At 44.5% G+C, this 144,179-nt stretch overlaps 1 protein-coding gene across 1 annotated transcript; it reads left to right on the plus strand.

Moving 5' to 3' along the window:
• Positions 1 to 571: 571 nt before the first annotated feature.
• On the plus strand, positions 572 to 65,484 carry Mreg (melanoregulin). The gene is made up of 5 exons (XM_012947736.2): positions 572 to 579; positions 19,408 to 19,567; positions 60,564 to 60,654; positions 62,687 to 62,850; positions 65,032 to 65,484. Exons 1-5 carry the CDS (start codon positions 572 to 574, stop codon positions 65,164 to 65,166), a joined length of 558 nt encoding a protein of 185 aa, XP_012803190.2. The 3' UTR covers positions 65,167 to 65,484.
• Positions 65,485 to 144,179: the final 78,695 nt, after the last annotated feature.

The raw sequence follows: 144,179 nt of genomic DNA on the forward strand, positions 1-144,179 counted from the left end.
AATGGGCACACCAGGGCCTCCAGCCTCTGCAAACAAACTCCAGATGCGTGCGCCCCCTTGTGTATCTGGCTAATGTGGGTCCTGGGGAATTGAGCCTCTAACCGGGGTCCTTAGGCTTCACAGGCAAGTGCTTAACTGCTAAGCCATCTCTCCAGCCCCTGGCTTAGGTTTTTAATCACTGTTCCTTCTCTCTTAAACCATCTAAGTGGACCGAATAATGAGTTTCCAACCATTTTGTTCCCTGCTTATCTCTCCTGATGCACATACCCATGGGTGATGAGAGGAGAAGAAATTCAGGGTTTCATTTCTCTATAGTACCTGAATGCCCCTAGGCAAAAATAAATACAACCACAATTTGGACTGGGTGGTTGTTTTGTGTCCACAAAGGAGTTATTCTAAGAGGGAACAGAATTTCCCCAAGTGCCCCATATGCCACACAGAAGTGGCGTCGTGTGAGTTTGCCTGCTTTGGGATGCTGATGAGGTGAGCAGTGGCTGTGGCGGAAGCAGCCCTGGCTTTTCCTCCTCCCTGTGTTCACCCTCTGATGCCTCGCAGGCTGTCTGTCGTGTTCATGGCGCGGTAGGCGCTGCTGTCAAGTGCTTTATAGCTGTTGCATCGTCACCCTGACCCTGCAAGGCACGGTTGTGGTTTGTTAGTCACTGTAAGGCATCTTGAACACTGAATGAATAAATACTGAGCCGCTGTCCTAGGGGAAGGCAGAGCACATTAGGTTTCTAGGAGCCCATTCACCAACGGGTCAATACATGATCTTCTTATATGTGTTTTTGCCTAAAGACACCTTACTCATTACTGACTTGGTTATTAAAAACGAACATGCCAGGCGTGGTGGCGCATGCCTTTAATCCCAGCACTTGGAAGGCAGAGGTAGGAGGATCACCGTGAGAAAGAGGCCACCTTGAGACTACATAGTGAATTCCAGGTCAGCCTGGGCTTGAGTTAGACCCTATCTAAAAAAAAAAGAAAAGAAAAGAAAAGGAAAAAAAGAAAAAACCCAAAAGCTCATGGGCTGGGGAGATGGTTCAGTGGTTGCTTGCAAAACCTTTTGGCTCAAGTTCAGCTCCCCAGTACACATGTAAAGTCAGATACATAATGCGCTGGAGTTCGTTTACAGTGGCAGGCCAAGATGGCCTGCCCATTCTCTCCCTCCCTCTCTCCCTCTCTTTCTCTCTCATACACACAAATAAATAATAACATTTTTAAAAAATGAACTCATGGGGCTAGAGAGATGGCTTAGTGGTTAGGACACTTGCCAGTGAAGCCTAAGGCCCATGTTCAACTCCCCAGATTCCACATAAGCCAGACGCCCAAGGTGATGCATACTCAAGGTTGCACATGTACACAAGGGGAAACACACATCTGGAGTTTGATTGCAGTGGCTGGAAGCTCTGGTGTGCCAATTCTTTCTCTCTCTCTTTCTCTCTCTTTCATAAAGGCATGCACCACCATGCCCAGCAAAAAAAAAAAAAATAAATAAAGAAAGAAAAAGAAAAAAAGAAAGCTGCCAGGCGTGGTGGCGCATGCCTTTGATTCCAGGACTTGGGAGGCAGAGGTAGGAGGATTGCTGTGAGTTCGAGACCACCCTGAGACTATGTAGTGAATTCCAGGTCAGCCTGGGCTGGAGTGAGACCCTACCTCAAACAAAGCAACAACAAAAAGCAGAACTCATGGTCAACTGCCTTTACGTCTCATGTCTGATCCAAGCTCACCTAACCCACGTACGGTAGCACTTCAGCACCACATTAGAGGACATTCTAGTCAGTGGAGTCACCAGAACATACAGAAGTACCACTAACAGTTCCATAGGCAGGACCCTGGTTTATAGCATGAGAGCTGAGACAAGAGGGCTGAGAGTCGCCTGTCCAACTTCAGCTGCCAATGTTCGCCCGCATTTTCAGTGCTCTGCGTGCCCACAATTGACCTTGACATCGTCACTAGTATTGATTCTTTGGGTTGCAGGTAAAGTTTAGTCAGTGGGAGAATATGAGATTGCTGGGTAATGTGGCCAGACTGTCATTCCGTCTAAGGTCTTCACTTGATGGTTGAAGAAACTGAGGCTCAGAGAGCTTCGGTAACTTGCTCAGAGGCACACATGGCTGAGCTGGGATTCCCATTCTGTCACATTTCCATGTCATGGTAAGAGCAGAGCCCTTGCAGTGTGCGGGGAGGTGTGTGTGTATCTGCTTGTACGGCGTGTGCTAGAAGTTGTATTTGGAGAACGAGGCTTTCCCTGAGCTGTGGGAAACAACATAAGCACTGGCCCGTCTTCCTGTACGGAGCCTGGCAGCACAGAGGAAGGTCAGGGGCGAGGGAAGGCACTGAAAGGACGTCATCACCAACTCTGCAAGTGCCAGTTATCTTTCACATGTGTGGAGCTTTTCATTTTCCAGGGTGGACGCACATGACCTTTGGGTTGATCCAATCACCTGCTCCTGGAAGTGCTGACAGAAGATGGTGAATATGTTAGTAGTGTCTGTGAGAACTTTCAGACTGGGGCCCAGATGGCCCAATTTTTTCCCCCCTCCCCACAATATGAAGTTGGATTTGCAGAGCCAGGCTTCTTAGCAGGTTGGGAAGAGTTGACATATTCATCCCTGGCTTCCTACAGAAGTCTGCAGGTTAGGGCTGCCGCCTGGGCTAGAGAGAGTGACTCACCAGGGAAGCCAGCAGAGGCATGCAAGATGCCATTGCCCGATGGCTCCAAGAAGTCCAATCCAGGACCAGCACTTTAAAAAAAAAAATTAGCCACTACAAATGAGCTCCAGATGCATGCACCACCTTGTGCATCTGGCTTATGCGGGTTCTGGGGAATTGAACCTGGGTCCTTAGGCTTCACAGGCAAGGGCCGTAACCACTAAGCCATCTCTCCACAGGGCTAGTACTGTTTTCCTTCTTTAGGTGCACAGGAGAGATGGGGAGCATCATGGGCCATTCTTGTAGCTGGGATAAAATCACCAACACAAGCAATGCAAGCAAGGAAGGGTTTGTTTTAGCTCACAGTTTGGGGCTGCAATCCATCATGGCATGGAAGTGATGCCCGCAGGAGCTTGAGGTAGCTGTCCACATCACATCCTCAGTCAGGAAGCAGAGGAGTGAACACTGGCGCTCAACTTGCCTTCTCCTGTTTATTCGGTCTTGGGCTCTAGCCTATGGAATAGAGTCACCACAGTGATGGGGGTCTTCTCACCTCAGTGAACCTAATCTAGAAAGGCCCTCACAGACATGCCCAGAGATTTATCTCCTGAGTGATCCTAGACCCAATCCAGTTGACAAGTGAAATTAGTCATCAAAGAGGGTGACATTTTATGAGAAGTTAGCTATTCACAACTCACAAAGGTATCTATATTGTGTGTGTTATATCTGTATGCTGGTGCACATGAAGTGTGTGTGTGTATGTGTGTGTGTGTGTGTGTGTGTGTGTGTGTGTTTACGAATGCTTGGAGACAATCAGGTGTCAGTCATCCTTAGGTGCCCTCCACCTTTTTTGAGACAGGATTTCTTGTTGGTCTGGAGCTCACCAAGTAGGCCAGGCTGGCAGGCCAGTGTGCCCCAGGATCCTTCTGTCTCCACCTTCCCAGGGATGGGATCACAGGCATGCATCACCATGCCCAGCTGTTTTGTTTTTGTTTTTTTTTAAACATTTTTTATTGATTTATTTATTTGACAAAGAGAAAAAGGGAGAGAGAGAGAGAGAGAGAGAGAGAGAGAGAGAGAGAGAGAGAGAGAATGGGCATGCCAGGGCCTCCAGCCACTACAAACGAACTCCAGATGCGTGAGCCCCCTTGTGCATCTGGCTAACATGGGACCTGGGGAATTGAACGTGGGTCCTTTGGCTTTGCAAGCACCTTAACTGCTAAGGCATCCCTCCAGCCCTAGCTCTTTTGTTTTTTGTTTTTTGAGGTAGGGTCTCACTCTAGCCCAGGCTAACCTGGAATTCATATGTAATTCCAGGATGGCCTTGAACTCATGGCAGTCCTCCTACCTCTGCCTCCTGTGTGCTGGGATTAAAGGCATGTACCACCACGCCTGGCATGCCCAGCTTTAAAAAAGTATATATTTATTTTCAGTCGGGGGGGGGAGGGAGGGAGGGAGGGAGAAGGAGAGAGAGGGGGAGACACAGAGACAGAGAGAGAAAGAGACACACACACAAAGAACAAGAACGAGAGAGAATGGGTGCACCAGGGCCTCTAGCTGCTGCAAATGAACTCCAGATGCATGTACCACTTTATGCATCTGGCTTTACATAGGTACTAGGGAATTGAACCCAGTCATTAGGCTTTGCAGGCAAGCACCTTACCCATTGAGTTATCTCTCCAGCCCCAGCTTTTTTTTTTTTTTTTTAGGTAGGGTCTTGCTGTAGTCCAGGATGACATGGAATTTGCTATGTAGTCTCAGGTTGGTCTTGAACTAACAGCGATCCTCCTACCTTTGCCTCCCAAATTCTGGGATTATCATGTCTGGCTCCTAGCTTTTTAAAAAATATTTAATGGACTGGAGAGAAGGCTTAGCGGTTAAGGCGCTTGCCTAGCCAAACCCAGGTTCAATTCCCCAATACCCACATAAGCCAGATGCACAAGGGGGTGCATGCATCTGGAGTTTGTTTGCAGTGGCTAGAGTCCCTGGTGCACCTATTCTCTCTCTGTCTGTCTCCTTTCTCTCTGCTTGCAAATAAATAAATTATATATATGTATATGTGTGTGTGTGTGTGTGTGTAATATATATATATAATTTTTTTGAGAGAGAGAAAAAGGGGGAGAGAGAGAGAGAGAGAGAGAGAGTGAAAGAGTGAGCACACCAGGGTCTCCATCCACTGCAAATGAACTCCAGACACATGTGCCCCCTCTTGTACATCTGGCTTATGTGGGTCTTGGGGAATTGAACCTGTGTCCTTTGGATTTGCAGGCAAGTGCCTTAACCACTAAGCCATCTCTCCAGCCCCACTCCATCTTTGGCACTCACATCCTTTCTGCTGCCTCTTCTTCCATGTTCCCTGCACCTTGGAGGATGTGATGGAGAATTCTCGTTTAGTGCTGAGCACTCAATGTCACTACTGTCAGCACTTTGATGAGTCTTGAGCCTCCCTAGTCATCATCTGCAAAAAGAAGCTTCTCTGACCCAAAGTCAAAGCAGCACTAGTTTATGGGCATAAACACAAATGTTAAAGACCAATTTAAATTCTATTTATTTGTGTTTTGGTTTGTCGAGGTAGGGTCTTGCTGTAGTCCAGGCTGACCTGGAGATTTGACCTCGGGTGAAAGAAAATGGCCCGAACCAAGCAGACTGCCCGGAAAAGCGCCCCCTCCTCCTGTGGGGTCAAGAAGCCTCATGGCTACAGGCCCGGGACCGCGGCACTTAGAGATACGCGTTACCAGAAGTCCACCTGAAGCTTCCCTTCCAGAGATTGGGGACAGAGATCGCCCAGGACTTCAAAACTGACTTGGGTTTCAGAGTGTGGCCATGGTGCACTTAAGGAGGCCGGTGAGGCGTACCTGGTGGGTTTGTTTGAAGACACTAATCTGTGTACCATCCACACCAAGAGTTCCCATCATGTCCAAAGACATTCAATTGGCTCGCCGGATATAGGGGTGGGGTGGGGGGAGCTTAAGTGAGGCAATTTATTTTTCTTTTCAATTTTTATTAACAATTTCCATGATTATAAAAAATATCCCATGGTAATACCCTCCCTCCCCCTACTTTCCCCTTTGAAACTCCACTCTCCATCATATCCCCTCCCCATCTCAATCAGTCTCTTTTATTTTGATGTCATGATCTTTTCCTCCTATTATGATGGTCTTGTGAAGGTAGTGTCAGGCACTGTGAGGTCATGGATGTCCAGGTCATTTGGCGTCTGGGGGGAGCACGTTGTAAGGAGTCCTACCCTTCCTTTGGCTCTTACACTCTTTTTGCCACCTCTTCTGCAATAGACCTTGAGCCTTGGAAGGTGTGATAGAGATTTTGCAGTACTGAGCACTCCTCTGTCACTTCTTTCCAGCACCATGATGCATGAAGGCAATTTTTATGGTGTTTTGTAGTAAATTCTGTAAAATACTTTGGTTTGAATTGTGACTTTTTTTGTAAGAAATTATTTATAATATCTTGCATTTGTACGTGGATACTGGGGAATCGAACTGGGGTTCTTAGGCTTTGCAGATAAAAGCCTTAACTGCTAAGCCATTTCTCCAGTCCCTATTTTACTTATTATAGAGTGTGAGAGAGAAGAGGGAGAGAGAGAGAAAGAGAGAGAGAGAGAGAGAGAGAGAGAGAGAGAGAGAGAGAGAGGGAGGGAGAGAATAGGTGTGCCAGGGCTTCTAGTCACTGTAAACGAACTCTACATGCATGCACCATCTTGTATATCTGGCTTTATGTGGGTACTGGGGAATCAAACTCAGGTCCTTAGGCTTTGCAGGCAAGCACCTTAACCGCTGAGCCATCTCCAGCCCCTCCCTTGCCCTTTTGAGATATAGTTTTGGTGATACAATGTCCCTAACAGTGTATGCCCTGCACTGTTTGACAGTGTCCTGAATTGCCTCTTAGTTTTTAAAGACTTAAAAAAAGTCCCTGTATCTGGTATCACAGATCACAAAGGCCATACAACGAGAGGTACAGTATAGGGAGCAACTCGGCCGTGAGTACTCTTGTAACCCCCACTCAGGGTGGGCGATGGCAGTTACCAGCCCCACATCACCCTGACCTTATCTAGACTTGGGCAAGTCATTTCCTGGTTTTCCCTTAAAGCTTCCTCACTTCTGTATGTGCCTTGAGGATGTAGCTTAGTGTTGTTTGCTTTTGAGCTTTATATAAATGGGGTCAAGCCTTGTGTGTTCATGTACATTTCACTTGCACGGCTTTGGGGGGAGTTGGGGGGTCATCCATGCTGCTGTGAGTAGCTGGCGTGGTCATTGTCAGTGCTCTAAGGTGTATTCTGTTTGTTCACTCTCTCTACCAGTGGACTTCAGGGTGGTTTCCAGTTTGCTGCTGTTTAGCGTGATAGAACTTGAGACCCCAGTCTTGCATTTTTAGCACTGAGTCATCTTCCCAGCCCTTCCTTCTGGCTCTTTTGCTATGCCAAGCATACCCCTGTCTCTGGGGCCCTTGCAGTTCTTACCCTGTCTGCCTAGAATATTCTTCCTTGGGTTACCTGCATAGATAACTCCTTTAGTCAGATCTGAGCTCAAGATCATTTGATCAGACAGTTCTTCCCTGACTGTCACGCCCGCCCCTCTGTTTGAAGCTCACTCTCTGTGTATTTCTCCAGTCTTGGTCATCATAGGAGCAGAAATATACATGTTCATCATCTGCTCCCTGCCACAAGATTAGAAGCCTGACCTTCATAGGTTCAAACAGCTGAACAATTGGACAGTTTGTCTGTGAGCCCAAAGACAGATTCCAGCCTCCTCTCTACTGTTCAGAGCCGTGCGAATTTGAGTCAGAGCAGTAACCAAGGTCATTGCAACTGGGGGGGGGGGGGAGCTTTCCAAAACTGTTTGCACACCATCCTTGGCAGTAGAGAGGAATCCCAGGATTTCTTGGCAAGTGGCTTTCATGCTGCCGGACATTGCAACCATACCCCCAAGGCAGAGTGCCACTTAGACCTTGTTGAAAGAAGATTCCCGATCACTTTGGGTCTTATGTCCTGAGGTAAGATTAGGGTGAAATCCCAGGCTTCCTTCTAGCTCCTGAGAAAGAAGGCAGCTTCTACATAGAATGTAACACGAGAACAGCATCCCCCCCATGTCTGAGGTTGATACAATATTTATTATCAGCAGATGGTGCCCAGCGGCTAGGCAGCCGCTCTCACTTTCTTTAGGACCTTTCAGAAGTCATTATGTGAGGGAGGGAGCGGAGGTTCTGGTCCAGAACCCCTTTCCTTTCATCTGCCCTCCTGGGATGAGTTCTCATTACATCCACCCAGCCCTTCCTGGTCTGGGAGTCTCAGCAGAGGTTCCCAGGTGGCTTCCCTCAGGCTGTTGGCTTGTGCTGGTTGTAGAATAAGATGGACTGATGCCTTGCTGGGTGGCAGTGCCGGAGTGAAAGTGTCAGACCTGTGGAGATGAAAAGCTGGGGCAGGGCTCCTCAAAGACTTTGTTTGAACTCACTGGGGTGCTTGTTTGGTTAGAGGTGGAGCTCCGCCTTCCCTGTCCTCTTCAGGAGGCAGTGGGCTGGAGCTGAGGTGGCTCTGCAGAGCCGGAGCTGGCAGCAAACACCCCTGGAGGCCCTGATCAGCCAGGGCAGTAGCAGTTGCTTCTTGTCCTTGTTTAACACTGTCCCCTGGGTATCCGTGACTAGGACAGGGACACCAGGGGAATGCTGCCCTTAATTAGGGCAGGGCTAGGTGTGGAGAAAACTCCAGAGGCGCATACCTGTTGGAGACATAAGCACTCCTACCGAGGTTGCCTTTTGACCTTTCTTTTCTGTTTCCCTCCAGTTTATGGAATAAGGGCCAGCGTCTGGGATTTAGCCTTATGTGTGTGTGTGTGTGTGTGTGTGTGTGTGTGTGTGTGCGCACCTGTGTGCACATATGAGAGAGAGAGGGAGAGAATGAACTAGAAAGAAGAGAGGTATGGTTAAAAAAAGAGAAGTATGGTGGCTCATTCCTGTAATCCCAGTACTCAGGAGGCTGAGGCAGGAGGATTCCCTTGAGCTCAAGGCCAGACAAGGCTACATGGTGAGTTCTAGGTCAGCTCGGTACTGAGATCTTGTCTCAAAGCAAAACAAAAATAACATAAAGAAGAAAGAAAGACAGCCAAGAGACACATTACAGAGAGAGAGAGATCTACAGAGAGGAAAGATGCAGAAGATAGAGGTAGTGAAAGAGAGAGAGAGCGAGTGAGTGAGAGAGCAACAGGGAATTACAGAGAAAGGAAATATATTGACAAAGAGGAGAGGAAGAGATTAAGAAATGAAAGACACACAAGGGTAGGGAAACTAGACAGAGGAGAGGTGGAGACTCAAAGGGTGGGCACGCAGCACACAATTTCCTCAATGTAAAAGAAACTGACTTACTAAAGCAAAAGGTGGATCAAACGTTATTTTAACTGATTGTTTATGTATTACGTACACAAAGTACATAATATCTAATTTCTAGCTCCCCTTTTTAGCATAGCTTTAACTGGTGGTAAACGAGCCGGGGAGCTGGCTCAGTGGGTTAAGTGTTTATTGCACAAGCATGAAGACCTGAGTTCAGTTCCCCAGCGCCCACATAAGCGCTGAGCATGGCAGTGTGTGGCCAGTGCTGGGCAGGTCAGAGAACCCTGGGGCTCACTGGCTGGATAGTCTAGCCAAGTTGAGCACGGGTTCAACGAGAGACCCTGCCTCAAACAGTAAGGTTTAGAGTAAAATAAGACACCTGGTGTTGACCTTCGACCTCTACACACACACATGAACATGCATACATACAACACACGTATACACATGCAAAAAAAGTGGTAACAGCGAATCACACCTAGGATTTTGGGATCAGGACTCGGTTCCGTCAAACAAATACTTTAAAAAAAAAGTACTTTAGGGCTGGAGGGATGGCTTAGCAGTTAAGGCATTTGCCTACAAAACCAAAGGACCCAGGCTCGATTCCCCAGGTCCCACGTTAGCCAGATGCACATGGGGGCGCACGCATCTGGAGTTCGTTTGCAGTGGCTGGAGGCCCTGTCGTGCCCATTTTCTCTCTCTCTCTTTCTCTGTCAAATAAATTTTAAAAAGTCCTTTACAAATTTTAAATATATTACACACACACACACACACACACACCCCTCAGGGCATGTATGAAGGTCAGAGAACATCTTTTGGGTCCATCTCATTGCCAGCAGGGTCTCTTTCTGTTCACCGCTCCCTTTGCCAGAGTCTCCTGTCTCCACCTCCCTTCTCACCTCCTCATTGGGATTACAGGAGCCTGTTGCAGCTTCCTGGCTATCATGCGGGGCCTGGGGATCAAAACTCAGGTTCTCAGAGTTGCATAGCAAGTGCTTTCTTTATCCACTAAGCCATTCCCCCAGCCCTCCAACAAGTACCTTTAATCCTTTGCTTGTGTGTGTATGCAGGTATATATATGTATACATATGTGTGTGTGTGTGTGTGTGTGTGTATATATGTATATATATATACATATTAATATTAATATAAAATGTGCAGCGGGGTGAGTGGGTATGCACGTGTATGTACTCACGAGGTGCTTTGCACACTTGCCTGTAGCGGGGTGTGCTCACCTGTGGTGGCTGGTGGTGGGGAGTGCTGGGGGTTTTTTCTCCCTTCCCTCTTTCTGCTCTTTCTTCCTTGAGTCTCTGACTGACCCCAGAGACATCCATGTTCTCCGTGAGCCCTGGCCGTTCTTTGGTCTCAGCTTGCGACAAGACTGGAGTTACGGCCGTGTGTGACCATACCCAGCTGTGGGTGAGTCCGGGGATTGAACTCAGTGGTCTCTCGGGCCTCCTCAGGAAGTGCTCTTGACCATGGCACCATCTCGGCAGGCCCCGACAGGCACTTGGAAAGCAGTCAGTCTTTGTGGGTTGCTGCTGGGGGTTGTGGTAGAACCCCCGGCCTCGTGAGAAACTTGCCTGCTTGTAGCGTGCAAAGACGAAACAGGACTGGGAAATGACAGACAGGAGAGTGGGGAGCTTCATGGTCCTGCGGTGTGTTGACTCAGGAGCCGGTGCTGGGGGCTGCAGCTCCTGGCGAAGCTGACTACCAGGCCTGTCATCCTTGAGGGGCGATGTGCTCGCTCCTTGGGAGAAGCCCCCAGGGGATTTGCTGGTTTATACTAGGAATGTCCATACTTGGGGTTGGTACCCACATGTGCCTTTGATGGGACAGCATCTGCAAGATGAGCCTTCTAACAAGCTGCTAACAGAATCTTAGGCCAGGGGTCCAACTCCAGGTAGTTACAACAGATAAAGCCACCATGCTGGCACATCAAATGGAAAAATGACAGAAAGGCAGGAAAGGAATTCAATGTAGCCACCAAACATCTTAGCCCTTTTATTTGCGTGTGTGTGTGTGTGGGGGGGGGCACTGACACGAGCCTCCAGATTCCATAGGGAAGGGACTGAAGGAGGAGCTGAGAAGTATGCACAGTCAGTCTTGGTCATAGTGTTGACCATCGCCTCAGTTCTGGTTCTTCCGGGTGGTTCCAGAGGAGTCCTCATCGCTGCCATGGCTTGAGCGTCAGTCCGGTTCCCACGAGATGCTGCTGCCTGCTTGGTGGGGTGCCAGGGTGGGTGGGTATGTTCAGTTCTCATCGCTGGGCTGTTTCCTTCACTCGGGGTGATCATGACCTCACCAGGAGGTGGTCCGTCTGTGAGTGAGGGCCCCCTCTTCCTGGAATGTTGGATGTCTGGAGGTCTAGGGAAGGGCTAGAGGCTTCCAGACTCCAGTGGGTTCTGGAACAAGGCATCATAAAAGCTGACAGCTGGAGGTTCCTGCAAGCTGGAAAATACCTTCGTTCCTCTTATCTTGCCTCTGCAAGTCTTGGAGGGGACGAGAAAGGTTGAGTAAATTCGGGGCTGATCAGCCTTGTAGACACTCTTTAAATGATTAGCAAGCCTGTGTACAGAGTGGAGCAGGACTCTGACCCAGGGACTTAAGACAAAGCAGACAGATGCAGGCAGTGGAAGGCCGAGGAGCCAAGCTCTATCCTGCTGTGAGCTGCTCAGGCCCAGGCAGCCTGTGAGTCTGTGCTTGTGATGTGGTGACTCCCTGTCATGGGCCTCTTGCAGGGTGGACGATCAGGATGTCCCCAGAGGAGTCAAACAGCTCTGGGTTCCTGTTCTCATGTGCCGCGTGGCATAATGCCTCCCACTCTTCCTGTGTCTTGCATCAAGGGGTGGGGTGCCAGTGCTGAGTCTCTGACGCGGGGGCGGCTTAGTGGGTTGCAGTGGCATAGAACAGCATTATCTTTAGTGTGACTCCAAATTACCATCGTTTCTTTATATCTTGCTCCACATTCCGCTGCAGTGGCCTGTGGATGCTTGGAGCCTCCTCCCCGCGGCTCCCGCTTTGCTGTTTCTCCGTGAGGGATAACTTTGCCCTCTCTCCACTTTGGCGGCGTGAAAGGCTGATATTGTCATCTCCATAAAACCCTTCTTGGACTTCCTTCTTCTGTCATACACTTGATCGCTTCTGCCTCTCTAACTCTATGACATCTGTGTGTGCTGTTTCTTAAGTTACGCACACCTCACTGCATGAGAATCATGGTCAGGGCGGAGACTGTGTCTTAAATATGTAGCTGAATGAATGAGTGTCTGGGTTCAGTGTCCTCACTGTAACACTGAGGCGCTATTTACATCTTCTCTCATTGGCTCCCTGTTCCTAAGACCAGCCTTCTAACTAATTGTGTGTGTGTGTGCACGCGCGCGTATGTGTGTATGAGTATATATATATGTACATACCCTTTCTCTTTCTCTCTCTCTCTCTCTCTCTCTTCTTTTTGAGGTAGGGTCTCACTCTAGCCCAGGCTGACCTGGAATTGACTATGTAGTCTCAGGGTGGCTTCGAACTCATGGTGATCCTCCTACGTCTGCCTCCCAAGTGCTGGGATTAAAGGCATGCATCACCATTCCTGTCTTATATTTTTTATTTGAGAGAGAGAGAGGAGATAGAGAGGAAGAGGCAGATAGAGAGAGAAAGAGAGAGAATGGGTATGCCAGGGCCTCCAGCTGCTGCAAATGAACTCTAGATGCATGTGCCACCTTATGCATCTGGTTTATGAAGGTCTTGGGGAATTGAACCTGGGTTCTTCGGTTTTGCAGGCAAACACAGCTACTAAGCCATCTCTCCATCCTTTTTTAAACAATTTTTTAAATGTTTTTGGTTTTTCAAAATAGGGTCTTGCTCTAGCCCACGCTGACCTGGAATTCACTATGGAGTCTCAGGATGGCCTTGAACTCGTGGCTATCCTACCTCTGCCTACTGAGTGCTGGGATTAAAGGCGTGTGCCACCACGCCCAGCTCCATAACTATTTTTATACCATGGTCCAGTGTTCCTTTCAGCCTTGGTCAGAGAAGCTTCTTTTGTGTGTGTGCAGATGCATGTGCCCCAAGTGCATGTGTGTGGAGGCCAGAGATGAACGTCTGATCTCCTCTATCTTCCACCTTATTTTCCGGAGACAGAGTCTCTCACTGAACCTGGAGCTTGCCGTTTTTCCATTAGACTGGCTGACCAGGGGGGCCAGTGGTTTTCCTGTTTCCACCCTCTTCAGCACTGGGGTGACACTGTGTGGCCATACCCAGCTCTTTTTTTAATATTTTGTTTTTATTCATTTATTTGACAGAGAAAGAGGAAGAGAGAGAGAGAGAGAATGGGCACGCCAGGGCCTCCAGCCACTGCAAACGAACTCCAGACGTGTGCTCCCCCTTGTGCATGTGGCTAACGTGGGTCCTGGGGAATCGAACCTGGGTCCTTTGGCTTTGCAGGCAAACACCTTAACCGCTAAGCCATCCCTGCAGCCCCCATACCCAGCTCTTTACATGGGTGCTGGCAAAAGAACACAGGCCCTCGGGCTTGTGCAGCAAGTGTTTTCACGCACTGGGCCAGCCTGTCCTCCCAAGAATCTTTTCTCAGTGGGCAGTGGTTGATGCAGGGACTCTTAACTTGTCAAAGTACTTGTAATTAGTGACTGATGAGTGCTCAACCCTGCATGGGACATCCATCTGTCCAAGGCTCAGGGAATGCTGTGGGAGAGGGGGCCGGAAGGCTTTTAAGAGCTGGAGGATGGGGAAGAGTGCAGTGAAATGCTGTCTCCTGGATGTGCAGGCGTGAACATACAGTAGCTTGGCTTGCATGCACAGGATCTGCAGAACACGCAAGCAAATGTGGAAGATGAGGGGGGGGGGGTCGCTCGTTGGGAAGAGGGAAGAAGAGAGGCCGACCGGAGTAGGAGGGAGGTAAGAGGGTAGTGGGAGGAACATGGTCATAATGCATGCGCTGTGTACAAATATGAAATTGTTCAAACAAGACAAGACAAGAGCCCGGCAGTGGGGCATTCTGGGTTTTAGCTTTTATGGCAAAGGTCAGCCTGAGTAAGAAAGGGGCTCATCTCCAGCACAGTGCACTTGAGCCGCGTCTGACTCCTTGTTATTGCTGCTTTCCCAAGCACTGACGATTCTGTCCAGTCCCAGCCCCTCGACTTTGGATGATGGCCGGGGGATTTCAGGAACGCTGCCCGCAGCTACCGTCTAGGCCCCGTGCTGGTCCAGGTGGCTGGCTTCCAGCTTGCCTTGTCTCCAACATCCTGTCCCCACCTTTTGCTCCGGGGTTCTTTGGAAGGTTCTGGTTGTCTTTCCTTGATTGGTAGCTTAATCTGTACTCTTATCACTACAGCACATGAGCCTGTCCCTTGTTGGTGGGTTCTGCAGCTGAATCCCAGTCTAGTGACTGGTACTTGCTTCCTGTTACTTTAGTGCCGACTTCTGAGACTGTCACATTTCTGGACACTTTGCTGTTTACCTTCAACCTACTGTCAGTTGCTCTCAATTCCTCCTTCTCGGGTGTCATTTGTCTTCTGGACGTCGTCATTTACTGTACCCTCATGTGACGCCCCTGGGTGTGCTTGCTAGCCTGTGGCGGTGGAGACCGTAGCTGTGCCTGAGAGAATGGCATCGTTCTATCGGGTGAAGGGGTCAGAGCTCAGAATATCCTCTGACTCCGCCCACACCCTGGCAGTCCCTCCCACTGAGCTCATGGCGAATCCCCTTAATTCTTCCTTGCACCATCCTGGGTGGCGTACGACTCTTCAGCTCCACACTGTCATCTCTCACCTGAACTACTTCATTGTTGCTTAGTTTGTCTGTTTTTTGTTGTTGATTGTGGTGCTAGGGATTGAACCAGGGCCTTGCACATATTAATTGTATCTTTGTTTTTTTTTGCTTTATGAGACAGGAGTCTCACTCATTAGCTTAGAATGACCTTGAACTTGTTATATAGCCCAGAGTGGCCTTTAACTAGCTTGTCTTTCTGCCTCAGCCTCCCAAATGCTGGCATTACAGGCCTGTGCCACCATGTCCAGTTCCCAGTTGCATCCTTTTTTTCTTTCTTTTTCTTTTTCTTTTTTCAGTTTTCGAAGTAGGGGTTCACTCTAGTCCAGGATGACCTGGAGTTCCCTATGTAGTCTCAGGGTGGCCTTGAACTCATGGTGATCCTTCTACCTCTGCCTCCTGAATGCTGGGATTAAAGGCGTGCGCCACCATGCCTGGTTCCCAGTTGCATCTTAATGCATTTCCTGTCCCAAAACTCTCCGGCATTCCCCACATACTACCTGGGAGGATCTTTATCAATCGATCGATCTATCTCTCTCTCTCTCTTATGGAGAGGGAGAGAATATGGGCATGCCAGGGGCCTTCAGCTGCTGCAAACGAACTCCAAATGCGTGTGCCTACTTGTGGCGCATGTGTGACATTGCACGCTTGTGTTACTGTGTGTCTGTCTGGCTTATGCGGGACCTGGAGATTCAAACATGAGTTCTTAGGCTTTGCAGGCAAGCGCCTTAACTGCTAAGCCATCTCTCCAGTCCTGGAAGGGTCTTTTTTAAAAAATATACTTTTTAATGTTTATTTATTTTACAGCAACAGAGAGAGAAAAAGAGAGAGAGAGAGAGAGAGAGAAAATGGGCACACCAGGGCCTCTAGCCACTGCAAGTGAACTCCAAAGTACGTCCCCTTGTGCATCTGGCTAACATGGGTCCTGAGGACTCAAGCCTCGATGGCCTTGAACTCATAGCAGTCCTCCTACCTCTGCCTCCCGAGTGCTGGGATTAAAGGCGTGTGCCACCACGCTGAGCAGGAAGGATCTTTTTAAGATGTAATACTGTTGATGTCACATCACAGTCCTACTTGCAACCCTTCTAGGTCTTGCCTGGCTTCCAGGAAGCAAGCCCACTGAAGACTGTTAGAAACATAACCTACAGAGCCCTGTGTACCCAGCCCCGAGCTGCCTCCTCAGCTTGCTTCTCTTTTCCTATCTTCTAATGCATCCACCTGTTTCCTCTCACCCGGGTCTTTGAATATGTTGTTTCCTTTGTTGGCTGCTGTGTTCTTTTTTTTTTTTTTTTTTTTTCTTCAAGATAGGGTCTTGTTCTAGCCCAGACTGTCCTGGAATTAGTCTCAGGCTGGCCTGGAACTCATGGCAATCCTCCTACCTCTGCCTCCCGAGTGGTAGTATTAAAGGAATGTGCCACCATGCCTGGCTAATAAATTTCTTTCTTCTTTCTTTTTAATTTTTTTAATTTTTATTTATTTATTTGAGAGTGATAGAGAAAGAGGAAGAGAGAGAGAGAGAGAGAGAGAGAGAGAGAGAGAGAGAGAGAGAGAGAGAGAGAGGGAGAGAATGGGTGCATCAGGGCTTCCAGCCACTGCAAATGAACTCCAGACGTGTGCGCCCTTTTGTGCATCTGGCTAACGTGGGTCCTGGGGAATTGAGCCTTGAACTGGGGTCCTTAGGCTTTACAGGCAAGTTCTTAACCGCTGTGCCATCTCTCCAGCCCTGCTGTGTTCTTGTCTGCCACTTTATAGCTCAAGCATCCTTTCTTTTTTTCTTTTTTCTTTTTTGGGTTTTAAAATATTTTACTTATATTTATTTATTTATTTGACAGAGAGAAAGAGGGAGAGGGAGAGAGAGAGAGAGAGAAAGGGAATGGGCACACCAGGGTCTCTAGCTGCTGTAAACAAACTCCAGACATATGCGCCCCCTTGTGCATTGGGCTTACATGGTTTCTGGGCAATTGAACCTGGGTCCTTTGGCTTTACAGGCAAGAGCCTTAACTGCTTAGCCATCCCTCCAGTTCCATTTTTTGTTTTTGTTTTTTTGAGGTAGAGTCTCACTCTAGCCTAGGCTGACCTGGAATTCACTATGTAAACTCAGGGTGGTCTTGAACTCATGGTGATCCTCCTACCTCTGCCTCCTAGGTGCTGGGATTAGGTGTGCGCCACCACGCCCAGCTTCAAGCATCCCTTTTCACGATGCCTGCCTGATGCCCACTAGGATCCTGTGTTAGCCTTCTGCATGAGCTCCCCCTGCTCTCTGAATGCAGTTTTTAATTATGCAATCATGTGATCTTTCATAAGGCATTTCCCATACTTGAGTGTAGGGAAATCCAGGGACAAGAGTCATGTCCATTTGTTCACAGTTTTATTGAGCCCAGTGATTAAGATGTAGTCAGTATTTCATACCCATTATTAGATGACGTAAGACCCAGTGTGACCCTGCCTGTCCTCTCTCTCAGAAGTTACAAGAGCTTTGTACAGGCATGTCCTATGTGTGATATCCCTTCAGTAATCTCTACGTCCAAACATAGGTATACCTTATAAGGGAAAAGTTGTGAAACAGATTTACAAAAGAGGGTGATTGAAATTCTTTTTTTGTGGTTTTTCGAAGTAGGGTCTCACTCTACTGACCTGGAATTCACTATGGAGTCAGGGTGGCCTCGAACTCATGTCAATCCTCCTACCTCTGCCTCCCGAGTGCTGGGATTAAAGGCATGCGCCACCACACCTGGCTAATTGAAATTCTTTTTTTTTCTAATTGAAATTCTTAATCCACATGCTGCATTGTATTGTTTGTTGAAAGTATTGTGTCTATTAATTGCTTAACTTTCTTGATGTAACATTTTGATAACATCAGTATCATTGTACTCCATGTTCCTTTCTTTTGTTGGGAATTGAACCCAGGGTCTTACATACAGCAGGCAAATGCTCTACCGCTGAACTATAGCCCCAGCCATGTTTCATATTTAGTGTGCATACTTGAATTCAGAGCCAGTAACAAGTTCATCTCTTCATCTTTTCTGTTTTTTTTTCCCCCTGAGGTGGGGTCTTACTCTAGACCAGGCTAACCTGGAAATTACTCTGTAGTCTCAGGGTGGCCTCAAACTCATGGCACTCCTCCTACCTCTATCTCTGGGGTGCTGGCATTAAAGGCGTGCACCACCACGTCTGGCTTTCTTCATGTTTTTTTCCTCCAAAGATTTATTTTTATTTATTTTATTAGAGACAGAGAGAGAGAGAGTGAGTGAGAATGGGTGTGTTAGGGTCTCTAGCCACTGAAAATGAGCTCCAGACTCATGTACCGCCTTGTGCATCTGGCTAACGTGGGATGTGGAGAATCGAACCTGGGTCCTTTGGCTTTTCAGGCAAACACCTTAACCGCTAAGCCATCCCTGCAGCCCTCTTCATGGTTTTGTAATTGCATGAGAATTCTGTCTCACAATGGATTTCCCTTTGGATCTTTGCTGGCATACCCAGTGATGAAGGTCACGTTTAGCTATAGTAGTTACCTACTGTCCACATATATAGTCACATCTGTTTTATGAGACTTTATTTACTCATTTTGCTTGTGTGTTTGTGGTGTGTACACGTGTAACATGTCCTTGTAGCTCCTTACGTACTTGCTTGTGGTGGCTGGAGCAGAACACCGGGCGTCCCGCTCCATCGCTCTTCCTGCACGTTTTCATTTTGCGCCAGAGTCTCTCACTGATAATGGAGCTTGCTGTTTTCGCAGGCCAGGGAGATTCTTTGATCTCTGCTCCCCTTTTTAGCCTGGGGTTACAAGCATATGTGGTCACCCCGGCTGCTTACCTGGGGTTTGGAGAGTCAGACCGCAGGTGGTTTCAGACCTCTCAGCCCCTCATGCTTGCATAGGAAGTTTACTTAACTACTGCACCGTGTCTATAGCCTTTATCAATTACCTATTTTTAAAACTTTTATTTATTGATTTGCAAGGAGAGAGAAAGAGAGAGTGGGAGGGAGAGAGAGAGAGAGCGAGAGCGAGAGCGAGCAAGCTCCCAAGTACATGGGCCTACCAGGGCCTCTTGCTGCTACAAATGAACTCCAGGTGCAGAAGCCACTTTGTGCCTCTGGCTTTCCGTGGGTCCTGGCGACTTGAACCCAGACCAGCAGGCTTTGCAAGCAAGTGCTTTTTAGCAGCTGAGCCATCTCCCCAACCCCTTATTATTAATTTTATTTTATTCTTTGTTGTTGTTGTTGTTGTTTTTCGAGGTCGGGTCTTGCCCTAGCCCAAGCTTACCTGGAATTCACTATGTAGTCTTAGGGTGGCCTCGACCTCACCGTGTTCCTCCTACCTCTGCCTCCCAAGTGCTGGGATTAAAGGTGTGCGCCACCACGCCTGGCTTTATTCTTATTTTTTTGGGGGGGAGCAGGGTCTCATTGTGTAACCTTCGATGATATTAGAGTCATAATCCTCTTGCCTCTGTCTCTCAAGGGCATTTACTACCTTGCCTGGCTGTTTTCTGCTATTTTTATAGAGTTTTTTTTTTTTTGTTATTCTTAATTATTGAAGACAACTTGGACTTTGCTATTATAAATATATATTATATATTTTTGTTTATGTTATATGCTGTGCACACATACATCCAGGACAAAGTGTTTATCCTCTCTATTTTTATACCGCAGTGGTGACAATCTGTATCACTCATTTGGAGCAACTCTGGCGAGGGATGATGAAAAGAATTTGTGGAGTCTGCCTCATGATGTATCCCACACAGAGGCAGATGATGACAGGATCCTGTACAATTTGATAGTCGTCCGAAATCAGCAGGTTAAAGACTCAGAGGTAAGCACTTTTGACATCTTGTTGGGTACAGGTGATGCTGGGCAGTAAGAAATTGCAATGACAAGAAGACAGCTTGAAATAAAGAATAAACAATGAAGGGTGAGCTGTTTGGTTTTTGAGAGAGGGAGAGAGTAAGAGAGAGAAAATGGGGATGCCAGAGCCTCTAGCTCCAGTCGCATGTGGCGCTTTGTGTATCTGGCTTCTGTGTACTGGGGAATTGAACCTGGATCCTTAGGTTTTGCAGGCAAGCACTTTAACCACTCAGCCATCTCTCCAGTCTGTTGTTTTTATCTGATTGTCTTGTTTCTGAGGTGGAGGGTCTTGCTATCAAGCTAGTCTTCTGCTGCCTCATCCGTCTGGTCGTAGGGATTACAAGTATGACCAGCCCGTGGGTGAACTGTTTGAAATGCAGGACAAGTGTTGTAGCAGCTTGTGTTACCTCTGGTTGCTAATTATAGCTCGTCTTAATAGACCTGCTGATACCACAGATAAGATGTAGTTCTAATTATTACCTCAATAGTACAAATTACACGTAAGGTAATTCTGTTGAAGAGCATAAAGATAGAACAATTTGGGTATCTTACATGGCCCATTTCTTAGCTTTCCACGTGTTTAACAAGCCACGCTTAGATGATTCAGGCTGAAATTTGAAGGATGCTTGGTATTAGCACTAATTCTGAGTTGATGGGGCCTGAACTAATGGTGTGTGTGTGTGTGTGTGTGTGTGTGTGTGTGTGTGTGTGTGTTTAAAGCTTTTTAAATTGTCTACGATCAGATGGATATGGATTTTAGGATGATTTTTGTTATAAGACCTGAAACCACTCTTAAAACTTTAAATTCAGGGTTGGAGAGATGGCTCAGCTGTTAATCTATTTGCCTGCAAAGCCTAATGACCCAGGTTTGATTCTTCAGGACCCATATAAAAGCCAGATGCACAAAGTGGTACGTGCACCTGGAGTTTCTTTGCAGTGGCTGGAGGCTGTGGCGTGCCCATTCTCTTCTCTCTGTCTCTCTCCCTGTGCACGTGAATAAATAAGTAAATAAAATAGTGGAAGAAACTCTCTAAATTCAAAGCTCCTGGTATAGGAACACTAAGATATTAAAATGGAGAAGTCTCTGTTAGTTAATATACAAAGAGAACCTTGTTTTCTCCCCTTTTCCATTCTTTGGAGAGTAGTATTGCAATACAGTGGTATATAAAATCATTCTCCAAAGAGCACAACCTAAGTTTTCTGACCTCCCTTTGCTCGCTCTTAGACATCCATATTGTGTACATCTTGCATGTTACTTTGCATTTTAGAGTAATTGAGGAGAATAGGGAGAGTTTAGAACCCTAGGTTCTGGGTTCTGAAGAAAAGCACTGTGTGTGGACTGAGGGGGGACCTGTGGAGTTCCTCTTGTCTTTATTTTATTTTTTAATATTTTTTTGTTCATTATTTATTTATTTATTTGAGAGCGACAGACACCGGGAGAAAGACAGATAGAGGGAGAGAGAGAGAATGGGCGCGCCAGGGCTTCCAGCCTCTGCAAACGAACTCCAGACGCGTGCGCCCCCTTGTGCATCTGGCTAACGTGGGACCTGGGGAACCGAGCCTCGAACCAGGGTCCTTAGGCTTCACAGGCAAGCGCTTAACCCATAAGCCAGCTCTCCAGCCCCCTCTTGTCTTTATTTATGGAGGCTTCCTTATTTTCATTAACTAATTGCTGCTTTATTTTATTTTATTTTATTTCCGGTTTCTGGTTTTTCTCACTCAAGCCCAGGCTGACCTGGAATTCACTATGTACTTTCAGGGTGGCCTGGAACTCACAGCGATCCTCCTACCTCTGCCTCCCAAGTGCTGGGATTAAAGGCGTGCGCCCCCATGCCTGGCTAAGGAACATATTTTAATTGAAATTGATCACTTGAGACATGTCTTGTGCCCTGGTGCTTTTACTTTGGTGTAAACTTGGGTAACCCTTTAGGTGTTAGAGGTGGTAGTGGGGAAGGGCTTGGCAGCTGTGGTGGGCCAGAGGTCCTCAAGTACCTGTTAGAGGGCTGTCTCCCCCTTGTGCATCTGGCTAACATGGGTCCTGGGGAATCGAACTAGGGTCCTTTGGCTTTACAGGCAAGTGCCTTAACCACTAAGCCATCCCTCCAGCCCTGCCTCTGCTTTTGAAAAGACAGGTGAAGAGGCAACAGGAGCTGCAGCTCCAGAAGAGTTCCAGTGTGTGTTTTCCGGTGGCCCCTGGGCTGCTGTGTCAGGTCATCTAGAAGGCTGCTGCTTTTTCTTGCTTGAGAAATAAAATCAAGCTTAACCTTCAGGCACCCTGTGACCAAAACAGACAGTCCAGTAAATAAATAGCACGACAATGGGGTCATGATTAATCAGGAAGTGATTTGAAATATCTGTTTATAATGCTTCCGTTTAAAAAGTATAAAGGGAATATGATTAGTAAAATGTTGCCTATGTTTCCTTTCAAAAGTGTGAATGATGCTGGGTGTGGTGGCGCATGCCTTTAATCCCAGCACTTGGGAGGTAGAGATAGGAGGATTATTGTGAGTTTCAAGGCCACCTTGAGACTACATAGTGAATTCTAGGTCAGCCTGGCCCAGAGGGCTATGCAACCTCAAAAATCCAAAAACAAACAAACAAAAAAATTGAATGAAAGCATATATGAATATATTTGCTCATCTTCCCCACAGATTGGATCATATATTACATGCTTTTCTGCACTTTGATTTTTTTCTGTTTAGCATGTTCTGAGTGCATTTCCATTTCAGTATGTGTAGATTTTCTTCATTGCTTTCGGATACTCTTCGATACTTTTGTTTTAGAGAGTTAAAAATAGATTTTATTTAATTAATTCAGATGAGAAATAGAGAGAGATGGAAAATGGGCACCTCAGGGCCTCTAGCTTGCAAACGAACTCCAGACACATGCGCCACCTTATGCATCTGGCTTTACTGGGGAATTGGACTTGGGTCCTTTGGCTTTGTAGGCAAGTAGCTTAACTGCAAAACCATCTCTCCAGCTCTGTGATATTGTCTTATATGAACTCCATTTAGTCAGCCTATCTGTGATGGCTTAATTCAGGTGTCCCCCATAAACCCAAGTATTTTGAACGCTAGGTTCTCAGCTAATGGAGATTTGGGAATTAACGCCTCCTGGAGGCAGTGTATTGTTGGGAGCGGGCTTATGGGTATCATAGCCAGTTTCCCTTTGCCAGTGTTTGGCTCACTCTCCTGTTCTTCTTGTCCACCTAATGTTGGCCAGGAAGTGCTGTCTACCATCTGCTCATGCCATCATTTTCCACTGCCATGATGGAGTGTCCTCTCGAGTCTGTTAGCCAAAATAACCATTTTTGGGGGGTGATTTCTACCAGCAATGCGAACCTGACTGCAACACCATCCATATTGAGATTAAGTCAGTTTCTTGCTATTAGAAGCAATGCTAGAGTGGACATCCATATGGACTTGGAGGACTGCCCATGGTTGTTTAGAAGTAGTGTTGTTGGGTCACAGTACATGCATTTAAGGTGTTGGGGATTATGAAAGCATTTCCTTCTTGGAGGACAGTAGGAAGAGCAAGTCTGAGTACAGAACAGAAGTTGCGATCTGAGATCCTTCCAGGGTCCACGTAGAAACACCAGTGGATGCCGTGAGCGCCTCCCTATCCCAGCATCTTGAATGGATGTTTCTCCGCTTTCTAGTGTCTTCTGCAATTTCTCGCATGAGTGTTTTAAAGTTCTCATTGTAGAGATTCTTTACTTCCTTGGTTAGGTTTATTCCAAGGTACTTTATTCTTTTGGATGCAGTTGTGAATGGGAATGATTCTCTGATTTCATCCTCTGTGTGTTTGTTGTTAGCATATATGAAGGCTACTGATTTCTGTGTATTTCTTTTGTATCCTGCTACATTGCTGTAGGTTTTGATCAGCTCTAACAGTTTGCTAGTAGAGTTTTTGGGGGTCCTTATGTATAGAATCATGTCATCTGCAAATAATGATAACTTGATCTCTTCCTTCCCAATTTGTATCCCTTTTATGTGTGTCTCTTGCCTTATTGCTATGGCTAAGACTTCCAAAACTATATTAAATAAAAGTGGGGACAGGCGTGGTGGCGCATGCCTTTAATCCCAGTACTCTGGGAGGCAGAGGTAGGAGGATGGCTGTGAGTTTGAGGCTACCCTGAGACTACATAGTGAATTCCAGGCCAGCCTGAGCTAGAGCGAGACCCTCCCTTGAAAAACAAAAACAAACAAACAAAAAGTATCAGTTAAACACAATATGCTAATAGGTATCAACACATAAAATCATGGGGCAGGGAAGATGGCTTAATGTTAAGGGAACTTGCTTGCCAGAGTCTGTGGCTTGGGTTTGGTTCATCAGTACCCGTGTAAAGTCAGATATTCAAGGTGGCACGTGTGTCTGGAGTTCACCCTGGCATACCCAATCTCTCTCAAATAAATTAATATTTAAAAAACGACTTTGAAGACAGAGAGCTGCTGCTACCTGTTGCTATCACGTTGTCCAGAATGACTGGAAAATGGACTTACTGCTGATTTAGAAGATGAAGCTGTATACTGGTGGGGGTGTTTTATGTTTGAACAAATTCCATATTTATTACCATGCTTATTTCCTTTTCATACTAGAGCACTTTGGTACAGATTTCAATAAAACAGGTTTTTGATTTTGAAAGAAAATATAATTCTACCTACTAAGGAACAAGGAATGCTGATGTTTTTCAGTGCTGGACTTCAGAAGCTCAAGCAGGGCTTTAAAGAAGCTGAACAACATGTTTTGCCTTGAGTAACAACAGCATGAAAGAGCTAGAGACATTCATATTTGGAATTCTCCAAATAATGGAAAATGATTTCAAAACAGTGAGAGTGCTGCCTGTAACCCCTTGTTGAATTGGTGGAGAATACTGCAAATAGTTAAGACTAAGAAGGTGGTTCAAATTGAAAAACAGTCACAGAAGAAGATATATAGGAAGGTAAACAGTGAAGAAGAAGCATGAACTTAAACTGACTCTCAGTGTCAACAAATGTAAAAAATAATCTTTGGCTGGAGAGATGGCTTAGCGGTTCAGTGCTTGCCTGTGAAGCCTAAGGACCCATGTTAGCCAGATGCACAAGGGGGGGCATGTGTCTGGAGTTTGTTTGCAGTGGCTGGAGACCCTGGCTCGCCCATTTTCTCCCTCTCTCTCTCCCTCTGCCTCTTTCTCTCTTTGTCACTCTCAAATAAATAAAGAAAAAAATTTAAAAAAAGCACTCTTATATCTCATAGACAGAATCACCTCCATTGAAACACACCGTCTAGAGTAGGTGGAACATAGACTTTGAGCGGGAGAAGTGTGCGGATGGCCTTCCACGTGGAGAAAGGTCTTTGTCCTTGTCTTTGAGTGGGGCCATGAAGCACTTGATGTTTGATGAAGCAAATGGGAGCAGTCTCCAAAGCACATTTGTAGATCGTTATCCTCATGTTCTTGCTCTTTAAACAAGCTGTTTTTTTTTTTTTTTTTTTTTTTTTTTTAGTTTTTTGAGGTAGGGTCTCACTCTGGCTCAGGCTGACTTGGAATTCACTTTGTAGTCTCAGTGTAGCCTCAAACTCTCGGCGATCCTCCTACCTCTGCCTCCCGAGTGCTGGGATTAAAGGCGTGTGCCACCATACCCAAGCTCTGTTTTATATGACCTGTTTTAGGAGCTTAGTAGTTGTTAATGGTCTGTTGATGCACTTAATTTACTTATTTGTACACATAATTGTAGGTATAGTGATTTTGTTCTTCAAGATATTAATAATAATGAAAAGTGTTAAAGCAGTGTTCTCTTTACAGTGCATATCCTGGGATGCTCTTTTAACAACTCAACAAAGTAGTTTTCATTATTACTTCCATTTTAAGCAACTTACCTAAGACCACATAGCTGTTAACTTTAAAGCCAAGAGTTGAATCTGGGCTTTACAAATCCTGATATGTATGTATGTATGTATGTATGTATGTATGTATGTATGTATGTATATGTATATATATATATATATATATATATGTATATATATATATATATATATATATAATTTTTAGTTACTCATTTGCAAGCAGAGAGATAGAATGGGCTTCCCAGGGCCTCCAGCCACTGCAAACAAACCCCAGATGCATGTACCCAAACTCAGGTTGTTAGGCTTTGCAGGCAAACGCCTTAGCCACTGAGCCATTTCTTCAGCCCTGCGATATATAATGAGTATCTTTTTTTTTTTAAATATTTATTTATTTGAGAGAAAGATGCAAATAGAATGGGAGTGCTAGGGTCCCTAGCCACTGCAAACAAACTTCAGATGCATGCGCCACCATGTGCATCTGTCTTACGTGGGTTCTGGGGAATTAAACCTGGGTCCTTAGGCTTCAAAGGCAAGCACCTTAGCCATATAATGAGTATCTTAATGGAAACTATGGGAGAACAGATACACTCTGAGATTAAATGTAGGTTTCAGGAAACATCAGCAAATCTACTTAACAGACAACCAGAGTGACTTGTAGCCAATGAGTATGAAAGGTGTTTTCACAGGAGGGAGAAGAGGCTGCTGACCACAGTTCAGGAGGTGGTACGGCCCATCAAGTTCCCAGGCTTGTCCACCTGTAAATGCAACTGGTTAAGACTTGATTGCTAAGTTTCTTCCTTTTTCTCCCTTTTTTTTTTTTTTGCACGTGTGTGTGTGTCGTGTGATGTTTGTGGATACATGGTGTATGATTGTGTGTGTGCAGATGCATGTTTCCCATGCACAGGTGTGTGGAGGCTGGGACATTGGGTGGCCTCTTTTCTGGCTCTTCCATGATAATTCCTTGAGTCTCTCACTGAACCAGGAGCTGCCAGCTCCATCTTATCTAATTTTATCTTATCTTATCTCATCTATCTTATTTATCTTATTTTGCCAGGCCAATGAACTCTAGCAATTCTCTGGTCCCTGCTCTCCACAGGACTAGGGTTACAAGTATGTGTGGCCACACCCAGCTTTCTCAGTGGGTGCTGGGGATTGAACTCAGACCCTCTCAGGTTCTAATGCTTGAGTGGCAAAGCTTATACCCTCTGAACCATCTTCCCAGTCCCTTACCATGTTACTAATAGCTCTCTCGAGTTTGTATGTTACTTCTATACTGCTGGGACATGCTAGGCAAATGCTGTACTACTGAGTTATAGTCCCAGCCTGGATTTTACACTTTTGGTTAAGAAAATACATAGTAAATATCAGATCATTATCATAAACACTTAAGCATTTTTTCTTTTTTGAGGTAGGGTCTCACTCTGTAACTCTAGACTGGCTTTGAACTCACGGTAAGCCTCTTACCTCAGCCTCTTGAGTGCTGGGCATTTGCCACCATGACTGGTGCAATGCCTTTAAGCATTTTTTGGGGGAGGGATTTCAAACATAGATAAGGGTAATTTGGCATATTAGGTGATAGAAATTCTGTGCCTTTTATTTTTATTTTTTGTTTGTTTGTTGTTGTTTTTTTTGAGGAAGGGCCTGGGCTTACTCTAGCTCAGGCTGACCTGGAATTCCCTCTGTAATCTCAGGGTGGCCTTGACCTCACGGTGATCCTTCTACCTCTGCTTCCCGAGTGCTGGGATTAAAGGCGTGTGCCACCACGCCCGGCTCTGTGCTTATTTTTAAGGCTTATAAGTAATTACAGTGATCAAAACTGTGTGTAATTCTTGACTGGGGATATAGCTCAGTGGATAAAGTGCCTGCTGAGTAAACACAAGGACCTAAATTTGGATTCAAACTTGATGTTAATAAAGAAGCCAGGAAAAATAAAAAGAACCCAGAAGGCCTGGAGAGATGACTTTGTGGACCCAGGTTTGATTCCCTGGTACCCGAGTGTTGCAGTCAGTTTCGCATTGCTACCAGAAATCACCTGACCATGAGCAGCTTTGGGGGAAAAAAGGGCTTATTTTGGCTTACAGACTCGAGGGGACACTCCCCGATGGTATGGAAAATGGCATGAGAAGAAGGTGGACATCACCCCCTGGCCAACATAAGGTGGTCAATAGCAATGTATGCCAAACACTAGCAAGGGGGAACTGGCTATAACACCCATAAGCCCCCCCCCCCCCACAATACACTGCCTCCAGGAGGCGTTAATTCCCAAATCTCCATCAGCTGAGAACCTAGTATTCAGAACACCTAAGTTTATGGGGGACACCTGAATCAAACCACCACACCATGTAAACCAGATGCACAAGGTGGCACATGTGTCTGGAGTTTGTTTGCAGTGGCTGGAGACCCAAGCACACTCATTATCTTTCTGCCTCACAAATAAATAAATAAAATTTAAAAAGAAGCTAGAAGCTGTTTTGAGCTCCTGTAGTCTCAGTGTGCCTATGGTGAGAAGGAAGGCAGAGACAGGAGCATTTCCCGGAAGCATGAGAAGGAACAGTGAACAGTGAGAGTTCTGCCTTGAAGGTGGAAACCAACATACAAGCCACACGGGCTGATACTCTTCAAACACCAAAGATGATCACTCTGTGATTCAGCTGGTGCAAGGTATGTCCCAGGCAATAAACACACAGGCTTTGTTTTTCTTTTTTGGTGGGAGACATTGAGGTAGGGTCTTCCTCTAGCCCAGGCTGACTTGGAATTATCTATGTAGTCTCAGGCTGGTCTCGAGCTCAGAGTGATTCTCCAACCCCTGCCTCCCATGTGCTGGGATTAAAGTCATGGACCACCATGCCCGGCTTCTTACATCCTTTCTGCCCTCTCTTCCACAGTGTCCTCTGGGCCTTGGAGAGGGTGATATAAATGTCTCAGTCAGTGCTGAGTACTCAACAGTCTCTTATTCTTAGCTCTTTGACAAGTTGTGAGTGTCCCCAGTAGTCACCACCAACTGCAATAAAAAATGTCTCTTGGGGGCTGGAGAGATGGCTTAGCGGTTAAACGCTTGCCTGTGAAGCCTAAGGACCCCGGTTCAAGGCTCGGTTCCCCAGGTCCCACGTTAGCCAGATGCACAAGGGGGTGCATGCGTCTGGAGTTCGTTTGCAGAGGCTGGAAGCCCTGGCGCGCCCATTCTCTCTCTCTCCCTCTACCTGTCTTTCTCTCTGTGTCTGTCGCTCTCAAATAAATAAATAAAAAATTTAAAAAAAAATGTCTCTTAGGCTGGAGAAGATGGCTTAGCAGTTAAGTAAGGCATTTGCCTGTAAAGCCAAAGGACCTGGGTTTGATTCTCCAGGACCCACATAAGCCAGATGCACAAGGTGGCACATACATCTGGAGTTCATTTGCAGTGGCTGGAGGCCGTGGAGTGCCCATTCTCTCTTTCTCTCTCAAGGAAATAAGTAAACATATTTTTTTAAAGAAAAGAAAAGGAAATCATCTCTGACTGGGAATCTAGACTTTTCATACCAGATACAAATTCCTTTCCATAAAGCAGGCCTCTGTTCCAATCAGAGAGCAGTTAGTACTTTTGCAATTATTCTTTTTTTTTTAATTTTTATTAGCATTTTCCATGATTATAAAAAAATATCCCATGGTAATTCCTCCCCCATACTTTCCCATTTGAAATTCCATTCTCCATCATATTACCTCCCCATCACAATCATTGTACTTACATATATACAATATCAACCTATTAAGTACCCTCCTCCCTTTCTCTTCCCTTTATGTCTCCTTTTTAACTTACTGGCCTCTGCTACTAAATATTTTCATTCTCATGCAGAAGCCCAATCATCTGTAGCTAGGATCCACATATGAGAGAGAACATGTGGCGCTACTTTTGCAATTATTCTTAAGGCACTTTGACAGATGCAATGTGCAAGGCTGGTTGTTTGTTGATGCCAAGTTCACTGGCTTATGATGTCGCATGTGGTCTAACCTCTGCCCAGGTCTCATGATTGCTTTTCAGCTCTCTGAATTTGGCTTCCTAAGGTAAGAGCTATTTGCACTTAGTAGGTGTATTAGTCTGGGTTCTCTCGTGAAATAGAATCAACAAGATGTTTATCTAGTTATTTAGATAGGTAATAGACAGATAGGATAGAGGTTTACTTTAAGGAATTGGCTTACAGATTGTGAAGATTTGGCAAATTAAAAATCTTATGGGAGAGCCGTGTAGTGGCGCATGCTTTTAGTCCCAGCACTTGGGAGGCAGAGGTAGGTAGGTTGCTGTGAGTTCGAGGCCACTCTGAGACTACATAGTGAATTCCAGATCAGCCTGAGCTAGAGTGAGACCCTACCTAGAAAAACAAAACAAAACAACATCTTATGGGGGACTGGAGAGATGGCTCAACAGTTAAAGGTGCTTGCTTGCAAAGCCTGATGGTCTGGGTTTGATTCCTCAGTACCCATGTAAAGCCAGATGCACATGTATGTCAAGTTCATTTTCAGTGGGTAGAGGCCCTAGCATGCCAATACTCATTCTGTCTGCCTCTTTCTCTCTGAAATAAATAAATAAATAAATAAATAAATAAATAAATAAATAAATAAATAAATAGTAAAAAGCAAACAAACAAAAAACCCTCCAAAAACTTACAGGGAAAGGTGCTAGGCCTTCCACGAATTGAAAAAAGCCCACCCATAATCTGTTTTACTGAAAGTCCTATGATGTAAATGTTAATCTTGCTTAAAAAACTAACTTTTGGGCTGGAGAGATGACTTAGCCGTTCAGGTGTTTACCTGCAAATCCAAAGGACCTCTGTCCAATTCTGTAGGACTCACGTAAGCCAGATGCACAGGGGGTGCATGCACCTGGAGTTTATTTGCAATGGCTGGAAGCCATGATGTGCCCATTCTCTCTCACACTGCTTCTTTTCCCTCTCAAATAAATAAACAAAAATAAAATATTTTACAAAATTAACTTTCTGGGGCTGGGGCGATAGCTTGGTGCTTAAGGGCACTTGCTTGCAAAGCCTGTTGCTTCGGGCTTGATTCCCCAGCACCCATGTAAAGCTGGCCACAAAAACTGGTGCATTTGTTTGCAGTAGCAAGAAGCCTTGGCATGCCCATATATACATTCATATATGCACACACACACAAAAAAAAAAGTTAAAAAAGCTACTTTTGCTGAAACATCCAGAATAGTATTTGAACACATATTGGAACATCGTGTCTTTAGTTACTGTGGCACATAAATTTAATCATCACAGTGGGTTTTACTAACAGTCTCCCAATTTTCAAGAGAGTTCCATATCAACCCAAATGCACAGACGCATGTGGGGAGCTGTCAACTTAGCTCCTCCGTTACAATAGAGTCTGCAAGGGAAGACTGCAGTGACCGGCAGTATATGACAGAGGCCTGCTGGAAAGGAATTCAACAATAAGAACAATGCAGTGGCATTTATAGCGCACTCACTGTGTTCCTGAGTGCTTTATGTATGATGTCCCAACTACCCTTGTCTGACGGTATGGTAACGTTGTCTCTACAACAAGGTTATTCATGCCATCTGGTTATGAATTCCTGCCCCTTCAGAGTGGCAGATGGAGGTGACTGAACATCTCTTGTGATGAATAGTAGCCTTGGGCGCTGGATGCAGATGGGGATTGGGCATGCAGACAGCAGAATGCGGGATCAGAGGACATCTAGAGGACTGTGATATGGGATAGATAGGTGGCTGAGAGCCAAGGAGGTATTTCCAGTAAAGACTCAATTTGAACACCAACAGGTCAGGAATGCAAGAGAAGAGGCATGGGACAGAATAGGAGGCTGAGACGTACAGAAATTGTCGTCCTAGTGAAATGCAGACGGTTACAAACTGAACTTGATCCACTACTCTGGTATTTTTTTCTTAACTATCTCCCCTGTCAAATAACAAAGTCATCTTTGTTGTCCAAGGCTTGGCACATCTTTTTTCCAATTGAAAGGCTATTTGTTTTCCTGTTTATTTAACACAGAAAGCTGAATGGAGCACAGAAACCTGTGAGGTTAGTAAGCCTTGATGAGCCTCTGGCAGAATGTGCTGGGTCAGCCTTCGATAAAGAGCTGCATTCTTGTCTTGGCTTGAGCCTGGGGTCACCGCCACCCCCGCCTGTGATTTCTTGTGATCAAAAAGCTCCATTGTGGGGCCTGGAGAGATTGCTCAGTGGCTAAGGCACTTGTCTGCAAAGCCTAACAACCTGGGTTCCTTTCCCCCCGTACCCATGTTAAGCCAGATGCACAAAATGGTGCATGCATCTGCAGTTCATTTGCAGCAGCTAGAGGCCCTGGCGTGCCCATTCTGTCTCTCTCTCTCTGCTTGCAAATAAATAAAAAATAATAATAAGTTGGGCTTGGTGGCGCACACCTTTAATCCCAGCATTTGGGAGGCAGAGGTAGGAGAGTCACCATGAGTTCAAGGCCACCCTGAGACTACATAGTGAATTCCAGATCAGCCTGGGCTAGAGCAAGACCCTCCCTAGAAAAACAAACAAACAAAATAATAATAATAATCATAAAAAGTTCCATCATGTGCAAATCACTGAAGTCACATCTGCCCACCCGAGGCTCTTTATAAGGTGCACTAGCTTAAACATCGACTCTAAATTAAGTCAACTCTCCCAATGGTTTTGCTGTTACTGGTTTATTCTAGTGTGTTCACACTGTTAAGCACAGATACATGTTCTCTTTTTTTCTTTTCAATTTTTTTTTTTTATTAACAGCTTCCATGATTATAGAAAATATCCCATGGTAATACCCTCCCTCCCCACACTTTCCCCTTTGCAATTCCATTCTCCATCATATCCCCTCCCCATCTCAGTCAGTCTCTTTTATTTTGATGTCATGATCTTTTCTTCCTATTATTAATGGTCTTGTGTAGGTAGTATCAGGCAGTGTGAGGTCATGGATGTCCAGGCCATTTTGTGTCTTGAGAAGCATGTTGTAAGGAGTCCTACCCTTCCTTTGGCTCTTACATTCTTTCCGCCACCTCTTCCGCATTAGACCCTGAGCCTTGGAAGGTGTGATAGAGATATTGCAGTGCTGAGCACTCCTGTCACTTCTTTCCAGCACCATGATGCCTCTGAGTCATCCAAGGTCACTGCCATCTGAAAAGAGAAAGTCCTCTACCAAAAGTGAGAGTAGCATTAATATAAGGGTATGAACATTAAGAGAAATGCTTACTGGGCATTTGATAAGCATAGTATATACATTTAGCCAGACAGCAGCAGATGTTACACCCCTAGGGCTCATGACTACCCCTGTTTTAAGTTTTCAGTATCAGGGAGGTATTCCCTCCCATGGAGCTGGCCTCTAGTCCAATTAGAGGGCAGTTGGTTTCCACCATGACAGACATGCCACTATTGCACCCGTTGGCTCATTTGGCCTGGCTGGCCAGATGCATGTTCTTTACAACATTGTTTTGGAAAGCCAAAATCTCGAAAGAAATCTACCTAAGGAAAGTACTGGGTAATTAGTTCATGAATAGCTTACTGGATGCCGTATAGCTTGACAGACAATCAGACAATGAGATAGGACTTATGGGAACTGGCTGGGAAAGAGGGTTGTGCTAGATTGCTAGGTAGACGTGCATACTATTCTCCCATCTGCATAAGAGCGTATGGATATGCAGTGAAAAGCTTTGTCGAAAGTTACTTGGACTTACTGGGAGTGGTGGAGGGAAGGAGGCTTTTATATCCCTTCAGCCGTATAGGTTTTTGTACAGTTTGGATGCAATTCAGGTGCATTATTTTATAGTCATAGATTTTACTGAGATAAAACTCTCCCCATTATTTCACAACATGTTTGTGATGGCTGTGAGTGTATTGGGAAAACTGGGATGGCGAGAGTTACGTGTGGTAGGAGGAGCCAGAGCCAGCTGACGCCAAAAGGGCGTGAAGCCATCAGTCAGCATTTGTCTTTTCAGCGTCACAACACTCTTCTGAAACATCGGGCTTTTCCTCTGGAACTTTCTCCCATACCATCAGGGCTGTGTTTGTCAGCTTTTTTGCCACCCCATCCCTGTGAACACTCCTGCCCTGGGCCTGCCTTCAGTTGGTCTTGCTCCTCCTAGAAGGAGCACAAATGATCCTTGGTTGCAGAGAGCCCTCGGTGCCGATGACCTGGGACTTCTGATGTGAGCTTGGCTCCGCTGTGGGCTCACGAGTGGGTTCTGAAGAGCGCTCCCCCAGAACAGCTTGGCTGGTGTTCTGGCTTTGATTGAGCAGGTGTGCGAAATGAGAGCGCCTCCCCTTTCTGATAGAGGTCAGGGTCTGCTGCTTCTCACATTCAAGACCCTGGAGTGTTCTGAAATGAGACCGTCTTTTTCCATTAAGGTGCCAGGCCCCTAGATACCTGCTTTCCATAATTGCTAGGCATGGTTGTGTTATTTACAGCCGAAGAGTCAGCTGTGCCACTTTATGGCTGTGCAATCTGAAAGGCGGGTCTCATAGCTAATGAGTACCAACAGGCACTGGCTCAATATAATTGCCAAGTGTAATTACAAATTAGGTGAGGAAAAGTCACACCCAAGCTCTTTTACCAGCTTGCAGTTGCCATTGTTGCCATTAAGCCGCGGAACTGGGGAAGTTTTCTATGGACCTGAGTTCTGTAGGAGGCTGCAAGCATGTGGGAAGTGTGAATTGGGCCCCAGGTGGCCAGTCCTAGTTGTGTAGTCACACTTTTTTTTAAAATGAAGAACCCTAAGATGCAGCCCCCCCTTGATGATGAGCCCAGATACCTGGCCAGCCATCCCAGAGGCGTGTGGCAGTCAAGCCTTTTGTAGCACAGTCACCAACCACATCGTTCAGTTGTACAAGTGACTGGTCTTGAACATGTCCTAGCTCTTTGGTGGTTTTTTTTTTTTTTCGGCTTCAGTTGAATTTACCAGAAAACCTTGGAAGTAGGTGCAGGCAGTGGAGGTGCAGACCCCACTGCATTGTGGTTTATGGATAAGCCTAGACAGAGTCTGGGGCCATGGCCTTTTATCTGTTTGCTCTGCTCTTTTTTTTTTTTTTTTAAAAATTTTTATTTATTTATTTGAGAGTGACAGACACAGAGAGAAGGACAGATAGAGGGAGAGAGAGAGAATGGGCACGCCAGGGCTTCCAGCCTCTGCAAACGAACTCCAGACGCGTGCGCCCCCTTGTGCATCTGGCTAACGTGGGACCTGGGGAACCGAGCCTCGAACCAGGGTCCTTAGGCTTCACAGGCAAGCGCTTAACCGCTAAGCCATCTCTCCAGCCCTGCTCTGCTCTTTCCCAGCGGTCACTTACAATTTTTGGGACTCTAAGAAGAGCTAAGAGAGGGAATGGCAGAAAAGACAGATCGCTAGACCATGGACTGGCTAGGGTGTCCAGGTGTTTGATCCGGGTTTAGTAGTATGCAAAAATAAATTTAAAAACCTCTCTTTGTCACTTTCTGCTACATATGCTACGTGGTGTCAGGTTGGTGAGGCTTCAGTGTTATTTCTAGCAGATAGTTCTTTGCCTCTTCAGGCTGAAGTTTGGAGGGAATGGGTAACATGCACGAGATAGACTCCGTGTGTGTGTGTGTGTGTGCATGTGCGTGTGTGTGTGTGCGCGTGTGTGTGTGTTTAGATATGCATGCCTCATGCAAGTGTGTGGAGACCAGAGGAGAACATCAGCTGTGCCCTGTCCATCACTCATCTGTGTCGACTTGAGGTGGAGTCTCTCACTGATTTCGGAGCTTGCTGTTTCACAAGGCGCAGCACTTTTCCCATCTCTGCTTCCCACAGAACTGAGGTTTCAGGCATGCGTGGCCGTACCCAGGCATTTATGTGGGTCCTAGGGAATTGATCTCAGGCAGTCTTGAGCTCACGGAGGCCACTATTACTCATCCCCCAGCCATTCTTTGAGCTCCAAGTAGACTCTTCAGAATAGGACTGTGCTATGCAAAGTTCTCCTTGTGACCAGAGACTTGAGTGTCCTCTGCAAGCAGAGATGTTCCCTCTGCCTTTCTGGGTCCCCCTGTTAATTTCTAGAGGGTTCCTCTCTGGTCATCTAGTCTCCAAGTTTCTTGCCATGTTACCCTCTGGCTATGCCCTCTTTGGTTGGCTCGTCACGCAGCCTTGGATCTCCACAGAAGTAGCACAAACCTAAGTTTTTTCTCTCCCATCTTTCTGTCCAACTAAATGCCCATGAACTCTGTGTAGGCTCAGCTCAGCTGGGAGTTTGCATAAAGCAGACATTAGGAGAAAAGCAGAGGAATTCAGTGAGGGATGTGAATAGCTAATGAATTTAATCTGCTTTGCAATTTTTGAAGAGGAAACGAAACCCAAATGCGTAATAGTCAGTGAAGTATGAGTGAAAGGGGGAATTTTCTGGGCTTGCTCTGCGCAGTGCTTTCTTGCTGTGCTTCCAAATACACCTGAGTAACATTGTCTTGTTTGGGGAATGTCCTAAATTAGAGTTGCAGTAGCCTCATAGCCTTGGAAACACTGTCAAGGATCCAGGATACCTGGGGTGAAGATTGTGGTTAGGGGGCCAAGGCACTGGATGAGCCTGACTGCTTCTTGCCCTAAACGATCTTGTGGGGCCAAGGGTAGGATGGTTTGGAGGCGTGCATGCTGTTAGGAGTTGGCAGCCAACATCTGCCAGGTCTCTGAGAACGTGGACAACTGAGGGACACCTGGTAATGCCTTTCCCAGCTGGTGGCGAAGTTGTGTAGGACATTTGAGAAATGGTGCCTCTTGTCCCTGGCAGATCCTCAGCTGAGATTGGGACACTGACTGTCCTTCATCCCGCTCCCTATGCCCTAGTTGTTAAAGGTCTTTCCTTATTCTCCTGTTTCTGGTGCTTCTAATCTCTTAGTTTTTTCTTCTACTTGCTGACAGTCGAGGGCCGGACTGTGTAAAGCCCCCAGGAAGGGAAGGAAGTTAGCAGAGACTCTGTTGGGATCATTGGCCCTTTTATTTTCTTTTGTGTCCAGGACATTTTCACCTTTATCTCTCTGTGCTCGTCTTTATGTGAACTTGTTATCTGTTACGAGGTAAATCTGGTCACCAGGAACTGGCTCAGGCCCATAGGTATCTAGGCCCTTGATTGCTGAAGGTCTGAAAACATGGTATGTCATTGGCTCCTTCCTGCTCATTTTAGTTTTTATTTATTTATTTATTTTGCAGTCAGGGCCTTATACGTGCCGTGTGTGTGTGTGTGTGTGTGTGTGTGTGTGTGTGTGTGTATGTATATTATTTTGAGGTAAGGTCTCACTCTAGCCCACTTCTGCCTCCTGAGGGCTGGGATTAAAAGTGTGTGCCACCACTCCTGGTTTGCTATTTATGTTTTAAATATTTTACTTATTTATTTGCAAGCAGAGAAATGTGGAGGGGGGCCGAGTATGGACATACTGTAAATGCAGTTTTTGGTTTTTTTGCTGCTCACTAGGTATTAATGTCATAATACCTCTAGCCACTGCAAACAGACTCCAGATACATGTGCCACTTTGTGCATCTGGTTTATATGGGTACTGGGGAATCAAACCCAGACAGCAAGTGCCTTAACCACTGAGCAATCTCTCTAGCCCTGCTATTCATTTTTTAAGTTCATTATTGAGTTGGGGTGACATTCCTTTTGCCACTGCGAATTAATGTGAATTACATGACTGGTTTGGGAATTGAAACTATGCTGGCAGGCTTTGCAAGCAAATTGATGCTGTTCATTTTACTACTTGAATTTATGGCATACTGTTTTGTTGATTTTTATTTATTTATTTGAGAGCAACAGACACACAGAGAGAAATAGGCAGAGAGAAAGAGAGAGAGAGAGAAAATGGGCACACTACGGCCTCCAGCCATTGCAAACAAACTCCAGATATATGCACCACCTTGTGCATCTGGCTTATGTGGGTCTTGGGGAATCAAGCCTTGAACCAGGGTCCTTAGGCTTCACAGGCAAAGCACTTAACCACTAAGCCATCTCTCCAGCCCAAATTTATGGCATACTGTTTGTCTTACCTATTTGAAGTGATGTGTGGAGCATATAGAAGCTAGAGGGCGTGCATACTGAGACGTTTGAGTCACGCTGTCCTGGTGTACTTCCCCACAAGTGTGGATGGCAGTTGACATCATTGCTCTTTAGCCAGTGTGGCGGTATGATCATTATGAATCGATAATATTTGCTGTCTGGGGCTGAGAAGATGGCTTAGTGGGTAATAGCACTTGCTGCTCAAGCGTGAGGAACTGAGTTTGATCCCTAGCCAGTTTATTGCTCCTTGTAAAAGTTTTATGTCCCCTAAGTTTGGGGCTCTGCTCCTCTAAAGCAACCTACCCTGTGTGTGTGTGTGGAGGCATCTTTTGTCCTTCATGCCAGTGTGTTGAAGCAGAGGCTTGGGTGGTGTAAAAGAATACTCACCTAGGATACTTTTGGTCAAGATGGCATCTGCCTAACCATGCCTCACCTCGTGGGGAGGGCAAGATGGACGCAGACCCCGAGGAGAGAATCAGCCCATCGCACCTCACCAGGCCCCAGATGAACACAGAGAGTATTTGGGGAAATGAGCAAGAGTGCTGCTTTCTTTCTTTTTTTTTGTTTACTTTTATTTATTTATTTGACAGTGACATACAGAGAGAGGAAGAGACAGATAGAGAGAGAGAGAGAGAAAGAGAGAGAGAAAGAATGGGCACCAGGTCTTCCAGCCACTGCAAACGAACTCCAGACACATGTGCCCCCTTGTGCATCTGGCTAACGTGGGTCCTGGAGAATCGAGCCTTGAACCGAGGTCCTTAGGCTTCATAGGCAAGTGCTTAACCCGCTAAGCCATCTCTCCATCCCAAGTGCTGCTTTCTTGGTGAACCTGGTACCAGCACACGGGTGAAGGAGATAGACACAGAGATCACTCAACTGCTACCAAACCAGAGATCCAGAGACACAGACACTCCCAAGACCTTATCACTGAAGTAGACCTAAAACGAACCCAACATGGCTCAGGGAAATTCACGGGAGAGGGGGCGGAAAGATTGTGAGAGCTGCAAATTGGGACATTATTCACAGTGACATTGCTGCTTCTCCATAACGGATGGCTACCCCCACAATGCACGACCCACATTCCCCAACGAGGAGGCTCCCTTTGGAGGGGGAGGACAGGGAGGAGGCGAACAATGTTGCCACCATGGCTGCAAACACACTGAGTATGCACATGACTAATAAAGAAGAAATAGACGTGAACAGCAGCAACAACAACAGTACCCATGCACGTGAAACTGGCAGGAGAACTTGCCAGCTCGTGAGGTGGTGTGGTGCCCTTAAAAGAGGCTCGTTCTGACCCCATGACAGATCACGGCCAAGGGTCGGTGCTTTGCCATATGTCAGGGGTTTCCAGGCTGTTTGTGTTCTTTTTCTCGTGGTAGCAGCCTCAGGTTTCTGACTAGGTTTCAGCACCAGCCATGAATTTCCTCCTCATGGAGCAGGCCTCAAATCTGTGTAGAAACCAGCTGGGCTCCTCCATAGTAGTCATGCCGCTATGGCTCCATTGGCATATCTTATTTTATTATTATTTTTTTCTATTGTCTCTAGAACTCTTCCCCTCTTTTCAACGCAGCCTATCAGGAAAATGATAAATTAAAGCAACTCTGGTTGAAATAGAGTCACAGCTTAGATTCCCCTATGTTAGGCAGCTTCCTAGCCATCTTTAGGGAAACTATCCAGTATGGTTTCAGAATCACTGTATTGAGCTACTTAAAGGGGCCCTTTAAAATTCAAATTTGAGGGCTGGAGAGATGGCTTAGCGGTTAAGCGCTTGCCTGTGAAGCCCAAGGACCCCGGTTCGAGGCTCGGTTCCCCAGGTCCCACGTTAGCCAGATGCACAAGGGGGTGCACACATCTGGAGTTCGTTTGCAGAGGCTGGAAGCCCTGGCGCACCCATTCTCTCTCTCTCCCTCTATCTGTCTTTCTCTCTGTGTCTGTTGCTCTCAATAAAAAAAAAATTAAAATTAAAATTTGATATATAAAAAGAATAACACATTAAACTTTACAAAAATACTAAAAAATGTTTTTTGTTATATTTTTTTAAATTTACTTGAGAGTGACAGACAGAGAGAGTAAGAGGCAGATAGAGAGAGAGAGAGAATGGGCGCACCAGGGCTTCCAGCCACTGCAAATGAATTCCAGATGTGTGCGCCCCCTTGTGCATCTGGCTAACGTGAGTCCTGGGGAATTGAGCCTTGAACTGGGGTCCTTAGGCTACACAGGCAAGCACTTAACCACTAAGCCATCTCTCCAGTCCTAAAAAAAAAAAAATTATTTATTTATTTTCAAGGAAAGAGGAAAAAAAAAGGAAGAAAGAGAGAGAATGAGAGGAGAGAGGAAGGGCACGCTATGGCCTCCTGCCACCTGCGCACGAACTCCAGATACATGCACCACTCCATGTGTCTGGCTTTAAGTGGGTCCTGGGGAACCAAACCCAAGCCTTCAGGCTTTGCAGGCAAGTGCCTTTAACTGCTGAACCTTCTCTCCAGCTCCACATTAAACTTTTTTTTTTTTTTGGTTTTTCAAGGTAGGATCTCACTCTGGTCCAGGGTGACCTGGAATTCACTATGTAGTCTCAGGGTGGCCTCAAATTCACAATCCTCCTACCTCTGCCTCCCGAGTGCTGGGATTAAAGGTGTGCATCACAACATCTGGCTACATTAAACTTTATAAAGGAGAGATTATGTTTTAGCAAAAAAAAAATTGATTTATCAACAATTAATAGGTCATTACAAATTAGTTCATGTCCTGTGAGCATAAAAAGTATATGCCCTGGGCTTGGGCTGAAAGTTGGGGAGTTTTTTTTTTAATTTTTTTTTTGTTTATTTTATTTATTAGAGAGTGACAGACAGAGAGAGAAAGAGGCAGATAGAGAGAAAGAGAGAGAGAGAGAGAATGGTCTTGCCAGGGCCTCCAGCCTCTGCAAACGAACTCCAGACACGTGCGCCCCCTTGTGCATCTGGCTAACGTGGGTCCTGGGGAATCAAGCCTCGAACCAGGGTCCTTAGGCTTCACAGGCAAGTGCTTCACCACTAAGCCATCTGTCCAGAAACCCCTCCCCCCTTTTTTTTTAAAGTAAAATAGGTGGCTTTGAGTCCTCCATGGTGAATTTTCCTTCACATTCAGGACAAACTGAACAAGGCAAAACCAGTTTGCCAGCTGTTTTTGTAAGCAGCATTTTATTGGCACACAGTCATGCTCATTTGTTTACATATTATCTGTGGCTGCTTTTGTGGTTCAGTGACAGAGACCTAAACTATTTACTGCCTGGCTCTTTACACAGGAGGTCAGCGGAGCTCTGCTTGAGGCCACCCTGGCCTTGTCTTTGTTGAGTGCTCAGCATGATGTCTGCATGATTTAATCTTTAACCTCAGAAGCACATCCAAGTAGCTCCTTGGAGAAAGGCTTCTTAGGCACACCGATGTGTCACACTTTAGAGGAGGAGGAAGTCTGCTTTAGAAACCGAGGCTTCTCGTGTTTTCATTTGTGCTGCGAAATAGATTTCATTTACTGATTTTTAACTTTGAAAAAAATAGCTATACAGGGCTGGAGAGATGGCTCAGTGGGTAAGGCATTTGCCTGTGAAGCCAGAGACTCAGGTTCGATTCCCCAGGACCCACGGAAGCCAGACGCACAAAGGGCACACGCATCTGGAGTTCGTTTGCAGTGGCTGGAGGCCCTGGCGAGCCCACTCTCTCTCTCTCTTTCTCTGATTGCAAATAAGTAAATTAAATTAAAAAATAGCTATACGATAATGCAGGGTATAAAATTAGTTCAAAATAAGAAAATAAAATGTAATTTCCAGATATGTTAAAAATGTACTCTGTAAGTGGGGGTGGTGGTATATGCCTTTAATCCCAGTACTCAGGAGGAGAACTGCCATGGGTTTGAGATTAGCCTGCTAACTACAGAGTGAGTTCCAGGCGAGCTGGATTCGAATGGGACTCTAAAATAAACATACTCCAGTTTAGATTACTGTCACAGTACACAGTACTGTTTTCTCCCTCATCATTCTGATACTTTAAACCCACACGAATTGTCTTCAGGGATTTGCTCGAGTTAATTAAAACCTACTGTGCTGATAAGGAGGCAGACAAGTGATTGATGAGGCAAAGGTCTCGCGAACCAGAGGTGGCTGTCAACTCAGGATTAACAAGCAGCTTCCTAATTGGCTTGACAGGGAGCCATCATGTGGCTGTAATAGCCAGGAAACTGTGGGCTATGATCAACAAATGTGTTAGCCAAGGAATTTCCAGGCAGTTCCAGGACTATTGCAGTTTAAGTGGTTCTTTTACCTTGAGGCTTGTGACATCACATCCTACTTTAAGCTTTGTAAACATAAACACTGAATACTTGAGATCATGTGCAAACAGCACACCATTTCCCATAAGGGACTGGAGCACCCTCAGATCTCCATATTTGTGAATACCAAGCATTTGACCTACACATATCCTCCTAAATACATGATTTTTTAAAACAAAAAAAAAAAAATGTATTTTTGAGAGGGAGGAGAGGAAGGGAGAGAATGGGGTGCACCAGGGCCTCTAGCCTACTGTAAATGAACTCTAGATCCATGCCTCCACCATGTGCATCTGGCTTACGTAGGATCTGGGGAATCCTGGGTCTTTAGGCTTTCCAGCCAAGTGCCTTAACTGCTAAGCCATCTCTCCAGCTCTTGATTTTGTTTATTTATTTTAAATACTTAATTTTTTTTTGTATTGGATAAGGAAAGGGAGACAGAGACAGAATGGGCATGCCAGGGACTCCAGTTGCTGTAAATGAACTCCAACACATGTGCCACTTTGTGCATTTGGCTTACATGGATTCTGGATAATCAAACCTGTGTCCTTTGTCTTTGTAGGCAAGTGCCTAAATCATGGGGGGGGGGGCGGGGAGGGAGAATTGGCATGCCAGGGCCTCAGCCATTGTAATTGAACTCCAGACTCATGTGCCACCTTATGCTTGCCTCACCTTTGTGTGTCTGGCTTATGTAGGATCTAGAGAGTCTCTAACATGGGTCCTTAGGCTTTGTAGGCAAGCACCTTAACTGCTAAGCCATCTCTCCAGCCCTTGATTTAATTTTATTCATTTATTTATTTTGGCTTTTTGAGGTAGGGTCTCACTTTAGCTCAAGCTGACCTGGAATTCACTATATAGTCTCAGGGTGGCCTTGAACTCTTGGTGATCCTCCTGCCTCTGCCTCCCGAGTGCTGGGATTGAAGGCATGAGCTACCATGCCTGGCTTTTATTTTATTTTATTTCTTTATTTCTTCTTTCTTTCTTTATTTATTTTTGAGGTAGGGTCTCACTCTTGGCCCAGGCTGACCTGGAATTAACTATGTAGTCTCATGGTGGCCTCGAACTCATGGTGATCCTCCAACCTCTGCCTCCTAAATGCTGAGATTAAAGGCGTGCGCCACCACACCTGGATTTTTATTTTATTTTAAAAATACTTTTTATTTTTACCTATGTATTTCATAGAGAAAGAGGGGAAGAGAGAGAGAATGAATGTGCGAGCTAGGGTGTCCGGCCACTGCAAATGAACTCCAGACACGTGTGCCCCCTTGTGCATCTGGCTAATGTGGGTCCTGGGGAATTGAACCTGGGTCCTTTGACTTTGCAGGCAAATGCCTTAACCACTAAGCCATCCCTCCAGCCCTTGATTTTATTTTTTAAAAATATATTTATATTTCTTTGTGAGGGAGAGAGTGAGAGAGGAGAATGAGGAGGAGAAGGAGGAAGAGAAGAAGGGGCGGAGTATAGGGACACCAGGGCCTCTTGCCTATGCCATGGAACTCCAGACACGTGCACCACTTGTGCACCTGGCTTTACACAGGTTCTGGGGAAGTGAATCGGAGGCAGCAGTCCAGCCCCGTATCCCCTTCTGCATTCTTTAAATCACCTCTGGGTTACTTGTGGTATTGCGTTGTGTAAATAAGTGTTGTGTGTAAATGGTTGTTTTATTGTACAGCTTGTGGAATAATGACAAGAAATGCAGTTTTCTATTTTCTGAGTATTTTTGATGCTTGCTTGAACTCTTGGTTGTGGAACCAGTAGGTAAGAAGAATGGACTGTAAAAAGAAGTGAGTGAAGTTCAATTTGTCCAAATATGTTTTTAGCCCACTACACCCCCAAAAATCCCAATTCTAACATGTAATCAGCATGAAAACTTCTCATGGCAGATTTTTGTATTTCCATTTGCCTTGAAACATCCAGTGTGTATTTTACGTGTACAGCATATCACACTCAGACAGTCCCGTGCTCAATGGCTGTGGTGGCCAGTGGCTACCACCGTACAGGGATGTTGAACAGCACACGTCTAGATGCTGAGGGAAAGCTAGATCTTAACTGTCTTTCAGACTCTCAATTCAGTCAGTTCATCCATATGTCTCGAGTTGGCTCATTTCTTTTAAAAATTTTATTTATTGGTTTTTCGAAGTAGAGTCTCGCTGTAGCCCAGGCTGACCTGGTATTCACTATGTAGTCTTAGACTGGCCTCAAACTCCTAGCGATCCTCCTACCTCTCTCTCCCAAGTGGTGGGATTAAAGGTGTGCGTCACTGCGTCCCACTAAAAAAATTATTATGTGTGTAGGCATGTGTGTGTGTGTGTATGTGCATTTAGAGGCTGGAGTTTGATGGCAGGTGTTTTGTTTTATCGCTAACCACCTTATTTTTTTTGAGACAGGGTGTCATTCAAGCTAGAGTTCATCAACATGACTAGACTAGTTAGCCAGTGAGCCCAAGGATTCCCTGGGTGTGCCTCCCCAGCACTGGGATTATAGACACCCCTGCCATGCCTGGGATTTTATGTGGGAACCAGGGATCTAGACTGAGTTCCTCATGCCTGCGAGGCATGTACTTTCCCCAGCCTTGGCTCTGCTCTTTGATGAAACAGCCTGCCTTGATGGCGCATGTGCCGCTTTGCACATCTGACTTTATATGGTACTGGGGACTTGAACGCAGGTCATTAGGCTTTGCAGACAAGCACCTTAACTGCTAAGCCATCTTTTCAGCCCCTCAAAGGTCATTGTATGAATTCTACATTGCTTCTACAATGTTTCTACATTGCTAAAAATTTAAGTCCTCTTTTCCTTTCCTCACCAGAGCAGGATTTTAGTCATATTATCCTTTGCCTTTGGTGACAGCAAAAGATTGTCCTTTTCTCTGAAGCATAGGGACCCCCAGAACTCTGTGAGGTGCTTCCAAGTAGTTTAGTTTTAAAAGTGTCTCATGGAGAACACTGCTCTTGCTGGTGACATCAGCCAGGTCATATCTGTGGGTTTCTAACCCTAACATCCTGCATATTAGATAAAACGAAGCTCCATCTCATTATTTGGCACCCCTTTGCATAGCTTTGATAGCTCCCCTGAGCAGTAGCAACCTTTGGCCTAATCTGATTAGAGCCAGATAAAGAATTAGGTCAAAGACCTTGGGCTGCAAAGTAGTCTGCTACCACAACTCCTGCAGCATTGTGTTTGACCTGTTCTAGGTCAAAACTCGAATTCTGGGCTGGAGAGACTGCTCAGTGGTTAAGGCATTTGTCTGCAAAGCCTAGTGACCTATGTTCAATTCCCCAGTATCACATAAAGTCAAATGCACAAAATGGCGCATGCATCTGGAGTTCATTTGCAGCGGCTGTAGGCCCTGGTGCGCCCATTCTCTCTGCATGTGTCTAGCTCTTTGCAAATAAATAAATAAATAAAGTTTGTTTTTTTTTAAACCCTGTTCTGGGTGGAGACAGATGAGCATTACAACAGGCAGTGGGACTGTGTTAGCAGCTAGGACAGCTAGGACAGGGATGTGTCACTCCTGGGGAATATTTGAGGTCCCGAGTGGGGTATATATTCAAACCTCCCCAAAGCTTCTTTTTATTATTCCTTTAAGTATCAGCACATCTTGGGTGGGCATCCCAGGCCTCTGGGCTTCATGAACATGCATGACTTTTCCTGGGTAGATGTAAAGAAGTATTTATTCAGCTCAGATAGAGAGGGTTTCTGTTTGAGTTCAGCTTAGTGACCCAGTAAGTTTGTTGGAGTTCCAGGTGACGGGTGACTCTCAGGCAGGTACCCCACCTGGAAGTTCCACCTTAGTCACTTGGGTACTTCTTGCATAGTAGCAGTTGGACTCTCAGGGAGGGGAGGGGCCTCACGAGGACTCCCTCCCTTTCCTGAGGGAATGCCAGGAGGCCCAGGTTATCCTAGATGCTCTGCTTCAGGACTGGTGATCATACCATTCTGGTGGAAACAGCTATTTACACCCAGTTTCTTCTGGCAAAGATACAGTTCTGGAAGATTAGGAAGGAGGACCTGGTGTTATAGAACCATGCCAGCTTGCCTGTCACATACTACGTCAGTCGTTGAAATGATGCAGATTTTATTTTTTCCTTTTTATTTTTGCATGTCTATGTGTGTATTGTGTGTGTGTGTGTCTGAGTATATATGGTGTTTATGCTTGCATGTGTTTGGGCATGTGTGTGTGCGCAGGAAGATGTGCATGTGTGTGTTTGTGCATGCACACATGTGTGGAGGTCAGAGACTGACATTGGTCTCTTTCTCTATTGCATGCCATCTGAGATGGTCTCCCAGCTGAACAGAGTTCACTAGTTTGGCTAGACCAGCTAGTTAGCCAGCCCCGGGGATCTTCCGTCCTTTGCCTCCCCAATGTTAGGCAGGCTACCATGTCTGATATTTTAAGTAGGTGCTGGGTGTCTGAACTAAGGGCCTCATGCTTGTATAGCAAGAGCTTTACCAGCCAAGCCATCCCCCTAGACTTAACTTTTCTATTTTCTCTTGCAACAAGATCTGTTTCTGGCTAGTGTGGAATTCACAGCATAGACCACTGTGAACTCAAAGTGATTCCTCTGCCTCTGCCTCTGCCTCCTGAGTGCTAGGACTATAGGCTTGTGGCACCACACTTTGCTTGAAATGATGACTTTTTAAAAAAATATTTAAAAAAAATTATTTTATTTATTCTAGAGAGAGAAAAAGAGTCACTTATAGAACAGGTGTGCCAGGGTCTTCAGCTGCTGCAAACAAACTCCAATGCACGTGCCAGTTTGTGCATCTGGCTTATGTGGGTGCTGGAGAATCAAACCTGGATCCTTTGGCTTTGCAGGCAAGTGTGTTAACTACTAAGCCATCTCTCTACCCCACTTCATTGTTCTTAGTGGGATTTTTTTTGTTTTGTTTTGTCTTTCAAGGTAAGGTCTCACTCTGGTCCAGGCTGACCTGGAATTAACTCTGTCATCTCAGGGTGGCTTCGAACTTATGCGATCCTCCTACCTCTGCCTCCCGAGTGCTGGGATTAAAGGCGTGCGCCACCACTCCAGGCTTAGTGGGATGTTTTAATAATTTTCAACTGCAAAAAATTCACCCCAAAGTAATGTTCTCCCAGATACTCAGCCCAGGTGATTTGAGATCCTAAACTTGATAGATCATTAATACAAATGATGCATTTAAGATTTTCATGTTAAAAAATAAAATAAAAAGATTTTACAGTATAACTGGGTGTTATACCATGCCTTGAGTCCCAGCACTTGGAGACAGAGTTCATTCGTGAGGTGGTTGACCACTGGAGTCAGGAGAGCAAGCCTCAGATCTGCCTGCCTGAGGATATTTATGGGATGTCCTTATATCCCATATACATTTATGGGATGTATTTATGGGACATACTGCCAAGAAGTACTTATGGGATAAAGAAGCCAGGTGGACGATGGGAGGTGAGGAAAAGTGAATAAATTGGCGGTCTATACATGGGTAATCAAACTTCATAGCTCCTCATGTTCAGAAAACGGTGGCAGCATGCTGTGAGGGTGGCCTTCCGGTACTCTGACGTTGAAAGGCCACCCATTGGAAACTTTCACAAGGCTAAGGGAGCAGTCACTGGGATCAACTGTTTTGAGCTACCTCCAATTACCTACAAAACAACCTGAGGGTCTGGAGAGATGACTTAGTGGTTAAGGTGCTTGCCTGCACAGACTGAGGACCCAGGTTCAATGCTCCAAGTCCCACGTTAGCCAGATGCACAAGGGGGCGCACGCGTCTGGAGTTCGTTTGCAGTGGCTGGAGGCCCTGGCGCGCCCATTCTCTCTCTCTCTCTCTCTCTCTCTCTCTCTCTTTCTCTTCCTCTGTCTGTCTCAAATCAATCAATCAATCTAAATCTAAAAAAAAAACACAAAACAACAACAACAACAACAACAAAACAACCCGAGCAGCTGTTACCATCATGAGGTGTGTGACAGAGGTGCCATCTGGAACAAAGCTCGGGGTGTGCTGTGTTTTGCTGCCCGACTTGTACAGCGTGATGGAAGTGAGCAACTAAATGCAAATGAATTGAGAGGGTTTGTTCCCCAGGTTTTACCAGATGTGATTTTGTCATCTGGAGGTTGATGCTCGTGTCACTGAAAGGGAGTCTGAGGAGAACAGTGACAGCCACATCGGAATTTGACTTACACAGCTGGAGGGGGCTCATTTCCATCAGCTCTCGTTACCAACAACGAAATCTTCCCGCCTTAGCGTGAATACCCCCGGGTAATGAGATGCCTTGTTGACGCAGAGGAGGTATTGGGGAGTCAAGTCCTGGAGCCCCGTAGACCTAAGTGCCAGGTCCTTCGATGTGACCCCTCTTGGGATCCATTTCTTGTCAGCCTCTCCTCTGAGGTTCATCTAGACTGATGCTTATCCTCTAGTGCACTGGGTTCCTCTGCTGTGTCATTTGAGCCTGTCCCATTTAGATTGATTGGGGGCATATGGTTGTGGGTGGACCGGCTGTCGAGGAACAGTGAAATACAATCCTGTTGTTCCCACTCACACACCATGCCTGATGGGTGGGGAGAACGGGCTTGGTGAGAGACAATGCCCTCTCTGCGCAGGTTGCCTTGACCTAGTCCAGGTGTGTGTAAAGGAAACCCAGAGCTTCCTCTGTGTAACCCACAGTCACTCTCCTTCCCTGCCAAGTTCCCTGGCCTGTTGAACCCTGTCTCATACCTGGTTTCACTGGCCTTCCTCCTCCTGCCTTTCTGTCTTCTGGGTCCGAGTGGTCACCCCAGGGTTCTACGTTATGTTCTGTTTGTCTCACTGGGTCCCTGTTAAGGACAACATAGTGGGCTAAACAAGGGCCTAATTGAGCAGCAGCTTACAGTTCTTTGAGGGCTGTGGGTTTAGGGAACAAACCAACTTGGCTTTTTTACCTTTTAGGTTTCCTATAAATCAGCTGAGGCCCTCATCTCTTTCTCATGTAAACAAATAAAAACATTAACAACAAAGTGCGTGGAGCACACCCAATGGAAGAGGAATTGGCAAAGGGAGGCGAGGAATGGCGAAGGACACCAGCTGAGGAGGTGCCTTGGAGGCCAACGTCCCAAACTCCACCTATTACTGATACCAGACCTTTTCTGGAGGGATAATGATAGCCATTTCATAGGACGGTGGAGGATCCAATCTCTTCAGCTCTGTGTGGGCACTTGCTACAGTTATCCCTCTTGCCTGACAGAGTGATGTTCCAGGGTTCCCCATGGGTGCTTGACATCGAAACAATATGGAACCCTAATGTGTACTGTTTTGCTTTCACCAAAGATTTTTGGCAAAAATTGGCTTGCAATTTTTGTTTTTTGGGGAGAGGTGTTTAGTGATAGAACTCTTGCCTCATGTGTGTGAGGCCCTGGATTTGATTCTTAGTACTAATAAATCATCGTCTTTCCCCCTTACTACATGGAGAGCTTTCAGTTTTCACATCAAAAGAAACACTTCGGGGCTTCCTTTTGGTATCCTGAACTGCCAGAATCTTGTGCTTTGGGGCCCCATGAAGTAAAATGAGGGTTATTTGACCACACGCAGTTATGCTTCGACCACCCAGACTGGTGACCCAGGCAGCAGCTGAGCGCTCATAGACAGGTAGTGTTCAACATGGACATGCTGGGCTCAGGACACGGTGACACACCAAGAGATTTTAGCATTTACAGTGACATAAAATTTAAAACATATGAATAGTTTATTTTTAGAAAATGTCATTTAATATTTTCAGATCACCGTTGACCACGTGTTGTAGTCAGCTCCACAGTGCTGGGATGAATATCCAAGCAGATGCAGTTTATGGGAGAAGGGGACTTCTTCCAAGCTTACAGACCCGGGGGAAGTTCCATCAGTGGCGGAAGGAGCTGCTTCCGTACAAACAAGCAGCAAGCAGGACCAGCCAGAGCTCAACTGCTCTCCACACACCTTTGGGCTGGAATCAGATCCACCCTCAGTGACATGAGCCCTCCAACAGGCTGCTGGAGACTTAAGCAGGAAGCTTAACCTTAATTAAAAATACCTGAGGTGCACTGGAGAGATGGCTTAGCGGTTGAGGTAGTTGCCTGTGAAGTCTAAGGACCCAGGTTCGATTTCTTAATACCCATGTAAGCCAGATGCACATGGTGGCACATGTGTCTAGAGTTTTGTTTGCAGCGGCTAGAGGCACATACACACACTCTCTCTTTCTAATTAATAAATATAGGTATATATAAAATGTCTGAGGCCATGGGGGACATACATTTACAGTCAAACCATCACAACCATCGATAATTAAAACCATGGAAAGTAAAGCTGGAGTTAAGGGGAGGGTTCTATCTGAAATGCTTATTCTGCTGGGTGTGGTGGTGCACATCTTAATCCCAGCACTCAGGAGACAGAGATAGGAGGATCACCATGAGTTCGAGGCCGCCCTGAGACTCCATAGTGAATTCCAGGTCAGCTTGGGCTAGAGCGAAACCCCACCTTGAAAAACCAAAAAAATAAAAAGATTAAAAAATAATAAAATGCTTATTCCTTGTTCACTTTCCTATAAAAACCAATATAAAAACCAGATGAACAGAGACAAAGAGGGTCTTTGGGAAGGACGATGAGAGTTTGCTAGATTTGGTCACTAGTACGACAGGGAGGGAGGGCGAGAAACGTGCCTTAGCATTTTCCATGGGAATGGGTCTTGAGGAAGGCAAGAGTGACAGGAGCTGGTTACAGTTACTTTTCTTTTTTTTTTTTTTTTTTTTTTTAATTTTTTTTTGTTTGTTTTTATTTATTTATTTGAGAGAGACAGGCAGAGAGAGAGAGACAGAGAGAGAGAGAATGGGCGCGCCAGGGCCTCCAGCCACTGCAAATGAACTCCAGACGCGTGCGCCCCCTTGTGCATCTGGCTAACGTGGGGCCTGGGGAACCGAGCCTCGAACCGGGGTCCTTAGGCTTCACAGGCAAGCGCTTAACCGCTAAGCCATCTCTCCAGCCCACAGTTACTTTTCTTGTTGTGACAAAATATCTGACAGAAGCAACCCAAGGAAAGAAGGAAGGATTTATTTTGGTTCCCTGTTTCAGGGGATGTCAGTCCATCGTGGCGGGGAGGGCACAGTAGTGGACCCACTTTGAGGGCCCATCAGCCTTTGGTGGTGGTGGGCACACAGTAGTGGATCTGCTTGGTCTGTGGCATGGAGCTTGTAGCTTGTTCCTACCCTGGGCAACCAGGAAGCAGAGACGGGACTGGAATCAGGGCCAGGCTACAACCTAAAAGCACACCCCTACAAGACTGTTTTCTGCCAGCTAGGTGTGCCTCCCAAAGGTTCTGCAGCCTCCCAAGACTGCCAGCTTGGGACCAAGTGTTTCTAATACACGAGCCTGTGGGCGCGGGGTGGGGGGGGCAGTTCAGATTGAAATCATAATAGCGGTGATGTGGGGATGAGGGGCGGGGAGAGTTGCTGTTTGGATCCTGGGGTCCTGCAGGGATGGACAGGAGCTTGATGAGCCAGAGGGTTAAGGGAAGGGTGTTGCGGCTGCTTGCCTAAATGAAACCAGCCAGCGGCTTAAGAAAAGTGTTTAGTATTTTGAGGATCCTTTTTCTTTTGGGTTTGGCTTATGAAGTCAAGCATTTGAGTGAATGTTCAAAGGAGCCAGCTGAGCGGAGGCAGCCAGTCATGTGAGAGTGAGATCGTGGTTTGACACGGGTGCATTTCCTGGGCATTCCTGTAAGTGCCATCTCGCCAGCGTGCTTGTGGGGAGGTGTGGGCTCTCCAGAGAGCTGTCTAAGCAAGAGCTGCTTTCTGAGAGAAGAGGTGGGTGTCTGGGGAAAGAGCAAAGGAGGTGTTCTAGTTAAGTCTTCCGCAGCGATTTCTCAGTCCTGAAGCCTGAGGCAGGCTTTCAGCCCTCCTTAAAGCTCACGTCTTTGTAGTTTCACCGCCTGGCCATGGTCAAGGGAATGGGCAGTTTCTGTCACTCCTCTGCACAGGAAGTGGCAGAAGTGGAGGGGGAGGGAGGAGCTCAACTGAAGTGTCAAAGGAAGTCCTTCAGGGCTGTGTCCCAAGTAGTCCCCTCTTCAAGAAGAGACCTCCCTGGTGTGGCAGCACTCTTGGTGGGAGAGTGGGAGGCTTACCCCTGGAAACCCGGTTTTCTCCCGGGACTGCTCCAGCTGTGTTGGCCTGGTGCCTCCTTGGGCACATCTGCTGTGGCTTGGGTTGTCTCTTCGCAAATCAGCAGCTGTCTGTCTTCCTCCACTTTCCCCTTTCTTCTCTTGCCCGTCACTCCCTATCTATTTTTATTTTTTTTTTTAAAGTTTTTTGAGGTAGGGTCTCTCTAGCCCTGGAATGATGACCTGGAATTCACTATGGAGTCTCAGGGTGGCCTTGAACTCATGGTGCTGGGATTAAAGGCGTGTGCCACCATGCCTGGCCCTCCCTATCTATTTTAAAGTATATTTATTTATTTATTTCAGAGAGAGAGGGAGAGAGAGTGAGAGAATGGGCATACCAGGGCCTCCAGACACCGCAAATGACGCAAATGACCAGACGCATGTGCCCCCCTTCTACAACTGGCTTATGTGGGTCCTGGAGAACTGAACCAGGATCGTTTGGCTTTACAGGCAAACGCCTTAACCGCTCAGCCATCTCTCCAGCCCCTCCCTATCTATTTTAAGAAGCAGTGTCGACAGTGGGGAAGTGTGGTGGCCAGACTGCCTGGTGTGGAAATCTCAGCCCCTGGCCTACTACTGTATGCACTTAGGCGAGTTACCTAACTTCCTCGAGCCAGGTTTCTTTGTCTTCACTTTATTCTGCCTTTGTTTTGGTGCACGCATGTGTGTACTGTGTTGGTGTGGCCTCGAGTTTGTGTGTACATTGTGTGTGCCTCCCCACATGCACGTGTGCACAGACTAGAGGAGAGCTTCAGGTGTCTTCTATTCCTCTTGTGTTGTTTCCAACACTTGTCTTTCACTGACGCTGGAGCTGCCATTTTTTTTGATCAAATTGGCTGACTAGCAAGTCCCAGCGATTCTCCAATCTCTGCCCCCGCCTCCATCCTGACCATTGGGGTTATATAGTGTGCACGGCTTGTCTAACTTTTTTTTTTTTTTTTTGATTTTTCGAGGTACGGTCTCATTCTAGCCCAGGTTGACCTGGAATTCACTATGGAGTCTCAGGGTGGCCTCGAACTCGTGGCAATCCTCCTACCTCTGCCTCCCAAGTGCTGGGATTAAAGGCGTGTGCCACCACGCCCGGCTCTAACTTTTATTTTTGTTGTTGTTGCTGTTGTTTTTGAGGTAGGGTCTCACTCTCTAGACCAGGCTGGCCTGGAATTCACTATGTAGTCTCTCAGGGTGGCCTTGGACTCATAGCAATTTGCCTTCCTCTCCTCCTGAGTGCTGGGATTAGAGGCATATGCCACCATGCCTGGCTATGACTAACTTTTAAAAAATATTTTATTTGTCGGTCATGGTGGTGCACACCATTAATCCCAGCACTTGGGAGGCAGAGTTAGGAGGATCTCTGTGAGTTTGAGGCCATCCTGAGACTACATTGTGAATTCCAGGTCGGCCTGGACTAGAGTGAAGCCTACCTCGGAAAACCAAAATATATATGTAAACACACACACACACACACACACACACACACGGAGAGAGAGAATGAGAATGGGGGTACCAGGGCCTCCAGCCAGTGCAAATAAACTCCAGATGTATGCACCACTTTGTGCATCTGGCTTTATGTGGGCACTGGGGGATCAAACCCAGGTCAGTAGACTGCAGGCAAGTGCCTTAACTGCGGAGCCACCTTTTCAGCCACAGCTTTTTATGTGTATGCTGGGATAGATCTCGTGTGTACACGTGCTGTTACCTACTGACCCATCTCCCCAGCACCCAGTTTCCATTCTTAAGATAGATAATAAAGCCAGGTGTGGTGGCACACACCTTTAATCCCAGCACTTGGGAGGCAGAGGTAGGAGGATTGCCATGAGTTCGAGGCTATCCTGAGGCTACATAGTGGTCAGCCAGGACTAGAGTCAAAAACAACACAACAAAAAAGGGGAGAATAAACTAAAAAAAAATCAACAATAACAACAAAGGATGGATAATAGAGTATTCATTTCATAGGGTAGGCAACATACCACATTATGATCTATCATCTATTCGTTATCTGTCTATATCAGTTACCTATCATCTCTAGTACACACCTTTCACCTGCCTACCATCTACAGGTCTTTTTTTTTTTTTTTTGAGACATGGTCTCATGGAGTACTTAAAAAAATTTTTTTTTGTTGTTTATTTATTTGAGAATGACAGACTGAGGGAGAAAGAGGCAGATAGAGAGAGAGAAAGAATGGGTATGCCAGGGCTTCTAGCCACTGTAAACGAACTCCAGACGTGTGCGCCCCCTTGTGCATCTGGCTAACGTGGGTCCTGGGGAATCCAGCCTTGAACTGTGGTCCTTAGGCTTCACAGGCAAGCACTTAACTGCTAAGTCATCTCCAGCCCATCATGGAGTACTTTTTGAATTAGGAATAATTTGAATGTGTTACCTAAAGTGAACAAATAATCAATGTATAAGATAAAAGGAAATAAGCTTAAGCAAACAACAAACATAATCGCCCCTTCCTTTCCCTCTTTGCCTTTCCCACCTCCTCTCTCCTTTACCTCGCTGCCCTCCTTCCTTTCCCCATTCCTTCCTTCCCTCTGTGACATTTGGGGAAGACATTCCTAGTTTGACAGCTGAGATTTTATGCCAATCACATATGACAAGGACCATTTTTTAAAGTTCAGCTCGTGCCCTCCTTGTAATTGTGTAAAGAAGAAGTGTGGAGCAGATTTCAGCCCAGATAGGAGCATTCTGCTTTGAACATGGTCTTTTTTTTTTTTTTTTTCCCATCCAAAGGATAAAATACAAGGTCATCTTAGTGGTCTCAGATGGTGAATGAATTTTGGCTCAGAATTATTGAATCAAAATCTAACTTTAGGGGTCAAGTGTGGTGAACAACTGTAAACTCAGCCTGTGGGTGGTAGAGGCAGGAAGATCGTACCTTTGAGGCTAGTCTGAGCTATGACTTAAGACCCTGTCTCAAAGAAACAATAACAAAAACAACTTTGAACTGATCATTACATCTAGCCAGAAGAATTCAGTGTCTTCATAAGGTTAAGCCAATAGTAGCTAGACCCCCTACCCCTGAATCTGTAGAAGAAATTAGCCAGTTAGACATCAGCTGTCCTTGTCCCTGCTCTAACAGCAGTTCGCAAGAGTGAGAGGCTCTGCTTTGTTGGACAGGATTCAGGCAAGGACCGAAAGCCAGCTCTGGACATAGGCCAGGGCTGCTATTAATCTGTTATTGCCCAGGGCACTCTTGGGACAGAGAAACTAGGATGCAGGAGGCAGAACCCTTGGCACTGTATCCTCTGTAAGCCACATGCATCCCCTGGTAACAAGTCTTTATGATTTGTTTTTTGGCCAGGGGCTAGAGATGGGGAAATGAGAGACTAAATTTTTTTTTATAGTAGCTATGTTTTTTGTTTTTGTTGTTTGGATATCCAATGAATGGGCCCTGTAACATGAATCTTTTCAGATTCAAGACCAAAAACAAGAATTTCTGTTGTCTATACCTATGTGAAACTGACTTACATTGCAGAGAGATCCAGAAGTATGATTTACTTTAGAGAATTCATCCGCAGGCCAGGATGCCCACCAAGGGTGTTCTGTGATTTCTTTCAATTCTGTCTTCTGATCGTTGGCCCCTTCCTCAACCCGCCCTTTTTAGTGAAAGTGATGGGTCACTTCTGGATTCTGTACTTCACAGCACGTCATCCAGGGTGTGAGAAAACACTATTCCTGCCTGCTGCAGAAGCTGTTCTTGTCATGTGCCCATCTTCTTTGCTTGAGTTATGTACTGGTCCTGAACCAATGGGACGTACCAGCTGGCTCGAGGCATTCGTGCCCAACCTAGTTACCCTATAAGTGACTCTGATTTCATTGGACTAGGAGGAGATCCTGTGTTTTGGAATTTTAAGATGCTCCCTGGATGATTCTGATATACGGCCACAGCTGCCTTTACTGGCTTAAGCTAATCATTGTCCACGCATTTTTGCTTGTTGTTTAAAAATATTTATTTATTTATTTATTGGGGGGGGAGAGAGATCGAGAGAGAGAGGCAGATAGAGAATGGGCATGCCAGGGCTCCAGTGAACGCTAGATGTATGTACCACCTTGTGTATCTGGCTTATGTGGGTCCTGGGGAATTGAACTTGGGTCCTTTGGCAAAAGAACACCCCCTAGATGACTGGACTTCAGTCTCCTGTGCCTGGTAAACAGCCGCACACCATAAGATTAGGATGATGATATGCATTTCATATCCATACTACTGCTATCAGATGTGGAAATACATGGAAGTTTTATTAACTTTTTTTTAAGGGCTGTAGAGATGGCTCAACAGTTAAGGTGTTTGCTCTGTATGGATAGAAATCAGGAGTAGGCAAGAAACTGTCCAATGTAACTTTCCCCTCAGTGCATGTCAGAGTGTGCAGAGGCAGAAACGGGACACGGGCGCCCTCTAATGTCAGTCTCTGGTATGGCTGTTGGCAGAGCCTAGCTGCAGCTCTCATCCTGGCGTCTGAGGTCTTCGGGACTGTAGGCTAGAGTCTTCCTGGTATTCCAGCAGACAGGGCTGCAACAGGTTCTCTTCTCTGGTTTCATGCAGTCTTTCACCAGCTGCTTTCTTTTGTCCTCCTCCTCCTTTGTCTTCTCCTTCTTTTTTTACTTTTTTTTTTTTTTAAATTCTTTTGAGGTAGGGTCTTACTGTAGCCCAGGCTGACATGGAATTCACTATGGAGTCTTAGGGTGGCCTCAAACTCCTACCTCAATCCTCCTACCTCTGCCTCTTGAGGGCTGGGATTAAAGGCATATACCACCACATCCGGCTCCTTTTTTTAAAGAAGGCCGGGAATGATGGCTCATGCCTTTATTTTATTATTTATTTATTTGAGAGAAATAAAGAGGCAGAGAGAAAATGGGTGCACCAGGGCCTTCAGCCTCTGCAAATGAACTCCAGATGCATGCGCCACCTTGTGCATCTGGCTTACATAGGTCCTGGGGAATCGAACGTGGGTCCTTTGGCTTTGCAGGCAAACACCTAGCCACTAAGCCATCTCTCCAGCCCTCATCAGCTTTCTAACTGTTGTTTCTGCTTTCCTTCATCTTCCTGTCCTGGTTCAGTCGCTCCTTCAGGACTCAGCGGCCACTGCCAGAACTTGGGGTACCTATCTTGGGGCAGTATGTGGGAACTGAGGCAACAGATGGGCTATTCAGAAACTGGGGGCTTCCCACAGCCCAGATCACCCTTTCCACTGGGTGAGACCCAGCAGGGGATGCAGGCCTGGGTGACTCTGGGTGAGTCCTCGATTGTTTTTGCATCTTGGCTCCCGGGAACTGGGTGGGATGGGTGCCACACATTGGCATGGAGTAGTCTTGGATGCCACCAGATGTCAGCTGGTGTTGGCATTGGGGGAATGGGGAGACTTGTTCAACTGCCGAGTTGTATCTGTCATTGTTCACACCTAATAGCAGCCTTCTGTTTTGGACCAATAGCAGCCATTAAGGCTTGTGTTTGGGACAAATCGCCATCTTACCACGGGCCATAGTAGTCTCCCTACCTGGGATTCCCCTTCTGGCCAAGGTGGAAATGGTACAGGGAGGCTTATTATTGTAGAGTCTGGTCCAAATGGTTTCAAAATAGCCCTTGGCTGGGGTTGTACTTTCAGGAGCCAGGACAGTCAGCTGCAGACTGCAGAGCTGTCTCAAGGCCCGCATGGAGTGTTCAGGGCAGCTGGTACTGGCGTAGGCGTAGTCTGGCTTCTTGCTCAAGGCAGCTCAGGCAGCAAGAGCAAGTTCAGAGCTGCCAGCTGGGGAGTCATTTCACCCCTATACCCAGTGTCTTTGCTTATTTACAGCAAAATGAATATCAAGAATGCTTACAAAAGGACTTACCATTACAGTAATTTTAATAGTGCTTTATGCTTGTCTGGTCCCTGTATGTGCCACATACAGATCCATTCTTAGCAGAATTTAAAGCCTCATATTGATTGTTGGCTAGATGTTGCTTCTTCATCAGGCATCATCAGAATAGTAGGTTCTTTTAAAAACTGAATGAGGGGCCAGGGCGTGGTGGCACACACCTTTAGTCCCAGCACTTGGGAGGCAGAGGTAGGAGGATCGCCATGAGTTCGAGGCCAGTCTCAGACTATATAGTGAATTCCAGGTAAGCCTGGGCTAGAGCGGGATCCTACCTGGAAAAACAGAAACAGAAACAAACAAACAAAAAAATTAAACCCCCTCAAAACACCAAAACCAACCAACAAACCAACCAATTTGTATAACATTCAGGGTTAATATTTAGAAACAGAAAATTAACTAATAAATTGATATCAGGTTAGGCAAAGTCTGAAGCCTGGAAGCAAGATTGAGTGTGTCTCTGCAAAACAGATTTGTCTACACTTAGAACAAGGTCAAAGGCATCAGCCTGGGAGATGAGTGGAGACTTTCAGTTGAACCTTAATGATGCCACCTAGTGGCTTGTTACATAAATCAAGGTTATGTGAACCTGTGAAGCAAATGGCCTGTGGATTGATGATGTAGGCTCCTAATCAAGTGTGACAGATTTGGATCACTTTGCATTAAATCCAGAAAAAGGTCACCTTTAGTGAAGAAAAGCCACAGTATGGTTTTAATCCTTGTCTACAGTGTCTTTTTAAATCACAAATAATTGTTTTGTTTGTTTGTGTGAAGTGTGTCTGGTGTTTGCACAAGTATGTGCCCATGCACTTACTGTCCTGGGGTGGGGCGCAGTGGCTGGAGTGGAACATGGGGTGTCCCATTTCATCACTCTTCCATCTTCTCATTTGAGCCAGTCTGTTGCTGAGCCTTGAGCTTGCCATTTCTTAGTGAGCTCTAGTGGTTCTGGGGTCTCTGCTCCCCTATGTAACTAGGTTTACAGACGCTCGACCAAGCCCAGCTGTGTATAGGGTTCTGGGGCTCCAACTCAAGTAGTCTCTCAGGTCTTCTTAGGCCCTCATGCTTGCATGGGAAGCGATGGTAACTGCTGGCATGTCTCCAGCCCTATTAAAATAATTTAAGGCAAAGCACAGTGTGATAGCACAAACTTAAACCTGACAATAAAAAGAGACAAACTAATAAAGGCATAAAAAGGAGCCCCCAGGGCTGGAGGGATTGCTCAGCAGTTAAAGCGCCTGCCTGCAAAACCTTAGGATCCAGGTTTGATTCCCTAGGACCCACGTAAGCCAGATGCACATGGTAGTGTATGTGTCTGGAGTTCGTTTGCAGTGGCTAGAGGCCCTGGTACACTCATTCTTTCTCTCTTTCTCCCTCTCTCTAATAAATGAATAAAAGTAAAATTAAAAATATTTTATTTATTTACTTATGAGAGAGAGGGAGGCAGATAGAGATAGATAGATAGATAGAGAGAGTGAGAGAGAGATAATGAGCACACCAGGGCCTCCTGCCACTGCAAACAAACTCCAGATGCATGTGTCCACCTTGTGCTTCTGGCTTACATGGGTGGGTTCTGGGGAATTGAACCTGGGTCCTTTAGCTTTGCAGGCAAGTGCCTTAAACACTAAACCATCCCTCTAGTCCCCTCCCATGACATTTTTTTTTTTTTGTTTGTGTTTTTGAGGTAGGGTCTTTTTCTAGTCCAAGCTGACTTGGAATGTACTATGTAGTCTCAGGGTGGCCTCGAACTCATGGCGATCCTCCTACCTCTGCTTCCCTAGAGCTGGGATTAAAGGTGGCTTCCCATGACTTTTTAAGAGAACATTTACTTAATCTTCATTCATCTAATGCTACTGAAAGGCTCAGCTCCTTTATAAAGAACAGTGTGATGGCATGTTGCCCTAAGGCTTGTGTGGTGGTTTGATTCAGGTGTCCCCCATAAACTTAGATGTTGTGAATGCTAGGTTCCCCAGCTGATGGCAATTGGAAATTAAAGCCTCCTGGAGGCGGTGTATTGTTGAGGCAGGCTTATGGGTGTTATAGTCAGTTTCCCCATGCCAGTGTTTGGCACACTCTCCTGTTGCTATTGTCCACCTTATGTTGGCAAGAGGGTGATGTCCACCCTCTGCTCATGCCATTGTTTTTCTCTGCCATCGTGGAGCTTCCCCTCAAGCCTGTAAGCCAAAATAAACCTCTTTTTCCCACAAGCTGCTCTTGGTCAGGTGATTTCTACCAGCAATGTGAATTGTACTGCAACAGCTTATAAAGAACTTTGGAGAGTGTTAAGTCTTTAGTAGATCCCTGAGTTCTTGAAAGATTCACCCTATCAAGGGATATTTCTTTAAGAGAGAAAGAGAGAGAGAGCGAGTGAGCACGAGAGAATGAATGGGTACATCAGGGCCTCCAGCCGCTGCAAATGAATTCCAGTCACATGTGCCACCTTGTGCATCTGGCTTACATGGGTACTAGAGAATCAAACCTGGGTTCTTGGGCTTCGCAGGTAAGTGCCTTAAGCACTAAGCCATTTCTCCAGCTCAGCATTGAGTTTTTGTATACTCTAAATCTTGGTAGTGATCTTGGATGGAATATTTACTATTGCGAACCTCTTTTGCAGGTTAAGTCACCAAAGCTGAGAGAACAAACAGTGTGAAGAGTTTAAATAGAGTATTTTGGGTCTGTATCACTCAGTGCAGCACAGACTTTCCGACACTGGTAACTGATGGAATTCGTGTCCATTCCATCTCATCCATTCTTTGAAGGTCCATGGAGAGCTCTAGAAACCACATGCTTAAGTCACACGCAGTTCAGGAATAAGAGGTTTAGGCCAGAAAGCACAAATGAAAGTGAATTCTTGTTTTCCTACAGGAGTGGCGAAAACTCAACTATGACATCTACAGTCTGCGGCAGATTCGAAGGGAGGTGAGAAACCGGTGGAAGCGTATTTTAGAAGATTTGGGTGAGTCTGAAAGAGATTGTGAAATGGTAAAAATAGCCAGTCATGCTCATTTAAAAAAATTTTTTTTTTCCCCACAATGGTTTTTGTAAAAGGATTGTCAGTAATTGACTAATTAAACTACCCTATATTGATTTTTTCCCCCAATTTTGCTCTTATACCCTCAAGCATAAACATTTGATATTTCTGTTGTCACCAACCCCTGTATTGAGGCCATGCTGTGCCATATGTCACTCCGTCTGTCCCCAGTATAGGATAACACAGGTCAGTGTTTCGTCATTGTATGCTATCTGAATTAGGTGGGCGTGACTGGCCAAATAGTAATAGCTTTATAGAGGAGACAGGGTGAGAGAAATGTTAGAGTGGTACAAGAGGCAGTGGAAAATTCTATAAGTCAAAGAAAGAAAAGCTCTAAGGTTCGAAAAAAAATACATGTAGCATTAAGGTAGATATTGGGCAATGGCTTTTCTCAATTCTGTTAGAATTAAGATGCAATGAACATGTTCCCCGCTTCATAAAATAAACTTATTTTAGTGTTTAAAAATGAGTCATCCTGGGGGCGGGGCTGGAGGGATGGCTTAAGGGTTAATGAAGCCTAAGGATCCTGGTTCGAGGCTTGATTCCCTAGTACCCACATAAGCCAGATGCACAAGGTGGCACATGCATTTGGAGTTTGTTTGAAGTGGCTGGAGGCCCTGATATGCTCATTCTCTCTCTCCCTCTCCCTCTCCCTCTTTCTCTCTCTGTCTGTTGCTCTCAAATACATAAATAAAAATAACAACACAACAAAAAGAATCATCAGTTTTTAAGTTCTTGATCCCTGGTTTGGAAGAAAATGACACCTTGGCACTGTAACTTTTCTTTTTTTTTTTTTTTTTTTTCGAGGTAGGGTCTCACTCTGGTCCAGGCTGACCTGGAATTAAACTCTGTCATCTCAGGGTGGCCTTGAACTCATGGCAATCCTCCTACCTCTGCCTCCTCCACGCCCTCTGCACCACCACGCCCGGCTAACACTGTAACTTTTCAAAGGTGGGGTGCCAAGTTGCTTTAGTTGGGAGATAGTAAAGTGGACCTCTGTCCTCTTGACTCAGGAAGTATTGCTGTGGGTCAATAGTCCCCCCCCCCTTTTTTTTACGATGTCAGTTATTCCTGGCGGGTTTATGTCTTTCTCTTCTACCTTTTGCCAAGTAATTGTCACCAGCCCACCAGACCTGCTGTGAGGAAGGAAATCAGGATTTGGGGCAGGAGGGGCCTGGAGGTGACCACTTTGCAGGTTGGGGGCCAGGTAGGGATTCTAGGGATGGGGAAGAGATGAAGAGTGGGAAGGACAGGAGGAGGGTTGCCAAGTAAACCAAGGGTGCAGGCTCAGTCTGTGAGGCTTAACTTGGGGAACAAGAAGAAAAGCCAATAAATGGGGAGGAGAGGCATTTTCTTCAGAGGCAAGTGCTGTGATAAATTATCCCCTACCCACACAAAGATATCAAAGTAGAGGAGGGATGAATTGAGAAGCAGGGGTTCAGTGGGGAGGGGGAAATGAGTGGTGATTATAATAATCAAAATACATAGTAAGGGCTGGAGAGATGGCTTGGTGATTAAGGCACTTCCTGCAAAGCAGAAGGATCCAGGTTCGATTCCCCAGTACCCACATAAAGCCAGATGCACAAGGTGGCACATGTGTCTGGAGTTCATTTGCAGTAACTGGAAGCCCTGGCACATCCGTTCTCTCTCTGCCTCTTTCTTTCTCAAATTAACTAAACAAATAAATAAGATGCATGATACACATGTAAAAAAATTGTCAGTAATAAAATAAAATAATAAAAATGGAAAGGCCAAGCAGGAGAAACAGGGAAAGAATTGAAAAAGCTCTCCTACTCATCCAGCACACGGAATAGCTAGCGCCTCAAAATCGGGCTTCCTCTTTTTTGGCTGGTACACAGTCCGCATTTGGTTCCCTTCTTCACCTCACAGGGCACATGTGGAGGATGGTCATTTGCTAGTGACGACTTTACATGAGGGCCAAATTCTTCTGCCTTAGGTTTCCAAAAGGAAGCAGACTCTTTGTTGTCAGTGACCAAACTCAGCACCATGAGCGACTCCAAAAATACAAGGAAAGCTCGAGAGATGCTGTTAAAACTGGCTGAAGAGACCGCTATCTTCCCGACCAGCTGGGAGCTCTCAGAGAGGTATCTCTTCGTTGTGGTAAGTAGGTTCCTTCCCCCCATCTGCCCCAATTTTGCTCGAAACATTTCTATTACTGCCTGTGATCCTCATTCAGACACCACCAGCACCACCAAGTGATGAGGTGGCAGAGGCTGCCATCATTGAATGCACTGGTTCCTGGTGGTCCCCCTTACCAGAGCCAACTAAAAAGTTTTGAAAATGAGGACTTCATATTTGCGCCTGAGCTGTTGAAGCTCAGGTTGTGGCCCGAGGGCCAGTGCTTTTCAGCTGATTCTGTTGTGCCATTGCAGTTCAAAAGGTTCAGGCCAAAGAGTCATGAGAATTAATACCCACAAATACGGTTGAAAGGCTTGGTGGTGGCTCAGTGGATAAAGTGATTGTATGCAAATGTGGAAACCTGAGTTTCATCCTCCCAGTCCACATAGATAAGCCAGCCAGCCAGAGACAGGCAAATTTCCCAGAAGCTTGAAGGCCACCTAGGCTGGAAAATACATTGGTGAACAAGAGACCCTGGCAAGTAAGGTAGAAGGAAAGAACTGACTTCTGAGGTTGTCCTCTGGCCTCCTCCATATGTGTATGTGTGCATGCACACATATGCACACGTGTGCATGCACACACACACATGAAAAGTAAAGATTAGTGGAATGTTTCTTAGATAACGTAAGTAAAGGGTTAAGGTAGGTCTCAGAATCTGTTGACTAAAATTTAATAAATCTTTGTTATTATTTCTAGGGTTGTTTTTATAATTTAATTTTTATTGACAATTTCCATACTTACAGACAATAAACCATGGTAATTTCCTAGTCCCCACATTCTCTTTCACTACTCCATCCCCCATCGTATCCCCTCCCCCTCTCAATCTGTTTCTGTTTTATTTTTATTTCTGTTTATTTATTTGAAAGCGAAAGACAGAGAAAGAGGGAGACAAACAGAGAGAGAGAGAGAGAGAGGGGGGGGGAGGGGGAGGGAGAGAGAGGGAGAGAATGGATGCACCAGGGCTGCCAACTACTACAAAGGAATTCCAGATGCATGTGCCACCTTGTGCATCTGGTTTACGTGGGTACTAGGGAATCGAACCTGGGTCCTTCAGCTTTACAGGCAAATTCCTTGACCACTAAGCCATCTTTCCAGCCCCAGGTTTTTATTTTATTTTTTTTGGTTTTTCGAGGTAGGGTCTCACTCTGGTCCAGGCTGACCTGGAATTAACTCTGTAGTCTCAGGGTGGCCTTGAACTCACGGCGATCCTCCTACCTCTGCTTCCCGAGTGCTGGGATTAAAGGTGTGCGCCACCATGCCTGGCTTTGCCCCAGGTTTTTTTTTTTTTAATTTTATTTATTTATTTATTTATTTATTTGAGAGCGACAGACACAGAGAGAAAGACAGATAGAGGGAGAGAGAGAGAATGGGCGCGCCAGGGCTTCCAGCCTCTGCAAACGAACTCCAGACGCGTGCACCCCCTTGTGCATCTGGCTAACGTGGGACCTGGGGAACCGAGCCTTGAACTGGGGTCCTTAGGCTTCACAGGCAAGCGCTTAACCGCTAAGCCATCTCTCCAGCCCTTTTTTTTTTTATTATCTCCCTCCCCCCACTTTCCCCTTTGAAATTCCACTCTCCATCATATCCCCTCCCCCTCTCAATCAGTCTCTCTTTTATTTTGATGTCATCATCTTTTCCTCCTATTATGATGGTCTTGTGTAGGTAGTGTCAGGCACTGTGAGGTCGTGGATATCCAGGCCATTTTGTGTCTGGAGGAGCACGTTGTAATGGCTCTTACATTCTTTTTGCCACCTCTTCTGCAATGGACTCTGAGCCTTGGAAGGTGTGATAGAGATGTGTCAGTGCTGAGCACTCCTCTGTCACTTCTTCTGAGCACTATGGTGCCTTCTGAGTCATCCCAAGGTCACTGCCATATGAAAAGAGAAGCTTCTCTAACCCAAAGTGAGAGTAGCCAGGCGTGGTAGCGCACACCTTTAATCCCAGGCAGAGGTAGGAGGATCATTGTGAGTTCAAGGCCACTGTGAGACTACATAGTGAATTCCAGGTCGGCCTGGGCCAGAGTGAGACCCTACCTTGAAAAGCAAAAACAAAACAAAAGTGAGAGTAGCGTGGTTTTGGTTATTAAGATAAATCTTTTCGTCTATATGATTTGGTTTCCAAAATAGCAACCTCTCTTTTCTTTTTTTTTTTATTTCATTGCAGGATCGTCTCATTGCTCTAGATGCTGCTGAAGAGTTCTTTAAAATTGCTAGTCAAACTTACCCCAAGAAGCCTGGGGTTCCATGCTTGGCAGATGGCCAGAGAAACCTACACTACCTTCCACTCCCAAGTCCTTAAAGGAGAGGCTCAGAGACAGTTCTTCCTCTGGGACTCACTGGCTTACCAAAGTTGGACAATTGCATGTAGAAGGCTTGCTAAGTGAAACATGTTTCTGAATTCTGCAGAATATAAGATCTTCATGAGGACTTAGTGTAAGAAGTGTTTCGGTCGCGTGAAAACGCCCTGGTGATCGTGCACCCAGAAAGCAGGCTAAACAGTTGTGTGGAATAGGTCTTTGTGGGTGGGCAGGTTCTGAGAGCCCACTGCCCTGCTTTGATTTGGGTAGCTACAGTCATTCATCCTAGGAAGGGATGGATTTTCTCATTAATAAAACAAAGTGACTAATAGAGAGAGGTATCACTGGCCTCAAAACCAATTTGATTTTTTGGATTTTTTTTTTTGGTTTCTATTTCATTAATTTCTGCCCTAATCTTTATGATTTCTTCTTGTCTACTGCTTTTTGGTTTGCCTTTTCTTCTTTTTCCAAGGCCTTAAGGTGACGCATTAAATTGTTTATTTGTGAACTTGATCACCTATTTGAAAATAATCATTATAAAATATGACAGTCCAGATACCTCCAAACTAGGCATTATACCAGGCTCATTGATTTGGAAGCCCTTGCAGGACCTGGGATGCTGCTCGGGACATCCTTTTGAGTACGGGTTAAGACTGTTTAGACATTCAGATGGAGCAGACAGCAGAAGTGGGTCGAAGTTCTGCTCAACAAGAAAGGTCCCCAAGTGGGGTGTGTGTAGCTGTCTCCACTGTGATAGAAGCATCTTCAGTCCCCGACCTTGTTGGGACCTGACTGCCTCACTTTTGCATATTGTCCATTTCTAGTCCATTTTTATCAGGGATAGCATCCATAGACCGAACTGTTCGGCCTCCGAGTCCTCTTGTCTTTAATCCACATTCTTCTTATCAGCTGAGGATTTGCACCTGCCTCAGTGGCTTGCTGAGGTATGGGCCATGGCGTGTGGATGAAGGTCACTGCTGGATCTTCTTCCTCTCTGAAGATCGTTTTCAAAATGGAGCAACCCTACTGGTGCAGTTTACTTACGGTACTTGCCCCTTAAGTAAGGCACTTGCCAAGAAATCACGGTTCATGTTGTTGAAAGCCTTTAAGGACTTGTAGGATTTAACAGCAAATGGCTGAGAGCAATAGCAATATTTTTATTTTTTAAAAATTTTGCACTTATGACTTTCAGGTTAAAAACTCTTTGTATCAGTTTGTCCAGGGCATTGTGACTTGAAAAATTTCAAGTCTTTATGACTAGCTTTTTTTTTTAGGTTGTGTACAGTGTGTTTAACATATTTCATAGGAAATACATGATATTGATTTATAAATGTATCGCAGAGCAATGTAACACATGTGTTTCAGGAACATTCTTCCTAGTTGAATAAGTAAGCTAAATGTTTTATTTTTTTATTATTTAGTGCTTAATCTCTGCCTCATGTTTAAAATTAGCCTGCAGGTATTTCACCTCATTTCTGCAGGCCTTTACAAGGTAAACATACATATGTAAACAATAAAGAAAATCACAGAACATTGTATTGTTTCAATCTCTGTACTCAGAACTCAGAATTTGTGTTTTGTCTTTTGCCTCTGATATCAAAATAGATGATATTGTGTGCATCTATGAAGCATAAATTGTTACCATAGTTTTTATTTTTGGCAATGAACAAGGAAGGATAATATTCTATCTGTTATTATTAAAACATGTGGGATTACCCAGGATTTTTTCCAAGGAATTAAAAAGCTTCTGTATTAACTTTTAAGTTGGATGTGTGTTCTATTTCTGACAAGTAAGAAGGAACAGATATTCTTTCTATCATCTCTTAAAATGAAAGGGAAGAGAAGCTGTATTAGTCACATTTGTTATTCCTGTGCCGAAATACCTGTCAAGAAGCAATTTAAGAGGGGATGGTTTATTCTGGCTCATGGTTCCAGAAGTTTCAGTTCACGTGACAGAGAGATGTGGCAGTGGAAACAGGAAGCAGCTGGTTCCCCTTGTTCCACAGTCAGGATGTGGAGAGTGGTGAATCCTGCTGTCCAGTTGGTTTTCTCCTTTTTCATACATATATATGTTTATGGGTATATACGTATATAATTTATTTCATTATTTATTTATGAGAGAGCGAGAGAAAGAATGGGCACACCAGAGCCTCCAGCCACCATGAATGAACTGCAGATGCATGCACCACCTTGTTCATCTGACTTATGTGGGTACTGGGGAATTGAAGCTGGATCCTTAGGCTTTGCAGGCCAGTGCCTTAACTGCTAAGCCATCTCTCCAGCCCAAGGTTTTCTCCTTTTTATACAATCCATGACAACAGCCCATGAAATGGTGCAGCTAATGTTTAGGGTGGGTGTTTCCACCTCAGTTAACCTAATCTAGAAAAACCCATCAAGATATACCATGGTGTCCATGATTCTAAATCCTGCCAAGTTGACAATCCAGATTGGCTATCACGAGTCCACCCCTTGTTCACTTGACACTCAAACATAGTCACTTTTAAGTCATTACATTCCATCCCTCATGCCTGGAGGTTCATGACTGTTAAATGCAAAAGTCCCCATAGTCTTTAAGAGCTGGAGCTCTTCTGAGAACAGGCAAACACTGTTATATCACAACGAAACAAAACAAGTGACATGCTTCCAACATACAGTGGCATAGACTGAACTTTCCCAATCTAAAAGGGAGCCACTGGGGTCATTGTGTATAAAGATCATGTCAAAGAAAGACTGAAGCTCAACAGGGCAAACTCCAAACCTTGTAGCTCCATGGCTGGCATTTGGTGTTTGTGATGCCACCACCTCAGCTCCAAAGGGCTTAGGTAGCCCTGTCTGTCCACCTTTGATGCCACTAGCCCATATAGCATCTCTCTCTCTCATTTTGGTTTTTTGAGGTAGGGTCTCACTCTGGTCCAGGCTGGCCTGTAATTATGTAGTCTCAGGGTGGCCTCGAACTCACGGTGATCCTCCACCTCTGCCTCCCAAGTGCTGGGATTAAAGGCGTGTGCCACCATGCCTGGCTTCCCTCTCTCTCTCTCTTTGAGATCTAAAAAGATTATTTAGTTTTCAAGGTAGGAGTTCACTGTAGCTCAAGCTGATCTGGGACTCATTCTGTAGTTCCAGGCTGGCTTTGAACTCACAGCAATCCTTCTACCTCTTCCTCCCAAGTGCTGGAATTAAAGGCAATGCTACCTGGCATTAATCTTTGATTTTTCTACCATTTAGTGGGGAAGATCTTTTCACTGATGACTGCTGTGTTGGCTCAGTCAGTCCAAGACTCTCTGTGAGGAACCCAGAGCTTATAATGCACTTTCTTTAGCCTGAGAAGTTTTTTTTTAATTTAAATTTTTGTTTATTTTTATTTATTTATTTGAGAGTGACAGAGAGAGAAAGAGAGAGAGAGAGAGAGAGAGAGAGAAAGAGAGAGAGAGAGGGGGGGGGGGAAAGAATGGGCACGCCAGGGTCTCTAGCCACTGCAAATAAACTCCAGATGCATGTGCCATCTTGTGCATCTGGCTAATGTGGGTCCTGGAGAATTGAACCTCGAACTGGGGTCCTTAGACTTCATAGGCAAGCACTTAACTGCTAAGCCATCTCTCCAGCCCAGCAGTTTTTTTTTTCTTTTTGAGACAGGGTCTCATAGAGCCTAGGCTGGAGCATTGAACTGTGTAGCTGAAAATGCCCTTGAAATTTTTTTTTAATGTATAAGTTTTTACTGACTACTTCTATACTTACAGACAATAAACCGTGATAATTACCTCTCTTCCTCCACTTTCCCTTTCATAACGCCACTCTCCATTGTACCCCTTCCCCCTCTCAATCAGTCTCTTTTATTTTGATGTTATCGTCTTGTGAAGGCATTGCTAGGCATTGTGAGGTCATGGATATTGAGACCAATTTCTGTCTGGACAGTCGCATTGTGAGGAGTCGTACCCTTCCTTTGGCTCTTATATTCTTTCTACCACCTCTTCCACAATGAATCTTGAGCCTTGGAGGGTGTGATAGAGATGTTTCAGTGCTGGACACTCCTCTGTCACTTCTTCTCAACACTATGTTGCTTTTTGGGTCATCCTAAGGTCACCACCATCTGCAAAGAGAAGTTTCTTTAACCAAAAGTGAGAGTAGTGTTAATATATGAATATGAACATTAAGTGTGGTGCTTACAGGGCAGTTTGGTGAGCATAATATATGCTTTTAACCAGACAAGAGCAGGCTTTACATCCCAAAGACTCATGAACTCCCCTGCCATAGGCTTTTGATTAGGTTTTCAGTATCAGGCATGTATTCCCTCCCATAGAGCAGGCCTCCAGTCCAATTAGAGAGCAGTTGGTTTCCCCCAGAACATGCCATTGTTGTACCTGTTTGGTCATTTGACCTGTGTGGCCAAACTTGAAGCTTCCAGTGTCCACTGTTTTCATTGCAGATGAATTCTGTCTCCCATAGGGCCTCACAGAGTGCAGCTTTTTCCAACTTTCAGTTGGCTGGTCTATAGGGAGAAACTTTTCAGCTCAGTACCAGCTCAATTTCTCAATGACTTTGCCACCTAGGCATGTGGAGTCTTTAGCAATAGGGTCTTATCATCTCTTGCTGGTGGAAAACCAAGGGCCTTGGTGTAAGGAAAATATAAGAGGAAAGCAAAAGAGAACATCAGACTTTGATCTCTACAGACAGACTGTTTATTTAGATAAAACAGTGAGGGGCAGCAACCTTCTTACAGGATGAAGGCTGAAGCACTGAGCCAGGCTGGGGTTTAAACTTATAAGGAGGATCCTAAGAAAAACAGACTGAACCAGGTATAGTTGATAAGAAAATTGTGGCTGTTTGTGTCTTTGTTCAGAATAGGCTTCTTCAACCAGGAATGTCTAAGGGAGGAGACTCAGATGGTCTCTGATCCTTCATGGCCATCTAGGCTAAGGGAGTACATCAATCAGGGAAGGTTCCCAACTTAATGAGGTTGAATGTCTCTGATGCTTCTTTATTGCCTGTGAGCTTTAGGGATAGTTATTAACTCTTTAGTTCCCTCTAGTTTTCAGGGAAGTCTATTAGCCCTTCACTTGGCAATATCCTATAATGTTTTGTAGGCAACAGGGACCTCCCTGGCCAACAACTCACTGGAAGGTATCTCATTCCTGGCACTGAAAATTTTCTACTAACAACCTCACAATGCATCTCTCTTGTGGTAACTCCCCCCTATGCCTACAGCTTTATGCCCATGGTCTGGCATCTCCATTGCAACTGGGGGTCACCTTCATAGTTTCATGCAGCAAACTCTTGGGATCTCCTTGCAGAGATAGCATCTCTGTCACATAAATCCTGGTTTTGGTCGGTCTTTGGGGCCATGGAGAAAGACTCCATGACCCTCTTCATCTTGCATCTTTCATGCCTCAAAAACCACCACTATGTGGCTGACTTTTCCACCTCCCAAAGCAGTACCATGTGGATGACTCTGCCAAATTCTGCTGCCAGCTTGGGACGTAGCCTCATCCCCTTGGAACACAGCTGTAGTGCCCTCTTATCTGCCTTCTAGGCTGACCTTGGCAAAATGCTTTTCTAGGCACTTGTGTAGGATCTGAGAGCCAGGGTGCCCCTTTAGCCGAGGCTCTTTTCTTTCAAATGAGTTTATATTTTCATGAGATGCAGTCTCTGATGGGTGGGATCTTACCCTTAGGAAACCTCTCTTATTGTCTTAGTGAGGTGCAGGAAGTTTCTCTTCAAAAATGCTTCAACAATTACAGCTGCTTTCTCAGCACCAGCCTGAGTACGTTCTGTCTTGAGATTGCCTCCACCAAACACATCAGTCCATTGCTATTGAGCCGTATTCAAGTTTCCAGGACATAGATAGCATATACGCAATTTCTTTGCCAGTATATAGCAGAAGCTGCCTCTGGCCCACTTCCTGATAGAGTTTTTGTTCCCTTCTGAAACCTTATGAGCTAGGCCTCCACTGTTTGCATTTCTCTCATCATTCTTTTTTTAAAAAAGTTTTTGTTTTATGTTTATTTATTTATTTGAAAGTGACAGATGGAGAAAGAGGGAGAGAGAGAGAGTGATAGATAGATAGATAGATAGAGAGAGAGAGAGAGAGAATGAATGGGCATGCCAGGTCCTCCAGCCACTGCAAACGAACTCCAGATGTGTGTGGCCCCTTGTGCATCTGGCTAACGTGGGTCCTGGGGAATTGAGCCTCCAACCAGGGTCCTTAGGATAGGCAAGCACTTAACTGCTAAGCCATCTCTCTAGCCCTTTTTTTTTTAAATCCTTTTAATTTTTATTTATTTATTTAACAGAGAAAGAGGGAGAGAGAGAAAGAGAATGGGTGCACTAAGGCCTCTAGCCACCGCAAATGAACTACAGATGCATGTGCCCCCTTGTGCATCTGGCTAACATGGGTCCTGGGGAATCAAACTTGGGTCCTTGGCCTTTGCTGGCAAATGCCTTAACTGCTTAACCATCCCTTGAGCCCTCTCATCATTCTTTCCCTGCTTATGATACTCTAGGGTGTTTCTTGCTGACATTTTCAAACTTCTGCGTTCCTACTGCAAATTGGCAGAAGGGCCTGTGAGCCACAAGGTGAGGCTTATCACAGCAGTGTCCCTACTTCTGGGTACCACTTTTCTATATTAGTTACCTTTTTCAAATTTCTGTGACAAAGTCGGTGACAAAACAACTTAACAGAGTGTTGCTGTGGTGGTTTGATTTAGGTATACCCCATAAACTTATGTGTTCTGAATGCTTGATCCCCATCTGATGGCAGTTTGGAAATTGGAGCCTCTTGGAGGAAGTATGTTGTTGGGGACTGACTCATGGGTGGAATAGCCGGCTTCTCCTTGCCAGTGTTTGACATATTCTCCTGCTGATGTTGTCCACCCCATGTTGGCCAGAAGGTGATGTCCACCCTCTGTTAATTGCATTGTTTTCCCTGCCAAGGAGCTTCCCCTTGAGTCTGTAAGAGAAATTAAACCCTTTCCTCACACAAGCTGCTTTTGGTCGGGTAGCTGGCTGCCAGCAATGAGAAGCTAACTGGAGCAGTTGCAGTTTCCTTTGTGCTGCTGGACAAACACCCAGCCAGAAGCAGCAGATGGGAGGAAAGGGTTCACTTCAGGCCTTTTGGGAACTGACTGTCTTGTTCTCTTAGTTATTGGCAGTAGAAGTTTTTTTTTTTTTTTTTTTTTTTTTTTTTGTTGTTGTTCTGTGACTTAAGACAAAAGAGATTCATGAGGAAAAGGTAGAAAGACCCCAAAGTATTAGGGCGAGCATACTTAGGATTTCACCTGCAGCCAAGGAAGACAAAGAAAGGGTGTGTGGGGGGAATAAAAGGAAGAGCTAGGCTGGGCATGGTGGCACACACCTTTAATCCCAGCACATGGGAGGATCACCGTGAGTTCAAGGCCAGCCTGAGACTACATAGTGAGTTCCAGGTCAGCCTGGGCTAGAGTGAGACCCTACCTCGGAAAACCAAAACCGAACCAAACCAACCAACCAACAAAACAAACAAAAGAACTTGTATTGTAAGTTCAGACTCAAAAGAGCAGGCAGCCCCTGCTGTATGCTAGCTCTTAGTTTCTCTTCCCCTGGGGCCTGCTGGGTCTACTTGCCAACTGATGCAGGGATGGAAATGTCAGTCCCACTCCACAGGTCCCCATGAGGTTGACCAAGGCCCACATTCAAGTAAAGCGCTCCTTTCCCCATCCCACTTTCCTCTCAAGTTTTCATATTTATTCACTCATCAACATCTTTCATGTCAATCTCCATTTCAGAATCATTTCTTCAGGGAAGCTAATTATGACAGTATCTGAATCACCAATGTAGTACCCAAGCCAGCACTTAAAATTTAAGACACTCACAATGATTCTACATTAGCTTTCGTATAAGCAGTCCAGTTTTATTATATTTAATTTGTTGAAGTACATATTTCATAGGGAATCATCTTAAAAAAATATTTTTATTTAGCAGGGCATGGTGGAGCACACCTTTATTCCCAGCACTTGGAAGGCAGAGGCAGGAGGATTGCCATGAGTTTGAGGCCATCCTGAGACTACATAGTGAAGTCCAGGACAGCCTGAGCTAAAGTGAGACCCTACCTGGAAGTGTATATATATATTTGCAAAGAGAGAGAGAGAATGAGAATGGGCATGCCAGGGCCTGCAGTCACTGTAAACAAACTCCAGATGCATGTGCCACTTTGTGCATCTGGCTTTATGTGGGTACTGGGGAACTGAACCACGGTTGTTAGGCTTTGCAGTCACATGCCTTAACCACTGTTGCAGTCAGGTTCTCATTGCTGGTAGAAATCACCCAACCAAGAGTAGCTTGTTGGCTTATAGGCTCGAGGGGGAAGTTCCATGATGGCAGGGGAAACAACTACATGAGCAGAGGGTGGACATCACCCCCTGGCCAACATAAGGTAGACAATAGGAACAGGAAAGTATGCCAAACACTGGCATTGGGAAACTTTCTTAACACCTATAAGCCTGCCTCCAACCGTACACTGCCTCCAGAAGGAGTTAATTCCCAAATCTCCCTCAGCTGGGAACCTAGCATTCATATTATCTAAGTTTATGGGGGACACCTGAATCAAACCACCACAACCACTGAGCCATAGTGAATCATTTTTAAATGTATTTATCTTTTAGAAAATATTTTCTTCATTTATTTATTTGAGAGAGAGAGAGAGAGAGAGAGAGAGAGAGAGAGAGGAGAGAGAGAGAGAGAGAGGAGAGAACGGACACACCAAGACCTCTAGCCACTGCAAACTAACTCCAAACACATATGCCACCTTGTGCATGTGGCTTTCATGGGTACTGGGGAGTAAAACCTGGTTCCTTAGGCTTCGCAGGCAAGTGCTTTAACCACTAAGCAATCTCTATAGCTCTATATTTATCTCTTATATTAGGATATTGTCATAATTTTTTTACTTAAGGTACTATTTTCTACACATTTTTCTAAAAGAGTGGCAAAAATGATCTCTCTCTCTCTTTTTTCTAAGGCAGGGTCTCACTCTAATCCTGGCTGACCTCAAACTCACTCTGTAGTCCCAGGCTGGCCTTGAATTCACAGTGATTCTCTACTCCTGCCTCCTGAGTGCTGGGATTAAAGTCATGTACCACCACACTCAGCCAAACGATCTTTGTAGTTAATGTTTCCTATGTAAAATATTTATTTGCATGTATGTACGTATGGGTGTGTGTATTGCCGTGCAAGGGTCTCTTGCCACTTTAAATGAATGCCAGGCACATTTTATGCCCAGCTTTACATAGGTGCTGGTGAATTGTGCTTGCTTTGCAAGCAAGTGCCTTTAGTCGCTCAGCCATATCCCCAGTTCTTCCCTCTCTTTTTTTTTTAATTTAATTTAATTTTTTTAAGCTAGGATCTCATGGTAGCCCAGGCTGACCTGGAATTCACTATGTAGTCTCAGGGTGACCTCAAACTCATGATAATCTTCCTACCTCTGCCTCCTGAGTGTTGGGACTAAAGGCGTGTGCCACCATTCCTGACTTTTGTTTTTTACATTATTTATTTGAATACATGTGTGTATAGTGGGGGAGCCCCACCAGGGCCTCTTGCCTCTGGAAACACTAGATGCATGTGCCACTTTCTGCATCAGGCTTATGTGGCTGGTTTGGGATTTGAACCGGGGCCAGTAGGCTTTGCAAGCAAGCACTTTTAACCTGTGAGACAACTCCCCAGTCCCAGTAAGCCCCTCCTTTCTCTCTTGGTTTTATGAGGTAGGGTTTTGCTCTAGCCAAGGCTGACCTGGAATTCACTTTGTAGTCTTGGGGTGGCCAAAAAATTACTTTATTTCTCTTAGTTCTTCCTCCCAAGTGCTGGGATTAAAGGCGGGATCCACCATGCTCAGCAAGCCCCTCGTTTCTTTAATTAAGAAATTAAATATAAGTTTCCCTAGGCACTATCTATTTGAAGGCAGGGATTTTTGGAAAAGTACTGCATTTACAGCAGTAGAAACTCATTGACTTGATTACCTTCCAATGATCAGAGAGTGATTGTAGCACAAACTTGGCTTCTTTTCCTTTGGATTAGTGTATTAATTCATTTCCTCAGATCACTCATATTGCTAATATCACAGGAAAGTTTGAATTTGAATCAATTGCATGGGAAGGAATATACTGTTGTTATTTCCAAATGACTTCTTTGTACAGAATGAAAATGACCAAACCCTTTGAACTTTCTGTTTATAATGTTTTAGCAGGTGTTATCAGCTCTCAGGGTACTCCTCCATCTTGTTTTGACATACTACAAATGAACCCTCGGATTCCCATTGTCAAGTCACATAATGTGTGGGTTCAGACATTGGCTTGTGGAGAGCTTGAGTCTCATCCTTTAGTTGCTTAGGAGCTAGATTGGTTTATTTGATGTCACTTCTCATCTATGTAGAAAGAATTTGGAGAGAACAATATAAATGCAGAAATAAAATGATGACTTTTTACAAGGTTTACAGAGACTTTATAAGATTAAGAGAAGAAAGAGGAGACAGTATAGAATGTTCCTGCCCATGAAAAGACAGGTGGGGGTAAAGCCCCTAAAATGATGACATTTAAATTAGCTTGAGAAAGCACAGATATTACTTTTTCAGAAACCCACAATTATAGCTTTTAGGTGGCAATTTACTTTAAAAATCCTGCAGAATTAGTAGTGAGGAATATGGATATGTATAACTGAACTTTATTATGTATCTTGGAGACGGCTCGTTAGCATGTGAAGTATCTAATCAGGAATCAGTTCCAAGAACTGTTGTCATTTCAATGATCACGATCAAGATTTATATGAGAAGGTTCATAAAATTGCATCAAGTACATTATGAATCATTTTCAACTTTTGAAATAAGTAGACATCAATATACGTGATCAGCCAGGAAGACTGTGTGGTGGGTTGAGTGTGAAATGTCCCCCTTAGCCTCATGCATTTTGGTTTTCAGCTGGTGGAGATTGAGAATATTGTGGAGCCTTTGGGAGGTGGAGCCTTGCTGGGGGAGGTGTGTCATTGAGGGTCAGCCTTGAGGTTTATTATATCAGCGAGGTGGGTATAGCCTGATTGTTCTGACTACTCCTTCCTCACAATATGTGATGATATGAGTCAGCTGCCTGCTCATACCGTGCTTTCCCCACTATGACAAAACTTTCTTTTGAATCTGTTAAGCTTAATTAACCCCTTTTTCCCATGAGCTGCTTCTGGTTGAGTATTTTGTCCAGCAATGAGGAAGGCAATTGCTACAACCTATCTCTGTCCTCTTTTTATGGAAGAAACATTTCAGAATGTTTTATCCAGAAGTACTCAAGCCTCAAAAATCCATTTGTTCTTTACTTGTCAAGTTCACAGACCTGTCAATATGTCATCCGATCTCATTACTAGAATAAATTCTGCCTAAGAATGGAACTTTAGGGATGGAGAGATGGCTTAATGTTTAAGGCACTTTCCTGGAAAGTCAAAGGACCCAGTCTTGATTCCCCAGTATCCATATAAAGCCAGATGCACAAGGTGGCACATGCATCTGGAGTTTGTTTGCAGTAACTAGGGGCCCTGGCATGCCTATTCTCTCTCTGCCTATTTCTTTTACATTGTGGCCTACACAGCAAATTCGAAGGCTACACAAGGAGTGCTTATCTCAAAAACAAACTAAAAATCTTGAATTACCTATATATTTAAATTATTTTTCTGATTTATTTTTTAATTTATTTGAGACACACAGAGAGAGAACATGAGCAAGCTCCAGGGCCTCTAGCCACTGCAAATGAACTCCAGATGCATGTGCCACCATGTGCATCTGGTTTACGTGGGACCTAGAGAATTGAACCTGGGTCCTTAGGCTTCGCAGGTAAGCACCTTAACCACTAAGCAATCTCTCCAGCCCTATCTATATATTTTTAAAATGCATGAGAAATTGACTATGCTGGGTGTGGTGCCTAATACTTTTCATCCCAGCACTCAGGAGGTGGAGGCAGGAGGATCAAAAGTTCAAAGCTATCCTGGGCTATATAGTGAGTTTGAAGCCAGTCTAGGATACTTGAGAGCCTGGAAGGGAGAAAGGACAAAGGAGGGAGAAAAAAGACAGAGAGAGAGAGAAAGAGAGGGAGAGAGGAAGAGAGAAACAAACATTTTTTTAAAAAAATTTCATTTATTTTTATTTATTTGAGAGCAACAGAGAGAGAGAGAGAGAGAGAGAGAGAGAGAGGCAGATAGATAGAGAATGGGTGCACCAGGGCCTCCAGCCACTGCAAACGATCTCTAGATGCGTGCATCTGCTTGTGCATCTGGCTAACGTGGGACCTGGGGAATCGAGCCCGGAACCAGGATCCTTAGGCTTTGCAGGCAGGCGCTTAACCACTAAGCCGTCTCTCCAGCCCCAAACAAACATTTTTAATTGTTGCAGTGTGGGGTCAGAGAGCCATTGGCATCTAGTGGGTGGAGGCCAGGCTTGCTGCTATACCACTTGAACTGCACAGGACCAGTCCTCACAACAAAGAAATGTTCAGCTCAGGCTGTCGGCAGTGCTGAGACTGAGAAATCCCAAGATGAAGAATCAAGAAGAGAGTCTATCTGTAGCAACTGCTTGGTGAAAAGTAGACTGAGAATGATAATGCATCTGTTAGTGAAAGACTGAGATGAATTTTACTCCCTGATAAATCATATAAAAGATATTTCAGGGGCTGGTGAGCTGGCTTAGCAGTTAAGGCACTTGCCTGTGAAGCCCAGGGACCCAGGTTCAATTCTCCAGTACTTACATAAGCCAGATGCACAAGGTGGCACATGCATCTGGAGTTCTTATGCAGTGACTAGAGGCCCCGGTGTGCCCATTCTCTCTCTCTACCTGCCTCTTTCTTTCTCTCTCAAAAGTAAGTAAATAACTTGAAAACAAGAGATTTCAGCTGTATGGAGTGACCTCTTGTTCTTTTGTTTAGAAGATTAACTGTTTTCATAATCTAGGGAAACTAGTTTTTAACTGTTAATAATCTTAGGATTTTGGTTCAGGTAGTTTGGAAGATGTTGCAGTTACCTTCTTGTTGCTGCACCAAAACACCTGGCCCAAATCAGCATGTTGAAAGGAAAGCATTTATTTCTGTTTAATGTCTAGAGAGGACGTTTTATCTTGGCAGGGTAAAGGCATGGTAGAGCATAAGTTGGACATCACATCTTGTCCATCACCTGGAAGGTAGCAGCAGGAGTGAGCTGGTTAGCACTGGCAAGGCAGCTACTAAACTTCAAGGTCTACCTCCAGTGACACACCTCCTCCAGCAAGGCTCTACCTCCCAAAGATTCACCAGCTGGGACCCAGTATGAGCTTAATTGCAACACTTGAGACTATGGTGAACATTTTATATCCAAACTACCACAGAAGATGATCAGTTACACTCACTGAATGAAAACACAAATGGCGTGGTGGTGCACACATCTAATCTCAGCATTTGGGAGGCAGAGGTAGTCGGATTGCCGTGAGTTTGAGGCCACCCTGAAACTTCATAGTGAATTCCAGGTCAGCCTGAGCTACAGTGAGACCCTACCTCGAAAAAACAAAACAAAACAACAACAAAAAAACCCAAACCAAAACCAAAACAACCCATGAATAATAGGCAAAATTGCCAACATACAATGTTTTAGGGGTATATTACAGGCAAACCTGAAAGATGCAACTGTTAGGGGAATTTTGCACTTGGAAAGGCTGACCACTGACTCTCCTTGAGAATTTTTTTTTTTTTTTCCGCTCTAGCTCAGGCTGACCTGGAATTCACTATGTAGTCTTAGGGTGGCCTCAAACTCACGGCCATCCTCCTACCTCCACCTCCTGGGTGCTGGGATTAAAGACATGCACCACCAAACCTGGCTTCCTCGAGAATTTTTGTTTGTTTGCTTTTCATGACAAGAAATCATTTAGGGCTGGAGGGATTGCTTAGTGGTTAAGGTGCTTGCCTGTAAATCCAAAGGACCTATGTTTGATTCCCTAGGGCCCATGTAAGCCAGATGCATAAGGTGACACATGATTCTGGGGTTTGTTTTCAGTGGCTGAAGGTCCTGGTGTGCCCATTCTTTCTTTCTCTCTCTCTCTCAAATAAATAAAATTAAAATAAAAAATTAAAAAAAATCATTTAGCTCAGGCTGGCCTTGAACCCATGGCAAGTCTACCTCAGCCTCCAAGTGCTGGGATTAAAGTTTCATTTCACCACCATGCCCAGCTCCAACCTCTCTTTCTTGACAGCACTTGTGATGGCACATGGATTCCTGTGGTGTCACACATTTCAGGAGATAGTCCTGTGATACCAGGAAAAATAGGTTCTCTCTTGTCCTTGAGAATTTTACTGGCATTGCCACTAGGTACTTACACTTATGTGCAGACAGGTGAGTGAGTGCTCCTCAGAAGGGACCACAAAGGGTCTAAAGTCTCCAAGAAGAATGGCAAAGGGAGTTTTGTTTCTTTTTGTTTGTTTGTTTTGATTTTTGTTTTTTTGAGGTAGGGTCTCACTCTAGCCCAGGCTGACCTGGAATTCACTATATAGTCTCAAGGTGGTTTCAAACTCATAGCAATCCTCCCAACTCTGCCTCCCTAGTGCTGGGATTAAAGGTGTGCACCACCACACCAGGCGCTTCTTTTCTGTTTTTTTTTTTTTTTTTTTTAAGGTAAGGTCTTGTGCTGTAGTCTCAAAGTGGCCTTGAACTCATAGAGATCTACCTACCACTGCCTCCTGAGTGCTGTGGTTAAAGGTCTGTGCCACCAAACTCGGCCCAAGGGGAGTTTTTAAAAAAATTAATTAATTAATTAATTAATTAATTAGAGAGAGAGAGAAAGAGGGAGAGAGAGACAGAGCGAGAGAGAGAGAGAGAAAGAGAGAGAGCGAGAATATGAATGAATGGGTGTGCCAGGGCCTCCATCCACTCTGTGTGCGCCCTCTTGTGCATCTGGCTTACGTGGGTTCTGGAGAGTTGAACTGGGCCCTTAACTGCTAAGCCATCTCTCCAGCCCCCTCAAAGAGAGTTTCTTTTTTTTTTTTAATTATTTATTTATTTATTTGAGAGCGACAGACACAGAGAGAAAGACAGATAGAGGGAGAGAGAGAGAATGGGCGCGCCAGGCTTCCAGCCTCTGCAAACGAACTCCAGACGCGTGCGCCCCCTTGTGCATCTGGCTAACGTGGGACCTGGGCAACCGAGCCTGGAACCAGGGTCCTTAGGCTTCACAGGCAAGTGCTTAACCGCTAAGCCATCTCTCCAGCCCGCAAAGAGAGTTTCTTAAAGGATCTGTTAGCATGCATTGTAGTCAGCTTCACACTGCTGGTATGAACTTCCAAGCCAGACACAATTTAGGGGAGGAAGGGATTTATTTGAAGCTTATAGATCCAAGGGAAGTTCCATTGGTGATGGAAGGAGCTGGTCCCCGTTCACAGATCCAAACAGAGATGCAACCATACTCCAGCTCCACAAGCAAGAGCAAAACCAGCAGCAAACCAGCACGGACCCCAGGCAGAGCCCAAGCACTCTGTATACCTTTAGGCCGGAAATCAGATCTGCCTCCAAACACACCTTTGTGCCGGACCTCAGGACCCACCCGCAGTGACACCTCTTCCAGCCATGCGCCTGGAAATCCAGGTAACAAGCTTTCATAAAACTCCCGTATCTATGGGGGGACATACACTGAAACTGCCACGGCATGCTCATCTGGATATATGGCCTCATTAGCAAAGAGGCGAGAGGGAGGTTGGGGTAACTTTGGGAGTATGGAAAACAAGGGAAGCGTACCTTTTCAACTGAAGAATGCTGCTGAACTTTGGTTGTGTGTAGCCTCTGCCTATGTGTAACCCTCTGCAGTGTTTGATTCAGGTATCCCCATAAACGTACATAGTCTGAATGCTAGGTCCTCCCCTGGAGGCAGTGTGTTACTGGAAGTGGGCTTATGTGTATTATAGCCAGCTGCCCCTCTCCAGTAGTTGGCACATGCTCCTGATGCTCTTGTTTGCCTGATGTTGTGCAGGAGGTGATGTCCACCCTCTGCTCATGCTGTTGTTTCCTACTGTCATCAGGGGGCTTCTCTTTGAGTCAGTAAGCCAAAACAAACCCTTTCCTCTCACAAGCTGCTTCTGGTTGGATGTTTGCTGCAGCAAGGAGAAACTGACTTAAACAGTTAAACTGGTACCAAGAGTGGGGCCATTACTGAAAGAAGCCTGATTCTGTGGCTTTGGCCTTTTGGAACTGCTTTGCAGGAGGAATGTGGATGAACTTGAAACCTTGGCCTAAGAGACACCTTGCAGTGTTCTAAGTATAGCTTAATGGACTGTTCTGGTCAGAGTTAAAGACCTGAGTGCAGTAAGAACTATGAACTGTGAGGTTTAGCTTAAGAGGGTGAGAAAGAACTTTGTTGGGACTTGGCTACAAACAGTCTGCATGAGAGGCTTGCTGTGTTCTGCCTGCCTGTGTCCTGAGAACTTGTGCAGGGTTGCATTGCATAGAAACAGCCTGGTGTGAGAAGAGGGATATGATGCAGAAAGAAATGAAATCTTTGGGCTGAAACTGCTGCCCATTCAGTTGCAATTGTTTGAGAGATTACCACTATCGAGACTGGGCTAGCTGATCTGCACTGGAGGACAACAGGAAGAATGTAGTCTTTTTAAGGGGCCTGAATGCTGAAGGAGTGTCCTGGTCTTCAAAGTCTGCTTTATTCCCTCCTGGATTAATAAACTGGTTGCCCACCTGGTATTATAGAGTATAGCAAATGCAGGAAAGAGAGGGTTATTGAATTTGCAACACAGTTTTGTTTAATGGAAATGGCCATGGGCAATGTGAAACAGGACTTACTGGATTACCTGTGTGGAGGACTGATGTAGACATGCAGCAGAGACCCAATGGAGAGGCCAGGACTATGGGATGGCTGCCAGGGAGAGCTGCGGGCACCAGATGAAGTTTTACATGGATGAGTAGCCTAGCTCAAGGGGCAGAATTGGAACTCCAGAGACTCATCACTGGTTAGATTTGTTGGACTTGGAGACTTGTTACTGGCTAGAGTTGTACTTGGAGCTACAGAATTGCTTTTCTTTCTTTTCTTTTCTTTTTTTTTTTTGCCCTGTTTGTTTTAAATCTTGTATTGGTTTAATATTTCTTTGCTGTACTCAATGCCATCTTTTGCAGTGTAAATGTTTTCATTCTGTGCCATTATGCTTTTATTTTATTTTTAATTTTTATTATTTTGGTATTATGCCTCAGTTAAAAGACCTTGGACTATGAGGATGTTTGAACATCACTGGGATTGATGAAAACTATGGGGACTTTTAAAGTTGGACTGAATGCATTGCATTTTACATCATGGACGGTGATCAGTGTATGGGGGATAGGGGCAGAATTTGCTGATATTATTCAGGTGTTCCCCATAAACTTGTATTCTGAATGCTTAGGTCGCCAGGTGGTGGCAATTTAGGAATTGGAGCCTCCTGTAGGCAGTGTATTATTGCTGGGGGCGGGCTTATGGGTGTTAAAGCCAGCTTCCCCTTGCCAGTGTTTGGCACACTCTCCTGCTGCTGTTGTCCACGTGATGTGCAGGAGATGATGTCCACCCTCTGCTCATGCCACTGCTTCCCCTGCCATCATGGTACTTCCCCTCGAGTCCATAAGCCAAAATAAACCCTTCTCTCCCATAAGCTGCTCTTGGTTGGGTGATTTCTGCCAGCAACCCGTGAAGCTGACTGCAACACCCTCTGAATTAGCCAAATCTTTATCTATATGAAATTCCCTTGTAGCCTTTGCTCCAATCCGCCCGTGCCTTTCTCTCAGTTGTGACCTAAGGAAAAAGAAGCAGATTCAAAGTTTAAAATGCTTGTGAGGAGATTTCAGGGTTCTACATAAAAGTGGATAATGGGCTAGAGGTGAGGTTCTGAGGGAGAGGGACAAGAAGAGGGTGTGGGGATTCTGGAAAGCCTAGAAACTGGGGCTGTAAATTTTCTATACTAGATACCCGTTAAAATAGAACCGCTACATATTACCTTTATTTATCTCTTTGATCATTGCCATTCCAAATATTTCATGTTTCCCCTAAAGGAGTCCGGTGGTGAGAAAAAAGTGGTGAAGATCATTGGTATGCATGGATCCCAAATCACCTCATTTGTAGGTTGTGGTAGATCTAAATAGTTTCCTCCACAATTCACTGTTCACTGAAGAACAACCAGTGTTAGAAGAAAAGTTAAAGTAATCCCAGAGCTACTTACAAAATCAGCAGATGGATACGTATAGGTGGAATTCAGAGAGAGCAGTTTAAAAATCTCGGGCAGGGCTGGAGAGATGGCTTAGCAGTTAAGCGCTTGCCTGTGAAGTCTAAGGACCCCGGTTCGAGGCTCGGTTCCCCAGGTCCCACGTTAGCCAGATGCACAAGGGGGCGCACGCGTCTGGAGTTTGTTTGCAGAGGCTGGAAGCCCTGGCGCACCCATTCTCTCTCTCTCTCTCTCTCTCTCTCTCTCTCTCTCTCTGTGTCTGTCGCTCTCAAATAAATAAACAAAAAATAAAAAAAAAAAAATCTCGGGCAGCTTTTCTCCTCCGGAGTCCTGCTAGGAGCTTGTGGAGGAGGGGAGGCTGAGATGGAGATGTGAACAATCTGGGTCCCGCTCTCCCCACCCTGCAAACGTCTGTACAAGCACCAACAGGAAGCGCTCCGGAGCGGCTGCCCAGAGGGTGTAGGCAGGTCACCCGGTAACCTGAAGTACGTTTGACCACGACACCCTCCAAGCTGCTCCGAGGAGCTGTGCAGGATTCGGATCGAACACGAGATGTCGCTGTTGAACCACTCTGTTGTCAGCGCCCGACCCTCCTCCCCACCCGTTCTACAACAGATCCGCTGATTTTCTAAACGCCTGAAATATACAAATGTCTATTTTTCTCACTTGATTGAGTTACAGGGTTTTAATTAATTAATTTTTTTTTTTTGAGGTAGAGTCTCATTCTTGCGCAGGCTGACCTGGGATTCACTATGTAGTTAGTCTCAGGCTGCCTCGAGCTCACAGTGATCCTCCCACCTCTGCTGGGATTCAAGGCGTGTGCCACCACACCTGGTGGGTTTTATTTATTTATTATTTTTCTTCTTTCTTTCTTTTTTTTTTTTTCCCCCTGGTTTTCGAGGTAGGGTCTCACTCTGGTCCAGGCTGACCTGGAATTCACTATGGAGTCTCAGGGTGGCCTTGAACTCACGGTGATCCTCCAACTTCTGCTTCCCTAGTGCTGGGATTAAAGGCGTGCGTCACCACGCCCGGTTATTATTTGTTAATTTTTTTGACAAGTTTCAAGGCTTATCCTTTACTGGAGAACATTTGACAACCGGCAGCAGGTCAAAGGGGGCAAGGATGTTTCCCCAAGGAGAAATGTCACTGAACTAGAGGTTTGTAAATATAAACGCTGGTGGTGCCCCTGTAATCTCAGCACTTGGGAAGTGGAGGCACGAAGATCAGGAGTTCAAGGCCAGTTTTGAGGTCATCTTGGGCCACAAGAAACCCTGTCTCAAACAAACAAACAAACAGACAGACAGACAGCAGACAAACAAAACAACAACAAAAACTCAAGTTATTCTGGGCCTACTTGTCCGTCTAGCTCGGTGCCATACTGAATTGTTTTGGTATTTATTTGAGCACCTAGTGGGTGATTTGGCTGCATAATAAGTTGCTGGTATTATTGGTATTGTTTAACTTTTTACAATATTTAAAATTTTTATTTATTTATTTAAGGGATATATATATAGAGTGGGGGAGGAGGGAGAGAGGAGACAAGGAGGAGGAGGAGGCGGCGGCAGAGGCAGATAAAGAGAATGGTACCAGGTGCCAGGGCCTCCAACCACTGCAAATGAACTCCAGATGCATGGGCCACCTTGTGCATCTGGCTTACCTGGGTTTTGGGTAATCAAACCTGGGTCCTAAGGCTTTGAAGACAAGCACCTTCGCCACTAAGCCATCTTTCCAGCCCACCCCCTTTTTTGAGGCAGAGTCTCCCAGTATAGGCCTAGAACTATTGTAAGCAGGTCAGTCTGGCAGTCATAGGAGGAGGGACTTCTCTTTTTATTTTTTTTTAAGTTTGTTTGCTTTTCTTGTTTTTAAATATATTTTATTTATTTATTGGTGAGAGAGGGGCATGAGAGAATGAGTACCCCAGAACCTCTAGCCACTGCAAACAAACTCCAGATGCATGTGCTCCCTTGTGCATCTGGCTTACGTGGGTCCTGGAGAATTGAACCGAGATCCTTTGGCTTTGCAGGCAAGCACCTTAACCGCTAAGCCATCTCTCCAGCCCGGGGCCTTCTCTTATAGTCTGGTCTGTTTCCCTGGGATGAAGGGCAGGAGGGTGTCATCGCTGACCTGTCTCAGCCTCTCACCTAAAGACATACTAAGGAAATGGAAAATTTATCCCCTTCATGAATCACTGTACAGAAGTGGTGTAGTTGCTCACAGACCCTCACTGCAAAGCCCTTCTGATTTTCTGAGTTCTGACTCAGAAAGGGTAATGTTTTTCCGTTTTCTTTCTTTCTTTTTTTTAATGTACATTTAATTATGTATTTGAAAGGGAGAGAGAGAGAGAGAGAGGAAGAGAATGGGCATACCAGAGCCTCTAGCCACTGCAAATGAACTCCAGACTCATGCATCACCTTGTGCATCTGGCTTAATGTGGGTACTGGGGAATCGAGGAATTGAACCTGGGTCCCTAGGCTTCACAGGCAAGTGCCTTAACTGCTAAGCCATCTCTCCAGCCCTTTTTAAACAATATTTTTGTTTATTTATTTATTTGCAAGCAGAGAGAGAGAGAGAGAAGAGAAACAGAGATAGAGAGAATGGGTGCACCAGGGCCGCCAGTGAACTCTAGATGCATGTGCTACTGTGCGTCTTGCTTTATGTGGGTACTGGGGAATCTAACTCTGGTTGTTAGGCTTTGCAGGCAAATGCCTTAGCCTCTGAGCCATCTCTTCAGACCCCCCCTTTTTTCCTATTTCTGTTTCTTCTTGGGCTACCAACCAGAATATGAAGCCTGCTTGCCTGACACTCTGGTTTTCTCATTGTTTGCTCATTAAGATACCCTTTGCTTTACTTACCTGTCCTTGTCTGTGCCCAGATTTTCTTGGTCCTGAGATTCGATGGCTAGAAATCTGGTACATTTCCAAATAGTGCCACCAGCTGGGGACCAAGTGCTCATAACGTGAGCCTATGTGGGCGTTTCACTTTCTAGCCATTACTGATAATGTGATTCTATTTACTCATTTCTGTCTTTAGAAAGGACCGGCTTTGGGCTGGAGAGATGGCTTAGTGGTTAAGCGCTTGCCTGTGAAGCCTAAGGACCCCGGTTCGAGGCTCGGTTCCCCAGGTCCCACGTTAGCCAGATGCACAAGGGGGTGCACGTGTCTGAAGTTCGTTTGCAGAGGCTGGAAGCCCTGGCGCGCCCATTCTCTCTCTCTCTCCCTCTATCTGTCTTTCTCTCTGTGTCTGTCGCTCTCAAATAAATAAATAAAAAATTAAAAAAAAAAAAAGAAAGAAAGGACCAGCTTTGACATTAATTATCTACTTACTGTTTCCCTAGGAAGTTTTGGCTATTTCTGTTTTATAAATAATAAAACCGAGGATCAGCGATTAGGCAGCTGCCCCAATTCATATTAATTACACAGTCTGATTCAAATTTTTATTTCCAAATGTGTTTCTATGGCACTGCTCTTTGACCTTATTTTTAATGGAGCTGGGTGCATATCTGAAAGCTATGTTCTTTTACAAAATATTTTGTTTATTTATTTTGAGTGGCGGGGGGGGGGGGGAGAATGGGTGTGCCAGGGTCTCTAGCCACTGCAAATGAACTCCATGCACATATGTCAGCTTGTGCATCTGGCTTACGTGGATACTGGGGAATCAAACCTGGGTCCTTAGGCTTCGCGAGGAAGTGCCTTAATCATTAAGCCATTTTTCAAGCCTTTTACTAATAAGTTCTTTAAAATATTGTATTTATTTATTTATTATTTTTTAATTTTAAATTATTTTTGAGAGAGAGAGACAGAGGGAGGGAGAGAGGGAGAGAGGGAGAGAGAGAAACAGAGAATGGGCACACTAGGGTCTCTAGCCACTGCAAACGAACTCCAGACACATGTGCCACCATGTGCATCTGGCTTATGTGGGTACTGGGGAATCTAACCTGGGTCTTTTGACTTTGCCTGCAAGTGCCTTAATTGCTAAGCCATCTTTCCAGCTCTCTCTCTCTTGCTCTCTTTTTAGGTACAGTCTCATTCTAGTCCAGGCTGACCTGGAACTCACTCTGTGGTCCCAAGCACTATCCTTGAACTCCTTGCAATTTTCCTACCTCTGCCTCCTGAGTATTAAGATTAAAGGCCCATGCCTGGCTAAAACCTATATTCTTTTGAAGACCAGCTCTATATTTATAATTGATCTGGTAGGAAGGAAGACACTCTGTTACAGAGACTAGTGCCTTTTCCTTTGACTATCAGACTATTGAAACATTAAACCCCAAAATGTTAAGATTTCCCTAGGAGTCTCATGCTGCAAGAAAGAAAAGGCTTAGTCTGGTGCCAGTCACAGGGCAAACCTGTCTCCCCAGAAGGGGGTGTTGCATAGTATTGGCAACTTGCCAGATCACTTTGCAGGAGAAACCAGAGCCCAGACAATGGTGGGCTGAATCAGTCCTTGACCAGAACTGCTTAGCTATGCGTACCCTTGGCCTCATTCTTCAACTTCATAAACCTCATGTCAAGGCTCTGAAGATGGACTCGTTGGGTCACTGGACCTCTTTGTCTCTTTTCCCAGTGAATAAATTTCCCTTTCCTATTTTCACCACTAATTTGGCCTTTTAAAATGGTTTATTGAGGATGAGTGGTAGTGCCTGGCATGTTGGGACTATCTGGACACAAGCTCTGACCCTAAATCCAGTAACCTATTTACATTTTCAAAAATGTTTGAAATATGTTTGCAGGAATCTTATAGAGAGAAGGCAATTTATTGTTAGATTTAGTTATAGATATACTTATAATAGTGCACACATTGTAGATGTGTAGATACTTTATTCTATAAAGGAGGTCAACCACCAGAATATATTTGAGATTTCTTGCAAGCCGCGAGCTCACACACAATGCATGTCGTAAATGACAGAGATGGCAGCGGATACTTTCTAGCTTATGTCTCCAGCCTGGAAATACTCCTGTAAGAATTTTCCAGAAGGTCTGGAGAGATGGCTTAGTAGTTAAGGTGTTTGTCTGCAAAGCCAAAGGACCTTGGTTCAATTCTCCAGGACCCATGTAAGCCAGACGCACAAGGTGGCGCATGAGTCTCAAGTTTGCTTACAGTGGCTGGAGGCCCTGGCGCATCCATTCTCTCTCTATGTATCTGCCTCTTTCCCTCTCTAGCTCCCCCAAATAAATAAATAAATAAGTATTATTAAGTTAAAAAATTTTCCAGAAGGGCTGGGAGTGTGGAAGAGTAGTGTCACACTTGCCTAATATATGTAAAGACCTGAGTTCAAAATTTCCTGAACTTTTACTTTATTCATAGAACCTGGATTTCTTCTTTAAAATTTTATTTAGTTGAGTGTGTGTGTGTGTGTGTGTGTGTGTGGTGTGGTGTATGGGGGTGTACATCATGTTTTCTTGCTGCTGCAGATGGGTGGCTGGGAAATTGAACCAGACCCACAGGTTGTGATCACTGAGCCATCTCCCCAACCTCAGAACCTGGAAATTTTAAAGTCAAAGCCATGCTAACCTTCCTCTTTTGTTGTGTTCTGTCTTCAAAACTATCTGCCACTCCTTATTCACTGAGGCGCTTGGTCCTTTCTGTTGCAAATCCGGGCATCCCCACCAGCCGGCCGGCCATAGAAAGCCACTGAAGGCTGGTCTCCCTGCACACAGAATGAACCCTGGGATGACATTTTGGAAAACTTGACAGGTCCTTTTAGCTCTTTATTATTGTTATTATTGCAAACCAAGCACTAAAGGACACAGGGCAGTTGGGATGAGGCTTAGAACCTCTGTTACTCAGCGGTAGAGGGGATGCCTCTCTCCAAAAGCACTACAGGTTGCATGGTAACCGAAAATTGCAAATAAAACTATAGATTTCTTGCTACATTTTAGTCTTTAAAATCCCCCGATCCTTCTAGAACACATATGACTGAGACCTGGAGACAGCTCCAACTCTGGGCCCCCTAGCAGAATGCTTAGAGCCTTTATCATGTTGGACTGGACCATGTCACTGGCTTCCATCCATTTCCCCACACAAGAGGGCTCCTCTATGGACACAGAATCTGGGGGTGGGGAAAAGAAGGAGATGCTGGAGCTAGGCATGGTGGCGCACACCTTTAATCCCAGTACTCTGGAGGCCGAGGTAGGAGGATCCTCATGAGTTCAAGGCCACCCTGATACTCCATAGTGAATTCCAGGTCAGCCAGGGGCTAGAGTGAGACCCTACCTCAGGAAAAAAAAAAAAAAAAAAAAAAAAGAAGTGATGCTGTGAAAAGGGCACCCGGATTTCAGCTCTGTAAAATGGGTGTGTGCTGGCGACGTAGTTGCTGCACGCTGCACCTAGGCCTGGTCATCTTGTGTCCCCTTGCTCTGGGGTTTTCACAATGCCTGCACTGAATGCAGTGTTTCAACCAGAGTTGACGTCAGAATGCCTTTGGAGTGGGATGTACAGATCCAGTCTTCCTCCAGGCACCTGAGTCAGAGTCTTGAGACATGACGCAGGGGTGACCAACCAGAATTTGGGGTGTTATAAATCCTAATCCCTTAGGGCACCTCTCCTCCCATCATTCATGCCCCAAAGCCCAAGTATAGGCCAAAATAATTGATTTTATGATACACTGTATTCTTTTGCTACAAAAGAAATAAAATGAAAGTAGATACATGAACTGGCAGTATCTTTGAGTCATGACTTGGGTAAAGTGACTCAAGGACTCAGGCACCTAATTTTAGAAAACTGTCCAACTTTTGGATGGAGAACTGCACCTAGAAGAAAAATGCTTCTTTCATTTATATTATCTGCAGACAAAGCCGAGGAGAAGTCTCCAGGAATTTATAATTCTGTTCCTGTTTTCTCTGCTGGCTAAAAAAGTAGCAATGTCTGTGGATTTCCACTCTTTAAAAATAAATGCTCAGAGTTGGAGAGATGGCTCAGTGGTTAAAGGCGTTTGCTTACAAAGCCTAATGGCCTAGGTTCCATTCCCCAGCACCCATGTAAAGCCAGAGACACAAAATGGCACACATGTCTGGAGTTCATTTGCTGTGTCTCGGGGACTTGGTGCACCCATAATCTCTCTCTGTGTCTCTCTCTTGGCTTGCAAATAAGTAAATAAAAATATTTTAAAAAATGTTTGAATGAAAAAGCAAACATTAGTTTTTAATGGCTAAAGCAGGTAATAGGAGAACAGAGGTGTTAAGGAGGCTACAAAAAGAAACACGATGCTGTGAAGTGGAATGGGTGGGTCCCTGGGTCCCACCCCAAGGGGTGGTCAGGGACATCTGTGAGAGAGATGAGAAGAGCTGTGGTTTGATCTAAGGGAGCAGGAAGGATGAAAACCCGCCGGGAGACCGCCGGGAGACAGAGCGCTTGGCAGAAGGGAAGGACAGAAGGAGGAGGGACGGCGCCAGAGAATCACGAGGGAGGCAGGCTGTGTGCTTGAGGTTGTCGGTGGTGGAGCGAAGACGCAGCCCGCGGGGCTCTTCCCACAGACGCCCACTCGGTGTAGCAGGATCCTAGACTTCACCGCAGGATGGATTTCAGAATGAAGCAGAGTTGGAGTTTATAAAAAGGTATTATTAAAAAAAATTGTTGGTTTATTTATTTATGAGAGAAAGAGGCAGAGAAAGAGAGAGAGAGAGAGGGAGACGAACTCCAGATGCGTGCGCCCACTTGTGCATCTGGGTAACATAGGTCCTGGGGAATCAAGCCTCAAATCAGGGTCCTTAGACTTCCCAGGTAAGCGCTAAACCGCTAATCCATCTCTCCAGCCCATTAAAAGGGGATTTTTTTTACACAGAGTTTAAGCACTGGGTTAATAGAAAAAGAGCCACTCAGGGGAAGAAGAAACATAAAAGTGTGTGTCCGTCGCCATGCAGGGGCTTTTGGTGAGTTCTAATATTATCCTCATAGGTTGTTCAGAAACTTAAATGAGACCGCAAGATGGTTCCTGATTTACTTAGCACAGGGTTACAGTTGATGGATAGGAAAAACTCCAGATCACAGAGATGTGGGAAGTTAGGATATCTTCATTGCGTGCAAAAGTTAATTGTCTTTTTGTGAGATTTTTTTTTTTTTTTTAGAAAATATCTGGAAAATGAGGAAGGTCATATAGGCTTAGGCGTAAAGCATGGTTCATTTAACATTCTTACTTTATATATTGTGGTGGTTTGATTCAGGTGTTCTGGGTGCTAGGTTCCCCATCTGATGGCAATTGGAAATTGAAGCCTCCTGGAGGCAGTATATTGTTGGGGGCCAGCTTATGGGTGTTATAGCCAGTTTCCCCTTGCCAGTGTTTGGCACACTCTCCTGTTGCTATGGTCCACCTGATGTTGGCCAGGGGGTGATGTCCACCCTCTCCTCATGCCATAGTTTTCCCCTGCCACCGTAAAGCTTCCCCTCCAGTCCGTAAGCCAAAATAAACCTCTTTTCCCCACAGGCTGCTTTTGGTTGGGTGATTTCTGCCAGCCATGCGAACCTGACTGCAACATATATCTTCTTAAAACTTTTAATTGACACATCAGACATTCCACCATTACATCAGTTGGCATATTTGGATCTGGCTGGACAATTGTGAAGCTTCACAGGGTACTGTGATGGTTAAGACGCTTGAAGAATTTTTTTCTCCCAATAGCTCTCTCCAACACGCTGACAGCTAGTCAACAGGGAAGAGGTTTCCAGCTCAACTTCAGCTTGGTTTCTCAGTGTTCAGCAGCCAAATCATGGGGTGCCTTCAGCAACAGTATTTCACCATCTAGTTCTGATGGGCAACAGGCGCCTTCTGAGCAACAACTCATTGGAAGGAATCCCACTCCTGGCATTGAAATTTTCTTATAATAATCTATGCCTCTGGGCACACCATTCTCTACCCCACAAGGTACTTCTGCCCGAATTCTCTCTCTTTTTCTTTTTTTGAGGTAGGGTCTCACTCTAGCTCAGGCTGACCTGGAATTCACTCTGTAGTCTCAGGGTGGCCTCGAACTCTCGGTGATCCTCCTACCTCTGCCCCCCGAGTGCTGGAATTAAAGGCACGCGCCACCATGCCCAGCTCTCCTTTTCTTTTAACACACATATTAGTTACAGAGAAAAGAAGTAGGTTTCCATGTGACTTATTTATGACGTTTAATTTTTTTTTTTTCCAAGGCAGGGTCTTGCTCTAGCCCAGGCTGACCTGGAATTCACTATGTAGTCTCAGGGTGGCCTTGAGCTCACAGCAATCCTCCTACATCTGCCTCCCGAGTGCTGGGATTAAAGGTGTGTACCACCATGCCTGGCTGACATGTTTAATTTTTATTAACCCTTTTCTTAACCTCTACTCTCCTCCATTCTCCCAGACCCCACACTTTACCTATCTAGACACAATATTCCTTTTATATAAAGATAAACAATCTTCATAGTAAATGTTAATTATGCTTGAATTCTTTTTTTCTGGTTTTATTTATTTAAAATCCTCTGTAGTTACTCTCTCTCTCTTTTTTATTGAGGTAGGGTCTCACTCTCACCCAGGCTGATCTGGAAATCACTATGTAGTCCCAGGGTAGCCTTGAACTCACAGCAATCCTCCTACCTCTACCTCCTGAGTGCTGGAATTAAAAGCGTGCACCACCACGTCCAGTTTAGTTACTCTCTTTTGTTCCTCCTTCTCATCTCCTTCCCTTGAATACCTTATTTCCGACTGGTTCCTTTTCTATTTTGATGCCTTATTTACTTATTTTTGTCCTCTCCCACCATCCATAATGGGATGTTGATGGGCCAAATATTGTGCAGGCTTCATGCAGGTAAGGACAATCACTGTGGGGTCATGAATACTTAGCCACTTGGTGTCCAAAAGAGCAATCCATAGCGTTCCACCCCATCCTCTGGTCCTTACATTCTTTCTGATCCTCTGCTGCAATGTTCTCTGAGCTTTGGAAGGTGTCGTAGGGATATTCCATTTAGTTCTGTACCCTCAACAGTCATTTACTCTCAGTAGTTTGGCAAATTTTAATTTTCCCCAAGTAGTCATTGTCAACTACAAAAAGAAGCTTCTCTGACCAAAGTAAGAGTGGCACTATCTATGGGCATAAGCATAAACATCTGGAGGGCAATTTGATGGCCACTACATATCCATTTAGCCAAACAACAATAGTAGCTTTTCCCTTAGGGCCTAAACTCTTCTAACCATTGGCTTTTGTGTAGGTTTTCAGTTCCAGGCATGAATTCCCTCCTGTAGAGGAATGTGCTGAAAATTTTGATTCTCAGCTGGCAGGAGACTTGAACCAGACCCTGAAATGGGGGCTCCTTTTCCTTCGATATCTCCAGTTTTCCTGTCATTCTGTTTTATCTTAGGGTTGTGGTAAATGATGGATGTTTTGTCTCTTCTTGGAATGGATAGTCTTTGTGGGTTCTGAGGAAAACCATAGTGTTTTTCAGGTTAAAACAAGATTTTTGACTTCTTGGGAATGGATTAGAGGATGACAAGAATGGAAGCAAGTTAGGCTTTAAGAGAGGGTGGTGGTTTGGCAGGATGGGGCAGTGAAGGTGAGGGTAAATGGGCGAAGTGTAAGATTTATTGTGGAGATGTAATGAGTGAGAATTAATGATGGATTTGGATTTGGGGAGGCAGGTGTAGGAAAAGGAGGAATAAGGGTCACCTACAGTTTTCTAGCTGGGGAATTATGGAGCTCTGTGCTAAGGAAAATAGAATCATAAAGTTGGATTTTCATTCTGATTCGACAGGGTCTTGTTATATAAACCAGGCTGGCTTTGAATTTATGATCCTCCTGCTTCAACCTCCCTAGAAAGGGGATTATAGGCTTGTACCACCACCCCAGCTGAAACTTGGTATGTTTTCACAGAATATTAACAATCTTCTTCCTAATAATTTTGTCACTAAGCATACAAAATATTGGGAAGATTTTTAGTCATAGCTTTATTTAGATATAAACTAAATATACACTATATAATTCATCTATTTAAATTTTTTGTTTGTTTTTGAGGAAGGGTCTTGCTCTAGTCCACACTGACCTGGAATTCACTACATTGTCTCAGGGTGGCTTCGAACTCATGGTGATCCTCCTACCTCTGCTTCCCAAATGCTGGAACTAAAGGCATGTGCCATCGCACTTGGCCCAATATTTTGTTTTCTGAGCAAATATATAAGATTGTACAACTGCCATCACAATCAATTTTATTTCATTATTCCAAAATAAATAATTATTCTCAAAGATATTCTTTATCTTTTAGCAGGCATTGTTCATATCTGCCCTCCTTCTATCCCAAGCCACAGGCAAACACTGACATGATTTCTGCCTTGAGTGAAAGTGAATTTTATGGACATTTTAACACATGGAATCATATAATTTGTGTCTGTTTTGGTGTTGGCCTTCAAATATAATATAATGCCTTCAAATCTCATCCACACTGTAGCATGTCATTTCATTTGCTTGTATTATAGGATACCATTCCATTGTGTGGCTACACATTTTATTTATCCCTTCATCAGTTGATGGAGAATTGGGTTTAACTTAGTCTGTGAAGGAAGGCTGCCATAACAAATGCATCACAGCTTACATGGCTTAAACAATAGACATTTGTTTCTCATAGTTCTGGAGACTATAAGTCCAGGTGAAGGTGTTGGCTGACTCAGTTCCTGGTGAGGACTCTTGTGGATAGCCACCCTCACAATGTCTCCTCACATGGCCTACACGAGATAGACCACCTCTATCTATCTTCTAGGGCACTTGTCCCACTCAGAAGGGCTTCACCTTCATGACCTAATAATTTTCCAAAGACTCCATCTCCAAATAGAATCATTCCTTTAACCTGTGACTTTGTGGAGGGGACAAGCTTTCATTCCCATGGCAAGATCATTTCTACTTTTGATCATTAACAATAACGTTGCTATGAACATTTGTGTGCACATTTTTGCACTGATACCTAAGAGGTTGTTTGGGGTGTTTGGAGTTTGTGATGTCCATGGAAGAACTAGAGCCACATTGCCTCCCCATGGTTCCTTGTCTTCTTCTTATGTCATCTTACCATTGTCCTCTAGTTTAGGTTCTCCATTCCACCATAAGCAGACCACCAAGATTCTTCAGATCTCTACCTCAGGTCTTTTCCTATTCTGTGTCCAGGCTGCTGAGTATTTTGGTTTTGGTTGGAGCTGTCATGTGGGAGTTGACTCACACTGTCGCTGTTGCTGGTCTCATGTGAGACCTTCTGGATGAAGGAACAGCTGGACATATCATTAGAAGAACCGATGTGGAAAAAGCGAGTGAGACCTGGGTTAGAATCTTAGCTCTCTCTTCCCCAACTAGGGCAATGTGTCAGTTATTTTCTCATTGCTGGGATAAAATACTCTTATCAGAAGCAAGTTCAGGAAGGAAAGAGTTTCTTTTTAGCTTACAGTTTTGAGGGAAAGTCTCATGGTGGGGAAAGCATGGCAGGAGCAGACAGCTGACATCACATTATCATATCAACATGAAGGAAGTCAAGAGAGAGCAAGTGGATGGGGCTGTAACCCAAGGCCTGCCCTTCATAATATACTTCCTCAAGCAAGGCTCCTCCTCCTAAACAGGGCACAGCCTTCCAGAACAGTGCCATCAAGTGGGGGTTAAGTATTTAAACTCATGCGTGTATGGGGGAACATCCAAAACATCACAGGCAAACTGCTTACATTTTCTGGCCTTTGTCAAACAGCAAATTCCAGTAATATTTATCTCATTGAGCTATTAGGAGTGAATAAGACCTTGCTCAGAACTGTTATGGAATGTGTAATTTCTCAGTAAATGATGTTTAGATTAGAGATTAAGTATATTTTATGTAAAATGTTTGGGACTAAAAATGCTGCAGATTTCATATTTTTAATTTTGGAATATGTGCATATAAATAATTAGGTATCTTGGGGATGAGAATCAAGTCTAATCAGGAATTTCATTTACATGTTATACTTGTAACTTGAAGGTAATTTATATTTGTTTATTTTGAGACAAGGTCTTGCTAGGCAGCTCAAGTTGATGTACTTGTTATGTAGCTTAGGTTAGCCATAAATTTGAGATCCTTTTGCTTCAGGTTCTCAAGTGCTAGTATTACAGGCAAATACTACCATGTATAATCTTATGGTAAATATTTTTAGTGTACCTGCAGTTTTGACTATGACCTATCATGTTGTCAGGTGACATCACTTTGCTGCTCAGAAAGTTTCAAAGTTTAGAGAATTTTGTTTAACCTGTACAAATGAACAGCCAAGTCATTTTACTATCTCTTGCTCTTTCACTAACACATGTCTCGCAGGTAATTATAAAGATGAAATGAGATAAGAGGAATAAAGACTCTAGCATAAATGCCGGTGTGGTGGCGCACGTCTTTAATCCAGCACTCGGGAGGCAGAGGTAGGAGGAGCACTGTGAATTCGAGGCCAGCCTGAGACTGCTAGAGTGAGACCCTACCTCCAAAAAAAAAAAAAAGAAAAAGAAAGAACCTAGCATGAAATATATCAATAAATGATAGCTATGACTCCCCTTGGTTAAGCATATCTTGTTATGTTTTAAATTAATTAATTTATGAGAAAGAAAAAGAGAGACAGAGAGGCAGAGATAGAGGAAGAGAATGGGTGTGTCAGGGTCTGTAGCCACCACAAATAGACTCCAGATGCGTGAACCATCTTGTGCATCTGGTTTTATGTGGGTACTGGGGAATTAAACCGGGATCCTTTGGCTTTGCAGGCAAGCGCCTTAAACACTTAGCCATCTCTCCAGCCCCTTCTTATATTTTTTGAGACCAATATTTTCTGTGCCACGTAGGCTGATCTTAAACTTGTCAGATCAAGTGACCCTCCGACCTTGCCTCCCCAGTAATGGGGACTATTGGGGATCACCTCTACATCTGACTAAGAATGTATTATTATTATTTTTTTTTGTTTTTCTATGTAGGGTCTCACTGTAGCCCAGGCTGACCTGGAATTCACCATGTAGTCTCAGGGTGGCCTCAAAACTCATGGTGATCCTCCTACTGCCTCCCAAGTGCTGGGATTAAAAGTGTGCTCCATGGGCTGGAGAGATGGCTTAGCGGTTAAGTGCTTGCCTGTGAATCTAAGGACCCCGGTTTGAGGCTCGACTCCCCAGGACCCACGTTAGCCAGATGCACAAGGGGGCGCACGCGTCTGGAGTTCATTTGCAGTGGCTGGAGGCCCTGGCGCACAGCATTCTCTCTCTCTCTCTATCTGCCTCTTTCTGTCACTCTCAAATAAATAAATAAAATATGAACAAAAATATTTAAAAAAAAAGTGTGCTCCACTATGCCCGGCCAAAGAATGTATTTTTAAAAAATATTAATTAATTAATTAATTTGGGGGGGGGAGCAGATAGACAGAATGAGAATGTGCATGCCAGGGCTTTATACCACTGCAAATGAATTTCAGATGCATAAGCCCCTAGTGCATCTGGCTTTACATGGGTAATGGGGATTCACACCCTGGCCATCAGGCCTTCCAAGCAAGCACTTTAAACTGCTGAGCCATCTTTCCAGCCCCCAAGCATGCATTTTACTTTTTCAATGCAGGGTCCCACTCTGTAGTTCAAGGTTGGCCTCAAACTCACACAATCTTCCTACCTACCCTTGCTGGATAACTATGTCCAGCAGCATGCCTTTTTAAAAAAATATTTTGTATTTCTTTGAGAGTGACAGACAGCGAAAGAAAGAAGAAGAGAGAGTGAGAGAATGGGCACATCAGGGCTTCTAGCCACTGCAAATAAACTCCAGATGCATGCGCCACATTGTGCATCTGGCTTACCTGGGTACTGGGGAATCAAGCCTCGAACCGGGGTCCTTAGGCCTCACAGGCAAGTGCTTAACCACTAAGCTTTCTCCAGCCTAGCATGCCTTCTTCTTTTTTTTTTTTAACACCTACTATGAACAGTTCTAGCTATGAAGATCGTAGACTTTGGTGGAATCATTACTACCATCATTATTGCAAATCTAGTTTGTGTTGTTATTATGAAGAAAGGAGGGAGGAGGACGGAGTGAGTCTTAGGTGAGGGCTAAAAAATATATATCTTATCTTTATTTTACCTGGGAATGCAAAATCACAGCTTTTGGTCTTTTTTTTTTTCTTCATAGAAGCAATAAACAGTTAGCATCTGAGCCTATTGATAGCCCTTCCCCCCACCCCCAGACTCTTACCCATAGCCTTACATTGCCCCAGAAAATTCCCAGCTCAGTCAGGGCTGTCTGCGCATGTGCTATGTTGCTATGGTGATGAATTCTGCTCTGGGTACCTTTTTTTTTTTTTTTTCCCCTCTTAAGGTAGGATCTCTAGCCCAGGCTGACCTGGAATTCGCTATATAATCTCAAGGTGGTCTCAAACTCACAGCAGTCCTCCTACTTCTGCCTTCCAAGCGCTGGGATTGAAGGCGTGTGCCACCACGCCTGGCTCCTGGGTACCATTTTAAGTAGAATCACTCGCAGAATCAGAACTTATTATTGATGTTCTCAACTGTTTACTAATGTGCTATCGAGTATGATTTGTGCTTTAATACTTTTTTTCAAAGCTCATTTACTTTCTAAATGGAGCTCTCAACTGTTCCTGGAGACGCCCCAGTGGTAGATGCTGAGGGCTGCGTGGAGGACGGCCACCGGAAGATGGCAGCAGAGGCTCATGCGTGCACTTCTCCGCAGAGTCCTGGGTTGTGAGAAGTTCTCGCTTTGCAGGCATGCAAAAACTGAGTCTGTAGTCGGCTTCTCTCTCTCTCTCTCTCTCTCTTTTTCTCTCTTAGCAACACAGACAGGTGTAAGAACATCTCTTCTTTCTGACATACGGAGAGTTCTGAGTTCTGATTTCAGTTCAGTGTTTGGAAAAGTGAGCAAGATCCCTTCAGAACTACTCAATAAATTGTTGATTGACCCATGGTAGTAGATTTAGAGTGAATAACGTGGAAGCAGGTGATGGTTCCTACTTGCTGGGGTTTTGGTGGGAGGCGTTCAGCATAGGTTTGCCAGCAATACAGAAGTGGATTTTATTTGCTGACAGCTGGTCAGATCCTTGCCCTGGATTCCTTGTCATCCTTGCCAGGGTGGCTGGACTAGAGGAGCCCTATTGCCTCAGTTGGAAGGAAGACCCTCTTCCACTTCTGTAGCTTTTCTCCAGGGTTTTTAAAAGAAATGTGTTTTGTTGCCTCGGACTGCCCCTTGGTGCCTTGTGCAGATTTTTTGGATAGTTTGATGGACAAGAAGAGAGTCTTCAGGCATGTTGACATCATGACATAGTATATTTTCCCGCTTTAACTCTGACACCACCCAAAAATAGGTTTCAAAGACAGAACAAGAATGTGCACTGCTGTGATGAAGTGTGAGATGAGGTTGGAAAGGGAGCGCAGGGCTGGCCATATGTTTCTGCTCAATAGATGGGGCAGACTCTCATGTGCATGCACGTGCATGTGGGACCGGGCTCATGGTTCTTGTTTTTATGAGGTAGGGTCTCACTCTAGCTCAGGCTGACCTGGAATTCACTCTGTACTCTCAGGGTGGCCTTGAACTCACAGCGATCCTCCTACCTCTGCCTCCCCAGTGCTGGGATTAAAGGTGTGCGCCACCACACCCAACAGGTTCATGTTTTTTTGTTTTTTGTTTTTTTTCTTCAGAGCCAGGGAACAATTAAAATAAGGCAATCTCTTCAAAATTATTGAAATTTCAAAATGGTGACAGCAGAGGCTATGTCAGGTCTAATCACGAGTTACTACTGCATGTATTTCATGCCATGGACATCAATGCTGTGTGTGTGAGAGTGAGGGTGAGAGAGGAAGGGAGAGAGTGAGAGATAAAGAGAGAGGCTTTCTCACCATTCTGCTTTTAGTGCTTGATCTCTGACAGGCAAGGTTTCCTAAGCCAAGCACTATTGACATTTTAGCACAGACAGTTCTTTGTTGTGGGGCCCGACCCATGCTCTGTAGGTGTTTAACAGCAGCGTCCTTATTCCTGTCACCTATGTGCCAGTAGCATCTCCCGCCCCAGCTTGTAACAATCAAAAATATCTTTAGATATTGCCAAATGTTCCCTTGTCGCCCTGATTGATAACAACTGCTTTAAGGTTTACAATACTCCCAAAGGTAGCGTTAATGGCTAACTGTTCCTCTTTCCTTCCCTCCACTCCTCCAACACCCACCCTGCCAAACATAAGCAAAGTATGAAAGGCCTGTGTCCTGTGGGGACAGCACACCAAACATCCACAGCTGGCAGGCTTGCTGGAGACCCACATGGGGGTTCCAGGCACACCCTGGATCATTCTGCATATGTCTGGTCTGTCCTAGTCGCCTTGGGTGAATCTACATTTCACAGAGTGTCTGTTCTCTCAGCCCAGAAAATGTATCCTTTAATCTCCGACTCAGAAAACCCCTCGACTCTGGAAGGAGACACCAAAGCCCTTCCCGTGACAGGCAGGCAGAGGGCTGTTTGGATTGCTAATTTGTTTTCACTCCTTAGTCTGTTTTTCCTTCATGCTGCTGTTCCTCTGTGGACCTTGAGTATGAATAATTCCACGTAGCCTGGGGGGAGAAGCAGGAGGCCTGCTTGTATGGTTGTTTGTACCGTAATGAAATAGAAAGTTTAAAAGCTCAGCGCAGCCCGAGTGCTTGCAAAAGGAAGGAGGTCTCACATACACTTTAAACATGACCTGTAAAGCATGACAAACTCTTGGAGGTCACAGGGATAAATTGCCCATTTTATTTTGGAAAGCACCTCCCCCAAATGTTGAGTCTGATTACAGAGACTCAAAATCAATTAAATGTTCATCAAGATATTATGTTAACTCTATTTTTTAAATTTACTTCTGATTAAAAAAATTTTTTTTGTTGTTATTTTTATTTATTTAGTTGAGAGCGACAGAGAGAGAAAGAGGGAGAGATTGAGAGAGAGAGAGAGAGAGAATGAGCATGCCAGGGCTTCCAGCCATTGCAAACGAACTCCAGACGCATGCGCCACCTTGTGCATCTGGCTAACGTGGGTCCTGCGGAATTGAGCCTCAAACCGGGGTCCTTAGGCATCCCAGGCAAGCATTTAACCGCTAAGCCATCTCTCCAGCCCTACTTTTGATTTTTAAGCAGAAAGAGATGAAAGAGAGAGAGAGAGAGAATGAGAATGAAAGAATATGGGTGCGCCAGGGCCTCCAGCTACTGCAAACAAACTCCAGATGCATGCAACACTTGGTGTATCTGGCTTTACGTGGGTATTGGGGAATCCAACCAGGGTCATTAGGCTTTGCAGGCAAGCGCCTTAAGTGCTGAACCATCTTTCCAGCCCTAACTCTATTTTTGTGTATAAATTGTCAACTTAGAAGCCAGAGTAAGCAATGGCATTTTATGGGTTGTGAGTAGGAACTTGTAGCCAGCCATCTGAGTTATCCGAGGTCTCCTATTTTGCCTTCAGTTATGCCCTGGTTTGGAAAGGGCAGGCTACTTCAGAGTTAATGACAGAGAAGCCAAGGCCCCTAGGGTTGAGGGCTCTCTCGGGTCATTAGCTGTGGCAACTAGCTGTAGGCTGTAACTCCTTTGTGGTAATTGTCCTGAAGATGGACAAGTTTTAAAGTGTTGCATAGTTATCGTGACTTGTACCTTTTCACAAATGTGGAGGTGATGTTCTCAAAATTGTGAGTGCTCTGAGAATGATCATCTCCCAGCAGCTAGAACAATGCCTGTAAGGTAGTAATAGTCTGTTAATAGACCCAACTGGTTTGGTTCTTGTGGGTGTAATGTGGCATGTGTGGTATAAGCACGTGGATATGCCCTTGCAGTACCCCATGCGGTGGATGGTGGCAAGGTGGGGGTGGGGTGCTCACCTGAAGTGGCCAGTGTGGCAGAACGATGGGTGTTCCACTCCATTTTCTCCTGTCTGTCCTCATTTCGAATTAGTCTCTTACTGATTCCAGAACTTGCTGTTTTTATCTTATTTAATTTTTGGCTTGCTGTTCTTCGTGAACCTGAGTAATTCCTTGGTCTCTGCTGTCTCTTGCAGAATTGGGGTGAGAGGTGTCTGTGTCCATGCCCAGCTGTTTACATGGGTGCTGAAGCTTTGGGTGGTTTAATTAATGCCTGTTCAGGCCCTTGTGCTTATGCAGGAAACGCGTTTAACCCCTGAACCATCTCTCCACCCCCATAACTAGGCATTAATGAACCCAACTGGTTTCAAGCCATGAAAGCCTAGAGTAGATCAACGGAAACCATCTGCACTAATGGAAAAGCAAATTAACAGCATGCAGTTTTTCTTAAAACTTGGAGTTTTTAGATAGACTGAGAGAGAGAGAGAGAGAGAGGGAAAGAATTGGTGCACCAGGTGCTCAGCCAGTGCAATTGAACTCCAGATACCTGGGCCACCTAGTGGGCATGTGTGACCTTGTGCTTGCCTACCCTTGTGTGTCTGGCTTATGTGGGATCTGGAGAGTAGAACATGGGTCCTTAGGCTTTGTAGGCAAGCGCCTTAACCTCTAAGCCATCTCTTCAGCCCTAAGACATTTTTTTATTATATTTATGTGTATGATGAGTGTGTGTATGTATTCATGTGTGTGAGTGCAGGTGCGCATGTGCCCCAGAGCATGTGTGGAGGTCAGAGTGTGGGGTCTTGCCTTCCACCTTGTTTGAGTCAGTATTTTGTTCACCCCTGCTTATGCCAGGCCAGCAGGCCCGTGAGCTTCCTGGAATTGTCCTGTCTCCACCTCCTGTCTCACTGTAGGATTACAGATGCTGCCATTTGCTCTAGCTTTTCAGGGGTCCTGGGGATCTGAACTCAGGTCGCCATGCTTGCACAGCAAGTAGTTTTACCATTGAGCCTGAGTGATCCCCCAGTCCAACACATATTTTGAATAAGAGAAGAATAAGAGTGACATGGAATGGCAGAAAAGAGATTTAAATCCCTTCTCCTTTCCTTCTTTTAAAAATATTTTATTTATTTATTTGAGAGAGAGAGAGAGAGAGAGAGAGAAATTGCAAATGAACTCCATATGTATGTGCCATCTTGTACATCTGGCTTACATGTGTATTGGGGAATCGAGTCTCAGTCCTTAGGCTTCACAGGCATGTGCCTTCACTGCTAAGCCATCACTCCGGCCCTCTTTCTTTCTTCCTTCCTTTCTTCCTTCCTTCCTTCCTTCCTTCCTTCCTTCCTTCCTTCCTTCCTTCCTTCCTTCCTTTCTTTCTTTCTTTCTTTCTTTCTTTCTTTCTTCCTCTAAAATGTCATTTATTTGTTTGAGAAAAGAGTTGGAGAGTATGGGCACACTAGGGCCTCTAGCCACTACAAATGACCTCCAGATGCATGAACCACCTTGTGTATCTGACTTTACATGGTACTGGGGAAATGAACCTGGGTCCTTTGACTTTGCAGGCTACGCCGTCTCTCCAGCCCTCCTTTCTCCTTTCTTGAGGGGATCTTTGACTACTGGAATTTAATAGAGTACACTAGAGTTTTGGTCCAATGGTTGACAATACAAACAACAGAAAGTTTTTTTCTTCTTGCTGTTCTATGCTCTGAGAGATTGTTGAAGACTCAGAATATCTTTACTCTTTGCAGATGGAAATGGCTGGCAGGGAATCTGTAGCAAATGGAAATGGCTAGAATGGCCGAGAATACTTCAGGGGAGGGAAGGGAAGAGAACAAGGATAGGTATCAGAGGGGAAGGGCTGAGATAGACTCTGTAGATTAAAAAGTAAAGAACAATCTTGTACTGCCTTCTGGAGTTTTTTTTTTTTTAATTTTTATTTATTTATTTGAGAGTGACAGACACAGAGAGAAAGACAGATAGAGGGAGAGAGAGAGAATGGGCGCGCCAGGGCTTCCAGCCTCTGCAAACGAACTCCAGACGCGTACGCCCCCTTGTGCATCTGGCTAACGTGGGACCTGGGGAACCGAGCCTCGAACCGGGGTCCTTAGGCTTCACAGGCAAGCACTTAACCGCTAAGCCATCTCTCCAGCCCTGGATTTTTAATGCTAAAGCACAATTAAAAAAAAAAGGCAATTTAGTCAAGAGAGTCACAGACATAAAATGAATGCATGTTAGCAACTTTTTAAGTCACTAATTAGTGAAGGACCCATAAGATGTTATAACTGCTTTAAAGGAGAATTCAAAGAACCAGCAAATAATTCTAATTTACCAATTGTATTTGTGGAGAACATGATTTCTTTTGATGCCTGTAGACAAAAATCATTTGCATTACTATCAGTTTTCTTCAACTTAGATTTTTTATTTAATTAATTTTTAATTGACATCTTCCATAATTGTAGACAATAACCCATGGTAATGCCCTCACCACCACTTTCTCCTTTAAAACTCCACTCTCCATCATATACCCCGTACCAAACATTCATGGATAATGTTTAGATGTGGGGGAAGGGAGAGAAGGAAGCAATTGTGCGGCCATAGTGTGGGTATAGGTATACTTCCTCTACGGTAACAGCTACAGCTGACCTTCACCTTATTTAATCTCTGTCTGACCTTGGGCTATAACCTGCAAGTCTATGAAAATCTTAAGGAGAGATGGCAATTAGAGCTCTTTTGACCAGAAAAGAATAGCATTTCTCCTCCACAGTTCTCTGAGAACTCATGTGGGCTTTCACTAGGGATTATGGCAAGAAGTAATGACATTAGTGTAGTCTTTAGTAGAATCTGGGAGATGGAACGGGCTTGGGAAGTGGAAAGGGGAGAAGAGGACCTTCTACATGAAAGAAATACTGTAAGAGGAAGACCACACAGAAACCCAGAGACAGAACATGCTTCCTTTTTGTTAAAATGATTAATTAGGAGGCCAGTAGACTGAAATGTAAGCAAATCAAAATTCAACTCAGTACAAATGGTTGTATACTAGGAAAACAAAATTTAAGATTCACTAATCAGGACCACCAACTAATTTCTATCTAGGCACTTTTCCATTGAAATGATTCAAATAAGACCACAGTTCCACGTTAGCCAATCCAGTGTTTTCTTTGCCTTGCGTCTGAATTCAGCCTTCATACCTTGCTGGCAGAGCCCCAACCACTTACTGTCTGGAGCTGCCCAACTCATATTGTTTGATGCTAGTATGATTCAGCTTATCTTTTAACACATCAGCACTTTCTCACGAGGTGTGGAGGACAAGATACATCCAAAAATCAGTTCTGGAGTTGGAGAGATGGCTCATCAGTTAAAGGCACTTGCTTGCAAATCCTGATGGCTTGGGGTTGATTCTCCAGTACCCACATGAAGCCATACTGATAAAGTGGAGCATGCATCTGAAGGTTGTTTTCAGTGGTGGGAAGCCCTGGGGTGCCCATTCTCTCTCTGCTTGCAAATAAATAATAAATAAAATATTTTATAAAGTCAGTTTGATTGTTTTGTGTTTACTCCAGCTTAAACCAAAATACACCATCTGAAGTCGGATGGTAAAAATAGGAGAGAAGGGGCTGGAGAGATGGCTTAGTGGTTAAGGCACTTTCCTGCAACGTCTAAGGACTCAGGTTTGATTTCCTAGAACCCACGCAAACCAGATGCACATGGTGGCACATGTGTCTGGAGTTCATTTGCAGTGGCTCGTGGTTCTGGCAAACCCATTCTTTCTCTCATAAGTGAATAAATACAAATAAAAAAATATAAAAAAATAGGAGTGAAAATCAGATTTTTTGAAAGCCAGAGACATATGATATACATACTTAGCTAAGAAAATCAATGTGCTTGAAGTAACTCAGTCTTTCTGAATCATGAAACCTTGGATATAAAACCATGGGGTCATAAAATCAGCTTCCAGGTTGAGATTTAAAGTCACTCTTGAGAATTTATCTTTTTTTAAAAAATGAGATATTTAGTACAAGTAATTGCTCTGAATCACAAATTTCTAATGCTTACTCATTCTCTCCCTTCTTCCTTCACTAGGCTGTTGGTTTAAATTCAATCCTTGCTTTTGAGATTTTGAAAATCCATTATAAATAATAGTAGTAGAGTTTAGCACCAAAGAACTTGAACAATTTGACATAGAGAAAAGCAAGGGAGAAGACAAACTTTCTTTTAAAACCACTAGAACCTGTAACATGTAAATTATATCTGTGCATTAGAGATAGTTTAAAAGCCAGGCATAATTCATGATTATAACCAATTTTCATAGTGTTAGCTTTAATTCAAAATACCTAGGGTTTTAGAATTGGCTTGCTGTTAATTTAATGTATGAAAATGAAATTGTGACTTGATCTCTTTTGCGTACACATAGAGACAAAAGTCTGTCTTGAAGCTTGAGTGCATTTGAGACTTTTTTGTTCCTCTGCAAAGTTTTACCAGAATAGCAAAGCAAAGTTAAAATGGCGAATTGCTTCTTATTTCCTTGCATTTTTATCAAGTTCAATATCTCAACAAGAAGTTGGCTCAGAATCATTCATTTCAAAAAGGTCATGGGTGAATTAATGGAACATAACACCCTAAGCTCTCAGCTGAATTGAATAAATAAGTCAGTCAGGGCCCATGGTAGATACAAACGTCTAGTTTAGATCTCCCGAGTTACTAAGAGAGTGATTGCTGAATCAGGGGAAATGGGCAAAGTTTGACACATGGAGTGATTTGTAAGTCCCTGGTCCATGGAAAAAATCAGGTGAAATCAATTCAAGGTTTACTTGTTCTCTTTCAAGCTGCACAAGGACTCCAGAATGTCGATAGTTTTGGTGTGTAAAGATAGAAATTCACACTGTGCGCCCTCCGCAGATGAGTGTCCAGGGCGAACAAAACCATGGAGGGTGATCGAGAGGGTCTCCTCTTCTTTTTTTTTTTTTTTTTTTTTTAAATTTTTTATTTATTTATTTGAGAGCAACAGACAAAGAGAGAAAGACAGATAGAGGGAGAGAGAGAGAATGGGCGCGCCAGGGCTTCCAGCCTCTGCAAACGAACTCCAGACACATGCGCCCCCTTGTGCATCTGGCTAACGTGGGACCTGGAGAATCAAGCCTTGAACCGGGGTCCTTAGGCTTCACAGGCAAGCGCTTAACCGCTAAGCCATCTCTCCAGCCCAAGGGTCTCCTCTTCTTGACCAGTGCCAACCACGAAGCTGAGAAGACTGATGGACATCTCAGCATTCTCACACTGACACCTAGAGAAAGTGGCCGTTAGAGTTTCTGAAAATGGAGCGTTCAGATTTATCCCACCTACAGGAAGGCTGAGAAGAATAGTGAGTGAGAAAACCAGATACACAGGGAAAAATCTTAATTCCCCAGTGGTCACTCAATTCACAGGCTACCTGGTAACGGACGGTCTCAGAGCTATCTTTTGGTCTTCAAGTCCTCTGCTTTTTGTAAAAGTGATTAAAGGCTAAAGCGTTCCCCGATGAGGTGGAAGCACCAACTTTTGCTTGAATTTAGAGGACAGTCAGGTTGCAATATCCCTGAATGATTGTTCAGGAGACACGAACCATCAGTCTGCTGTGGTTATTCTTATTATTAAAACTTTATTTCTTCTTCACAGTATGGCTGCTGTAAAATCGCCTTTCCAGTGCCCATAGTGACAAAGACCAGAACTGCCTGAGGTCCCAGAATGCCTGCTGTTGGCTGTCTTCTGGGTGCTCTCCTCATGGCTGGGGGATCATAGTTTCTGGACTTTCCCTCCTTGCCTGGGGTGGGAAGCACACTGTTAAGAGGATGCCAGGTCACAGGGGCTCCTGGAGAAGAGGAGCAAAGATGCCCTCCATGGGAAATCCTGGAAAGGCAACACTTACTGTGGTGCCACACGCTTACCAGGGAGTGTCAGAGATGGCTGATGTGACTGAGTCACACTGAGTTAATGTTACCAACCTCAAGGTGTCTTCTTCTGTCCCTGTATGGGAAACAAAGGGGACCGTGCTTGGTGAAGGTCGTTGCTAATATTCCAAGATGCAGAACGTGTAGGACGGGAAAACATTTCAGGAAGTGGTGAGATTGTCCCTCTGAACATCACCCAGGTGTAATTAATGACCATGACTAAGACGTGAAAGTACGTTAGTGAGGCTGGCTCTTGGGTGTGGATTAAGTAATTTGTGCCTTTCATTATATGATACTTCATTTAGAATTCTGAAAACAGTGAAACTCAAAGCCGTGGGAGGCAAGAGAAAACCCTCTTTCATCCTAAATCAATGGCTGGAACATTCAGTTCAGAGCTGACCTCACCCATACTCTCAAAAAATTTTTTTTAAATTAAAAATTATTTATTTATGAGAGAGAGAGAGCGAGTGCATGTGAGAGCATGCCAGGGCCCCCAGCAAATTGCAAAGAACTCCAGATGCATGTGCCACCTTGTGCTTCTGGCTTATTTGGGTACTGAAGAATTGAACCTGAGTCCTTAGGCTTCACAGGCAAGTGCCTTAACTGCTAAGCCATCTCTCCAGCCCCACACTCTCAAATTTTATAGCAACTGCTTCCAATGGGAGAGGGGAGCTACTCAACTTTACTCAGTATTTGGCAAAAAAAAGGTTTATTTAAAAATGATTTTTAAAATTTTAATGGTGTTCAGGACTGAAATATGACTGTAGGAGACTGGAATATGTTAGCCCAAAGTATGCGTGTTTGGCATAGGACTATTTTGATCTGTGTCTTGAGAAGCTTGGGAAACTGTACACAAAGGAGACACTTTGGAAAATCAACCAGACATTGGCCGTATGTTAGGGAAATTTATATCTATGAAGAAAGTCTCTACTTGTCAGAGTGTCTTCCTCTGCATACCAGGAAGAGAGCTGACTGGATCACCAGACACTTAGCAATGGAGAGGGCTTGGGGTTAGACACGCAGAGCAGACCTGGCTCTGTCTTACTGTCCTCTTCCTTCCTATCACCAAGCCTTTCCCCACATCCTTCCTTTGTTCTACAGGACAGTTGTATAACTCTTTGGGATCTGACTGTGAAATTTACTCTCAGATGTGCTGGAGAGATGGCTTAGCGCTTGTCTGCAAATCCTGAGGACCCAGGTTTGATTCCCCAGTACCCATGTAAGCCAGATGCACAAGATAATACATGCATCTGGAATTTGTTTGCAGTGGCTGGAGGCCCTGGAATGCCTATTTCTCACTCTGTCTCTCTGCCTCTTTCTCTCAAATAAGTAATAAATAAATAAATAAATAAAACATTTAAAATGTTGATTAAAAAAAGAAATTTATTCTTAGAGATTTCCCTGATCATCTCCCATATGTATAGGAGGTATATGTCTTATTGAAGGTTTGTTTATTTTTCTCTTATTAATCTGTTTTTTATTATAGGGAGTCCCAATTAAGAGCTATAAAGGAGGATGAGAAAGTTATTTTTCCTCATATATACTTGCATTGGGCAAAACTTAGTTAAACTAAAAATATAGAGAGAAAGTAAGTTTCCTGATCTCTAATTCCTCTTCCCAAAGACATCAGCTGAAATTATTTTCTGATATAGGCTGTCTTTTCACAAGTGTTCACGCATGTTTGTGGGTCTATCTTTTTTTATCTATAGATATTGCCAGATCCAAGTCTGTCTGCTCACCATCCGAAAGCCAATACTTGATAGACATGAGTTGGGGGTAGGAAATAATATTTATTTGAGGGCTGCATTCTGAGATGATAGGAAAGGAGACTCTTACCCCACCTACAAAACACTATTGTGGGGAACTCAGGCTCCTGAAAGAGCTTTTCTAGGGAGGGAAAGTGGGAACGGTGGGGGTCTTCATCATCCAGGGAATGTGACTTTTTCCCTTTGGCTGAAACATCACAATAAGCTTCCATATCTTGGAGTCAGTTTCTGTGATTCTCTAGACAAGCATTCGTTTGTTTGTTTTTGTTTTTGTTTTCTAGGTAGGGTCTTGCTCTAGTCCAGGCTGACCTGGAATTCACTATGCAGTCTCAGGGTGGCCTTGGACTCATGGCGATCCTTTTACCTCTGCCTCCTGAGTGCTGGGAGTAAAGGTGCGCCACCATGGCTGGCTCTACAAATATCAGTTCTAAGCAAGTTAAGCACCATCTTACACAGTCTGATATAATCTGAAGGTCACCTGATGTTTTGGGTTCATATATCTTTTATTTATTTATTTGAGAGAGAGAGAGAAAGAGGGAGAGAGACAGAGAGAAAGGGGGGGGAGGGAGGGAGGGAGAGAGAGAGAGAGAGAGAGAGAGAGAGAGAGAGAGAGAGAGAATGGTGTGTCAGGGCTTCTAGCCACTGCAAATGAACTCCAGACACACGTGCCACTATGGGGAAGGGGGATGATGGAGAGTGGAGTTTCAAAGGGGTAAGTGGGGGGGGGGGGGAAGGAGGGTATTACCATTGGGTCTTTTTTATAATCATAGAAAAAATATTTTAGGCTAAACAAAGAAAAGGGTTTGGAGCTTTTGGTTAGGGGGTCTTTCATGTATAGTGGAATTAGGGTTCTTTTATTTTTGTCTTGTAACTCTGTCTTTGTCATAGGGTAACAGCTAAGGACAGTGGAGAATAGTAAGAAAGTTATTTTTTCTTTTCACGCAGTTGTACAGGTAAAACTTTAAGTTACCACATAAGAACGAAGAAGGAGAGAGGTAATAACTAGGGGCTGTCTTGTTGCACAGATTAGAGTCTTTGGTGATAAGAGTTGTCTCTGGTATAAAAGAAAAGAGATGTTATTACAAGTAGAACTTTCCTTTATAAATGTGACTTAAATTTATAAAGGGAGAGATTTATTGTCTATTTTTAGGTAGACAGGGGGAAGTAAAGAGCTTTTGCTGCACCTGCTGGTTCTCTGCTGCCTTTAGCTCAAAATAACTTGTATGCCAAAATGGCATATTTTGAGGTCCTATACTACACTCACACCAGTAATGTATCAGACTGTTTTTTCCTCCTCACATTCCTGCCAACACAGTTAACATAGGTTTTTGAAAGAACTAAAAACAAGTTCTTTTTTCTTCCATCTATTGAAAATAGGTTTTTTTTTAATGTAAGAGTAACTTTTAAAAAAGAAGTTATTGTTACCTGGATATTATAGTTGTTAATCTTCCATCTTAGGGAGTAATGGGGGCTTTAGTATTACAGAGAGTGAGTGCCATTGAATCTACTTGGTATGAATCCATTTTGTATTTAATTTTATTGTATCAGTGTGCTACAAACTTGATCATCAACTTGACTGGATCATGGGGCATTTAGGAAATCAGGAAGCATGTTCTCAGTGTGTCTGTGTACTAGTCACTTTTTAAAAAGATTTATTTTATTTATTTATTAGAGACATGACGGACAGAGAGAGAGAGAGAGAGAGAGAGAGAGAGAGAGAGGGAGAGGGAGAGAGAGGGAGAGAATGGGTGTACCCATTTAGCCACTGCAAATTAACTCCAGATGCAGGTGCCACCAAGTACATCTGGCTTACATAGGACCTGGAGAATCGAACCTGGATCCTTAGGCTTTGTAGGGATTCGCCTTAACTGCTAAGCCATCTCTCCAGCCCTTAGTCACTTTCTTGTTAAAAAAAAAATGTCTAACAAAAGCAACTTAAGGAAGTAAAGGCTTATTTTGGCTCACAGTTATGGGAATCTAGTCTACTATTGTGGGAAAGAATGGGAGGCATCTGGTCACACTGTGTCCACAGTCAGGAAGCAGAGAAAGATGAATGCCAGTGCTCAGCTCATGTTCTTTTCTTTGTACAATCCAGGACCCCAAGCCCATGAAATGGTGTCACCCACATTCAGGGTGGAACTTCCCACCACAGTTACCCTAGTCTAGAAAATCCCGTACAAACATATCCAGAAGGTTATTTCCATTGTGGTCCGAAATCTCATCAACTTGACAAGAGTAATGCTCATAATGCATGAGAATATTTCTTTTTTTAAAAGGTTATTATTTATTTTTATTTTTATTTATTAGAGACAGAGAGAAGGAGGGAGAGAGAGAGAATGGGCATGCCAGGGCCTCTAGCCACTGCAGACCAACTCCAGATGCCTGTGACACCATGTACCTCTAGCTTACGTGGGACCTGGAGGTTTAAACCTGGGTCCTTTGGCTTCGCAGGCATGCGCCTTAACCACTGAGCCATCTCTACAGCTCGAGAATATTTCCAAAGTAGGTTGACATATGGAAGAGGACCTGAGGGGGAAGACTCCTCCAGAATGTTGTTGACACCATTCAATAGGCTGCTAGTCTGAGGGAGAAATCCCTCACTTCTGAGAACTGTATGGGGAGCTAGGAACCTGGGGATGGCATGGGCTAGGGCTCTTGGCATTTACCAGAACTCTGGGAGCTCTTCAGGAAATATGTGCCTGGCTACAAGCACTTAAACATGGTTCATCTATGGTAGCTTACTGGGCAGCTCACCTTGTTTCCTAATTCAGTGGAGTTCTTGGTTGCTGAGAAAACTTTTAATAAACAATCAATTAGCTTAGGACACTCTCAATTATGGATAGAGTCAGCCCCAACACACCACCATGACTGGCAGTAAATTTTTTTAATGAGATGTGTTTTCAAAGGGGAAAATGGGCACAGGGCTCAAAAGAAATCACTTAGTTTGGAAGGGTTGCCGGGACCACATTGGAGAACCCCAAAAGGATGATAATGTAAGTATTTCCCTAGCCACTTATTGATTATTGTTCCTGCAAAGGATATCGAAGTCATCCACAAGGACTATATTCCTTTAAAAACTGTTGTATTGATAATGAAGAGGAGTAGTAATGAACCGAGATCAAAACCTTGCCACATTCATAGGCTCAGGCTAGAAAACATGTTACTTCCAGGGTGAAACTCAAGAAATTTTCAAGTTGTAGGAACTCCTGGAAAATTAATAATAATAATAATAATAATAATAATAATAATGATAATAATAATACACAAAGATTTCTCATCCAGGCTTACAGACATCCTTCAATATTGATAGGGGTTGGGTCCTGGATCACCATGCACACAGAAACCTGTGGATATTCAAATTCCTTATGTGAAGTGGTATAATGTTTGTCTATAACCTGTGTATATCCTTCAGTATCCTTCACATTGTCTCTAGGTTACTTCTAGTTCCTGGAGTAACATAGATGCTCTGTGGATAGTGGCTACGCTGTATCGCTTGGGCAATAATGAGGAGGAAAAAAGTTCAGTACAATGCAGTTTTTTTTTCCTAAATAACTTTGATCCATGGTTGGTTGAATACATATGGAGGGCTGACTGTATATTCATACTGGTCTTTCCAGATGGCCACAAGTTTAAATTGGCTGAAAATTCAAGAATGTAACCTCTAGCCTTGCCTGCTACCTTAAAAAATGTCATGGTTGTTGAATGAGTGTAATGAAACCCAGCTGTAGTGGTTTCCTCGCCGTGAGCTCTGGCAGGGGAAGTGGGACCATAAACCAAGGCCCCTCTTGAGGCATGGAGGGAAGAAGCTGTCTGGGGTCCTCGCTTAACACCTGGACCTCACCATCATGCAGAGTGAAACTCAACAACTCAGGTGGCCAAAAGAAGCAGATGTTTAGCACAGCTAGGTGTAAAGTGTGGGGGAAGTGGCTTTATGAGCCCTTGGCTGAGACGTTCACATTTGAATGTTATACACAGGAAGTCATCAGGTAGTGAAGTAATCTAAACAGACTTTACTTCACGAAGTGATTCACTTTGGATTGGTGTCAGCAGCAACCGCCTTTAGCACAAAGGAACATAAGGATGTGCTTTTAATTTGAGAGAATTTTCAACTGGCAAGGGCAGCTTGTAAAGACAAAGCAGGACACCTTCTTCCTCCCTTCCTTCCCTTCTTCCCTCATTTTTTCCTTCCCTCCTTCCCTCCTTCTTCCTTCCTTCCTTCCTGGACTTACTCATTATCCTAGGGACGGGGTATGAGGGACCAGGGCTGAAGCTGGCCTGTGGCGGTAATATTTCCCAAAGAACTTGCAGAATTATGATTTATTCAGTCACCCCAATCACCTGTGGAAAAATCAGGGATTATTGTCTATATTCAATATATTGTGGGGAAACCAAGGCAATAGACTGATCAATAGACATTCTCAAAGCCATTCAGCCAGTACTGGAAAGAGTGGAAAAGCAATTGCAATTAAGTTCTAAGTTCACTGTATGCTCTACTCAGTGTTTTTCAAGATATAGTAAATACAATTTATGGAATATGAGATGATTTCAAGTGGTGAATACAATGAAATGGGACAGCTTTTTAATTTAAGTTAATTTATTTGCAAGCAGAGAAGAGAGAGAGAATGGGCACACTAGGGCCTCCAGCCATTGCAAACAAACTCCAGATGCATGTGCCACTTTGTGCATCTGGCTTTACGTGGGTACTGGGGAACCAAATTCAGCTTGTTAGGTTTTGCAGATGAATGCCTTAACCACTGAGCAATCTTGCCAGCTTGATAGTTTTACAAATATTTTATTTTCATTTATTTATTTGAGAGAGAGAGAGAGAGAGAGACAGAGAGAAAAGAGAATGGGGCATCAGGGTCTCTAGCCACTGCAAACCAACTCCAGATGTGTGTGCCTCCTTGTGCATCTGGCTTACGTAGGTCCTGGGGAATTGAACCTGGGAACTTTGGTATTGCAGAAAAGTGCCTTAACCTCTAAGCCATCTCTCCAGCCCAGCCTGATAGTTAGGTTTTGTTTTAATTGAATTTAAAAAGGGGGCAGACATAATAGCCTAGTGGTTATCTTAGCTCAGGTTAAACTCAAATTCCAGAGCCATTCTATATGGATTCTAGTTCTCACTGCACTACTTACTGTATGATTATTTCATTAACTTAAGTCTCAGTTTCCTCACCTGTGGTATGGGGATAGCAGCAGCCTTACTTCGTACCATGGTATGAGGATTCAGCGAGTCAGTATTTGTAAAGCACTTAGAGTCAGGCCTAGTACATTGTGAGATTTCTGTAAGTGTCTGTTAAGGAAATGATAACTGCACATTGAACTTGTGATTACATGGGTATTTTTAAAGGATAAAATAGGCATTTATAAACAAAGGGGTGGGAGTAACTTTGCCATAAAATAGGCAACTAATGGCACAGTTGTAGTCAAACGTGAAAATCACTGACGTTTGGTCAGGGAGGTGGCACAGAGCAGTTGGAGTTGGAAAGGGACACAGGTGGGCTGTGCTCTGCTTCTGACAGGCAGATGGCGAGGAGGCACTGGCCAATGTCCACACCCAGGGCTCACCCCTCACCTTGTTAGGAAGCTGTCTCCTCAGGCAAAGTGCCTCAGACCCAGCATGTAGCACAGACACTCCCTTCATGCTGCCAGACCCCAGGACAGGAAGCCACCTTGGTTTCTTGCTCTACTAATTTTAGTCAGAGATTCAGATCGGGAAGCTGGAAGCCAGACCTGACCCAGGGTGCTGGAGGTGAGGGGAATTGAGGGACGTGGGACAAAGTGGGGAATGATCAATTCAAAAAAACCAGACACCGTGACCACGAAAAGGAGACAGGAGGAGAAATGCCTTAAGGTGAGTCATCCTGTTTCAACACCAGACAGTTACCTCAGTGAAATGGAGGGGAGCAAGATTTGCTGATACCGTCATTCCCATTTGCCAAATGGCAGAAGAAGGGAATACATATGCCGCTGGTAAGGGCTCTTCTTTCAGGGACATTTCACGGTTCCTCGCTGGATCCAGGTCTTTGCTCTGGCCAAGGAGCATACAGGGATAGAATCCTGGTCTTGTTTGGGGTCTCACTCCCTGTTCCCCAGTGAGCTGTTGTAACAACTTACCTGCTCTGACACCACACTCCACATAAACACATGTATGCCGGCAGCATTCTGTCCTGAAGCCACTAACAAACACAGGGACGAAAAAGTCATGAAGCAAGGCTGGTGGATTAACAAGAAGGCTTCTTCCTTGATAACGCAGACACTGTAGGCTGTGAGCTGAAAGCCGTCTCTTTTCACTGCAGGTCCCTTTTCACTCTGGCTCAGTAGGACACTGGAATCTTCAAGCTCCCACGTGGCAGTTTTAGACAGCTGAAATGTAGGAGAGGCCCAAGAGCTAGTTATACCCCCTGGCTCACATGGGCTCCTTTTGGCTACTCTAGGGCCATCACTTGATAAGCTGCAATAGAATGGGGCTCCAGTCAACCTAAGCAAAAATTCAATTTTCTGGAATATTAGTAGAAGCTAAGATAACTTAAGCAATAGCTACATCATCAGATCTTGGATGGGAGAAAATCTAGTCAGCTGTCTATATTAACAGTAGCTGGCATTCCTGTGTTCCATCTCTTTTTTTATAAAGATTTAATTTAATTAATTTATTTGAGAGTGACAGACAGAGAAAGAGGAAGAGAAGAGAAGAGAAGAGAGAGAGAGAGAGAGAGAGAGAGAGAGAGAGAGAGAAAATGGGCACACTAGGGCCTCCAGCCACTGCAAATGAACTCCAGATGCATGTGCCATCTTGTACATCTGGCTTATGTGGGTCCTGGGAAATCGAGCCTTGAACTGGGGTCCTTAGGCTTCATAGCACTTAACTGCTAAGCCATCTCTCCATGGGCTCCATCTCTTATTGCAAGCCCTTGATGTGCACAAATTCGTCACCTTGGATCAATGCTTCGAGTGGGACATTATTATAATTCTGTGGGTGAGTTAACCAAGCCTAATTCTCTTGCAAAGTGACCATTAGAGATCTGCTTGTTACTAAGGAAGCCCATCATGATGGTATATGTCATCTGGTGCTAGGCAACATTGCTTATGGTGAAAACTCTGATTATAAGTTGTACCTAGTCTGGCAGAACAAAAGGATATGTCAGGAAGCTGTAGTTTTGGGCTCTTCTGACTCTTGGAATGGGCATGCCCTTTGTAGGGGGATCTGAAAGCTATGCCTATAGAATCGAAAGAAGAAGAGTAGAAGGCATGATGCTTTTTCCTAAGCCACAGAAATTCTCATTTGGTATGGATCTTTGGCTTCTTATACTTGAATCCTACTGTGCAGATCAGCACAAGGGCTCCTGTGTGGAAGAGCAGCTGATAAGTTCCTGAATATAATTACGCTTAAGGCAGAGGCTGTTGTTGTCTTGTGAGTTTGGATATGGATTTGAACCTAAGAAGATCCCTCGTGGGTACTGCTGTGGTAGTTTGAATGGAAAATGTTCTCCATAGCCTCCTGTGTTTGTGATTAAGCCTCACACTTCATTCCTAGCTGGGGGTGCTTTGGGGAGGTGGAGTGTTGCTAGGGGTGTTCTAGCTCGGGCTCACTTGCTGCACTCAGCTCACTGTCCATACTTACTCCCTGCTAATGTGGAGAGGTGATGCCTGGCTGGCTGCTCCCATAATGGCTTCCCTGCCATGATGAAACTTTCCTTGGAGAGTATAGGCTGGAAGTCAACCCATCCTTCCATAAGCTGCCTCTGGTTGGGTGTTTTGTTTCAGCAATGAGAAAGCAGCTGCTACAGCTGTATCTTGCTTTTAGACAGAAAAGGAAACCGAGGCAAAGTGAAGAAACTTTAGCTCATCGTCACACGGATGGCGCATAGTAGGACTGTGGTCAATCTTGGGTAAATCACCTCTTAAACAATGGGCTACTTTGTGGAGGAGCCGGTTCTTCTTAGCTCAGCGTAAGGATCTCTCAGCTCAAGAGGCAAATTCATGGGGGCAGAGAGGCTCGAACTCCTTACTGGGTCATGAGCCCTTCTCCTGGTCTTAAGAAGGCCGGGTGTTTTCATTGATGGACACAGAGGAAAATCCAAAGAAAGGAAGTGGGTATGGACTGCACAAAAAAAAAAAAAAAAAAAAAAAAAAAAAAGAAATGACTGTCCACTGTTACTGAGGTCAGCTAGTGGTCTGGGACAGGTGCATAATGGACATTAGCCTCACAATGGAATTGTGGTTGCTACTGCTGTGTTGTTATTGAGCACATATCATTTAAAGGAAACCGCTATGTGGTCCAAATTTACAACATCCCCTGTCAGACGATATAAAAAAGTACTCTATTCATTCACTCACTTAACAATGTTTAGAGAGCCTTGAAAATGCAAGGATTTGACTATGATTTTGTGATGCCTGACCTGTAAAAGTGTCCCTGGGTAAGACTTAGTAGTTAAAATCTTCAGAGACTGGGGACACGGGTGTCATTGATGTTGAAAAATTAGAGCCAAATGAGAGTCGAAAATGGCTCATGGGGGCAGGGGGAGGGGGAGAGGGCGACTTTGGAGAAGCCAGAGCTTACTGGGTCATGGAAGCTGACATGGCTGGGGCATGGAATGGACTCCAGTCAGGGCAGAGTTAGGCAGGCGGGCAGTTGGTGAAGTTTGGTATGACACAGAAGGATAATTACACAGGCCGGGCATGTGGGGGTATTTTGAGCTAGGTGATGAGCCCCAGGAGGGTTTGTTTGGGGATGATAGGAGCTGAGTGGGCTAGACCCTGAGGTTGGTTATGCTGCCAGGAGACAAATATGCCATTCCCAAAGTATATCTGGGCCCACAATGTCTGTTGCTAGTGACAGTTTGGAGGCTTCTGGAATGGTGTACCTGGTGTTTCCAGGCCCACTGCCCTGAGGGCAGGGGCTGAATCTGTGAACACCGGCTTCGCACCACTCCAGCCCCTTCATGGCCAGGCCGGCTGCGCTTTCTGGGCCTTTATCCTGGGTCACTTCAAAGTTTGGAGGGTTTTTTTCTTCTTCTTCTTTACTCCTAACTCAGTGTCTCAAATCATCATGGTTGCCTGGCTAGCTAATTTGAGCAAGACATATAAAAACCAAGACTGCTATTACGGACTGAAGTGTTTACCTAAGTCAGAGAATATATTTTTATTTAATCAAGCCTTAGGAACACAATGTGGGAATTTCAGACATTGAGACATTTCTCCTGGTTGATGGAGAGGAATATTTTTAAGCAGAAGGATTTTTGGCTGGACCTCAAACTGCATAAATTTGCCTCTGGGAAAAAACTTTCACAGATGAAATCTACCCAAAACGTATGTGTATGACCTAGCTAGGCCAGTGGCATCCTTTTAAACAAGAAACTTCCTTTCAGACCTTTAACACGACGTGGAGAAAATGACCACTTCATGAGGTCTCACGGGTTTTTGTCATTTTCCAGTCTGCTTAGAGTTCATAGTTGGTACATAAATGTCTGGGCTTTGCTGTGTGGGGCAAACAGTGGAAGTCTCCCCCCCCCCCCCCCGCCCCACACCACACTAGTGAATCCAGTGAGGTTGAGTTGAGCTCCATCATGGAGAACTGAGGCAGGACACGGAGGGGGAGAGGAGGATGAGCCCCCAGGCTGGATATCACGAGAGCCCTGAGTGCAGGAGGGAGAGCGAGATTTCAAGAAGCAGCTGTCATCTGTGTGAAGGATATTGAGAATGGCAGAGATTGGAAGTAATGAATTTTTAAAGATAACTTGGTATGCATTAAACATGTACTCCACCCCTTGGGTATTTTCTTTAGGGACTGAGTATAGAATTGAATTGCTTCTGATTATTATACTTTTTGATGGACAGCTGTTTCTTTGAATGTGATTCTGTATTGAGATTGGCCCACAAGGCTGCCTGGGACTCACAGGGAAGAAGCCCAGTATACAACGAGTAGCAATAAATCACTTGAAGCCAGAACAGGTTTCCCAGACTCCTGTTGCTTTACTCCGTGAAGCTGGTTTTCAGTTCACCCTCTGAATCCACCCTAGAGTCTCTGAAAGCCATCGTACACTTCTAATCCTGCTGGCCATGGGGAAATGTCAACTCTTTCAGGTTATCACATGAGTGGACACATTTTGCCCATGGACAGGAGCCTCTCACCACACTGAGCCGTGGGTGTGGTTTTGTGAATGGAGCTCAGTGTGGTTCTGGCAAGTCTGGCTGACATGACCCAGTCTCTGACTTGCCTCAGAGTGGACGTCTAGCTCCACATGGCAGCCAGCCTCGGGAAGGGCCTGTTTTAATTACCCAATATTTTCCTCTTGTCTGCAGACATGATTTCTCATAAATCCCTGTGCACTACCCTGCTGGAACAAGGTTTGAGGGTTGAAACCAACTTGCTCAGTGGGATTCTGGGCATCTTGCAAACAAGAAATCAGTTGAAATAGGCTGGGAATAGCCCTGGCTGGGGGAAGCCAGACGTGCAGAAGGCACTGTGCATGGTGCAAGAGGTGAAAGGAACTTGAGAGCCCCAGGTGTGGTGCCCCATTTGCAGAGCTCCGGCTCCGGGGATGACGTGGCAGTGGTGTCTACCAACTGGATGAACTTCATGTTTTCCCATACTTTCCGCTGGAGCAAGTAGGAATAACCTCTCACTGAGAGTTTCCATGGCACATCTGTCTGAGGAACCTACTTTTATTCTCCAATATAGACATTTGGACAAAAAACAACAACAACAACAAAAAAAACCCCACCCATGGCTGATGTTTTTAATTACAAAATAATGATGTTTTAACAAATTTATAAAATTAATAAATGCATGAGATTAACTTCATCTACTCTTTCCTCAACGCCTTCCTATTGTTAATGAGCTGGTGGAGACTTTTCCAGAATGCTTGCCATGAGATGTTTACTTTCCATTCACCGAACAGGAAGATGGATATGAAATGCTGATGCTACCGTTGTAGATTTTGGGATCATAAGAGGATTTGAGTGATTTGGGCTAATGAAGACCCGGTGAGAAGTGGGGAGGTCAAACATAGTCCCTTGTTTTGAGCCAATGATTTTTCCAGCAAACCTGCTCCTGTCTCATGGGCTACATTTAGTCATATATGTTATTTTCAATGTGGTTTTAATAGCATGGACACACATTTGATTTATCTTCCTTTACAACAGATGGTGATGATTCATGGGCCATGTCTGGGGTCTGCTATGAAGTCCTAGGGGAAGGGTTCCACAACTGCCTAACCACCTCCTCATGAAGAGCTGCTTTGAGTTTCTGAAAACCCTTATGCCTTGGAATGTTCTAGCTGTGGCGTTGTGGAGGGAAGCACACAGGGCATATGTTCGCCACCAGCATATTTCTTTTTCCCTATAGGAATTTCCACGAGTGCTAGGGGATTGTCTGCTCCAGATCTCTTGTTGGACATCAACCACAGTAGACTTAGAACTGGCTGTGAGGTTGGGACTTGCGGGTTAAGGGTCCCTATTCTAGAAACTCTGTGAGGACTAGTCAACACTGTGTTCCTTATTTGGCAAGAATGCCTGTGCATTGCCCAGCAGAGAGGAGGTGTTTTCCTCCTATTTAACACTTCTCATTAACAAGTGGGCCTTTTGTTTAAAAATATTTTTATTTATTTATTTGTGAGGGGAGAGAGAGCGGGGGGGAATGCAGAGAATGGGCATGCTAGAGCCTTCTGCCCCTGCAAACAAACTCCAGATGCTTATGCCACTTTATGCATCGAACTTTATGTAGGTACTGGGGAATTGAACCCGGGACTAAGCAACTTTGACCTCTGAGTCATCTCCTCAGCCCGTGATTCATTTCTTTAACAAAAAAAAAAAAGTAAGTGAGAAGAGAAAATGTGTGAGTGAGGGAGTGGTCCCAAGACAATTAAAGAAACATGAAGACTAACTGGATACCTCATATTATTATGGTAGTTCCATCAAATTTGTTTTTTTTTTTAATTTGTATATTCTGTTGTTATGTCTTAGCAGTACAGTCTTTGTTTTCCATAAATATATCCTGAAATGTTTACATGAGAAATTGTCTTAATGACATAACATATCTAAGACTTGATTCAAAGTAATCCAGAGTAGGGGTAATAAAAAGAGTTATCAAAACTGGAATTTGTAGAGATGACTCAGTAGTTAAAGGCATTTGCTTGAAAGTCTGCTGGCTGGTTCAATTCTCAACCTAACCCTATAAGCCAGATGCAAAAAGTGGCACAAACATCTGTGTTCCTCTTAATGGCAAGAGGCTTTGGCGTGCCTTCCCTCACCACACACATAAATAAAAAAAAGTGGAATTGGCTATAAACTGATTATTTTTGAAGCTTAGTATAATCATCTGGGAAGCCTGTGTACTATTTACTGGATTTTGATTTTGTTGGATTATTTATTTATTTAGTTTTGGTTTTTCAAGGTAGGGTCTCACTCTAGCCCAGGCTGACCTGGAATTCACTCTGTAGTCTCAGAGTGACCTTGAATACATGGCGGTCCTCCTACCTCTGCCTCCCAAGTGCTGAGATTAAAAGTTTGTGTCACCAAGCTCATCTGATTATTAGTTTTAAAGGTAGGGTCTCACTCTTGCCCAGGCTGACCTGAAACTCACATTGTAGTTCAAGCTGACCTTAAACTCACAAGGATCCTCCACCTTCTTCCTCCAAGGTGCTATAATGCCATGTCTGGCAGTATTGGAATTTTTTTTTTTTTTTTTTGTAAGAACCCACTGGCCACATTTCCAAGCCTTATTTTTTTTTTAATTTTTATTTATTTATTTGAGAGCGACAGACACAGAGAGAAAGACAGGCAGAGGGAGAGAGAGAGAATGGGCGCGCCAGGGCTTCCAGCCTCTGTAACCGAACTCCAGACGCGTGTACCCCCTTGTGCATCTGGCTAACATGGGACCTGGGGAACTGAGCCTCGAACCGGGGTCCTTGGGCTTCATAGGCAAGCGCTTAACCGCCAAGCCATCTCTCCAGCCCAGTAGGGTAGGATCTACTCTAGGCCTTGAACTCACAGTGATCATTCTACCTTGGCCTTCCAAGTGCTGGGATTAAAGGCATGTGCCACCACACCTGGCAAAACAATCAAAACAATTATGTGTATGTGTTTTTGTGTAGGGGTGTGCCAGGGCCTCTTGCCACTGCTGATGGAGTGCCAGATGCTTGTGCCACATTTTGGGTCCAATTTTACATGGATGGCTGGGGAACTGGGCCAGTAGGCTTTGCAAGCAAGAACCTTTAACCTCAGAGCCATCTCTGCCAACCTCAACAGTAAATAAAGTGTTCTAATTCCTACACTTTGATGTCTTTTAGATTTTTCTTTCCACAAGTTTTTTTTTTTTTAAAATGTATGCATTTTTTATTGGATTTAGTTTCTGTAGGTATCTTTGAATTATCATTATTTATTAAAAAAATCATTAACTAAGTTCTCATGTGTGGGCTTCAATGTAGCAAAATTTACAAATCACCAATGTGTTGACATAAAACCATATTGAATTAGTTACCTCCCCCCAAAAAGCTTAATAGAGTCATTTTATAAGCCAGAAGACCTTGGTACTTCAATGAAATGCTTAGTTAAGATCCACAAACAGTTCCCAAACAATAAGCCACCAGAGCTTCTTCAGAAGTCACAAGCCTTTAAAAGAGTTATATTGCTGCTGTATCACATTATATAGGTCCACATGGAAAGAGTCTTAAAACCATCTGGCATCCAAGTACATCTGCTACAGGTGAGCAAACAAAGCCTCCATAAAGCCATGGAACAGACAGAGCAAGCTGGTTGACCAGGGGACACTTTCGTGAATAGCTCATTAGGAAGAGCGATCGATAGGTCTGCTATCCCCCGCTCGTGTCTGAAGGATAGGTAACCACACAGAAGCCCAATTAGGCTTTTGGTATAAAATACCCTTTCCTGATTCAGACAGACAGCAAATATTTAACAAGGAGAGGAGAAGTGCAGGTGCGCTTTTGAGCAAGCAGTAAGGACTCTTTGCACCATTTTGAGTCATCAGAGGGACATTTGGGTCAGTGACCTCCAGAGACAGAAGTACCTTTGATCCCTATGAAAATGAGGAAGGATTCTAAGAGCGGATCCATTTCTGGCTACTGGACCTCAGCATTCCAAACAAATACACACACACACACACACACACACACACACACACACACACACACACACAGGATGGCAAGGTGGTGGTGAGAAAACTCAGCCACTGGTTAAGGTGGCATATGAGGGCACCCTGCAAAAGGTGTGGAAGCCAAACTTAAGGTGATTCACAAGGCTGACTTTGGCGTTCGGAGCCCCTACTTCCTGAGGGACTTTAAACTGAGCCTACCCCCGTAAGAACTACCCAACAGGCGCCGGATCGTAGATCTCCTAAAACATAGTGCTGAGTAGCATTCCTATCGCTACACCATTTTTTTTTTTTCCAGCCAAATGGGACTCCATTGTCCCGATGAACTACAGTTTAGTTAATTGGTTGGTTATTCATAGGAAACTTAGTTATACTAATAATTTTAGCTAAATTTTGGGTGGTGGTCAGGTAGCAATTCACTAGTTTAAAATCCGGATGATAGAAACAGTATATAGTGATAATACCTTTTTCTCTCAGATTGGCTAATGTCCATCTCCAGGGGCAACTTTGTGCTTAGGTTACGGACATTCCCATTTGTGATTGCCATCTTACTTTGTGTAGGTATGTGTGTGTTGGGGGAGGGTAAGTAAGTAGAATGTGTGAATGTTTCCGTCCATTTCAGTCCATGACCTGCCATTGAATATGGGAGGGACTTTCATGCCTAGATTATAGTTGAATTTTGTATCTTGTGCATATGTATCCCCCCCTTTAGCTTCCAAGTTAGAATAGCAGTTACAAAGGTTAAATTATCTCTGCCTGGATTGAAATTAGTTAGTGATCTGAAAGAGGCTAATGTCACTTCCATCACCACCACCATCATCAAATGATGGATCTGCTCTAATTACAATGTTTTAATGTGAACGAAGATGATGGTATGCCAACAGCCAGATAGAACAAGTAAAGCAAACTAGACAAGGAACCGTTCTAAAGGAAAGGACAGTGACTGACAACTTTGCAAATCTGCAAGAGACACACATTTTTCTCTACCAGAGGCAGTGTAACAAGAGCTTAGCACTACAATGAAAAAAAAGCAAACATGTCACCAATAGCAATTGCCAATATTATACGCAACAGTAAGGGTTTATAGGTACCACGTAAAGAGAAAAGTGGATGGGTGAGAACTCCTTGCTGGGATGGCAAGCCTCTCTAGTGTCAGGAGACAGGTGATCCGTGTTTCCCCGTTCCCACGCCCTTGTGGTCACCGCCTCCAGCAGTGACTCAGGATGGACTCTAGATGACAAATAGAATAGGGTAGATGCGAGGAAGTGTGACTTCCAAGCCTTGGTCAGAGGAGCCATTGCTGCTTTTGCTTAGCTGTCAGATTATTTTTTAAAATTAATTAATTAATTGATTGATTTGCAAGCAGAGAAGAGAGACAGAGAGAATTAAAAAGGTACCATTAAGCCAGGCATAGTGGCACACCTTTAATCCTAGCACTCAAGTGGCATAGAGAGGAGGATCACTGTGAGTTTGAGGACAACCTGAGACTACACAGTGAATTCCAGGTCAGCCTAGGCTAGAGAGAGACCCTACCTTGGGAAAAAAGGCAGTATTATCTAATTCCACTTTTATTAAGATTAGTAGAATACAGAAAGTGATACAGGGAAGAGAGACAGACAGAGAGAATGGGCATACCATGGCCTCGAGTTGCTGCAAACAAACTCCAAATGCATGCACCATTTTGTGCATCGGGATCTATGTGGGTACTGGGGAATTGAACCTGGATTGTTAGACAATTGTTGTAGGCAAGTGTCTTAACTGCTGAGGCATATCTCCAGCCCCAGTAGTGCTTTTAAAATGAAAACGTTAAGGCTGTAGAGATGGCATAGCGGTTAAGTTGCATGCCTATGAAGCCTAAGGACCCAGGTTCAATTCTCCAGGTCCCACGTAAGCCAGACGCATGGTGGCACATGCGTCTGGAGTTCGTTTGCAGTGGTTAGAGGCCCTGGCATGCCCATACTCAATCTTTATCTCTCTCTGTTGCTAAGCATAAGTAAGTAAATAAATAAAAGATGTGCATTACCAAGCCTGGCAAAAAAAAAAAAAAAAAAAAAAAAAAGAGAGAGAAAACCTTAGGTAGCAACCTATGTCCCTGTGTTTTGTTTCTGCATTTATATTTATCCATACATTCTGCAGACAGGTACTGAACATCTATGTAGTAGTGCAAAGGGCCTTAGAAATTAGCACCCCTGTAGGAAATATCATGCTCGGGGGTCCACCCAGAGTGTAAATGGCCTTCCCCCACAAAGTTTGGAGTCTGGTGCCAAAAGAATATTCTCAGGTTTCAGTTCTGATAATTTGAGCCCCTAGCTAATCTACATATGCATATTTCTTGGCTTTTGTTTCTATTTTTCTGTAAGTTGTACCATAGCTATGGGCAATGGGAAGGCAGTTTGGAGATTTCTTTCTGCCCAGTTTTAACCTGAAATCATGTGGGCAAGTGTTTGGACCCAGAGCCAGATGTTATGGCCAGAGGTCTTGGTGATAGGTGTGTAGCAGATGCACTATGTACTGGAAACCAAGATGAGCCAAAAAGAAGATGCATTTGGTGTCTGTTCTTCAGATCTCATAGCTTATTGGAAGACAAATGACATTATTATTTTTTTAAAATTTATTTTCATTCTTATCTATTTATCTGAGAGCGACAGACAGACAAAGAGGAAGATCAGTAGAGAATGGGTGTGCCAGGTCTCCAGCCACTACAGACGAACTCCAGATGCATGTGCCACCTTGTGCATCTGGCTTACATGGATCCTGGGGAATTGAGCCTCAAACTGGGGTCCTTAAGCTTCAAAGGCAAGCGCTTAACCACTTAAGCCATCTCTCCAGCCCTGACAAATGACATTATCATAAAGGTAAAGATACAATGAATGCCCTATATTCAAATAGCTTAAGGGCCAAGAAGCAGTAGCACACACTGAGAAAGAATGCCTCAGATTTGAATGAGGGGCCAGGGGAAGCTGGGTAGTTTCGTGTAGTTGCCTTCCATATGAGCTGGGAGTTAGATGAAGTCCAGAGACCATAGCAGTCCAGGCAGCATGTGCTAAGGTTCTGAGGTGGGAGGTTGATTGAGATATTGATAGACTCAAAGATGTGTCTATTTACTGATTTACATAGTGAGAAAGAAAGAACTGGTATTCCACAGCCTCAGCAACTGCAATTGAATTCCAGATGCTTGTGCCACCTAGTGGGCATGTGCAACCTTGCACTCGCCTCACCTTTATGCATCTGGTTTACGTGTAATCTGGAGAGCCGAACATGGGTCCTTAGGCTTTCCAAGCAAGCGCCTCAAACATGTGTCTCTTTAGAGTCATGCATGCATGGAAGAGAAGTGTGAGGTCAGTTAGAGAAGGGTCTAGGGTCAGATGAAAGGCTTAGGATGAGACACACCTGTTTGGGCTCCATTTTAGGAGCATGGGAAATCGTAATTTCTAATTTTCATTTAAAGATTATTCTAGCTCCTATGGGGTGGGGATGGGGAGGGAAACAAGGGAAGGTAGAGAAGGCCAGAGTGGCAGAGGGTCACTGGGAAGGCTCTTCTATCTCCTCAGATGATGTGATGATGAAGTGTGGTCAACTAGGGCAGCTTGGTGGTAGTGTCACTAGGTAGAGATGGATTTGAGTCCGGCAATCAATTGAAAATGAAGTCAAAGGGATGCTTACAGAAATGAGCACACTATGAATCAAAGTAACATCTATAAAGGTATGAAGTATTTGGCTGGGACATCACGGATTCATTTTCATATTTTGTGATTGTCAAGATAAAGGACGTATTTGGCTGGTTCTTGGGAAAGGACTTGTCTTCTGTCTGGGTTTTCATTCCCAGACATGGCATTGTGTAGATACCATCCATCAACCGCTACCAACCAACTTCTCATGCTTGTCTTATGTTTAGGGATCTCAAACTGTGATAAGGGGGCATGTTCCTAGTTAGCCCAGCTCAGGCTGGATAACCCGTGGATTCAAGGAGTTGCTGTTAACCACATCAGAGCAGTCACCTGGAGGTCTGCTTTGAAGAAAATGTCTCCATGGTTTTTCTTTCTGGTCAAAGCCCAGGGAGTAGGAGATTTTTCTCCTTCAAAGATCATGTGCTTGCTATAAAATTTTTTACTGTTCACTCTCCTTGGCATGTTGTTTCTGGATGTTTCCAGTATAAAACATCTTCATGTAACTAGCTAAGCACAGCTGTTTTATTACAGTCTAAGCAACTTTCAGGCAGATAGGCCATTAATTAATATATTTAACTATCTTCCAGGTGTCTGTTCCAAAGAGATTATAGGTATGTTGTATGTATCTACCACAGTTGGGTAAAAATAGGCATTATCTATTAAAATAATGCATCTTAAAAATATTAAAACCCAAGCCGGGCATGGTGATGCACACCTTTTATCCCAGCACTCAGGAGGCAGAGGTAGGAGGATCACCATGAGTTTGAGGCCACTCAGAGACTACATAGTGAATTCCAGGTCAGCCTGAGCTAGAGTGAAACCCTACCTCAAAAAACAAAAACAAATAAACAAACAAAAAATTAAAATCCAAAGTCTGGAAGATGGTTCGGTGGATAAAAGCATTTGACACTCCAGCCAGAATATTCAACTTTGGATCTCCACACCCCATGGAAAAGCCAGAAGCCATGGCAGGCTTCTGTAATCCCTGCACACTGACAGGAAAATAGGAGGTGGAGGTAGGAGACCTTTCTGGAAGCTTGTGGACCAGCTTGCTTGGGGGATGTAGCAGCAAGCAACCAGACAGAGGAGGAGAGATCCTGCCTCAAGGGTTGAAGAGCAAGGATCGACACAGGGAGGTTATCCTGTGATGTCTACATGTATGCATGTATGTGCCTGCACTTACACACACACACGCACTGTATACACAAATACCAAAATATATTAAAAAGCCAAAATGAAAATAGAACTCTTATGTACTATATTGGTTGTTCTCCAAATGACTCTCATAGTCCTTTCTTTCTTTCTTTCTTTCTTTCTTTCTTTCTTTCTTTTTTTTTTTTTTTTTTTTGAGGTAGGGTCTTGCTCTAGCCCAGGCTGACCTGGAATTCACGAGTCTTAGGGTGTCCTTGAACTCATGGCAATCCTCCTACCTCTGCCTCCTGAGTGCTGGGATTAAAGGCATGAGCCACCATGCCCAGCTTTTCTTTCTTTCTCTCTTTTTAAAAACATTTTATTTTTATTTACTTATTTGAGAGACAGAACGAAGCAGAGGAAGAGAGAGAAGAGAGAGAGAAAGAATGCGTGTGCCAGGGCCTCCAGCCACTGCAAATGAACTCCAGACATGTGCACCACCTTGTGAGTCTGGCTTACATGGGTCCTGGGGAATGGAACCGAGGTCCTTTGGCTTTGCAGCCAAGTGCCTTAACCACTAAGCTAATCGCTCCAGCCCATCATAGTACTTTCTGACCATTAGAAACCATATTCACTCAGGTCTTCTTCCTTGACTTCATCTGGCGGGTGGGATTCTCTCAAATCCCACATTCCACCCCCCCCCCCCCCCCCCCCCCCGGGCATATGGTTATTACCTTTGCTAAACTGTGAGCTTGCTAGTGCCAGGCATTGTGAGTAGGAGGCAGGACACCGGCCTGGGCACGCAGCGTTCCCCTGGGAGGGAACTTCCTACTTCTGAGTTAAGACACCTGGAGCCAGCTCTTTCATCTGGACATAAACTGTGCTGTTGGCTGTGCGTGAAGATCGGCTGAGATGGACGTGAGTTCAGAAGCGGACAAGTACTCTGCAGAGGTAAGGTGTTTCTCTTCTGTTGAGAGGACGGTTTCTTCCAGTGGTCTTTTCTGCTGCACCCCACTGTAACCGCTTTAGCCAAGACTGCCCTCCTCCCGCGCTTGGTAGTGAGGCGGCTCCGGAGCGCCAGCTCTGCTCTCCAAGCCCGCTTCCAAGAAGCTTGCAGAGCCCGTCTTCCCCACGCGCAGACCTCACAGGCGTCCCTGCTTCAATCTGCCAGGGCCTTCCCGCGTCCGGCCCTGGGGCTCATCGTCTGTTTGTGCGGGAACTGCCTGGCTCAGCTGTCCTGGACGCTGGGCCCTTGGTGGAGCCCGTCGCCCTCTGAAGTGTCAACTTGGAGCTATCTGGAAATTGGCCCCGACCAGCGCTCACCAGCAAAGGACACCAGAGGCTGGAGAGGCTCGTTCCTTCTACCCCATCCACCAGCGAGGTGCGGATCCCCGGCTGGTCTTCCTTGGCGATTTTTTTTTGAGCAAGAAGAGTGTCCTTTCAGTGGGCCTGGAAGCCTTGGAGTGCTACAGAGGTAATGATGATCGAGTTCTCTGTCTACCACACCCCAAACTCTACTTGTCTCCCTACACTCATACCACCCCAAATCTGAGCTGGGGAATGTTCCAGTACAATTCCACCTTAGTGGTCTCTGTCAGAGAGATGCTATGAAATGGTTAATGGGAACACAGGCATTGTGGCTCGGCTGGAGCGTATGTCACCGTGGCAGAGGATGGGAAAGGAAGTGTAGAACCTGTTGAGTGTCGTTTTTATGTCTAGGCTGGTTTTTAAATCCCAGCAACAGCACCGGCCTCCTGGAATTTCCAGGACTCATAGTCTAGACTAGAGATAAGAGGTTCTTCCCCGTCCGTCTTCCTCCCTTCTATTCTCACTAGGGAGGAACTCATTTTATAGCTCTGAAGCCTCTTGGGACATTATTCAGCCTCATGGAAAAGAAAAATTCTTTAGATGAAAGAAAAAAAAAATGACTATTGCAGATGAAGACTTGGGGATGTGTTTGAATACTTCTGGCATAGATGGGGAAGAAGTCCCAATATGTTTTTGTGGTTATACAGCCCAAAGTTATGTTACCTACATGAATGATGTGATTTGACTGGGAAAAGGCAACCTGAGTGTATTTTAAGATTCCTTGGTTATGTAATTATATATCCAGAAAGTACCATATCCAGCAGAGTGATAGATTAAAAATTATAATCAGTGTTCTTAAGCATATAATTAGCATATTGAACATTGACAGTTCAGACCTTAATTAAGTATATAACCTGGTAACAGAGGGAGTTCTGATTTTTAGAGTTTACATGGGAGCTCTACTCCTCAGTGAAGGAAATTGTAAACTAATCATGTAAAGTTTCTCTTCCACACGTTTTTCAGCAGGATTGTGGTGCCCTGTGCCACCCTTCAGTGTGGGTCGGGGAGACTGAAGAGGGTAGGAGGGAAGTTAAGTTGCTCAGTTCATCATCACACTTGCTTCTTGTATCTGAAATCATTTCGTATGTGACTCTTCTGAACATTATGGGTAACCTTTAAAATACTTATGCTTTCTTATAGCACTGAAACCAGGATATTTTTTAAATGCCATGATCTGTTTAGAAGTAATTTTGCCTTATAGCCAAGGGTAATCTCATCACCGAGCAATGCTTCTATTTATATAAGTCTGTCTCAGAGCCCGTCTATATCTTGAAGAAATCCCAATGCAGGAGGCAGGATATAAAATTGAATACCATCATGTAATATCCCCAAAGGGACTTGTTAATGTTTTCTTATCCAGTTACCCATGGCTACAGGGAAAGATTTTTCAAAATTCAATACAAATTGTGTTGGCTTGTTTTTCTTCTTGACGCCCTTAAGTCTTCTTTGATCACAGTAGATTTTAGAAGAAGGGCGGGGGGGACCCATTCCTTCAGATCTCTCAGTGTTGCAGGGTTATTCCATTGCCCTTCCACAGAGTTGTTAATTGGGTAGAAGGACAAAGAGATTTCAGAGCAAGCATTCTGGGATCTCAGGAAGGCTCTTTGTTCTGCGTATTGTTGGAGGATCTTGGGCATTAGCCAAAAGGTTTTAATTATTGAAGGATTTTATTATGAGGTTGCTTTATCTGAAAGACAATTCTGTTTGTCATGTCAACCATCAAGTAACAGTGAACCACCAGGTATTGAATTATTGAGAAACTATTATGCTTTGTGTACTTTCATCTGTTCTCAATAGCAGCATCTGTCAAAAGCTTGGCCTTCACTGGGTGCACAGTGTGCAGCCATTCTATGAGGAGCCAAGAACTCTAGAGTGTGAAGTAGGAAAGGGCAGAAAATGGCATCCTCACGGTTTATTGGCCTGTGGACCTCCCAGATCTCACTGTGGACATTAGAATGCAGTTAAAATAAAAGAATATGAGCTCTAACTTACTTTAATTTCCCCAAAGAAAATTTTGTAACAAAAGGGATTAGTCTTCATGTCATTTAGCAAGAGAAGGCCAATGGAGTGGGAAGCACCAGTGTCTATCTGGCGGAAGGAAGAGACTCAGCCTGTCCAGTGACCTGGAAAGGTAAGCCACTTTGTGCACGCAGTAGTCACCCCCCACAGCCGCAGTCTGAGGGCAGTTTGTCATGAAACCACCAGACTCGCTTGGCTGTGATTCTGTCTTTACCACACAAATAGGTGAATGCACAGTTTGTTTTCTCAAGGACAGAGGAGCCATAGTATGTCAGGGTCTGCCCAAATCGGTGACGTGGTGTCTGCCCTAGAGCATCCTTTGATTCTTTATATTACCCTAAGTAGAAAACCTCAGGACATAAGACAGAAACGGATGGAAAGATGGCACAAGCATCTTGTTCCTCTTCAAATGCAATGCCCAACTATGGTGCCCACAATATTTTCAATCTTTGGTTCATAGGTTGTTCCTGCGAACTAAGCGTCTGAAGCTTTTCCCTACCCCTGCGTATGTTTGTAGGTCAATGACAGGAAGGACACCTTGAGCCAACAGCTAAATCTTTGCAGGGAAGCAACAGTTCTGATTCGCTCTTGGGCTGTTGTCTGAACAAAGGATTTAGTCTATTCATTGCCTACTTTCATTGGGCTTCACCCATTGAAAAGTTACAATGGATTTCATCTAGAGTTCAGTACAGTTGGAGCTAAGTGGTCAGTATTCTCTACAATAGTTTAGAGATTGGGCCTTTTATGTTGTAGCCAAAGCCCGCCTTGAACTTTTGATCCTCCTGCCTCTACCTCCTAGATGTAGGTATTAGAGCCATGTACCACCACACTGGGGATTTGGACTTTTTATTTATTTATTAAATCTTTATTTCTTATTATTTATTTATTTAATTTATTGTTTTTTTTTTTTTTTTTTTTTTGAGGTAGGGTCTCACTCTGGCCCAGGCTGACCTGGTATTTACTATGTAGTCTCAGGGTGGCCTTGAACTCATGGCAATCCTCCTGCCTCTGCCTCCCGAGTGCTGGGATTAAAGGTGAGCGCCACCACACCCGGCTTTCTTTTGTATTTCTTAATATTTATTTATTTATTTGAGAGAAAGAGAGAGAGAGAGAGAGAGAGAGAGAGAGAAAGAGAATGGATGTGCCAGGGTCCCTAGCCACTGCAAATGAACTCCAGATGCATGCACTACCTTGTGCATCTGGTTTTACATGGGTACTGGGAAATCAAATTCAGGTCCTTAGGCTTTGCAGGCAAGCACCTTAACTGCTACACCTCTTTCCAGCCTGAAATCTTTCTTTCTTTCTTTCTTTTTTTTTTAAATAAGTTATTTATTGAGAGAAAGAGGCAGACAGAGAGAGCAGAAATAGTATGGGCACACCGGACCTCTTGCCACCACAAACGAACTCTAGATGCATGTGCCACTTTGTGTGTCTAGCTTTATGTGGGTACTGGAGAATCGAATCCAGGCATCAGGCTTGGCCAGCAAGTGCCCTTAACTGTGGAGCCATCTCTCCTTGATTTGGACTTTTAAGTGAAGGTAATTCAGGTAGGCATGTATATGTTTTTCATCTTTATTCTGATCAAACATGTATATAGGAAAGGACAATGAGCCTGACAACCTATATTGTTCAAAATCAAAGTCATAAACTGGGCATGGTGGCGCACTCCTTTAATCCCAGCATTTGGAGGCAGAGGTAGGAGGGTCGCTGTGAGTTTGAGGCCACCCTGAGACTACATAGTGAAATCCAGGTCAGCCTGAGCTAGAGTGAGACCCTGCCTCAAAAAAAAAAAAAAAAAAAAATCACAAACAATAACAACAAAAGAACAATAGTCATGCCAATAGTCTTTGTTTTGAAAAGAAATAATCTTCAAGGGATGTACAGGACAATCTTTATGTCTTCACTTGTAAAACTGTCCAAATGTTTTGAGAAAAGACACAAGACTCTCAGCCAATAGGAGGACACATTCATCCTGGTTGGCAAATACATTGTGTCATAGGCTGTTTGTGGCCTTCACCCCTCAGATAGGTCTGCTGGAAGCCTTAATGCCCATGTGATGTTGTTTGAAGATAAAACCTTTAGGAATGATTAGTGTGAGATTGCTAGATACGCTCAGGACAGTGGAACCATCATGATGAAGATCAGGGGAGACAAAGAAAGAGAGAGAAAGAGAGAGAGAGGGATGTCAAAGTTTGTGTCTAATAGAAAGGTCATGTGAGGACATAGCGAGAAGGTAGCCATCAGCAAGCCAGGAAGAGAGTCCTCAACAAAAACTGCCCATGTGGTCACCCTGACCTTGAACTTTCTCCCTCCACAATTGTGAAAAAAAAATTATGTTTAAGCTATCTAGTCTCTCTCTCTCTATCTGTATCCCTCTCATGAACAAATGAATAAATAAACAAATAAATAAATAAATAAATAAATATCCTCTGGGGCTGGAGAGGTGGCTTGGCAGTTAAAGCAGTTGCCTGTGAAACCTAAGGACCAGGTTTGATTCCCCAGCACCCATGTAAACCAGATGTACATGATGGCGCATGTGCCTGGAGTTTGTTTACAGTGGCTAGAGGCCCTGGCATGCCCATTCTCTCTCTCTCTCTCAAATAAATAAGTAAAATATATAAAAATAATTTTCTTTTTATAAAGGATGCTCTGATCCATGTGTGGTGACACACATCTTTAATCCCAGCAGTTGGGAGGCAGAGGTAGGAGGATTGTTGTGACTATGAGGCCATCCTGAGACTGCACAGTGAATTCTTGGTTGGCCTGGGATAGAGCAAGACCCTACCTCAAAAAACAAAAACAACAAAAATGCTGCAGGTAATAATCAGGACCCTTAAATACCCTGCACTCGAAAAGCCACTGTCCCTCTTGGCAGTATATTTCAACCCTCTGCCATGGCTTCACTCTTTAAAAAGAATGTTTTTTTAGAGAGAGAGAGAGAGTTGGTGTGTCAGGGCCTCTGCCACTGAAGTCTGAACTCCAGACGCTTGCACCACCTAGTGGGCATGTGCAACCTTGCACCTGTCTCACCTTTGTGTATCTGGTTCATGTGGGATCTGGAGAGTAGAACATGGGTCCTTAGGCTTTGCAAGCAAGTGCCTTAACCACTAAACCATCTCTCCAGCCTGGCTTCACTGTTAATAAAGTTTCTTGCTGCTTCACTACTTGTGTGAGTCTTTCTTCAGTTCTTTGAGTAAGATGCCAAGAACTGGGAAACACCAAGACAGAGACCACTGATACCAGTATGAGGCTCAATGTCCTCATCAGTGTTCCCAGTAGGTTTTAGAGAGACTTACAACTTCCTATTTTTTGAATTTTCAGTGATCACATTTGCTTCCCTGCTTCTCTGTTTGCATGAATTAGCTTTTATAATCTTTAAAACCAATAACAACAAAAATATGTTGTGTGGGGCTGGAGAGATGGCTTAGCAGTTAAGTGCTTGCCTGTGAAGCCTCAGGACCTCGGTTCGAGGCTCAGTTCCCCAGGACCCATGTTAGCCAGATGCACAAGGGGGTGTACGCATCTGGAGTTCGTCTGCAGTGGCTGGAGGCCCTGGCGCACCCATTCTCTCTCTCTATCTGCCTCTTTCTCTGTCTGTCGCTCTCAAATAAATAAATAAACAAAAAAATTAAAAAAATATGTTGTGTGGGAGCTGGAGAGATGGCCCAGTGGTTAAGATACTTGCTTAGAAAGCCTGATGGACTGGATTCAATTCCCCAGCACCCATGTGTTGCAGTTAAATTCGCATTGCTGGTAGAAATCACCTAATCAAGAGCAGCTTGTGGGACAAAAGAGGTTTATTCTGGTTTACAAGCTTGAGGGGGAAGCTCCATGATGGCAGGGAAAATGATGGTATGAGCAGAGGGTGGGCATCACCCCCCTGGCCAACATCAGGTGGACAACAGGAACAGGAGAGTGTGCCAAACACTGGCATAGGGAAGCTGGCTATAACACCCATAAGTCTGCCTCCAACAATACACTGCCTCCTGGAGTTGTTAATCCCCAAATCTCCATCAGATGGGAACCTAGCATTCAGAACACCTAAGTTTATGGGGGACACCTGAATCAAACTACCACACCATGTAAAGTCAGGTGCATAAAATGGTGCATATGTTGAGTTCATTTGCAGTGGTAGGAGGCCCTGGTGTGCCAATTCTCTCTCCCTCTTCCCTCCCCCACTCTTTGCAAATAAATAAATAATTAATTAAAAAAAAAAGTTGTGTGAAGCCAGGTATGGTGGCGCACACCTTTAATCCCAGCACTCAGGAGGCAGAGGTAGGAGGATTACTGTGAATTTGGGGCCACCCTGAGACTACAGAGTGAATTCCAGGTCAGCCTGAGCTACAGTGAGACCCTACCTTGAAAAACCACAAAAAAAAAAAAAAAGTGTGAAGTTACCATAATCACAGAGAGGCATCACCAAACAGTATATTAGAATAGTAAACAACCTCAAATTAAGTATTTGACATTGTGGATTCTTGGCCAGCCCTACTGGGGAGCCTCTCCCAAGTATTTTAGACTGCCCAGCTGGCACCTGCTGTGTTGTTGCGGGACTTCTCCACATCTCAGAGACTGCAGCCCTCCCGCAAGCTGCTGACAATCCCGGAGGCCCGCTTCTGTATTATGTGGGGCAATTTAGCGCTGGCTTTATTGTCTTTCTCTTGATTCTTTTCCATTTACATGAGTTTAGGGGGGCTTCTCCTTTCATAATCAGAGAGGTTGTTCTAAACAAAGGAGAACAATTTTCTTCCTAATAGCAACTCTTCAACATCTAAAGCCATAGATTTAAGCTGCGTGGAGCTCTCCACGTGGCGAATGCTGTGAAGGGCTGCCCAGATCCTGTTGCAAGAATGAAAGACTTATTTTCTCAGCTGCTGGGAACTGCAAAAAGCTCCCAGCTGCCAATCTTTCCCTCCGGAACTCATCCAGCTAAGGAAAGCAGCCTTGCTCAAGGTTATGTCACTTTCCTTGGGGTGGCCCACCCAGAAAATGCTGAAGGAGCATCTACTGCAGAGAACCCCAGGAGTCACTGAAGCCTTTGCTGAGTTTGAGTCACAGCTAACGTCTTCATCATGCTGCTTCCTTTATCTGCTTTACTCAGAGATGGGTCCCAAGAGCACTCTGCCCATCATGGCCTCCTGCATGCTAATCTTCACCTCAGGGTTTGTTCCCCAGGAACAAAACCCGTAACCCTCAGCTTTATAAGCTGTTTATCCTGTCTAAGCTTGAGGTTTTGTTTGTGAAGTGGGATTCTGAATAGTATTCTTCACATGGAATTGGGATGTGTATCCAAATACATATATACATAGTATAGAAAGCTCTTAGCCGAATGCCAGGCACATTAAAATATACTAAGACCTTATAAGATTATTACTTGCCTTTATTGCTTCTGTACTTCATGCCAAAGCATAACATAGTACTTATTCGATCAAAATTGCTTATTGGGATTGGGACCATGGCTCAGTGGCTTAAGAGCACTTGTGCAAGCATGAGGACCTGAGTGTGACTCCCAGCACCCAAGTAAAAATCCCAGTGCTGCTGTGCTTGGCTGTAGCTCAGGTACTAAGGGGAGGGGAGACAGGAGGGTCATTAGGGCTCACTGGCCAGCCAGTTGACCAAACAACAACAGTTCCAGGTTTACAGAGAGATTGTCCTATAAGAAATAAGACAGAATAAGGCTATAATTCATTTTTTAAAAAATTTTATTTTATTTTTTTGAGAGAGAGAGAGAGAGAGAGAATTTGCACGCCAGGGCCTCTAGCCACTGTAACTGAACTCCAGACATGTGCACCACCTTGTGCGCATGCATGACTTGTGCGCATGAGTCACCTCATGTGTCAGGCATACGTGGGTTTGGGGGAGTCGAACCAGGGTCCTTAGGCTTTGCAGGCAAGCGCCTTAACTGCTAAGCCATCTCTCCAGCCCTATCATCCAGTTTTTAAATTAGTTATGGATATACTCAGTATGTAATCAGCACATGTTGGTACTATCCTTTCCCTCATCCCTGCCCCCTTCAAAGGGACCCTTCTCATCGGGGATGCCAGTCATCCCCGTGGGGATTTAGGGTCATACATTGTGGGGGCAGCCGTCAGTTGTGGGGAAGAGGCAATGTCTCTGTGCATAATGTCCCAACATGTGGTTCTAACAATCTTGCTGCCCCCTCTTCCATGAAATTCACTGAGCCATATTGGGTTTGTTTTAAGTCTACTTAAGTTATGGCCTCTTATGAGCCTCTGGATCTCTGGTTTGGTAGGTGTTGAGTGTCCTCAGTGTCTGCCTCCTTCATCCTTCTGCTGATATCAGGTTCCCTGAGAAAGCAGCACTCTTGCTAATATCCCCAGTTCCTCTATGGCTTCAGCTGGGGCCCTGGTGAAGAACAATGGGTCATTTCTCTTCTTGGGCCTCACTTCCGTCTGAAAAAGAGAAGCAGATTCTCCAAGGAGAGTGAAGTCAACACAGGTTAAATGGGATACCAATTCTTAGTTTAGAGAGAATTTAAAGGGGGTAGACCCCTTATAGCCCAAGATTAATGGGAGTTTGATATTGGAAAGCAAACTCATTATCTGGATCTGATTCTGACTTGTTTCCCACTTCCAGATATGGGTTCCTTTCTATTGAGCAGATCTGTTAGCCAATCCAAGAGCAGGTGGTTACCCACCATGGCTGTATGCCACTATTTCAGCTCAGGTTGGTTGCTTCTGAGTAGCTTAGACCTCGAGTAACTTGGACAGATGTTGGCCACTTTCCCTCTGTAGCTCATGTAGCACCTTCTGGCACTAGCTGGGCTAACTGTCTGGGGACTGGCTCTCTTCCAGATTCTAACCAGGTCTCTCCATGTTCCATATCAACAGCATATGGTGTCTTCAGCAGTAGGGTCTAACCATTAACCTCTGGTGGGTAATCAAGTGCTCTGACAGAAGTCTGTCTTGTTTTGGGAAACCTTATAGATCTCTCTGATCTCCAGCTCACTGTGGGTGTTAACTGTGTCCTGGTACTGGGAGTTACAGGCCAGTGCCAAGGGAAAAGGAAGAAGAAAAAGAAAGAAAATAGAAAAATGAAAGAAATAAAAAAAAAAGAAAAGAAACAGGAGAAATTTAAGGTTAGGCTTCATCTCACCCTCTTTAGGGCCCTTTGATTCATGTGTTCCCTCTAAGGTCTTGGTGAGGGGTCTGTACTTCCTTTTAGTCTGTCTTCCAGGATATAGGATTCTACGGTACCAATTCCATTTGGGTTCAGTTTTGAGTCCCTCCTTCACTTACCTTCCCCTCAAGCCCCACCCTCCCTATTGTCCAGGTCTCCAGATGCCTATTAGGTATGTCTGCATCTCGCAGCCCTATAATTATTATCAGAATAACATTTCTTCTTATTATAAGAACATAATAATAATTCTTATTATTCTAGTTAGAATAATAGGATAAGGCTCTCGTGGAGGATGCCTTGTGTTTTCCTCTGGCCTCTGTATGTTCACAGGGTGTATGCATCTGCACACACATGTGCATATGCCACACACATGTGCATATACAACACACACATGCACACACCTCCCCACATGCCACACATACACCCCAAAATTGCTTCTTTATGTCCTGGGAGTTTAATGAGGAGAAACTTAGATAATTTATCTTTTTCTTCTTCCCACTTTCCTCTCCCTCCTCTTCCCTTTTCTTGATTAAACAGAGCTTGACCTTTGCTGCATCAGGGGTAGACACATTTGCTTAAGGAATTCGGGGCTCTTCTGAGAGGAGAGAGAGTAAGACTCTCTTCCATGATTCCAAGTGAGTCCTATTTGCCAGTGTGAACCGAGGCGCCCTGACAAAGACCAGTGCCTGGGTGAATAATGAGGTGCCTCAGATGAAGGTCACCATGGCCCAGTCATTGCCATGTCCAAGAAGGCCAACAGCCCCTACCCTCCACATTGCCAAGCTCATTCTAGACTGGTGGTAGTGGGAGGAAAACTCCAGCTGAGAACTTTTACAGCACAATGGGCTTGATATCATTTTTGTCCCATTAGTACAACTGGTTGCACCTTTCATTTGTGGCCCCAAAGAGCATTAGTATATAAGCCTGATTCCATAATGCCTGTCAGTCCAATTGAGTTATAAAGAGAAGCACAGTAAAAGATATGACTGAGTGTGTAAAAAGGTGGAATATGAGTGTTATATATCTCAGGAGTGTCGTGTCTCTTTGTGTTGAGCCACGTAGCACTAGCAAACAGTTAAGGTCTTGAAATTGGTTTCTGAGTTTATAACCTCATAGCTTTTCTGCCTCTTGAGGGGCCCAGTCTCCTCTCCTTATGAAAACTTGCTTTCAGAGAACCCTGAAACCAAACAACTGGCCCATATGCTCAGATAGACATGAATTGACAATAGCATACCTCAGTTGCTTCCATTAGATGGTTCCCTTTTACATGGGAACAAGGCCATAATCATTAAAACCAAAGAAATTGTAATTGACAATGTCCAGACATCAAGAGAAGATAGCAGAGGGACTGGGCATAGCAAGATTGGATAGGAACCCTTCTCTAATATAACCTCATCACTGTACTGATATTGCATCCTGGCTCTGCATCAGAACTCCCAGGCTGTTTCTTCTGGTCATTGTAAATTCTACTGAATTTTATTATAGTGAAAACTAAAAGGGTAAAAAAAAAATAGTGTGCTAGGGAGAATACTGATAAAACATTTTATAAGTAGATAGTAACTTATGTCAATAGAAATAGTAGACATTGAATATTTCCACAAAGGAATTAAGTACTTGTTTTGGTAACTACTGGTGTGTAATGTAGGGAGAAGAGATTTCCTTTCTTACTCATGGAAAAGTTTATGCCTGAAGGCCTTATGCCAGAATACTCACTACCAGATTATCAAGAGAAAGCATACACTTTCATTTCATAAAAGCTTTACCTAAGACAAGAACCTGTAGGCTGGGTGGCGCAGATCTGTCATCCCAACCATCATGAGGCTGAAATAAAAATACTGCTGGAGAGATGGCTTAGCAGTTAAAGCACTTGCCTGCGAAGCCTAAGGACCCAGGTTCAATTCCCCAGTACCCACGTAAGCCGGATGCACAAGGTGGTGCATGCGTCTGGAGTTCATTGCAATGGCTAGAGGCCTTGGTGTGCCCATTCTCTCTCTCTCCCTTTCTCACAGAAAAAAAAAAAATTAAAAAGAGTGAATTCAAGACAACTCAGTGAGACACTGTATTTAAAAAAATGTAGAAGGTGAACTGGGGAGAAAGCTCTTTGTTAGAGTGCTCACCTAGCATGAGCAAGGCCCTAGGTTCATTACTCAGCACTACAAAAAATACCCCTCCGAACATAAAAACCCCAAAGAAATCAGAAACAGTATTTTTACAGAGTATGTATTTTTTCAAGCATGATTAGAGGATGATGAAAGGGTATGCTTACTGGGTCTTCATCTGAAACTTCTCTGGAATGAGTTTTATGACCTCTCCCAGCCAAGTCAGAGAATTCTTTTATGGCCCATGCCAGGGGAGAATGATAGGAGAAGGCCATATAAGCCTTCCTGCTTCTGTTTTCTCAAATTCTTCAGCTTAAAACATCTAGTTTTAGGCTGGAGAGATGGCTTAGAGGTTAAGGCTCTTACCTGCATAGCCAAAGGATCAAGATTTGATTCCCCAGGACACACGGAAGGCCAGATGTACAAGGTGGTGCATGTGTCTGGAGTTGGTTTGTAGTGGCTGGAGTCCCTGGCACACCCGTTCTCTCTCTGTGTCTCAAATAAAAAAAATATCCAGTTTTGACAAGGTATCCTATTTTGGAGTAGCATGTTCTGAGCTCCATTATTAAAATATCACTCCCACCCAATGACTCAAAGCAACATATATCTGTTTTCTCACAGGTTCTTTGGGTCAAGAATCTTGGCATGCCTTCATTGGGTCTTCTGCTTCATGGTCTTGCACAAGGCTTCATTTAAGGGCTCTGTTAATGTGGGGTTTCATCTGAACCCCTAATTGGGGAAGGATCCACTTCTTTTTAAAAATTTTTTTAATTTATTTACTAGACAGAGAAAAAGGGAGAGAGAATGGGTGTGCCAGGGCCACCAGCCATTGCAAACAAACTCCAGACGTGTGTGCCCTCTTGTGTGTCTGCCTAACGTGGGTCCTGTGGAATCAAACCTGGGTCCTTCTAAGTTCATTTATGTGCTTGTTGATAGGATTTAGTCTTTTTTTCTTTACTTTTTTTTTTTTTTTTTGAGGCAAGTCTAACAGACTGGCCTTTCTTTTATGCAAGACAAAGTGAGAAAGACAGAATGAATTGGCATGCCAGGTCATCCAGCCACTGCAATCAAACTCCAGAAGCGTGCGCTCCCTTGTGTGAATGTGCGACCTTACATGCTTGTATCACTGTGCATCTTGCTTACCTGGGACCTGGAGAGTCGAACCTGAGTCCTTAGGCTTTGCAGGCAAGTGCCTTAACCACTAAGCCATCTCTCCAGCCCATATTTAGTTTTTTAAACTTATTTATTTATGAAAGAGAGAGCGAGAGCGAGAGAGCGAGCAAGCGAGAGAGAGAGAGAAACGGAGAAAATGGGAGCATCAGGGCTTCTCTCCACTGCAGACGAACTCCAGATGTATGCACCATTTTGTGCATCTAGCTTTATGTGGGTACTCAGGAATTGAACCCAGGCCATCAGGCTTTTTATAAGCAAACACCTTTAACCATTGAGCAATCTCTCCAGCCAGCGATTCAGTTTCTTGAGGGCTGTTGGATTTTGTCTCTGGTACCGAGTTGGCTGGTAGCAGCTTCTTGCACTGTGGCCTCTTGAACACGTCTGGTGCTTCATTGAAGCCAGCTCCAGAGACAGTCTATAAGCAGGAGACTAGTCACATCTGTAGGTCTAATTACAAAAGTAACATCTTCCAGTGTTGTGGAATTGTGTTGGGTCAAGGCAAGTTATACCAAGTAGGGGTCATTGGGGCCATCTTAGGGGATGCCTGCTGAAGTAAGGATACAGAGGCCAAGTAAATCCAAAGCTATTATGAAGATGTCAAAAGAGTTCCCTCCACAGCACCGCTACTTTGGGAACTGCAATTGCATAGGTGTGTTTAGTGGAGAAATCACTCTTTTTTATTCATTAATTTTTTATTTTCAAGGCAGGGCCTCACTCTAGTCCAGGCTGACATGGAATTCACTGTGTAGTCTCAGGATGGCCTTGAACTCGCAGTGATCCTCCTACCTCTGCCTCCCTAGTGCTGGGATTAAAGGCGTGCACCCCCACGCCCAGTGAGAAGTCACTCGTAAATCAAATCAAAATTTCCTTAATGAATGCACTGTTTGGTCTTCAAACATTTGGCCACTTCCTAGTCTTATCCTCTGAATCTTTGAAGCCATTACCACATGCTTTCAAACTTTTGCCAAATCTTTTCCTCCCTTTTATGCCCCCACGTAAAGCTTCTTTTCTAGATCATTAAAGAGAAAGCTCGACAGAAAGCCTTCTGTGAGTGTGTGCACTTTCCTTTGAATTGTCAGAAGAGGTGGTGTTTATGAAGGGGAATAAAGTGGAGTGCTGGAGATCTTATGAATAGGGCCCAGCCTTCAGTTAAGCTAACCAGACTGTATTCCATCTGCACTTCTCAGCAGGGTATATCTGTTGATGACTCAAGGCGAGGGTTCTTTATTTTGAAAACAGATGGAGATAGAAACATCCTCCTGTATGGAGAAGAAAAAAGAAAAGAAAAGATAATGTGCATTGCGATGATTTATTATGAAGATTTATGAAAATATATCTCAGAGCTCACATTAAACTTTCCAGTTGCCAGCTGTGGGCCGTGATGAACGTCGGAAGGGTCCCAATTTCCATGTTGGGAAGATTTTTTTTCATGGTTGTCTTGATTTCCTGGTTTGCACTATGAATATACCTTTATAACAGTGCAATCCTCTGTTTTCTTTTTTTTCTTTTTTTGCTCTTGAATTCTTTATCTTTTATTCCCCCCAAGGTGTGTATGTGTGCATATGTAGGTGTGAGCATGTCATGGCACACGTGTGGAGGTTAGCAACAACTTTTGGGTGTTGGCTTTTGCTATTCTTTTTTAAAAAAAATTCTTTTTGATTTA

Source organism: Jaculus jaculus, chromosome 4 (assembly GCF_020740685.1).
Source record: "Jaculus jaculus isolate mJacJac1 chromosome 4, mJacJac1.mat.Y.cur, whole genome shotgun sequence".
NCBI lineage: Eukaryota > Metazoa > Chordata > Mammalia > Rodentia > Dipodidae > Jaculus > Jaculus jaculus.

Excerpts from the sequence above, each read along its gene's own strand:
- Mreg (XM_012947736.2), top strand. Across the intron at positions 19,568-60,563 it reads AGCAGGTTAAAGACTCAGAG|GAGTGGCGAAAACTCAACTA; the intron begins GTAAGCACTTTT and ends GTTTTCCTACAG. Across the intron at positions 62,851-65,031 it reads AGAGGTATCTCTTCGTTGTG|GATCGTCTCATTGCTCTAGA; the intron begins GTAAGTAGGTTC and ends ATTTCATTGCAG.